Consider the following 130,537-nt stretch of genomic DNA (forward strand, 5'->3'; position numbering starts at 1 on the left):
GAAGTTGGACCAGAGGACCTGTGGTGCGTCCTGCAGCTCTCTGTGCACACCAGTGCTTATGCCTCGTATGAAGGTGTACACAGTGTGGGTCGTGTGGAGGCCTCATATAGATGTACACACAGTGTGAGGGTCGTGATCATAGTGTGGAGGGCCTCTCATAAGTGTACACACGGTGTGATCGTAGTGTGGAGGGCCTTCACAGCTGCACGCGCCGTATAAAACAGCGCATGGCTCCATTGGTTGGTATGGGCACGTGGTGATTTACGACAGGGACGCACTTGGAGACTGAACTCTGCGGCAGACATCAGAGATGCACTCACGCAGACCAGGACAGCTGTGACGCCACTAGGAGAGACCCCCCCCCACCCCGGGGCCACCTCCTGTGTGCTGTCTGTTCCTCCCAGAACATCCTTATCTGGCTTGTGTCTGCACTTATAAATTAGTTATTTGTTGGCCAACGCTGCGGCTCACTAGGCTGATCCTCCGCCTGCGGCACTGGCACACCGGGTTCTAGTCCTGGTTGGGGCGCCAGTTCTGTCCCGGTTGCTCCTCTTCCAGGCCAGCTCTCTGCTGTGGCCCGGGAGTGCAGTGGAGGATGGCCCAAGTGCTTGGGCCCTGCACCCCATGGGAGACCAGGAGAAGCACCTGGCTCCTGGCTTTGGATCAGCACAGTGTGCTGGCCGTCGTGGCCATTTGGGGGTGAACCAACAGAAGGAAGACCTTTCTCTCTGTCTCGCTCTCTCACTGTCTAACTCTGCCTGTCAAAACAAACAGAAAAACCAAATTAGTTATTTGTCAATTACACCTACTGCAAGCTATAGAACTAATTATTATAGGGAAGTGAAGTATTTTAGCTAATTTAGACGGTCTACTTTGACTCTCTGTATGTGGTTTTTCATTTTGAAAGTGGGGATACCCTGTGCCTTGTAAGTTGTTATAGGAATTAAATGAGTGAGGTTTCCATGGGCCTATATAATCTCATTAAAATCCTATTTTTGTTTAAAAGACTGTTAACTTCTCTCTTTCCCATAGCTTCAAGACCGTTTGTCCTTTTCTGTGTGCTACTAAACAACATAAGCCACCCGTGGTTTCTTGTGCCGGACACCCGCAGAGACTGATGTGAGACGTGTGCTCACTCCGGGGTCCCGGCAGCCAGGCGTGCAGAGGCCCAGGCTGCGGGCCAGCGTGCGGTCCCCTGCACCGTGCCGCAGGCTGCCGGACTGTGGGGAGAGCGGGCCCTCCTCACCTGCTGGACTGAACAGGCTTTCTTTGAATCTGGTATAGTTTGTACGGAGCTATTGAAGGTGAAATATTTTTAAGACAAATGTTACTTACTTACATCCTTAACCTGTAATTTTGGACCATTGCATAGGACCCTTTTGGTTCTGTTTAAAAAGTGTGCTGGCTTATATTAGGTACAAGTACAAAATGCAGCTTTTTCCAAGAGAACACATCATTTCTTAGTCATATTTCACTCATATTAAACATGTGGTTGTTACATTACGAAAATAAAGTCAAAATAATTTATGAGTTTTAGAAACTGCACAATGCAGTCCTTATTAAAAAGAAACTCAGGGCAAGGCTGGTGGAAGAAGTGTTCTTTCACAGATGCTTCCTCTGCTGTTTTTAGGCTGTCTCAGGACAAAGCGTTATGAGCAGGAAAGCCAAATGTTGTCTTTGAGTCTTTGAACACAATTTTTATTTTCTTTTCAAATTTTGAAGATTTAAACATCTCATGGCTTCTTTTATCATTTTTTTTTCAAGATTTATTTTATTTACTTGAAAGGAAGAGTTATAGAGAGGCAGAGAGAGAGAGAGAGAGAGAGAGAGAAAGTCTTCCATACACTGGTTCACTCCCCAGATGGCTGCAACGGCTGGAGCTGCGCCAATCCAAAGCCAGGAGCCAGGAGCCAGGAGCTTCTTCCAGGTCTCCCACGGGCTGCAAGGGCCCAAGGACTTGGGCCATCTTCTACTGCTTTCCCAGGCCATAGCAGAGAGCTGGATCAGAAGTGGAGCAGCCGGGCCTTGAACCGGTGCCCATATGGGATGCTGGCACTGCAGGCAGCAGTTTTACCTGCTATGCCACAGCGCTGGCCCCTTCTTTTGTGATTTTTTAAAGAATTTATTTATTTGAGAAGCAGAGTTACAGACAAAGAGAGAGGGAGAAAGGTCTTCCATCAGCTGGTTCACTCTCCAAATGGCCACAATGACCAGAGCTGGGCAGATCCAAAGCCAGGAGCTGGGAGCTTCGTCTGGGTCTCCAAGTACTTGGGGCCCAAGCACTTGGGTCATCTTCCACTGCTTTCCCAGGCCATACAGAGAGCTGGATTGGAAGTGGAGCAACTGGGACTTGAACCTGTGCCCATATGGGATGCAGCACTATAGGCTGTGGCTTTACCTGCTATGCCACAGTGCTGGCCCCCTATTTATTTCTTTTAAACTTATTTTTATTTATTTGAAAGAGAGAGATGGAAAAAGAGAGAGACTGATCTTATATCTGCTGGTTTACTCCCCAAATGGCCACAGTCGCCACGGCTAAAGCCAGGAGCCAGGAGCTTCTTCTGGGTCTCCCACATGGGTGCAGGGGCCCAAGCACCTGGGCCACAGCAGAGAGCTGGGTCAGAAGTGGAGCTGCCAGGACTGAAACTGGCGCCCACATGGGATGCCAGCATCGCAGGCAGAGGCTTTCCCCACTATGTCACAACACGGGCTCCTCATGGCTTCTGTTTATAATGAAATCACTTGAAAAGAAGATCATCAGAATGTGTTTTTAAAATTAATTTATTTCAGAATGCAGAGGGAGAGCGAGTGAGCGTCCGTTTGCTGGTTCACACCTAATGCCTGCAATGGCCTGGCCTGGGCCCAGCTGAATCAGGAGCTGGGAGTCCAGTGTGGGCAGCAAGGACTCGTGTATTTCAGCAGGAACTGGATCCAGGAGCAGAGTGGCACCACCACCCTGGCACCCTGATCTGGGATGTGGACATCCTAAGTGATGTGTTAACCCCTGTGCCAAACACACACCCCATCAAAATACCTTTTCTTAAAGATATATTTATCTTATTTGAAAGGCAGAGTTACACAGAGAGAGAGAGAGACAGACCTTCCATCAGTTGGTTCACTCCCCAAATGGCGGCAGTGGTGGAGTTGGACAGATCTGAGGCCAGGAGCCAGGAGCTTCCTCTGGGTCTCACGTGGGTGCAGGGGACCGAGCACCTGGGCCATCTTCCACTGCTTTCGCAGGTGCATTAGCAGGGAGCTGGTTTGGAAGTGGAACATCCGGGACTTGAACCCACGTCCACATGGGATGCTGGCGATGCAGGCCACAGCACAGGCCCCTCATCAAAATACCTTGAAGGGGCTACTTCAAGGAACTGATAAACTCAGGCCACTTTCTACTCCTCAGTTCTTTGTCTGCAGTGGGAGGAGTATTTGGAGACCGGGAGGATTTGGTCCTGGCAGGCTGGGAGGGGGAGGCGCTGGAGGACTTGGGTCAAGTGCCATCGGGGGCCGCGGGTTCCGGAAGATGTGACTAGCTCACCCTTGAGGAGCAGCCCAGGGCCCAGCGGCTGCCCTGCCCTGGGAGGACACAGCGCCAACCTCCCAGTGCACGTGGGTTCTTCGGTGAGTGCTTCCTCCCTGCTGACCCCTGCCCTGGACACTGGGGCCAGCAGCCCGGCTGTGGCTCCTCTGAAGGCCCCACTCCCTGATGGCAGGTCCCCGCCCCTGCACACGGCCCAGCCTGGCTTCCACCTTCAAGGCTGGGCCCTGCGGGTCAGGAGCACAGGCAGTGTTGATTTCCAGCCCGTCTCTCCCCCACGTGCCTGGTCAGCCCCGTCCCGTGTGCCACCACTGCCCTGAGGGACCGTACCCTGGCTCTGTGGGACCACACTACGCGTGCTCCCAGGGGAGCCTCTGGCCCACCTGCCGGCTGGCCAGCGGATAGGGGCTGAGTCTGCGTGCTTGGCCCCAGCACTGGCAGCCGGGCAGCGGGCAGTTTCCACGCTGTGGATGGGTCCCGCACGCTCTGCTCACCCTGTCCACGTCCTTCCCGGCCCGGGCCTTGGTTCAGGCTGTCCTCGTGCCCTCTTGCCTCACCCTTGAATGTGGCCCCCGAACTGGCTCCCCCTCCTGCCCTAACCCGCGAGGCGCAAGAGGCAGCGCTTGCTTAGCACTGGGTCTGGTCTTCTCCCTCTGTACAGCGGTCGGCCTTCCTCCCGTGGGGACGCACTGACCCCAGCCTCTACTGGCGCGTGGAGCCGGCGGGCCATGGGGTCTCCTGTGCCCAGCCCCTCCCCCGCCCGCCCCGGGCGCTCTGAGCTCTTCCCTGGGCTGAGACCCGCGCCAGAGGCCCCGTCCTGCCCATGGGCAGTTTGCACGTTTCATGGAGGAGGGTGTTGGGATTTGTGGCCGCTGCGAGGGCCCCCGCGAACTGTGCTGCGGGAACTGCTCAGTCCCTGCCGTTGAGGGCGTCTGTTTTCTGTTGTGCGAAGTTGATATCCGGACAGGCTGCGAGTGTGGAAGCAGATGTGTTCGGGCGGGAGCAGGCGCCCCTCGGCTCTCCGTGAACGGATTCTTCTCTTTAACCCCTCCCGGGCTTTCTGCTTCCTGCGTTGCCTGCTCTCCGTCCCCTACACGACCTTGGGCAGGGGTGGTGGCGCGCGCCATCAGCCCCGCAGGACGGCCTCTCGCGTTGTGGCCGTGGCTCTCTGGTTCCCACTCACATTTCTGCAAGGTCACAGCGTTCTCATTCCCGCGGGTGGTGGGCAAAGGCCACACGCGGGATGCCAGTGTCCTGGGCAGTAGCTTAACCAGCTGTGCCACAATGCCAGCCCTGGACTTGCTACTACTGGAACAGCAACGGGCGAGGGTGCGGAATATGTACCCGGGTAGTTCTGAAAACCAGAAGCAGGAAAAGTCTCTTCAGTAATCACCAAGGGGCTGGCTGACACGGCCATCACGTGTTTGAGTTCCTGCCACCTGCTTCAGACCCAGCTCCCTGCCTGTGCGCCCGGGAAAGCAGCCGGCGATGGCCAGCACTTGGGCTCCCGTCTTCTGGGAGACCCCGATGGAGTTCGCAGCTCCTGGCTTTGGCCCGGCCCCGACCTGGCTCTTGTGGCCGTCTGGGGACTGGACCGGCTGATGGAAGATCTGTCTCCTCCCGCTCTCTGTCACTCTGCCTTTCCAATAAATACAACATCTTAAAAGCAATTATCGGCCGGCGCCGTGGCTCAATAGGTTAATCCTCCACCTTGCGGCGCCGGCACACCGGGTTCTAGTGCCGGTCGGGGCGCCGGATTCTGTCCCGGTTGCCCCTCTTCCAGGCCAGCTCTCTGCTATGGCCAGGGAGTGCAGTGGAGGATAGCCCAGGTGCTTGGGCCCTGCACCCCATGGGAGACCAGGAAAAGCACCTGGATCCTGGCTCCTGCCATCGGATCAGCGCGGTGCGCCGGCTGCAGCGGCGGCCATTGGAGGGTGAACCAACGGCAAGGGAAGACCTTTCTCTCTCTGTCTCTCTCTCTCACTGTCCACTCTGCCTGTCAAAAAAAATAAAAATAAAAAAAAAAAATAAAAGCAATTATCACAGGAAGCCTTTGATACGGTTACACTAAGGACGCTGCCAGTTTCTGTGACGCTGTGGCGGTGAGAAGCGGTCACCGTGAACTGCCAGGCGCCGCAGCCGTTGGAGGACACCGTGCGGTGCTTTGTGTCGCAGACCACCGACGCGTTCTGCACTGCTCGGCTCAGGCCCGGACTCCAAGAATTCACCCTCAGAATTCCCACACGTGGCGCTCAGTGTACACCTTGTGTCCTCCTACTCAGGTGTTAACTCAAGCTGGGGCCGCCGTCCTGGCTTAGTAAATTCAGTTTTATCGGAACACAGCCGCGCCCGCCCTCCGCCGTGTTCTTCCAGGCCGCTTTCACACGGCGGCGGCTGCAGCACGGACACTGCGGGTCAGAAAGCCAGAATGTTTGCTCGCTGGTTTCTCGCCGAATACTGTCTTTTAAAACCCGGATTGTGACATCACCGTCTGTGCGTCAAGTGAGTCGCGTCCTGGCCTGCGGGAAGCTCCGGGTGCCCCCTCCCCGGGAATTCCGTTTCTGTCCTGGCGTTGTGACCAGACGACCTGGCCGGAGGCGGCTGATTTGGCCCGTTGTGCTCTGCGCTCTCGTTGGTCAGCTGATCCCCACTTCATTGTCCTAAAATCATCAGGCTACACCTGTGCTCAGAAACCCATCCCAGCCGGCTCCCTTCACGGTGACTGAGCAGTGCGTGCTCCGTGCGGAACTGGTGGTGCACGCGGACGGACTGGGGGCAGCCATGAATTCTTCCTGCCTTCCAGACACCTGATGTCGACTGTGCTGTGAGACCTTCTCCCCAGGCGCACACAGACTGCGTGACGAATGCAATTTCTTTTCTTTCTTCCCTCCCTCCCTCCCTCCCTCCCTCCCTCCTTTCCTCCCTCCCTCCCTTCCAAGTCAGAGTTACACACAGGTAGAAGCAGAGGCAGAGAGAGAGAGGTCTTCCATCTGCTGGTTCACTCCCGAGATGGCCGCAACAGCCAGAGCTGTGCCGATCTGGAGCCAGGAGCCAGGAGCTTCTTCCAGGTCTCCCACCAGATGCAGGGTCCCAAGGACTTGGCCCATCTTCTACTGCTCTCCCAGGCCATAGCAGAGAGTTGAATCAGAAGTTGGGCAGCCAGGACACGAATTGGCACCCGTATGGGATGTGGGCACTGCAGGCGGAGGCTTTACCACTACACCACAGCGCCAGCCCCATAAATGCCAGTATTCACGTGGGTGCTCAACATCGTTTGCCGTTAGGGAAATCCTGCCAGTGACTGGCGGCCCAGAGCCGAGCAGTGTGTCTGACGGGCAAGTGGCTGCTGCCCACGACGGAGGCGGCAAGCACCGCGCTGACCACGCGCGTTCCCGGCTGAGCCCTGCCTTGTGCTGTCGTGTGGCATCCGTGCCTCCTGCCCCCGAGAAGGTGTCTCAGGCTGTCCCACAGCCCCTGCCAGGGTCACCGCTGCCCCCTTCTGTGCTGTAGAGGGGAGGTGAGCAGGATGTGGGTGCCCGGGGGCCGCTCTAGGTGCTCCGAATGCCGGGTCCCGGGAGTGACAGTGAGAACCCTGACTGGGTCGGAGCGTGGGAGAGGTGGGGACCTGGAGCCCTGCTGCGCTGGCTGCTGGGGGCGGGGGGCGTGCTGTGGCGCAGCTACTGTGGGAGCAGCATGGAGGCTCCAGACTCTACAGCAAATGGAAGCAGGGACTCAATCAGATCCTTGCACACCCATGTGCACAGCGGCGCCACAGCCAGTGGTGGAAGCAGCCCAAATGTCAATGGTTGAGAAGACAGACGGAATGGAAGCTACGCACACGTGGGACACGGCCCAGTCCCGCGGAGGAGGGGGATTCTGGCACACGCTACAGCACGGACGAACCCACAAGTGGCCCGGCTGAGTGAAGTAAGCAAGACACAGAAGGACAGATTTCCTGCGATTCTCCTTACCGAGGTCAAACGCACACGGAAAGCAGAGTAGTGGGTCTGGGGCTCAGGGGAGGGGGCGAGGGCAGGGAGTGTTCAGGGGGGACACGATGGAAAGTTCCGGAGGCGGATGGTGGTGATGGTTGCACAACGATGCAACTGTAAGTAAGGGGAACGGGAGCGCGCCGCACACGTGCATGGCGCCAGCGGTGCCTTTTGTGGTCTCGCGTGTTTCATCACAACTTCCCGCAGCCGCGGCTCCCGCACACCCTCGCCCGCCCACAGGTCCCTGGGGGCTGGCAGCTCTCGGGGCGCCCAGGGCCTCCCCGCCAGCCCTTGAACTTGCTGCGAACCTCACGGCCCCTGCCCTGCTCCCCGGCAGCTGGGCTGTCGTAAATAACAGTGATGACGCTAACGAGGAGAGCGGCGCAGGATGCCGCGGAGGCCCGCAGACTGCCCGGCGCGCTGGGGAGTGAGGAATGTCGCGTCCGGGGGACTGCTTTATGTACTCGGCGGTGATAAATCATAATAATTAAATATGGGCCCACATGCTGGAGACTCATTCCCCTCATTCCACGCGGCATCGCAGGAAGACGGAGGCAGGGCGGGGAGCCTTGGCCCCGGGGCCCCGCCTGGCCTCCAGCCAGCGTCCCGTGAGCACGCAGGCCACAGTGGGGGCTGGGAGTGGCCGCCTGGATGCAGAGCCCCCGGAGCCCCGGAGCCCCAGCTGCTGATCCTGCTGGTCCCTCCCTGGCTGGGACGTGTGCGTCATCACACGCGCTCCGCACGCGTGATCCCCACTGAGCTCAGTCCTTGGGCGCGGAGAGGCTGAGGCTGGGAGCCCGGCCTGGACCGTTGGTGGCCGCTCGCTGGCGTGGGCACGGGTCAGGCTGTGGAACACATTGTTCTGCCTGGGCGTCCCAGGGCGACACGTGTCTCTCACACGGGCAGCGTCCTCGGTGGGCCGGCTGGGGTGCACGGGTGCAGAGCCAGCCCTACAGGCTGCTCCCGCCTCCCCACACAGCCCTGCCTGAAGACGCTGCCTTGCCCAGTGGGGGAGCGACCAGCTCCGTCACCCAGAGCCATCCAGCCCACCTCACCACAGTGCCCACGATGGCCAGTGCTGACCTTTGGGCCTGGACCATGTGCTGGGCATGGGTAGGCTGTTCAGTGTCCCCAGCCTCCACTCACGTGCTGTGGTGACACCAAACGTTCTGCTGGATTTCGCCACACGTCCTGATGGGGCAAAGTTGCAACCCTCTGAGAACCCCTGGTCACATCCTGTGTCACTCAAGCCCCAGACCGCCTCCCAACGTGACGAGCGCTCAGCTGCCCGCCTCCCACAGTGCACGTCGGGTCGGGGTCTTGGGCTTGTATGCAAGTGCACGGCTCCGAACCCCAGTTCAGGGAGGCTTGTTCTGCCCATTCTCAGGCCTGGCTTAGGATAGCCCTAAGGGACATAGCCCCTGGCCTAGGATAGCCCTTAGGCCAGCAAGGGACAGCGCTGCCCCACCCCCGATCAGTGATTGACATGTGGATGGGACTCCCTGGGCCTTTCAAGGAGACGAGGGCAAGGGTGACTCCCGCGTTTCTCTCCCTGGCAGACTGGAGAGGAGGAGGAGCTGATGAGGAGCAGCGGAAGTGACCTCTTGGCCGTGTGAGGGAGGCAGAGCTGGAGTGGGCAGCGAGGGCAGTGGGCAGGGCCGGGTGTGGCACAGGATGGGCTGTGGGCTGTGGGGCACGGGGGGCTGCAGGTGTGGGAAGAGGCTGGGCCCCACCTCAGACAGCTGGGGACGCCGTGACGTAGCTGCCTGGCCAGCTGCCGACTGCTTCGTCCCCACGGCTCGGACGTCACTTCTACGGGCTGGGCATCCCTGATCTGAAACTTTTAAATCCAAGATCTGAGCTCCCCGAGGGTGGCTCGCGGGCAAACCAAAACGCAGGTGACCGGACATCGTGCACAGCTCCCTTCAGGCTGCGTGGTGAGGTCCCAAGACGCCACATCACCCAGGTGCAAACATTCCCGAACCCGAAATCCGAAACTCTTCAGGTCGCAGCACTTCGGATGAGGGACACTTAGCCCGCATCATCTCTTATGCCCACAGCCCAGGAGGGCAGCCCTGATTCCAGGTTCTCCAAGAGCCCATGGACTCGGGTCCCCTGTCCCGCAGGGTCCTGGTGGCCTTGTAAAGGGGCATCCATGGCCTTGTCTATGTGACAGGGGATGGCTGAGGGGGCGTGCAGGCCGCATGGAGACTGCCAGGCCCTGGAAGAGTGACCGTCCCTTGTCCACCAACCATGTACCTTGATTGCATGAGGAGGACACAGAGCCAGACGTGGACGCTGTTCCGAGGCCCTGAGATCCCGGGTCGATGGGGTGAGGTTCACAGCCACCCTGTAAGACGAGGCTGAGGGCCTCCAGCAGGACTTGGGGCACCCGGTGCCGGCTCAGCGCAGCGCCAGCTGGGAAGGTGCCCTTGGAGTGGCCCCTGAGTGCACTTTGCCCTTGCTCAGGCACTCGGGGGTGAGGAAGGGACTGGGGCAGAGGGAGCAGCCCGGGGCCAGAGCAGAGCTGGGGTGAGGAAGGGACTGGGGCAGAGGGAGCAGCCCGGGGCCAGAGCAGAGCCGGGGGCGGCCAGAAGGGACCTGTCTCCCTTGACAAGCGCCCGTTCCTGCACAGCTGGCCAGCGGAGACCTGGCACAGCTGCCTCTGTCAAAGCCTGCCAGTGCGGCTGCCCGGGCGGCCGTGATCGGGGGAGGAAGGCGTCCAGTTCAGTGTGGAGCTGAGGTCAGCAGGATTTTGCGCGTACCGCCTACATCCCACGTAACCTGACACTGCCACCAGCAGGTCTCCGCCCTGGAGAACAACACACGCAGAGCCCAAGCCCAAGCCCAGGCCGCCTTTGATCTGGGGACACAAGAGACGCAGCCGCAGGCTCCAGCCCTGGGTCCGGGCTCCAGGCCCAGGCAGGGCTCACTCTGGAGTTCTCAGAGAGAAGCGGGAAGGGCAGTGCCAGGCGCTGTGCTGACAGTGGGGGTGGGGCGGGCCGAGTGCCCACCAGGGTGCCAGGGCAACGGTGGGCGGTCCCCGGGAACTCTGGGAAAATGCCCCAGTGACTGAATGTGATGTCGCTGGACTCTGGCACTGAGACGAGTTAATGGGGGAGGGGGAGGGGCGGCCAGGGCGGGAAGGCCCCGCCCCCAGGCTGGCAGGTGCTGTTCACCTGGAGAGGTGTGAAGGGACTTGCCCCTTATCGCTCCCCCCCACCCCCCGCCCCCTGCAAGCCCAGGCCTGCCCCTCCGTCCTGACACCCTCCTGCCCAGCCCTGGTGGCCACCAGCCACCTGCATGGGCTCTCAAAGTCGTCCCTGGAGAGGCCCTGAGGCCTCGTGAGCGCCTGTGACGGGGGAGGGGCTCCACTCTGTGGGGGAGGGGCTCCCCCCCCCAGCCCGCAGGGCACAGAAGTGCTTGATTCTCAGGACCTGCTCCGCCACTCGGGATCAAGCCACACTGAAATGGTATTCAATCGAAATTCTCTATATGAGAGATTTTCAAAAAATTCCTGGAAAATATATATTACGAAAAACGCTATTCACAATTTAGAAATATCTCGCATCCAAAGCAACAGCTGAGTCTGGGAAGTCCCCTCTTCCCCGGGCATAAGGCCACAGGCAGCGTGGAGGGCTAGCATGGTTTGGAGGCAAATCAGAGACAGGGCTGGGAGGGTGGGGCCGGGCCAAGCCCAGCGTCCCCCACGCAGCACGCGTGTGCTCTGTAGGCTGATGGGATGGGATGAGGAAGGGGCCATGCCACAGCCCACCGAGCAGGCGGCTCCCGTGCGGGTCTGTGGGGACCTGGGGAGGAGCGCAGGCGTCCCCGAGCCGAGCCTGAATCTTCCCAACCACAAGGCTGGCGCCATGGCTGCTTCTCCCCAGAGCACCCCGCAGTCCCCAGTGGGAGCCCTTTCCCCCGGGACGACGTCACAGCCAGCAGGTGCAGCTGCAGCCCTCAGCCAGTGGGCGGCACCAGGCCAGATGAAGGGCTAAGCTAATTATGTGGCACCGGGCTGCTCTGGCCTGGGCAGACGCACAGACCCCTCGGAGTGAGCAGAGAGGGGGCTGTGGAGGCCGGAGTCGCTGACTGAATGCGTGGCCGTTCTGAACTCTCGTACCCGGGAAATTGAGAACAGCCCATTAGGAGGGAATGAGAGCTGGCTACAGAGATTAGCATAGCAACCCTATTACCAGAGCGCAAGGAGACTTCCCGCTTCCTGCTGCCCGGGCACCATCGGCTCGTCCGACGCCAGGCGTGGAAGCCAGGCTCCAGTGCTGTCACCACAGACGTGGGTTCCGTCTGGCTGCAGTGAGTGGCGGTGGCGGCGCAGACGGGCGGGGTGAAGGTGCTCGGAACAGGGGCTCCCCGGGTGCAAATCCCTCCCGTCCCTGCTCCCCACGCCTCCGCTGCTCGTCTGTCCTAGACACGCCGGCGCGTTCATTCATGGAGACGGGCTTTTTGGAGGGTGGTGTTGATGGCCTTGATGCCATGACGCCATGACTCGGGTGATGCGCCCAGGGAAGGGAGTAAGTCCAATCCCGAGGGTGGTGCGGAGGGCGGGGCCAGGGCTTGGGCCGGGGTCACTCAGAACCCCACTGCGCCTGGAGGTGGCCCAGGCGTTGCAGGTCCCCTCTGGCTGGAGGTGGCCCAGGCGTTGCCTTGGGGGGGGAGCTGTCTCCCTGTCTCGCCTCCGCCTGTGTTTGGGCGCCGCCTGTCACCCCGGCACGGGGGCGCTCGGCTTCCGACGGGCGGGGGGTTGGAAACTCCACTGACCTGCGCTGGTTTCAGGAATATTGCTGATGGGAACAACAGAGGGGAATCTAAATTCCAACCAGTATAGAATATTAAATTGCGCCTTCAATGTTCTTTTAAAAAACAGTTATGTGTTTACCTGAAAGGCAGAGAGACTGAGAGAGAGAGAGAGAGAGAGATCTTCCATCCACTACAGCAGCGGGGGCTGCAGCCAGGAGCCGGGACCGGCCGTGCTCTGGGGGGTGAACCAGCAGAGGGAAGCTCTCCCTCCCGCTCCCGCTCGCTCGCTGTGTCTCTTTGCCTTTCCCATAAAATGAAAATAAAGAAATAAAAGTTAAAAGTCTTCTTTTCTGAGAAACGGCCAGCAGCCCTGAAGTGACAAGGCCCGCGGGCGCGCTCTGGTGTCGCCCGACTTCCCGAAGCGAGCACCACGCCCCCTCACGCCTCTCCCCGAGCGCTGTGCCCTCTGCTGACCCGTCTGCCTCCGTGCCGTTTCCTGCATACACGGATCACCCACGCACGCAGGCCTGTGCACACATGTGGAAAACGGGGGCTCGGGAGAAGCAGGGGCTACGGAACGGAACGTCGAGACCACGCAGACTTGGTGGACCAGCACCTTCTCCCTGAATGTTAGCGACAACGAAGAGACCCAGCTGCTTTTCTCCCGGAAAACAAAGGCTTGTTAAAGCCATTCCGAGAAAGGGTCATTTCGGCCGCAAGATCCAGCTGTGTGCCCCTGCTGGCAGCCCTGGGAGGCTAACGGTGCCTGCTGACTGCTCACAGCTGCGATGAGAACCAGCCTATTTATAACCCAGAGACGTTTCGCTTCTGAAAGTTACACCAACTTTTATAGAAAAAAATTTGAATTTTGAGTTGGGGCAGCATTTGACTTTCTGCTGGTTTCCAGTAAGGCACCTCGGCCCAGGCTCTCGGCTTCTCTGAATTAGACAGGTGGCTCCCGGCCGGGAGACACGCAAGCCCCTTTGCCTCGTGAGTCAGGTTACTGAGCACCTTAGCACCTGAGGGCTAAGCCGTGAGGAGGAGCCGAGGCCTCAGCGGGGTCCCCGCCTTCCCTGGGCCTCGTGGCCGGCAGCACAGTCTGCACCCGGCACCACCGTGGCCGTGGCGGCTGCACGGAAGACCTCGCGCGCCCGGCTGCCCCACCGCAGCCTCGCCTGTGGCTCTCCCCTGCGTGTCATGGCTGGCCTGCAGGACACCGGCCAAGGGGCCGGCTCCCTGGTACTGCTCCCTGGAGCCATCCTTGCTCTCGGCTGAGCCTGGAGTCCCCACGCAGCCCTCGTCACAGCCCGCATGCTGAGCCAGGACTTTGTGGAGCGCCACCCACGAGGACGGGGGTCCAGCACTCTGGTATGAGGTGCAGCTGTCCCGAGCGACACCTTAGCTGCTGCACCAAACGCCCACCTTGCAGGTGTAACGCTGGTGTAAAGTTTTCACTTGATGGGCGATGCCAGCATCTCATCATTTCAATTTCTTTCTCTGGTCACATGTACGCTCATGCTTCCGAAATCTCTCTTCTGCTGGGAGTTACCTGTGCCTGCTGCTCGCCTGCCTGCCCCTAGGGGTCCTGTGATTCTCCTAATCTGTATGTGGTCTTTGTGCAACAAACGTACCCAGCTCCCATGGCCTCTCCCCAGCCCACACGCGACGGGGCCGCCTGGCCCACCGCCCCCAGCCCAGGACAGATGCTCTGAGCCTGTCTCTGCGGCGGCTCCTCGTCCTGGAGGAGTCTCCGGGCAGACTCACTGTTTATGAGGGGCCCGGTCCATGTTTACTTTACTTTCACTGGGTTTCTCTGACAGCTCACTTCCGCCACCCCCAAGGAAAACACATCATCGGCTTTCGGGGCCCTGGGGAGCGCTCGCCCCGAGCCGGCTGCACCTGAGCCTGCATTTCTGTGGACATGTCGCAGACATGAGGGGCTTGTCTGGGCCTGGTGGGGGCGGTGATGGGCGGAGGCTGTGAGCCGTGAGGGGTTCTGGCTCGCGGGGTGTCCCCCCCGACCCCTTCCGGGGCGTGCACTGCAGGATGCCCTCTCATGCCATCCCACGCCACCTCGCAAGCCAGGGACCCGTGAGTGAGGGTTCCGCCTGCAGACTCGGAACCAGCCGGAGCCTGATGGGACGGGCCCGGTCCTTCCTTCTCGGTGGCCTGAGAAGATGCGCCATGGTGGCCCCGTCCACCCGGGCGCTCTTGTTCATATCAGGGGAAGAGTCATCGGCTCTGGCGCTCCGTGGCACTCCGTGCCCCTCTCACTGGGCCAGAGGAAGCCCCTCGTCCGCCCAGGACGCACAGCCCGGGTTGGCTGCCTCTCCAGTTGCTGAACCCGTCATCACTCTCATCCATAAAAGCTGCTCTGGGACGCAGGCGTCTTGGGCCTGCAGATGCTTTCGTATTTTCCCAGAAATTGGCCGAATGCCTCTCGCCCTGGCTGTTGCGCTTTGCTTCCAGCCGGGAGGCTGCAGGGCTGCCCGCACCAGGAGGGAGGGGACTGTCAGAGCAACGGCGGCCAAACCACAACCGCGCCCTGAACGCCCGCGTCTCGGTGCTCCAAGTTCCCAGGGAGGGCATTCGAGGGGTGAAGGAGATGCGAGAAACACGCACATGCACACACACAACCATACATGCATGTACATGCACACACACACCTACACACATACACAATCATACATGCATGTACATGCACACACCTACACACATGCACACACAATCATACATGCATGTACATACACACATACACACATACAACCATACATGCATGTACATGCGCACACACCTATACACCTACATATACACACATACAAAATCATACATGTATGTACATGCACACACCTATACACCTACATATACACACATACACAACCATACATGTATGTACATGCACACATGCACACATGCAATCATACATGTATGCACTTGCACACACATACACAATCATACATGTATGCACTTGCACACACATACACAATCATACATGTATGCACTTGCACACACATACACAATCATACATGTATGCACTTGCATGCATAGATATAACACACAATCATATACGTATACACATAAACACATCAACATATACACATACACACAATACACACATACATGCACGCACATGCACATGTATACCCGCACACAATTATACATGTACACACACATGCATAGATACACAATCATACATATGCACACACATACACAACCATACATGTACACACTTGCACACACATACACAATCATATGTATGCACTTGCATGCATAGATATAACACACAATCATATGTATACACATAAACACATCGACATATACACATACACACACATACAATACACACATACATGCACGCACATGCACACGTATACCCACACACACTTATACATGTATGCACACATGCATAGATACACAATCATACATACGCACACAGTGCACACATAAACATGTGCATGCACACACATGCATAGACATACATATAACATACACACATGCACACACACATGCACACATACACGTTGCAGTCCTTTGGGAAGACTGAGAGACAAGAACGCATCCCGTTTGCATGTGGGTGGCAGAGGGAAGAGACGGAGGCAGCAGTGAAGGGTGTGAGAGAGACGGGGACAGGGACAGGGACAGGGACAGGGACAGAGGTGTCTGCTCTCTGGGGAGCACTTGTGGAATGCCGTGATTCCCCAGGGACCCTGGGGTGGGGGTCACAGGTCGCAGAGAGGAGCCTCCCTCCGGCAGTCAGACGCCTGGAAGCAGCTAAAGGGCTGGTAGCCACGGTGGGCCACGCCCTGGGGAGCAGAGGAGGAGCGCGCGGCAGCTGGGGGCCTCAGTGCACCTGCCTGGCTCCCCCCGGGCTCGGGGGTGGGCGGCGACTTGCAGAGAGCCCAGGCAGCACCCACGACCGGGGCTGGCACGGCCCAGCCACAGAGGTGGCGGTGACGAGGGCACAGGCTGTCTCAGAACTGTTTGAAAGCATCTCCTTCATGAAGAGAAGCTGACCATGGATCTGCTGCTCTATGAACAGCCGTCTCCTGGTGTCTCCGTGGGGCACTGTGGCTGCGTCCGCATTGGCGCTGGTGTTGGAGGGACTGGTGGCATGGCCTCCCGTCTCGTGGTCCTGCCTTCTCGGCCCCCGGAGCTGCCACCGTGTGTCCAGGATGAGCAAAGCCGTGCGGCGCCATCGCTTTCTTAACCGAGGCGCCTCCACCAGGCCCACCTCATGCCCAGGCCTGGCCCATCAGTTTTAATTACCCCGATTAGAATAAGGCAGTGATTAGATTTTCCCGAGAAGCTTCATTAGGATGAGGGAAAATCAAATCTACCGAGGAAAGGAGGAAACGGCTGAATGAGAAATAGGACGGGTAATTGAATCCCAGGGTCAGCACCGCCGCGCTGTGACTCGGCTCTGACACCGGGCCCAGGAGCCGGCCCACAGCTCTGCTTCCGTGCACACGCAGCTGGCCCACACGCGTGCATGGCACTCCCGGCCATCTGGGCCTCTCACACACAGGGGTCTGCTGCTTCCACGGCCAGACCCGGTCCTGGGGGAGCCGCTCTGGGATGCACGACGTTACTGGGGGTCCACGCTGCGCCAGAGTCAACACCCCATGCCGGCTTCCACCTCGGAGCCAGGAGGCCCAGAGCTCACTCTTCTCCCCCGGGAGACAAGCCAGGCGTCAGGGGTTGGAGAACAACCCACCGAGAAAATGCCACAAACACCACATGCTCCCACTCGTGTGGGACGCGAGAAGTGGCTGGTGGCTGCACGGGGGCAGGGAGGCGACAGTGACTGGCAGAGCCTGGCCAGGGGGAGCAGGGACGGCAACCGGGTGCTGGGTGCAGGCGGCCGGGAGCGAGAGCTTCCAGGTCCCACGGCACTGTGGGGTCACTGTGCCTGACAACTCTGTCTATTTCCAGACAGCTGCGAGAGAGGACTGACAAGCGTCTGAGTCGCTGGATGTGATCTTTCTGGTCTGAGGTCACGCACTGCTCACAGGTACGGAAGTGCACATGGCACCCATCATTGAAAGAAAGAAACACAAAAAAAAGAGGAGGTGTCCGTGGGCACCTGACGCCTGCACCCTGGACTCTAAACTGCCCGTTACTCTGCCGTCCCATGGAAGCTTCTAGACAGACACGGCGCAGAGAGGAAATGGAGCTGGTGCTCCCACCAGGACCCCGGCACCTGCTGCCCAAGGCTCTGGGCTCCGGCACCTGCTGCCCTAGGCTCTGGGCTCCGGCACCTGCTCCCCAAGGCTCTGGGACCCCGGCACCTGCTGCCCAAGGCTCCCGGGACCCCGGCACCTGCTGCCCAAGGCTCTGGGACCCCGGCACCTGCTGCCCAAGGCTCTGGGACCCCGGCACCTGCTCCTCAAGGCTCTGGGACCCCGGCATCTGCTGCCCTAGGCTCTTGGACCCCAGCACCTGCTGCCCTAGGCTCTGGGCTCCGGCACCTGCTCCCCAAGGCTCTGGGACCCCGGCACCTGCTGCCCTAGGCTCTGGGACCCCGGCACCTGCTGCCCTAGGCTCCCGGGACCCCGGCACCTGCTCCCCTAGGCTCTGGGACCCCGGCACCTGCTGCCCTAGGCTCTGGGCTCCGGCACCTGCTGCCCTAGGCTCTGGGCTCCGGCACCTGCTGCCCAAGGCTCTGGGCTCCGGGCTTCTTGGCCTCAGTAAGACGGACACTGACACTGGAAAAGGACTCAAATGGCCGACTCATCAACGGGAAATTTACCTAAAAGCAGAGGACCCGTTTTCAAAAACCCTTCTATAAATGATATAAAAAACGATAGCGCTGGACCCCAGGGAAATTGTAGTGAAATCTCTCCACCACAGGTGACCAGGGCGCTCAGTGCCTCCTTCGTCCCAACAAGCGACTTGGAAGGTGTCACGGCTTGAACTGTGACCCTCCCCCAGCGCGTGTGCTCAAGTCTGAAACCCCAGCCTTAGAGAATGACCTCATTTGGAAACAAGAGTTTTAGGAGATTAATTTATTTGACAGACAGAGGGTGGGGAGAGACAGAGAGGAAGCTAGAGGAGAAAGGAGAGAAGGAGGGAAATCGTCCATCTACTGGCTCCCTCCCTAAATGGCCACAGAGGCCAGGGCTGGGCCAGGCCAAAGCCAGGAGCCAGGAGCTCCATCTGGGTCTCACACTCGGGTGGCAGGGCCCAGGGGCTTGGGCCACCTTCTGCCGTCCCCAGGCCCATCATCAGGGAGCTGGATCGGGAGCTGAGATGGGGCTCAGTCCTCGGCACTCTAAGATGTGGGTGTCCTGAGCGGCAGCGTAACCACAACGCCCATCCCGAAATCCTGTTGATTTCATGGATAAACCGTTCTCCTTCCATCTGTAATGGGGTAGCCATGTGTACGGATGAGGCAGGGGAGAGGTTTACTCCGGCTCAAGGTTCTGGAAGCTCACGGTCCAGGACCAGCTGAACCTTGTTCAGCCTCTGGCGATGGCTTCTCGCAGGTGGCGTCTGCTGGTGACCAGGGCGTTGCGTCAGAGGGGGACAGGGAGTGCATGGTGTGTCCACACCTCCTCGGTGCTCAGGGCATCACGTCAGGGGAGACTGGGAGTGCACTGTGTGTCTACACCTCCTTGGTGCCCAGGGCATCGCCTTGGGGGGGGACAGGGAACGCACAGTGTGTCTAAACCTCCTCAGTGCCCAGGGCATTGTGTCGGTGGGACAGGGAGTGCACGGTGTGTCTACACCTCCTCGGTGCCCAGGGCATCGCCTTGCGGGGGGAACAGGGAGTGCACAGTGTAGACAGGAGTCTACACCTCCTCAGTGACCAGAGCATCATGTCGGGGGAACAGGGAGTGCACTGTGTGTCTACACCTCCTCGGTGCCCAGGGCATTGTGTCGGGGGGACAGGGAGTGCATGGTGTGTCCACACCTCCTCGGTGCCCAGGGCATCGCGTGGGGGGAGACGGAGTGCGCCGTGTGTCCACACCTCCTCGTGCAGCCATCGCCATCCAAAGACTTACTCTGACCCCGACACCAGGTTCCATGACTGGACTAAGTCCCCACCTTCTTGGTGCCGTTGACACCCGAGGACTGAAGTTCCCGGGGGCAGGGGAGGAATCCTCTAATCACGGCAGTGTTTCTCCACCCTGCTGAGTTGGATTTGTTCATACTTTACGTAAGATTCTTGAAATGGTGTTTGTAAAGTTGATACGTAATGTTCATTTCTTATAATATTCTTAGTCAATTTTTAAAAAATCCCGATTATACTAATTTTGTACACTAAGTTACATGGTTTTTCCTTTTTTTTAAATACCTGGCACACTTGGTGTGCAGCAAGGATATTTTTGAATATTGCGTAAAACTCACTGGCAAACATAGTTCAGAAATTCTAGATTTCTGTTCTGTTGGGTCACGATTCAGCTATCATCTTTCTCTTTTCAGCTTGATTATATTTCCCAGGAAATGTCTGATTCAAGCTTTCAGATATACCGGAATAAACTGTACGGTATTACTTCACTATTTTTAATTTTATGGTGTCTGAATCCGTCTTTTCGGGTTCTTATCTGCTGCTTCTGTTCATCAGCTCCCTGGAGAGCTGCCTGCTCCGTCGCTCTTTCATAAAACCGTCTTGACTTTGTCGAGCGTCTCCACTATTTCGTGCTTCACTACTTTCTGTGCTCTCTCTTTATCCTCAGAGTCCTACGTTCCTGGTGCTTATTCTATCTTCCTCCAGGTTCCCGAGTTGGACATTAAAATTATTCACTTGAGAGCTCTCCTGGTTTTTAACAAGCGCATGTAGATCCGACATGCCCAGGGAACCTGATCTGCGTTCGGTCCAGGTCATGTCTTCAGACCGGGAGTTATCTCGGTTCCTTTCAGTCTCCACTCACGGGTTGTTGTCAGCGACTTTTTCATTTTTGCTGCACCACCTTGGCTGCCCCGTGGTCGAGAACGAGTCCTGGCGGATGCCACACTGTCCGCCTGCTTCCTCACACTCGCTCTGACCACACGCGTTCTCACCAGGCCTGTTGAAGTTACCAAGAATCTTCAGAGTCCAAAAACACGAGCACGCTCTCCAAATCCAGTGGTCTCCTTCGCAAGTCCTATCAGCACGCAGCGAGCTTCAGATGGACTCAAAACCAGCAGCCCCGCTGACTTCGAAGTTCCGTTTGAATAGCCGTTGCCTATTGCGTTAGTAAGTCAGGCAAAACGAGAATCGTTAATGCAGCGAGACTCGACTCTGAACTTTGCAAAATGCGGGCTTCAGTTTGAAACGCTTGTGTAGGCAGCAGTGCGCACGGTGACCAGCAGAGACGGACGTCACGCACAGAGCAGAGACTCCGTGGAACCGGGCGGCCGCCACTCCTCCCAGGCAGACTCGGTAAAGCCCGCAGCAAACCAGTGAGACGGAGGGCTCAGGGCCACCGCGAGGGGACCGTGGGGAAAACACCGGAGTTGAGCCCTGGCCCCCGGGTGAACTCTGAATGGCGGCTGTGAGTAACAGTCTGATGACAGATTCCCCTGACCTCCATCCCGCTTTCCCACGACTTGTGTGCACGAGGACAAAGAGCCCGTTTCTTGACCTCAGCTGTTGTCACCTGTAAGCGGCGGGTCTGCAAGGACTGGCCGCTGTGTGGGTCAACAGGGCAGGAAGCCCCCAGCGTGGGGCTGGGCTGCTCTCAGGCCCTGGAGCCCACCGGAGAGAGAGCAAATGTGGAGACCGCACACAGACACAAATGCCAGTGCACCTGCTACAAGAAGGAACAAGCCCATCAGAGCGGACGAGCTCTCGGGGCAGCGCGGGGCCGTGGCCGAGTGGGAGGTGCCTGCCGGCGCCAGCGCGTGGAGGCGTGAGACGCGGGTGGAAGGGAGCTCACGGCTCAGTGGGTGAGGGCGGGGCCAGGGCCAGGGAGCGCGGGGTTCACAGCCAGCGTCCCCTCGGCACTGTCGTGTGTGCCGGGACCACGGGCTGCTTCTCTGTGTCCCCCTGACAAAGCACAGCTACGCCAGCTGAGCTGCAGGGATCGCGGTGCCTGGCTGACGCGGACGGCGACCGTATGCGGGCGTTCAACACGCTCGCGGGAGATGGGGTAACACGCTCATTGTGGTGCCGAAAGTCCTGAAACCCACGCGAGGCTTTACAACCTGCGTTTGAGCCTTTTGAAGATCTTCTGATGCAAAGACTTCAAACTTTCTTCCACCAAAACAAACTTTTAATTCTGTTTTCATGGCTTTTTTACAAAGTACTTTTGGATGTTCAGACACACACACACACACACATACACATACACACATACATACAATACACACACATACACACACACAGAGTTTGTATCAATATGAAAAATTTAACATGAAAACAGTGCACTAGAGAAAGTACTTAACAAGTTTATATTAAAATTACCTTAAAATCAAATGAAAGGATAATTAGAACAATTGAAAAACAGAACAAGGTACAAGAACAGGCATATATATATATATATATATAGAGAGAGAGAGAGAGAGAGAGAGGTCGGCAACACATAAAAATGTCGAGCTCCACCAATCACGGCAGAAGGGAGACCTGCCCAGGAGTGGAAGGTGCGTGTGGGGGGGGGGGGCGACCTGGTGGTTAACCCTCGAGTCCTCACTGTCCCAATGATCAGCCCAGATTTTTCATCTCATTTCCCCATGATCAACTTAGGAATGTGTGTCAAAGGAACCTGTCTTGGCGTCTTCCTGACAAAACGCCCATACACCTGTTAGTAATGAAAAAGCCAAGGGAGACAGCCTCCTTTGTCCATGGATGTTTTGCGTACGGATGACTGCTGGGCTGGTAGCAGCCACCTTGTGACCAAGAGGCAGAGCCAGCCCGCAGCAGAGAACAGATGGCATCCTCCGTGAGAGGCAGCACACCCGTCGTTTCCGTGTGGGTCAGGCTCTGTGCGCCACTGTCAAGGCCGTGGACAGCTGTGGGACAGGGCTGCAGGTGTGAGACCACAGGTCCCTCAGCAAGGCCAAGGGAGGACCGGAGAGAAGCTTCTCACCCAGCTCCCAGCCTGGACGGCACCAGGGCATCAGCACGCGGCGTGCACCTGGGGAGGAGGAAGGGCACGGGAAGGCACTCAGTGCCCCTCTGGAGGCCATGGGCTGCGAGGAGGCCAGCAGCCAGGCGCCTGCCCAGAGCCCGGCAATGAGGAGGCAGCGGGGCCGGCAGCTGCCGCCCTGGCTTCAGCAACAGCGGGTTCTCCCTGACGTTCCACCCTGGGGCCACGGAGCTCACGTGGGGCCAGCGAGCAGGTGAGGCCACACAAGCCACGCTCGGAGCCAGGGCTGGACGGGCTTCCAGGGGGAGCGAGGCCGCAGGGCCGCGGGGCAGGCGAGGGGAGGCGAGGGAGAGGAGACTTCGCTGACCACCGTGGAGGGCTGGGCGGGCTTCTGCTTGGTGCCACCTGCAGAGCGGGTGTGGCTCCCCCTGCAGAGGGACAGCGGCTGCCCCTCGGCTGGGACGAGAGTACCTGAAGGCCCACAGTCCTAGGAGACCTAGGAGACACGTTCTGCTACGAGTGACAAAGCGACACCCGTGAAGACGCACCGGCTGCCAGCGTGGGCACAGGGACGAGGCCCACTGAAACACGACGGACTCCGAGATGCGGGGGACTGAGCACGCGTCCCAGGCCTGCCGGAGTCAGTGTCAGCACTGGCCGTGGCCCCGTGTCGTCTCTGACGCTGCCCACAGTGGAGCAGCCACGGCTCACAGCTGGAGACCACAGCGTGCCCCTCGGCTCGCCTTATGGACCAGACCCACCCTGAATGCAAGGCAAGACTTGATTTGGAGAGAGTTTTGTCCCTGGATCGAGACCGATGAGCTAATCAGGTAAGAATGATGCTGAGTTAGCAGGTTGCTCTGTTACTAACCAACGAGGACCCCGTCCTGTAACTGAATGAGTAACTTATGAGGTCTGAAGAATGCCAAACACACAGCCTGTCCTCTGCCCAGCACTGCGAAGGCCGGTGTTTGCCTTTTGGGCTACAGCAGCCAGCAGGGAGCCACGAGGAGGAGGAAGTGGACGCTGCCGCTGGCCGAGGTTCCGCCCGGAAGTCCCCAGGGCGCACGTCCCACCAGCAGCAGCCTGGCGCAGGTGTCCAGCCGTGAGGGCAGCGATGCAGCGATGCAGGTGCCGGCTGACTCACTTCCTCTGTCTGGACGAGGAGGCGCGCACACGCAGATGCGCTGTTTGCGGGAAGTTGTCAGCAGCTCGGCTGCACTGCTGTCGGCACAGGGTGGGGGTGGGGGGGCTCAGGCAGAGTCCAGTGCCCTTGGCTCAGCCCCGTTCTCCCATCCCTCGTCCCCCACCCTGCCTGCAGGGGCTCCCTGGAGAGGCTGGTCCCTGACGCGACACAGCAGGGGCTTCATAGAAAAGGGTTTTATGGAAAAGCGGAGTTGAAAAGTTCAGCTTCTGGTGCCTGTTTCGAAATCCACGCAGTCTTTTCATAATTTGCGTTTTCCATTTTGTACTTTTAAAGAGCCCTCTGCATGTGTGGCGTTCAAGAATGTTTCGCAGGAAAGAAACTTATCTTCTAACTCCATTGTCCAGGAACTTGACGGTGCCCCCTGTGGCACAGAGGCTGGGATTTCGGAGCCCGACCCCAGGGGTCCTCCCGCTGGGTGGTGGTGCAGCAGGAAGTGGGAGCAGGCGGGGCGGGGCCCGGGGAGAAGGCCGGGGTCTGGGCAGGCAGAAGTCCAAGCAATTCAGGATGGGCGGCCGTCGTCCGTGGAACGAGGATTGGAGAACTGGGCTGGAGAAGGGAGGCGGCGAGACGGCTCTTGTGACGGGGTCGTTCTCTCGTCTGCAGAGAAAGCATCAATTTTTACACCAATGCAGTTCCCTTTATTTGTGCTCCGCGTACCACAAAACCTTCAATTCACTTCTGACTCCTGCCTAACTGCAGGTTCGCGTGCGCTCGTGAGAACGGACAGAGCGCCCCGTGCCCTCCTCCTCGATGGAGACAGCCTGGTGATGCCGTTCTGCTTATTAATATTTTCTCAATATCAATAAGCCTTGTGGGCTCTTGTCACATATTCAGAGAAGAATTCTGAATACTGGCTCAAATGGACGAGACAACACGCTAAAATCTATTCAGTGAGAGAAATGCACAGGAGAGTGAGGGCTTTATCTAAGGGAGAAGGAGAAGTCTAGAGGCTAAGTCGGGGCCCAACCAAGCTGAGAGCAGGCCAGGAGCCACGTGCAGCAAGCTGCAGGCAGGAAAGCAGGGAGCGGGCGCCCCAAAGCCTCGGGCAGCGAAGGGTGGGGGGCACCGTGCTCCAGGCCTTTTATCCACTTCCAGAGGGGCGTGGTCACGCAGCCTGACTGGCAGGTGGGCATTCGGGAGGGTCAGGTAGGGGCGTGAGGTCACACAGGGGCGTGGCGAAGGCGTGGTCTCCCAGCTCACAGACCTAATCCATTGTATCCTATCTGCCTGCCTACACCACTGGGAAACACGGGCGACGTCTCCACCAGGGACCAACACCCATGCAGTCAAGGCACGGAGCGTGCTGCCATGAAGATCCTCCCGCGGCCCTCCACCCGCTCCTGGGAACCACACGGCTGCTCCCACCGCCCTGAGCACACTGTGTAATGGGTCGCATGGGGCCTCAGCTCTGGGGGTGGCTCTCTAGACACAGCGTAATTCCCAGGGAACCCCGGGCTGTTGCCCCAAGCAGCAGCCGGCTGCTCCTGTCTGTCACTAAGCAGTGTCCCATAGCGGGAAGCGACCTCCACGTGTTTAAACTCTAGAACGTTCCAGAGTAGCTAACAATGGACACTCGCACTCAGGGCTGTGTGTGAACCGGAGTCGAAGCTCCCCTGGACAAACTGCCCCGGGTGTGACTTCCGGGCCACGTTTGCTTTATAGGAAATGCCCGGAGTGCTTTCTGGAGTGGCCGCAGCGCCTGACATTCCAGCGGCGAGGCGGCTGACGCAGCTCTGCACGCTCTCCGGGCCGCGTTCTTGGCTCGTCCAGTCGTCCCAGGGCAGGCGGCGACACCTCACTGCGGTCCTGGTTTGCAGCTCCCTCGCGGCCAGCGCTATCCGCGCATTTTCGTGTTTATTTGCCATCAGTACAGCCTCTTGGGTGAACCGGGGGTCCAGCCTGAGTGGATGATCTGTGCTCTGTGGCGGAGTCCTGAAGTCCCCTGTGGAATGCGAGGCTTGCAAACCCTTCCTGCAGGCCTCAGTCGGTGGGTGACGCTTGTTTTCCTCCATCGGTTTCTCCCCCCCCTCCCACGTTTTGTGGTTTTGTGCTTTGCACGTAATCCCACGATCCGTTGTGAGTTATTTTCGTAACGAGTATGACCTGTGGGTCACGGGGCTTCTCACTTCTCCGTTCTTGCTCCTGGACATCCAATCACACCAGCAATATCTGTCAGGATTGGACGGGGCACATCTGTGTGACCGTATCTCCGGGATCCTGGCCAGGGCCTGGGTGTCTTGCTCTCCACCCAGCCTGCGTGGCGTTGAGTGCTGGGGCCATCTTCTGTGCACGGCTTCCGGTCCCGCCCAGCCCTCTCCGCCTCAGCACCGAGACCTGCGGGGGTTGCGAGTTGTGTCATCCCAGTTCTGGGAGGGAAGGCTCACTCCCCGCCAGGCGAGGGGTGTTGATCGGTCTCTCAGGGGTCAGCGCACATTCCTGAACTTTTACGATCGAATTTCCCTGCTTCTGCCTGGCAACAGGACGAGGCGCGCACACAGGCAATGGCTCAGGAGAGCGGAGACTGCAAGGAGGGGGCCCTGCAGGCACCGTCTCGGGAAAATCTCAACCCAGGCCTCTTGCAGAGAAAGCTTCCCCAAGTCTCTGCTTTGTCAAGGCCAAGGGCTACTCTGCCGAAATAGTTAACTGTTCCACTGTGTACAGGACCTGTCCCAGTGAGAGAAGCCACGGAGGGGGTCGGCTGGAATGGAGCTCTGCCCACAGCCGGAGAGGTCACACGACGTGGTTCCACTTCACTCCGAAGCCGAGGAGCGTCAGACAGGAGAAACCCCACACGGCCGCAAAGAGCAGCGGCAACCCGGGGTGTGCAGGGACCCCCGCCTGTCTCTTCTACTCAGGGAACGTCTGGGAGGGCACAGGAGAGGGAACGTGGCCTTGGAGCAGGCCAGTCCTCGCACCTGCCCGACTTTTAGTCCTGCGTGAGACTAATGAATTGCCAAGGCTTCCAGCTGTGTGTTGGGGCATACACCCGGGGCAATGCCGGGGGACCGCCGCTTCAGTCTACCCTGGGTGGACACGCCCTTCAGTCTGGCAGGACGGCGGTTCCACCTTCATGAGAAGTGTTGTGCTGGTGACGTGGATGGGGTGTGTCTCACGGGATTCCTACCCGGCCTCACCCCCTGTGAGGAGCGGCTTAGCTGAGGAGGTGGTGATGGGGAGTCCCTGCTTCTGCGACTTAGGAAGGCACCCGGGGACTCACTCACGGCCACGCGGTGATTGGGGGAACAGCCGATTGTATTCCCATTGAAACCTGTCCCTGAACATGGCACAGACTAATGCATCTTTGGCTATTGCCTGGTCTCCTATTTGTGTCGGATCGGGGGCACTGCGTGTCTCCAGTTCTCACCGTCTTCACATCCCCACGGCTGTGTGGACGGCACTGTGTCCCCTCCCCAGAGGAGATGTTGAAGCGCCAATGCCTCTGCCAGCGAACAGGGCCTTGTTCTGCAGACGACACATGCGGATGAGCCAATCCGCCCTCACCGTGTCCGCACCGAAACGGACGGCCTGGAGACACAGACACTCGCACAGGGGGCTGGAGGTGCCTGCCTGGGGGCCTTGGCAGGGGTGTGGCCCCACCAGCACCTGGCCCTGGACTTCACGCTTCGCGTTCCTGTGTGTGGCACTTGGTGACAGCAGCCTGAGCAAACGGACGCGGTGTTTGCCCTGTTGTCTTGGAAATGACCGAGGTCTGTGAATCTCCAGGCTGACAGGGGCTTCTGGAGAAGGAAGCCGCTACGGCGCGCTGGAACCCTTGCGAATTCAGCTTTCTGGGCCCCCACCAAGAGCTAATGGGGTCACGTAAATGAATTACATCTTCAGAGTGACCCAGAAGCCCTGGTTTTTCTCTTTCTGCTCCGGCACATTCTATCCAAACAACAGGGACTGACAGCAGCACAGCGTGACTGGAGCTCTGTGCGCCAGGAGTGGAGGAGTGAGCAGCCGCACGTGTCTTCCCTCGTGCACGCATCACGGGCAGGCCCCGTGCAACCCACGCACGCCGTGGAGGTCCCTTGGAAGGCTGGCCTGCTCAGCGTTTCTGTCTGGGGTCTGAGTTATGGCCGCTTCTGATAGATTCAGGGTCTGTAAATCAGATCCAAACAACCCCTTTCGATTTAGGTACCCTCTCTTGTGGAGTCCATCAAGGGAAGGATCCCAAGACATACTTGGAAATGTGGCAAGTCTTGGAAAAAACAGGGCCATTAAAACTAATTATAGCTCACAGCCGTGACCCCGTTGTTTTGTTATCTTTTTACTTGAGCTTTGCAAAGCTCCCTTTAAAAAGCTTTTCATCTGGAAATCATTTCAAACTTACAAAAAATTACAAACATCACACGAGCGCACTCACGCAGCCCGAGCCAAGTCATCGGCTGCATTTTCTCCATTTGCTGCCTTGTTTGCCTCTTGCTGGCCACAGCTCCACCGTCCAGAGAACACTGGCCGTCCGTAGTCAGCTTACTGAGTGCTGTGCTCTGTGGCTGGCGGTCGGCCGGCCGGGCCGCAGCGATCCTCCTGGGTCGGGTCCAGGAGGCCCGTGTTCTCTCGCATGCTGAATGACGTCTGGGAACCGCGGGTGCTCTCTTCCTGCGCCCACCCCACGTCCACTCTGTGTTGTGTCACTAACGGTCCCCGTTGGCTTCACGTGAAGAAAACACACGGCGGCACGGATCCAAACAGACACGGAAGTTGTCCAGACTTCTGTGCGTGTCTGAGGCCCGAATTTTCCCAGTCTTCATGGTGGAGAGGGTTCACGTTGTAGTCAGCGGTGCTCATCGTCGGGTTCCCGGGCCCTACAGCCGTGCCTGGCCCTGCTGGATGATGACTCTTAACACCCGGCTTTCGCTGCCTGTGTCACCCCATCGGGAGCACACACAACACAGACGCCACCTCGCCCCTGCCCTCAGCAGCCCCGTGGGGGACGTGGCGGGAGTGTGTCCCCCTGAGGTCCTGTGTTGCAAGCTTGGTCCCCCATGTGGTGGACCCTGAAGGGGCAGGGCCCGGGGTGTTCAGCCCCGAGGTGTCCACCTCTGCGCAGGGCCGCTGCAGGCCTGGAGGGGCCGTCTAGTGCGTTAGTGCTCTCGGCAACCGGGGGCTATGAAGCAGCTCCGGCTGTCTCAGCTCGCTCCTGCGTCCGGTCTTTCTGCACGCTCCTGACACTGCGATGGCATCGGCCACGGGGCCCTTGTACCACGCTCTTACACCCCCGCCACTGCAGGCTCCTAAACGCTTTCTGTGGATAAAGAGCTCGGCCTCGGGTATTTTGTTACAGCACAGGGACCGGGCTGAGGCAGAGAGGGCGCCCAGAGGAGGATATGACGCCTTCAACACTCTGAGTTTCCCGTCCACGGCCGCCCAGCCTGGGGGTGAGCGAGAGCCACGCTCCGCAGCCGCCTGCCGTCAGAGCCGGCGGGAACAGTGTGTCCTGCCTCCTGTGGGCTCAGGCTGGGCAGGTGCTTCCTTGAACGGACCCTCCCCCGGGGATGGCGCCACGTGTGTTCAGGTGTCCTGCACCACCCGCTAGAAAGCGCATGGAGTCCCTGATGGGCTGTGCGTCCGCGGAGCCCAGCGGCTGTTCCCCAAACTCCTAGACACGGGGAAGCCGCTCGGCGTACGCCTCCGGCAGGCTGGCTTCTGGGACAGGGGCTCCTGCCTGCCTCCGGGAAAGCCCGGTATTCCCAACCTTCTTCAAGCTGTCCCACACTGGGGCCAAGTGAGCCGTGCCCTCCCGATCGCCCCTGGGTCCCCCACACCATCACCGGCGGCACGCACGGGGCCAAACTGCGCTGAGCCGCACCGGGGCCCCGGCCTTCCCGCACACCCTCGGTGGACAACCGTGTAGACAAAGCTGCCCTCCTCCTCCCCTGGCTCCTGTGGAGCTTGGGGCGGGGGGCACTGGAAAATTGCTTGGGCAGACTCTGAACCCTGAGGCCAGCCGCCCCCTCCTGGACGTTCCTGCTGACTCAGTTGGATTCAGAGAAACCGAGAGGAAAATCCGCGGGAGAACCTCTGCGGCCGTCTCTCTCGAATCTGCCCAGCAGACCTGGCCCCTGCCGGCTCCCGCAGCGCCACGAGCGAGCAAGCAAGCGTGGGGTGGGGAGCGGCCCAGGCTCCGCGAGGGCACGGGCAGGTGCTTTTCCCCAGGGCCAGACCCACCCGGCTGGCGGCCCTTGGCTATGGCTATTGCAGGCTGCAGGCGCCCCAGGCTTCTGGCTTATACAGACGCAGATCTGAACTACTGATGGCTAAGACGCAAAGCGGCTGCCCTGCAGGGAGGGCTTGGCGCACGAAAGGGGGTCTGCTCCATACAGCCCAGTGCCTCAGCCTCGCCCCGACCCCGTGACCACCCCGGCTCTGCCCCGCAGAGGCCGCCGAGGCGGGCTGCAGGGGTCAGAGCTGCAGGCTTGCACACCTGGGAGCCTGGTGATGCACACCTCAGCAGAAAGAGCTGTGCTGCCGTGTGGGCTGGGAAGCCGAACCCTAAGCCGTAGTGTTGTCACCCTGCACCGTGAGTGCACACGGCCCCGTAGCAGTGCGTGTTGTGTACATAAAGCACCACCCGCCCAGAATTCCACGGTCCCGCATGCGTGCCACGGAACAGACGAGCTGTGCTGCCGTGTGGGCTGGGAAGCCGTCCCCTAAGCCGTAGTGTTGTCACCCTGCACCGTGAGTGCACACGGCCCCGTAGCAGTGCGTGTTGTGTACATAAAGCACCACCCGCCCAGAATTCCACAGTCCCGCATGCGTGCCACGGAACAGACGAGCAAGAGCAGAGTGTGGCAGGGCCGGGACGAGGCCCACCCCTCCCCACAGCCCTGGTGGAGGTGCGAGCCCACGGCCTCAGGCAGCGCCCCTGACACAGGCCCACAGACACCACACCGGCTCTTCGCTTGGGATGGATTCTGACTTTTGAAAAATTGCTTCAATCTCTTTTTATTAGGTGTATGCGGCACTTCAAACAGTGCACGGAAAAGGGGACGAAAAGACAGAGTCTGCGTGGAAAATGCAAGCACAGGTTTCTCATAAGACACGTTTCCTGTGACCTGAGAGCCTCATTTGTTTTAAAAATGAGAAATGCACGCTAAAATTTCTCCATGCAAGCCCGGAGATGATAAAACGACAGTTTCCTCTCTTTTGGTGAAGGTTATTAACATATTTTTGTTATTAAAACCTTTCTACTCTTGATTTAAAACGCATGATCAGGAAACATTAATGAGCCGCTGGGTTGCATTTGGTGATGTTTTATTGATTGTTTTGGTCTCAAAATCAGAAAGCCTGGCACACACCTGGGACCCTTCTTGTAGGCCTGGATGTTGCCTAACAGCTTGATGCACTTTGCCACGGGGCACGGGGTTCTGGAGGGAGAGCCCCACAGCCGGGGGTGGGGTTCTGGAGGGAGAGCGCCCCACAGCCGGGGGTGGGGTTCTGGAGGGAGAGCCCCACAGCCCGGGGTGGGGTTCTGGAGGGAGAGCCCCACAGCCCGGGGGTGGGGTTCTGGAGGGAGAGCGCCCCACAGCCCGGGGGTGGGGTTCTGGAGGGAGAGCCCCACAGCCCGGGGGTGGGGTTCTGGAGGGAGAGCCCCCCACAGCCCGGGGTGGGGTTCTGGAGGGAGAGCCCCCCACAGCCCGGGGTGGGGTTCTGGAGGGAGAGCCCCCCACAGCCCGGGGTGGGTTCTGGAGGGAGAGCCCCACAGCCCGGGGGTGGGGTTCTGGAGGGAGAGCCCCCCACAGCCCGGGGGTGGGGTTCTGGAGGGAGAGCCCCCCACAGCCCGGGGTGGGTTCTGGAGGGAGAGCCCCACAGCCCGGGGGTGGGGTTCTGGAGGGAGAGCCCCCCACAGCCCGGGGTGGGTTCTGGAGGGAGAGCCCCCCACAGCCCGGGGGTGGGGTTCTGGAGGGAGAGAGCCCCACAGCCCGGGGGTGGGGTTCTGGAGGGAGAGCCCCACAGCCCAGGGGTGGGGTTCTGGAGGGAGAGCCCCCCACAGCCCGGGGGTGGGGTTCTGGAGGGAGAGCCCCACAGCCCGGGGGTGGGGTTCTGGAGGGAGAGCCCCCCACAGCCCGGGGGTGGGGTTCTGGAGGGAGAGAGCCCCACAGCCCAGGGGTGGGGTTCTGGAGGGAGAGCCCCCCACAGCCCGGGGGTGGGGTTCTGGAGGGAGAGCCCCCCACAGCCCGGGGTGGGTTCTGGAGGGAGAGCCCCCCACAGCCCGGGGGTGGGGTTCTGGAGGGAGAGAGCCCCACAGCCCGGGGGTGGGGTTCTGGAGGGAGAGCCCCACAGCCCGGGGTGGGGTTCTGGAGGGAGAGCCCCACAGCCCGGGGGTGGGGTTCTGGAGGGAGAGCCCCACAGCCCGGGGGTGGGGTTCTGGAGGGAGAGCGCCCCACAGCCCGGGGTGGGGTTCTGGAGGGAGAGCCCCCCACAGCCCGGGGTGGGTTCTGGAGGGAGAGCCCCACAGCCCGGGGGTGGGGTTCTGGAGGGAGAGCCCCCCACAGCCCGGGGTGGGTTCTGGAGGGAGAGCCCCCCACAGCCCGGGGGTGGGGTTCTGGAGGGAGAGCCCCCCACAGCCCGGGGGTGGGGTTCTGGAGGGAGAGCCCCCCACAGCCCGGGGTGGGTTCTGGAGGGAGAGCCCCCCACAGCCCGGGGGTGGGGTTCTGGAGGGAGAGCCCCACAGCCCGGGGTGGGGTTCTGGAGGGAGAGCCCCACAGCCCGGGGTGGGGTTCTGGAGGGAGAGCCCCCCACAGCCCGGGGGTGGGGTTCTGGAGGGAGAGCCCCCCACAGCCCGGGGGTGGGGTTCTGGAGGGAGAGCCCCACAGCCCGGGGTGGGGTTCTGGAGGGAGAGCCCCACAGCCCGGGGGTGGGGTTCTGGAGGGAGAGAGCCCCACAGCCCGGGGGTGGGGTTCTGGAGGGAGAGCGCCCCACAGCCCGGGGTGGGGTTCTGGAGGGAGAGCGCCCCACAGCCCGGGGTGGGGTTCTGGAGGGAGAGCCCCCCACAGCCCGGGGGTGGGGTTCTGCAGGGAGAGCCCCCCACAGCCCGGGGGTGGGGTTCTGGATATTTTTCAGATCTTCTCTCTCTCTCTCTCTCTCTCAAGCCAGCTTCGTGCATAAGAAGCACTGATGGCTGCTTTCTCTTTACCTTTTTCATCACTCATTTACTTTCCTCAAAGGCGCTCTGCTCCCTCGTTGTCTTGCTGTGTTTGTCCTGAACGCGCCTCTCCCCATTTACCTATCTTGGCTAACTCCTGAAAGACTCTCCTCTTGGCACACACACCTTGCTGTGGACTTGGCTAAGCCGCTCCATCCTCACAGCCTCCTTCCTCCCACCGTGCGGAGTGCGTGGTTCTCCCGGCTGGCACACACATGGACCCGGCCGACTTCGCCTGCTGTCGCTCCGTGAGCCACATGACGCTCCTGTGAGCCTGACCGGGCAGCACCTGCGGGTCCCCCGGCACAAGTCTAAATGCACACGCTCGTTCCCTAAAAGGGCAGTAAATGCTGTCGCGTTCCCGTTGTTAAAGGTAGCCATGCCGCCCTGTGACTTCCCTCTGGACGTTTGCTTTCTCATTGTTTCACACGACTGGTCACTCCACTTTTTATAAAACTATAGCTTTACTGTCGTGCATACTTAAAGTGTTTGATAATTAAAACAACAACAATAAAAATTGTGAAGTAGAGAATTTTAAATTGCTTGGAGATGACTTGGTTTTAGGGAAAACATCTGGATGGCAACAGGACTGTCTGTAGTTGTCCGATAACTCACTTCCTTGGAATTTGTCCTGTTCTAACAGATTGGAGTCCATTTCTTTCCTGGCACTGCTCCTTCTTAAATATATGGCTCCATATCTTCACTTCAGGGAAGTGCTTAAATCTTGCTCTCTTTAAATGTCCTTCTCTGCACAGGTTTTCCTGACTTCCCTGGTGGAGGCCAACTCTTCACCCCTCTCTCTGTCTTGGCCATCTTCTTCTTTCTGACCTCCATGTGCATGACTTTTCCCCGCAGTCGATTCTGACTCCTTTTCTTGGCTAAGCGTCGTTTTCCTGAGTTCTCTCAAACCTTCGGCCAAGCCCTCACTCCTTCCCAGGAATCTGCTGTTTTATTTTACTTTTGCTGTGCCTTTTTCCTCCCTATTTCCTCCTCAACTCCTCTGTCACTTTATTCTTTGTCTTTTTATTTCATGATTGACCTCTTTCCTCTTTGCTTTGCCTTCCCGGTTGAAACAGGTTAACTTCCTCTCCTTGCGGTTGCAACCTTCACCTGTCCCTGGCCGCGACTCTCAAAGTCCTAACGCGTCTCCTGGCTGTGTTTGCGCTGCTTTTCCCTGCAGGGTGTTTGCGTGGCTCCAACAATGCGCTGCCTTCATGATCATTATTGCTCACCTGAGCCCAGCCCCCCGTCACGCGGCCGCTCGGCGGCTGCCAGCCCGTCTCTGGGTCTCAGGGCGGTCACCGCTGGATGGCGCTGGTCATCACAGCACAGCACTCACCGTCGGTCTTGCCGGGTCCCAGGCACGTGGGGTGTGGGTGTGAGCGTTGATTTTCCTCTGGGTCCGTGAGTCACCGGCGAGCCCTCCTCCAGCTGGCCTGCTCACAGCCAGCGCCTGCCAGAGACGGCTTCCTCTGCACCGTCACTGCCTAGAGATTCCGGTGGCTCTTCTCTGCTCTCGAATGCTTTCCTCCAAGCTAGGGGTCCTTGGCCGGCCCCTGCGTCCTGCTCTTGGTCTGGAGGCCTCTGTGTGCTCCTGGAGGGGGCAGTGCTGCCTCTACCTCTGTCTGACGCTGAGGGTCTCGGCAGCCGCCGTGGGGGTCGCCGCGAGCCAGCAGGGGAACCTCCTTCCACTCACGGCCCTGCAAGGCGGCTCTCCATCTGTGTCTCGGTCTCCTCGCCGAGCCCAGGTGGAAGGGTACACACACTGCCAGTTCAAACTCTACATTATTGAAATGTGAGTGCGCCTCGCCCCCAGGATTGTGCTCAGAGAACATTTATGCGATCGGGCCTTACGAGTTGGAACAACAAGTATTTCAAACCAACGTCAGAGCTTAAAAGACACTTGGTATAACAGTCGACAAAAGCAATTTCTCATAGTCTTACCCCGGTCGCCTGGTGACTGGGAGCCCCCCGGCAGGGGACTGCCTTCTGCCCTTGCCGCTGCTGGACTCCGGGGTTGTTTTTCTAGGAGAGGCAGGTGAGGGCTGTCGGACAAACCATTGACCTTCGTCAGAAGTTCGTCCATCAGACTTGCAAGCTCATCCAGGTAGTGATTCTGAAGGGAGACAGCGAGGTCAGCACATGACTCAGGAGCCTGAATGTCTTCTTTCCTCGTCCCTGACACAGAGGGCACTGCTGGACATGGCACTGCGCCAGGTGGAACGCACGCCAGGGCTGCGGCCAGAGGTGGGGTGCCGGGCCTGTCTCTAAGTCTCTGCATTCCGGTTCCCACCATCATAACGTGTACGTCACATACGTGCATGGAGACACAAAGTGGCCACGGTTAAAACCATGCTACAGTGTGCACATGCAGATACACACACAGAGGTGTGGCTAATACCCTGTTACAGTGTGCACGTGCAGGCACACACAGAGGTGTGGCTAATACCCTGTTACAGTGTGCACGTGCAGGCACACACAGAGGCGTGGTTAATACCTGTTACAGTGTGCACGTGCAGGCACACACAGAGGTGTGGTTAATACCCTGTTACAGTGTGCACGTGCAGGCACACACAGAGGTGTGGTTAATACCTGTTACAGTGTGCACATGCAGAAACACACAGAGGTGTGGTTAATACCCTGATACAGTATGTACATGCAGGCACACACAGAACCGTGGTTAATACCTGTTACAGTGTGCACATGCAGATACACACACAGAACCGTGGTTAATACCTGTTACACTGTGCACGTGCAGGCACACACAGAGGCGTGGTTAATACCCTGTTACAGTGTGCACGTGCAGGCACACACAGAGGCGTGGTTAATACCCTGTTACAGTGTGCACGTGCAGGCACACACAGAGGCGTGGTTAATACCTGTTACAGTGTGCACGTGCAGGCACACACAGAGGCATGGTTAATACCTGTTACACTGTGCACATGCAGGCACACACAGAGGCATGGTTAATACCCTGTTACAGTGTGCACGTGCAGGCACACACAGAGGCGTGGTTAATACCCTGTTACAGTGTGCACATGCAGGCACACACAGAGGCGTGGTTAATACCTGTTACAGTGTGCACGTGCAGGCACACACAGAGGTGTGGTTAATACCTGTTACAGTGTGCACGTGCAGGCACACACAGAGGTGTGGTTAATACCCTGTTACAGTGTGCACGTGCAGGCACACACAGAGGTGTGGTTAATACCCTGATACAGTGTGCACATACAGGCACACACAGAGGTGTGGTTAATACCCTGTTACAGTGTGCACATGCAGGCACACACAGAGGCATGGTTAATACCTGTTACAGTGTGCACATACAGGCACACACAGAGGTGTGGTTAATACCCTGTTACAGTGTGCACGTGCAGGCACACACAGAGGTGTGGTTAATACCTGTTACAGTGTGCACGTGCAGGCACACACAGAGTGTGGTTAATACCTGTTACAGTGTGCACGTGCAGGCACACACAGAGGTGTGGCTAATACCCTGTTACAGTGTGCACATGCAGGCACACACAGAGGTGTGGTTAATACCCTGATACAGTGTGCACATACAGGCACACACAGAGCCGTGGTTAATACCCTGTTACAGTGTGCACATGCAGGCACACACAGAGGCGTGGTTAATACCTGCTACAGTGTGCACATACAGGCACACACAGAGCTGTGGTTAATACCCTGTTACAGTGTGCACATGCAGACACACACAGAGTGTGGTTAATACCTGTTACAGTGTGCACATGCAGAAACACACAGAGGCATGGTTAATACCCTGTTACAGTGTGCACGTGCAGGCACACACAGAGGCATGGTTAATACCTGTTACAGTGTGCACGTGCAGGTACACACAGAGGCGTGGTTAATACCTGTTACAGTGTGCACATACAGGCACACACAGAGCTGTGGTTAATACCTGTTACAGTGTGCATGTGCAGGCACACACAGAGGTGTGGTTAATACCCTGTTACAGTGTGCACGTGCAGGCACACACAGAGGCGTGGTTAATACCCTGTTACAGTGTGCACGTGCAGGCACACACAGAGGCGTGGTTAATGACATCAACACCAGGACTGCTGAATGAGCGAAGGCAGTGGCAGACGGCAAACATGACAGAGAAGCCCGTGCTATGCTGACTGCGTGAGCTCTGGCGATGCCTAGATACCAGTGACAGGAGTCACCTGAGGGCTCAGCGTGCAACACTGGGTCTGAGGTTTGCATTTGTGTCTGGCTGACACCCAGGGCTCCATGGTTTGAGTAGACGTTGGGTCCAGCAGCAGGTAGAAACAGAAAAAACTGGTTCTCAATGGGGCAGGGCACATATGTAGGTGCCCTGGCAGAGACCAGAACCTTGGTCTCTCCGACTGGACAGGGTCACAAGGACGTGGTGAGTTAGGGAGGGATGAGGTGCTTGGAAGCGCCCAAGGGGAGACCTAACAGTCTCCTCATTGCTGAAAGCAGGCTTGAGACTGCGCTGTGATACGCAGCACAGAATCTCATCCTGCTCTGACTACTGGGAGCAGATTCCTCAATGAAACCACGACCTTGAGCTTGCCCTTGTGCCCACAGATCCCACAGCCCACAGCTTACGTGGTCCTCGGCCACCTCCATCTCCTCCGACTGTGGCGTCCCCAGTCCCAGAACGGCCAGGACCTTCCTCCGGGCGTAAGCTCTGACATCGCCGAGCCTCACGCGAGATCTACTCGGAAAAGACCGTCTTTTTCGGGAGGAAGTCCTGAGGGCACGTCTCAGCTAGGGGAGGAGACAGCAGAAAGAAACTCGGGTCAGCAAACCAAAAACCAGCGTTATCAGTCTGGAGACCCTGGCTGACGGTGCCACATGGCAACCACTTAGTAAGATGGGAACCGCATGGCAGAAAGCACCTCTCCCGGCGCAGACCAGACGGCAGCAGGATGAGTGCTGACGTGGAGATCATCTCACCATAAAGGGTGGTTCCAGTGGCTGATGGTTGAGGACCCAGGTCATTAGCTCAACCAGCACATCCACCGGGCTGCAGGCGACCCAGGCCCACGGGCGGCTGTGCCCTGGCCCACGGGCGGCTGTGCGTCACTTCCTCACTGCGGGCTGGGACCGGTTAGCTCACACACCTGTAGGATCACACTCAAGTGCCTGCACATCCGTTTGCTTTAAAAAGAGCCCCAAGAGCACATTTTAGCCTCGTGGAGCCTGTCCGCTCTGCATTCCCTGCGAAACCCCACGGCATGGCTGGCGGCCAGCAGCAGGACGAGGCCCGGCACTGCTGCCACGGGAGCTCTCCCGCCCGGGACCCGCTCTGTGCCGCTGAGCCACACGCTCTCCCAGGGCACCCAGACGAGGGACAACCAGCCCGACCGTTCCTCTCTCCTGCGACCGTCTTCGTCCTCGGTCAGCCCTGACACCCCTCGGACCCCTGAGAAAGGGTCTGGACTCTGCAGGAGTGCCCAGGAGCACGAGAGGACAGGCCGCCGGCATGGAGACGGTGCCCTGCCCACTTGTACCTGGGTCTGAGGGCTCCTGGCCCAACCAACCCAACAGCCGCACGGACGGCCCCTGACTCGTGTGCTCGGGGCCCTGGGCGCTATCTCCGGTTTCAGAGAGGAGTCCACAGCTCGCGGCGCGGCGCGGCATGGCACGGCACGGCACGGGAGGCCCTCCACTCCCAGCTGCAGCGTGCGCCTGCTCGACCCCGACTGCAGCATGCCCTGCCCAGTGCCTCTGCTGAAACTGCTGCCTGCGGCCACTGCAGTGAGTTGAACACTCCTCCCACGGAGTGAACACTGCCTCGGGAGGAACAAAGGGGTCTCTGACCAACTGCACGGTGAAAGACCTCGGATAGCCGAGACCGAAGGCAAGAACCAGTGGGAGGACCCGGCTGTGCTAGTCTAAGGCTTGCTATAGAGTCGCAGGAATCAAGACCCCCGAGAGACTGGCGAAAGGCGGGATCAATGGGACAGAGTGGAGCAGCGAGACTGAGGCCCTCACAGACAAAGTCCACCGCCTTCGACACAGACGCAACAGCCATGAGCAGAGGGTGTTTTTCCGGACACTGACACTGGACCGAGCGGACACCAGCCTAGAGGAACCATGACTTCTCGTTCACTCTCATACTAAAGTGCACCACTAACCTCGATATGAAAACAAGACCATACACATTCTGAAAGAAAACACACGGAAAACGTGTGCCCGTGGCTGCGGCAGTCTGTTTTCAGACGTGACTCCGAAAGCCCAGTCCATGAAGGAAAACACTGCAAACCTGCCCTTGTCAAAGTTCACGACCGCTGTGAGGGGACAGTGCCTGCAAACCACTGCAAACCAATACGGCAGCGACATTCAAAACCCGAGATGCGCGGATGGATTACACGCGGGTCCTCCCCTGCGGACGCTCCACTGCCTGAACGTCACGGACCTTCTGTAAGTGACAGCTCAACAGGTGCATGAGGGTAAGGACAGGTAGAGAGGGACAGCAGAGTGGGAAGGAAGATGGGTGGACCAGTGGATGCATAGTGGATACATAGTGGATGGATGGATGGGGAGGTAGTTTAAGGGGTGGGTAGATTGGTGGATGGATGGATGATGGATGGATGGATGGATGGACAGATGAACGAGCCGTGAATGTGGAGCTTAGAAAAATGGAAAGAAGTAGAGAACTCAGGCCGCACGCGCTCAAGGAGCGACAGGTGCAGTCCTCCTAGTTTCACTCTGCTCACTGCACTAGAATACTAAGAGCTGCAGAGGAGGCTTCCCTCATTTAACATCTTGGCTCTGCAGTTGTCCGAAGCTACCCAGAATGGGGCCGGCACTGTGGCGTAGTGGGTAAAGCTGCCACCTGCAGTGCCAGCATCCCATATGGGCACCAGTTCAAGTCCCAGCTGCTCCTCTTCCAATCCAGCTCTCTGCTGTGGCCTGGGAAAGCCGTAGAAGATGGCCCAGATCTTTGGGTCCCTGCACCCATGTTGGAGGCCTGGAAGAGGCTCCTGGCTCCTGGCTTCAGATTGGCTCAGCTCTGATCATTGCAGCTATTCGGGGAATGAACCCAGAAGACAGATCTCTCTTTCTCTGCCTCTGCCTCTCTGTAACTCTGCCTTTCAAATAAAATAAATAAACCTTAGAAAGAAAAAGGAAGGAAGGAAGGAAGGAAGGAAGGAGGAAGGAAGGAAGGGGAGGGAGGAAGGAAGGAGGGAGGAAGGAGGGAGGGAGGGAGGGAGGAGGAAGGGAGGAAAGAAGGAAGGAAGGGGAGGGAGGAAGGGAGGGAGGGAGGGAGGGAGGGAGGGAGGGAGGAAGGGAAGGAGGGAGGAAGGAGGGAGGGAGGGAGGGAGGAGGAAGGAGGAAGGAAGAAGGAGGGAGGGAGGAAGGAGCCCAGAGGCAGGTGCATCCAGCCAGCTGTCCGGAACGTGTCCAGGTCTCCGGGAGACAGAACACCGAAGGTGCATGAGGAGCCTCAGAGCCTGGGGATCGGCTGCTGGGCTCTGGGTGGGGAGCGCTGGGAAGCGTCAGCAGGGGCCTCCTCGAGGGACAAATGCTGTCTGGGGAGAAGGAGCCCGGCTTCCCGCTGGACGAGGCGCAGAGGAGGACCCGGCAGGAGGCCCCTAAGGGGAGGATGATGCAGACGCCAGGGCATGGGGCTGGCCTGCACGGAGCAGGGCTTCCCAGCCTGCATCTCAAGAGGACACCTGCCCGCTGTCAGAAACACAGGCACTGGGCCTGGCTCCGAGGTGGGGCACGGCAGTCCTGGGGGCACCTGAGGGGCTGGGCAGAGTGGGGCAGGAGGCCTGGAAAAACACAGAGCGCCGGTTCCGGTTCACCCCGCCCCCAGCCCCGGGAACAGGCAAGCAGCTTTATGCATAGCTGTCTACACCCAGCCGGCTGGGGCGGGCTGACACCTGCACGCTTTCTCTGTCACCGGCTGCCCTGTCCTTTTATTTACTGAACCTGTCAGCCTCAGTGGGGTGGCAGGACAAGGTCAGAGGACTCTTCCTTCTCGAAGGAGTTTAAGCCTGGAGGGGACACGACCTCACTTGCCAGGGGAGGTCAGCAGGGGGGCATGAAGCAGGGGCCCCAGCCTGGAGCACACGTCCCATGGAGGCTGGCTGGGGGAAATGAAGGCTGAGATGAGGGGGCAGGCCAGACGTCCAGTTCAGGGCAAGGAGAGCTGTTCAGCACGGGGTGAGGGGCTGGGAAGGCTTCCCGGAGGAGGCAGCCTCTGCAGCGGCCTGGCTGGACTGCTCGAGGCTAGAGTCAGGCAGCTGCCCAGGGCAGGCCCGATGGGCCCAGGGCTGAGTGACTGTCCGATCTGGCCAGCGCAGCCGGGACCAAGGAGCACTGCACCAGTCAGCCAAGGAAGCATCCAACCTTGACCTCACATCCGCGAGCAGGCACTCACCGTTCGGAAACACAGCGTGGCCAGCACCGCACCAAGGGCCACGCGGTAGCACGCCGCGGCGCGCGGGTCGGCCCGCAGAAGGCTGAAGCGTGAGTCTGTTTGGCTTCTTCTGGGAAAGCCGAGGGGCAGCCCGGGGAAGGCGGCTGGAGCCCAGGTGGCGAGCAGAAGCCGGTGCAGGTGGCAGTGGGCGGCCAGCAGCAGGGCCCCCGCCAGCTGTCGGGAGAATGCGGGCACTGCCGTCAGCAGTTTCTTAGGAGGGAAAACCAACTACTGTAAAACCGGCAACGCACGGAGAGGGGCGCGTGAGTGAGCGCGGGGCCAGCTCTGCACGCTGCGCCTCTCCCGAGCCCTCCTCGGAGTTTCAGCGCTGCCACCGAGTTCCAGCCCTCAAGAGGGGACGTCGGGGGGCAGGGCCCGCAGCCAAGGGAAAGAGCAGTGGGGCCTGCATGGAATGGCGTGTGTACCAAGTCCCCGAGGCAAGCCCTGGCCCCTCGTCCCGGCCTCTGGCAGGAGCCAGTCCTGCCCACAGCTTGACTGAGGGAAGTCAGTAGGCTGTGACCCCGGAGAACCTCCGCAGCTCGAATAACGACCTACGTTAGTAGCAGTGATGACGGTGCACGCCTTGGGAGTGGGTGACACAGGGCCAGGGCTGCATTGCTAAGGCTCATGTTCTCAGACTGTAACTTGGGATATAACCCTGGATACCAGCACCAAACCCCGCACCACCCGGGCAGCTGTTTGGTGTGGCAGCTCAGGTGCCACTCGGGATGTCCGGTCCCACGGTGGAGTGCTGGAGTCGGCGTCCCAGCTCTGCTCCCTGGGAGGCAGTGGTTGTGGGGAGCAACTCGGACTAGACTAAGTTACTGGAATTAAGACTTATTCTATGCATCTGCTCTCCCACAATATGGCGCTGGGAGAGCAGGAACTAGCTTCTACACAGCTGCCTCCAGTTCAACCAATAAACTGTAGGACCTGCTCCTGATTGGAGGAGAGCAGCGTACTCGGCGTGTGGGCAGCCGAGTTGGGATTGGTGGAAGAGGACTATAAAGGAGGAGAGAGACAACATGCACCAGGAACATCTAGGGGGAACATCTATCTGAAGGAACACCTGTGCAGCCCCCGAGAGAGCCGGCCGGCGGTGTGCTGCTCCCCTGCGGAAGTGGGGAAAGTGGCAGGGGGAACCGCCCTTCCACGGAGGTGGAAGGGCCGGTAGCCAACCCGGGAAGAACCAGCAGCAAACCCGGGGAGGGCCGAGCAGACAAAAGAACAGCGCAGGGTCCTGTGTCGTTCCTCCACGAAGACGGGGAGCGACAGTGGTGACGGTCCCGGCTCCCCTGGGAGACCCGGCCTCAGCCCGGCCAGCCACTGCAGGTATTCGGGAGCCGAGTCAGCAGTCGGGAGCAAAACAAACCCACCTCGCAGTGGCTTAAAAGACAGAGCTGTGGGCGGCACTGCTTCTCCCTGAGAGGTGTGTTTGTCCCCAGCTGACACGACCATGCCGGCGCGCGGGTAAGGGGGATGCTTACCGCTGGTACAAGGGCACGGGAGAGCGAGCGGCAGAGCACGGGAGAGCAGGCGGCCGGCAGGGCCAGGGGCCCGAGGAGCTCCACACACCTCCACAGCAGCAGGAAGGAGAGGAACCCCTGTAGCCATCGCACCCTCTGGGACAGAACGGGGGGCGGGGGGAGGGCGTCATTCCAGCAGCTGCACCTGCAGGCCCCGCGCCAGGTGGACGCACAGCTGCTGTGCACGGGGCCACCGGCCTCGGGGACAGGAGGCACAGGGGCCTCAGTCGGCACTGGGGTAGGACAGGCGATGACGCGTGTTCAGGAAGACCCGAGCTGAGTTCTGGGGGGATCGGGGAGGAGCAGGTGTGGCCATTCCCTGCCCGAGCCTCACTCTGCTGCGCTCCATGAAAAGCACCGGGCAGAGTAGAAGAAAACATTCAGCGCACACCACGCCCTCCCCTCCCCGCCACGGGTGCCAGCACTGCCAGGCCGGTTTCCACTGGGTCCTCCTAAAAACTGGAAGCCATCACGTCGTTCAGCGCTGGGGTCTACGGCTCAGATCCGCCAGGTGCCCGACAGAAGCGGCCAGCCGGGGACAGGGAGGCGACCCGGCCATCGGCCAGGCCATCCAGCTGCTCATGTGCACCTGTGGCCTGGAGAAGGCCCTGGCCTGAGGGCCACTGGAGCAGTGCTCGCGGTGCCTGGGCTTAGCCCTTCTCTCCGCCACGGCAAGCTGGAGACAAAGGCAAGCGGCATCATCAAGATCTGCAGGGACCGTGTGGTTTCCTCACTGATCGGGGTGAGGTCAGCCCAGCTGTGAGTGGCGGTCACATCTCTGTCCCCTTCAACAGGCAGCACGGGGGCCGGGGGGACGCCTGAGCGGGGTTCCAGCCAGCACCCGGCAGGGGCGGCCCCAGTGTTTACGCCGTGGGTTAGGCAGGAGTTCCTCTTGCTGTCCTGTGTAAACAAGTGTCTAAAACAGCGGCGGCCCAAGTGAGGTCCGGGAGAGCGGACTGTGGACACTGCCAGCGCGTCCCACCGGGCCGAGCCCCACTCCAAGTCCTCACGTGCCACGCGGGGCCGGTGGATGCTCTGTGGACAGCGTGGGAAATGGTGCCCTGCTGCCGCCCTCCGATGCTTCTGGCTACTGTTCCCATTCTGTCACCCTCGGGACACCACAGGTGTGGGCTCTATGCTGAGGGCTGTTGTCTGTATGCGACATGCACCCTCACACCCACTCACATCCTCAAAGACACTCACATCCTCACACCCACTCACACCCACGCACCCTCACACACACTCACACCCCCACCCTCACACCCACACACGCATGCACACTCACACCCACTTACACACACACACTCACACCATCACACACACTCACCCACACATTCACTCTCACACTTACACACACATGCACCCTCACACCCACTCACACCCATGCACACTCACACCCCCACCCTCACACGCATGCACACTCACACCCACTTACACTCACATCATCACACACACACCTTCACACATTCACCCACACACTCACCCTCACACTTACACACACCACATGCACCCTCACACCCACTCACACCCACGCACCCTCATATACACTCATACTCCCACCCTCACACCCACTCATACACATGTACCCTCAACCCACTCACATCCGCACGCCCTCACACCCACTCACATCCATGCACCTCACACCCACACACGCATGCACACTCACACCCACTTACACACACACACTCACACCATCACACACACTCACCCACACTCACTCTCACACTTACACACACATGCACCCTCACACCCACTCACACCCATGCACACTCACACCCCCACCCTCACACACATGCACACTCACACCCACTTACACTCACATCATCACACACACACCTTCACACACTCACCCACACACTCACCCTCACACTTACACACACCACATGCACCCTCACACCCACTCACACACACGCACCCTCATACACACTCACATCCTCACACACCCACCCTCATATCCTCACACCCCCACCCTCACACTCTCACACAGTCACCCACCACACTCAGCCACACACTCACCCTCACACACTCACACCCTTACACCCACTCACATCCTCAAAGACCCACACTCACATCCTCACCCCCACCCTCACACCCACCCTCACACCCACTCACACACACACCCTCATACCCACACACCCTCACACCCATTCACGCCCACACACCCTCATACACACTCACATCCTCACACACCCACCTTCATACCTTCACGTCCTCACACCCACCCTCACACTCATACCTTCTCACATCCCTTCACATGCCCTCACACACCCACCCTCATACCCTCACACCCACTCACACCCTCACACACCTGCCCTCACACTCAGGCCCTCACACACACACCCACTCACACACTCATACCCTCACACACACACCCTGACACCCACACCCACATACCTCTTACACACCCTCACAACATTCTCACACACACCCACACCGCCACCCCTCACACACACCTCACACACTCACTCCCCTCACACACACCCTCTCACACCAATCCCAGCCAGACCCGCGTGCAGCCGTGCGTGCTGGCCCCACCTTGCGGAGACCTGGGGGGCGGGCACCCAGCCGAGGGGCGGTGGGGCCGGCATCGCAGCCCTGACTCCAGCCCTGGCTCCAGCCCTGTGCGTCTCCAGTCGCAGCTCAGCCCTGTGCGTCATGAAGACGTCATGGGCTTCCAGCACCAGGGACGGGCAAAGCTGACGTCTGTGTGACGCCCTCTCACTCTCCCCACAGGAATTCATTTGGCAAACTGCCCGGGAGGCCCCCACAGGAGCGCGCCTGGGGGTAAGTGGCGAGGGTGGTGGCTGGAGTGCAGGCACCTCGGGGCGGATGCTGTTGGCACCACATGCTCCCCGGGGCGGCTCGTGACACCCAACAGCACAGCCACGGATCTGAGTGGTTCCAGCCATGGCTTCTGCCGCACCTGGGCAGCCCTGGGCCACAGCAGAGTGGACGGCGTCCACACCTCCCAGCTCAGCACTCAGGTCCTGCTGCTCCCAGCTGGATGTGTGTGGCCTTTCGGGCGCTGGTCTGGCTATGTGTGAGGCTGCGTGCCTGCTGCCGGCCGGCTGTGCCGGTCAGCGTGCATCTGACCTCCCACGTCTGCAGGGCACAGGGCGGGTCGGCTCTCAGCCGGAAGCTTGCTGAGGAACGGGAATGGCCGCCTGGTCTCGGTGCGGTGCCCCGGGGAAGCAGGCTTCTCCCAGGCCAGCGCTTCCCCCAGGGGCAGGGCTCACGAGGTGAGAAAGATGGCCCATCGTGGGGAGGACAGGAAAGGTGAATCCGTTTGCCAGGCCAGAGCCGGGAGGAGCCGCCTGCTCCCTGAGGGTCACTGTGCCGTGCGCTGCTGCCCCGCACAGCAGGTCCCCTTCCCCTCGGCGGCTTGCCCACTGACCTCCACCCCCGGCTGACCAGTGATCAGAAACTCGAGAGCTGTGCTCCGAGACAAAGCCGACCAGCAGCTGTGGCCTGCGGGCGAGGTGAGGGCCAGCAGGGCCACACTGGCCTTGCAGCCACCATGCTGTGTGTGGCTACAGTTTGGGGACATGGGTGAGCCAGGGCCAGCTGGTCGGCAGAGGGCTGTGCTTGCCCAGGTGCTCAGGGACATCCGGGGCCTCACTGAAATCAGCAGGGCAAGGAAGCAAGCACGTGGGCCCGGGCTGCCCTGGGGGCGACCTGGAAGCTGGACTGCTCCCCTGGGCCTCCGGCCCCCAACTTGCAAGGGGCAGTGAGCGTCACCTGTGTGTCCAGGGCCATGGCCAGGACGCAGAGACACGTGGCTGCCACACCCCTGAGAACGTGGGCACTGGCTCCCTTCTCCCCCCTGCAGCCACTGGGGGGCTGAGGAGCGCCTGGAGGCTGCCTGCAGAGGCCACACCCACACACAGCTCGCAAAGCTTGTCCTGAAGGCTACAGGCCCTGCTGGCCACGCCTGTGAGCTCAGAGCCATCGACTCCCTGTACCTGATCCTGGCCACCTGCTCCGCGAGCTCAGAGCCATCGGCCCCCTGTACCTGACCCTGGCCACCCGCTCCGTGAGCTCAGAGCCATCGGCCCCCTGTACCTGACCCTGGCCACCTGCTCCGCGAGCTCAGAGCCATCGGCCCCCTGTACCTGACCCTGGCCACCCCCTCTGTGAGCTCAGAGCCATCGGCTCCCTGTACCTGACCCTGGCCACCCCCTCTGTGAGCTCAGAGCCATCGGCCCCCTGTACCTGACCCTGGCCACCCCCTCTGTGAGCTCAGAGCCATCGGCCCCCTGTACCTGACCCTGGCCACTCCCTCTGTGAGCTCAGAGCCATCGGCTCCCTGTACCTGACCCTGGCCACCTGCTCCGCGAGCTCAGAGCCATCGGCCCCCTGTACCTGACCCTGGCCACCCCCTCTGTGAGCTCAGAGCCACCCTGTACCTGACCCTGGCCACCCCCTCTGTGAGCTCAGAGCCATCGGCTCCCTGTACCTGATTCCACGACGCCATCGGGCTGAGGTCCACAAACACTTGGTAAAATCCCCTGTGGAACTGGTCAGCGACGTCCCCAGCCAGGGTAGCGAGGTGGCCAGCGGCTACGTGGTAGGTGAGGCCTGTCCCAGCCACGGCGAGCTGCAACGCCGAGGGGAGAGCACTGCTCAGGTCGGCGCCCGAGGAAGGGCCGGGGGGTGGGCCGGGGGGCGGGCCGGGGGGCACGGGGCGCGGCCTGCGCACAAAAGGGCTGAGCAGACTCTGGATCCCGCAGAGGGCAAGGCTGGAAGAACGGATGGTGCCGGGGCAGCCGGGGCAGCTGGCGCACGCGCCGCTCCTCATCAGGACGACTTTCTCCTGTGACATGGACGCGCACAGAGGAAGTGACAGAGGGCAGCCTACCTCCAGCCAGTTTCCTGGTTTGTGCCAATAGCTGAGGCCGTCCTCGTCCACCATAGCGTAGACTTGGAAGCACAGGTGAGCCAGGCTGAGCACCAGGGAGGCCAGCTGGGGGCAACGAGACAGACACACTGTGACGCAGGCACCCTCTCGTCTCTCGGGTGAAGCCCGGGCTGGCTCAGCGGCCAGTGCCCATCCCAGCAGGCAGAGCACAAGCCATTCTGATGATGAACTTGACCTTCAACAGGCACCCAGGGCCCTGTGTCATGTGCTCACAGAAACCCTGCTCTGGCCAGGGGAGAGCCCACGAGGGGCCCTGTGCTGTGGAAAGTGTGGACATGGTGGGAGCGGCCACCGCCTGGCCTCGGGACGCCCACACCAGCCCCTCCAAGACCTTCCTGGGTTCTGCTCACAGAACCAGAACTCACACAGGCACAGATGCAGGCTCAGGGCACGTGCTAGCTTCCTGGGCCACGTGAAAAGTCTTAGAATTTCTGGGTACCACATTTCTGGAAGGTAAGTGGCGCTCTGGCCAGCCAAGAGTGACCATTCACTCTTGGCCTCACACGCTCAGTCCCTGACCCACATTCAGCCATGAATTTGCCAGGGACACAAACACCTTAGCAAGGGCCAGGCCTTCTTTCTGTGCTCTTCGGGAGCCGTGCCAGGTGCCCCCAGGCCCCTCGAGCAGCCTCCCACGGGACGGGGGCAAAGCGCCCATGGTGGGTAACAGCAGGTGTCAGCAGCAGGGGCGGGCCCGGCACACAGGGGCCTGAGGCCGGGGGGTCAGTGAGACTGATCGAGCCACTGCCTGAAACTCGTCATTCACCTTGGATGTTTTGCCTGAATTCTGAATTTGAAGAAGATCCCCTTAGGAAAAGATCGCCACTCACCTTGGCCACCGAGTTTCTGCTGGGCCTGAGGCCAGTGCCTGCCCCCTTCCCTGCCCACCCAGGAGCTCTGCTCAGGGTCTCGGCCTTGACTGTGTCCCAGGGCAGGCCCCAGGCCTGCGACCTCGTGGGGGCCCCTCCTCACTCCCAGGGCCAGGCCAGCTTGGCCTGCAGTCGGCAGGACTTGGCTCTCAGGGCAGGAAATGACCGCATCCTTGGGACAGGCTCGGACGGCTGCGCACTGAGGCCCTGTGGCCGAGAGCTGAGCTGGGTCCCTGGATTCACAGGTTGGAGCCCTGGTCCTGGCATGGCTGTCTGGAGATGAGGCCTCCACTGACCCTGTAGGACAGTGTCCTTGAGTGAAGAGACTCCAGAGGCCTCCCCCACCATCTCTGTGTGCCCACACGAGGGCAGTGAGGGGGCAGCCGTGTTCACGCCGGGACAGCGCCTCACACGCTCTCTCGTCCTGTGCCCCCATGCCGGTGTGACGGGGACACGGCACAGATGTGAGCAGAGGGCTGGGCACGTGGTGGATCCCCGTCCCTGTGCCCCACGAGGCCCTAGCAGGGCACTCACCTCGGACAGCACGAGGCCGTGGTCCAGGGCCGAGTCGCTGCGGAAGACGCTGACGGAGTCCACCTGGGAGGAGGGGACGAGAGCCCCCGTGGGGAGAATCTCCACTCCCAGGGCGACGCTGGTGAAGAGGCGGCTGGGAGGGTGGAAGAGGGTGAAGTGCACAGACACAGCCCTGGTGCTGCGGCCGATCCACCTGCTGGCCCTGAGGCCGGTCAGGGCCGCCTGGACTTCACGCCTGTGGAACGGCAGGGGGGTGGGGGCGGGGGCATCACACTTTTGCAAGGACAAGCGACTCCTGGCCTGCGAAGGCTGGTGGGCGGCCCTCTGCAGGGCAGGGACCCTCCCCTTGGCCCACAGCCCCCTCTCCGTGCCCCACCCTCTCGCCTGCAGCACTGGGGGACACAGAGGCAGAGGGAAGCCACAAAAGGAGGGCCTCGCTCCCCACTACTCCAGGACCTCTCCCAGGGCTCTGGAATATTCTGGAATATTCTGTCTTTGCTGAAGACCCCGCCTTTGAAAACAAACTGCCTTTTAGAATCTAAATTTAGTAGCACAGCCTTAACTTTTTATTTTTTTAAAACGTTCCTCAAAGGCGCCCATTATCTACCTCTGTAGCCTCCCTTCTGGTCTAGACACCTGTGCGACACTGCCAGCGTCAGCACGACCCCAGCCCAGTGCTCGGACCAGTGCTGGCCGGAGCCAGGGAGGCAGAGGCGGGCCTAGGGCGTGCTTGCAGGACAGGGGGCACTGCGTGACCCTGGACCCCACACCTGGCTGCAACTGGGCGGGTGTCTGCCATGCACGGGACCCCGCCCCTCGCCTGCCCAGCGTGTGGTGCACAGTGGCACCGCCCTGCTACAGAGCTGGGTGAAGAGTGAGCGTGGCCTTGGGAGCAGCCTGGCTGCACAGTCGGCCCAGGACCGACGTCCGCTCCACCCAGGGCCTCCACGGCCCCGGGACAGACGTCCACTCCGCCCGCGGCCTCCACGGCCCAGAGACCGACGTCTGCTCCGCCCGCGGCCTCCACGGCTCCGGCCGCTGCCTCTCAGGAAGACTCCGCCATCCTCGCCCTCGCACTTAGGGGTCTGCAGACCCGAGTTTGTTGTCACCCCCCCACCCCCGTGCACGGCCCTTCCGTGATTTCACAACATCCCGCTCGGGCGCTGGCCCTGGCCTGGTCCACACAGCCCCCTGGGGGAGTGTCCAGCGGCTTGGGGTGGGACCAGCAAGCAGTGGGCTCACACTGACCTCGTTCTGCCCAGGCTGTGCACGCAGTCGGCGCTCACTCCACAGCCCCCGGGACAACTGGGGCTCCTATTTCGGTTCTCAGGGCCTTCAGCTTCGGGGCTCTGTGAGCGAGGAGAGTCTTCCACTGTGGCCGACGACGGCCCGGGAGGCTGCAGGACCAACCACCAGTCTGGAGAAACGTCCCTACTTCCAACGCTCCTGAACTCTGGGGCCCCGGAGCCCCGCCCACCCTGAACCACGGGACCCTCTGCGGCCTGGCTCACGGCCTCCGGCTCCGGCTCTGCTGGAAGGTGGTGTGACTGTGCAGGCTTCCCATGGCAGGGCGACTCGGGCGAAACACTCGTCTCAGCACACACCTGCCCACTAGGCAAGCGTGACCCGCAGAACAAGAGTGAGGAGTCCCCACTCGGGGCAGCCAGGCGGAAGGGGCGTGTCCTCCAGGCCAGACAGAGGGGGCTTTGACCGACCCACGGACCCACAGGAAAACCTCGTGACTGCAGCCAGGGCAGCCGAGCAGATGTGGGAATCTGAGAATTAGCCCAAAACAAACTTGCTAACTTTCACACAAACTCGTCTGCTCCAGGAGGAGCGTGGGCCTTGCTAGTGAGACACGTGACCTGTCGGCAGGGTTCTCAACGCGCCTGCGTGTGCAGCACCACCTGCAGCAGTGCTGACGGAGCGCCCCCTCGGTCCGCTCAGAACACGGGGGCCCTCGGCCAGAGCCGCCTCTGCTCCGGAGGGGACGCCGCGCTCTCCCGGCTCTCGGCAAGTCAACTCCTCCGTGTGACAACGGCTCCTGGGCAGGGTTCTGGCTTCAGCTCATGCTTGGGGCAGTGACAAGAGGACAAATGGATCCTCTGCTTTTGGGCTAAGATCCCGGTTTTGCCTGGAACTCCCCATCTCTGCAACCAGACGGTGCCATGAGCAAAGCTAAGCAGACGCCAAGGTGTGGAAAGGGCCGCAGGCCGCGCTCAGACTCAGTTGGCGACTGACCGTCCGCAGTCCCCCCATCTCGGAGTGGCTGGAGTGCCCCGCCCGTCTCCTGCCCCACAGCTCCTAGGTCTAAGTCCATTCCTTTTTTTTTTTTTTTTTTTTTGACAGGCAGAGTGGACAGTGAGAGAGAGAGACAGAGAGAAAGGTCTTCCTTTGCCGTTGGTTCACCCTCCAATGGCCGCTGCGGCCGGTGCACCGCGCTGATCTGAAGGCAGGAGCCAGGTGCTTCTCCTGGTCTCCCATGGGGTGCAGGGCCCAAGCACTTGGGACATCCTCCACTGCACTCCCGGGCCACAGCAGAGAGCTGGGCTGGAAGAGGGGCAACCGGGACAGAATCCGGCGCCCCGACCGGGACTAGAACCTGGTGTGCCGGCGCCGCTAGGTGGAGGATTAGCCTAGTGAGCCGCGACGCAGGCAGTCCATTCCTTTTTCACGAGCAAAAGAGAACACCTTACCTTGCACGAACCTTGGGGAGCAACTTTTAGCTGCTTGATGACCGGGGAGCCCAGCAGGTGGCATCTCCCTCCCAGAGGTCCAGGCTGAAAGAGGAAGGAAGAGTCAGAGGCTTGGGGCGGGCAGAGGGTCCAGGGCCATCGAGCGGGGCCACAGCGGCCTGGTACGCGCAGGTCAGCTCCACCCGCTGCACTGGACGTCAGCGTGTTGCTAGCTTTCTAGAACCGTCCCAAGGAGGGCGCCCACCGGGAAAGGCGGCCTTGACCTGGAAGTGGGCCAGCATTCCAACGGTGCTTTCCTGATCTCTAAGTTTTGTCTAAACACTTGACATCCTTTGAGAGGACACAGAACACAGCAAAGATAAAATCAGACATAAAGCGCTTGAAGAATGCGGGCAAAGACATTTTATTTTAACGAAGGAGGGTGGTAGGAAGAAGCCAAAGATGACCAAGAAAAGGGGTTAAACAAAATGCCCATTCGGGGCTGGCGTGGTGGTGCAGCGTGTTAATCCAGCGTCTCAGAGCCCTGGTTCAACTCCCGGCTGCTCCACTCCCCGTCCAGCTCCCTGCTACTGCGCCTGGGAAAGCCGTGGACGATGGCCCAAGAGCTTGGGCCCCTGCACCTGTGTGGGGGACCTGGGTGGAGCTCCAGGCATCCTGGTTCCTGCCTGGACAGCCCCAGCTCTTGTGGCCAGTTGGGGAGTGAACCAGTGGAAGGAAGGGCTCTCATTTTCTCTCTGTCATGCTGCCTTTCAAATAATAAATGAATCTTTAAAAATGCGCTTTTTTTCTGAGCTCGGAAGCGGCCTCTCCTCTTTCCAGAAGCTTCCTTGTGGTGCCTTTCTGCCTGCTGCTCCTCAGGGCCGTGTGCTCCCTCCCTGGTCACGGAATTTCGCAGACTGAGCCCTGGTCTGCACCTGCTTCCCTCGCACTGCTGTCCACCGCGGGCCTGTGGGCTCTGCTGTTCCCTGAGTGTGCTCTGGCCTGGGGATTCTGGAGCGAGGAGGGTGTGAGAGGATGGGCCGGGACCCAGGAAAGGAGCAGGACCCCCCCCCCACCCGCCGCTCCCGCCACGCGGCGCTCTGGACAGGCAGCAGGACGCACCTGAGCCCCCGGCGAGGGCCCTGCGGGGTGCAGGCCGTCCAGCAGCACGGTCAGGCTCCAGTCCCACCAGCCCTCCGGGCTCCGCGGGCCATCCCAGGAGTGCGCTGCGCTGCTAACGGGAGGACAAGAACAAAGGAGGTCCGCGCAGCTGCAGGAACGGTGCAGAGCGAGAACAAGAGGGATTCCCGCCAGCTTCTCCCGCATCCACGTTCCAGGCGCTCTGAGGGGTCAGCGCGACGCCAGTGCAGTGCAGGGACACAGAGGCCTGCGAGCGCCTGGCTACTCGGTGGCAGGAGGCGAGGGAGCCACGCGCTCACTCTTTCGCTCAACAAACGCTGCTATGCAACTGTTGGTGCCAGGTCGTCTGCTGGGGCCCCGGAAATAGAAAACCAAAGCCGTGCCCTCATGCAGCAGACAAGCAGTAGGGGAGGTGCACAGAGAGTCCCCGACCAGGACCCGCCAACCTCACGCCTGTAGAGGCCCTGCGCTTTCGCGTCCACTCAGGCGAGAGTTCCGAGCGTGTTTACCGCCATGCTGCTGGGCAGGTCAGGGGGACTGGATGCACGTTAGACTGGACGATGTTTTCACAGGCTTCTCGGGACACAGCCCCCTCAGGTCGTAAGTCGGGGAGCCTCTACGTCAGCGAAGCACAGACCCCGTAGGTGGCAAAGGTCAAGGAGAGAGAAACCCCGTCAGACGGAGAGCCGGGTGGTGGTGAGATGGGCAGGTGGAGGTGCTGGCTCCAGCAGCCACAGGCCTGCAGGGCGGGACAGGATGCGGGAGCCAGGAGGGGGAGGCGGGGGAAGCGAGGCTGCCCGCACACAAGCCGCAGTATAGACCCAGAGGCCCGGCTCTGTGTATTTTCAATAACGCAGTGTGGATTCTGTGGCCATGTGGAGTTTGCACTCTCGCTGGCGGGATAGTGTTAAAGAAACCGCAGGACCTGAGCGCCACCCAGGGCAGCAAGCGTCCACACCCTGCCTGGCACCCACCACCCGAGAGCACTATGGCCCTGTCCGTACTAATGGCAGCAACTGCACGTAACCGGCCCACAAGCAGCTCACTGACGCGTGAGACGGTGTCAGCCTAGGCGCCCACAGAGCACCTGCTTCACTCGCTGGCGCTCCGCGGCTCGGCTGGTCCTCATTGTGTTGCACTCGGAACTCCGTGAGGACTTTCAGATGTGAGGGCCTTCAAACACGGCAAACGTGGCCCACCTCCCTCACGCTACAGGGGCCGAGTCCCCAGAAACCAGACCCTCTCCAGCCCCTTTCTCCTGCTGGCTGGCAGCTCCTGGCCTGCAGTGCCAAGACCTGCTCTGCCAGGGTTAGGTGTGGGGCTGGCGGGGACAGGGACGGGGATGGGGACTGCGTGTGTGGGGTGGGGGACAGGACAGAACACGAGCCCACCCAATGGCAGGAGCACACACAGACAGTGAGGGTTTGTGAGCCCTGGGGGTCAACATCTGTGTGGCTAACGGAAGGCTGGCAGATGCAGGTACAAGTGAGGGAGCCTACAGGTGTCCTTCAGCTGTGGGTGATAACTGCGGATCCTACAGGTGTCCCTCGGCTGCGGGTGATACTGCGGAGCCTACAGGTGTCCTTCAGCTGCGGGTGATACTGCGGATCCTGCAGGTGTCCCTCGGCTGCGGTGATACCGCGGAGCCTACAGGTGTCCCTCGGCTGCGGGTGATACCGCGGAGCCTACAGGTGTCCCTCGGCTGCGGGTGATACCGCGGAGCCTACAGGTGTCCCTCGGCTGCGGGTGATACTGTGGATTTGGGTGCCAGATGCAAAAACCCATGTAAGACATATTCAAGTAGCACTGACTTATGAAATAGGAGGCAAAAACAAACAAAAAACCCAAACTAGAAAAAGCCAGAAGTTTCTTGTTTTTAGACTTAACATTTCCAGAAAGACCCAAATTGTCACTTTGGTTTGCACAGAGCGCCCTCTCCTGGTACAAACTGTGCAGCTGTGGAGATGGGCGTTGTCAGAGATGCTGAGAACTCCTGTAGCGCCAGCCTCACTGGCAGAATGGTAGAAAGTTGGGCTGTGGAGACCCGGACGGATCGACCTGCGACGTCCAGGTCTGACCTCACTGGTGGGTTCTGAAACTGACAAGAGGATGCCACTCACTGCCTGGTGTCTGGCTGGGCATCACTAATCCTGTCTTTAGAAGATAAAAGTAGGGGCGGGCACAGTGGGTAAAGCCACTGCCTGCAGTGCTGGCATCCCAAATGGGCAACAGTTCAAGTCCCAGCTGCTCCACTTCCCATCCAAGCTCCCTGCTAACGGCCTGGGAGAAGCCGCAGAAGATGGCCCAGGTGCTTGTGCCCCTGCACCCACGTGGGAGACCTGGAGGAAACTCTTGGCTTTAGCCTGGCCCAGCGCTGGCTGCTGAGACCATCTGAGGGAGTGAACCAGCAGATGGAAGACCTTTCTCTCTGTCTCTCTATAACTCTGCGATTCAAATAGAGAAATCAGGGGCCAGCGCTGTGGTGCAGCGGGTAAAGCCACCGCCTGCAGTGCCAGCATCTCATATGGGCGCTGGTTCAAGTCCTGACTGCTCCACTTCCAATCCAGCTCTATGCTGTGGCCTGGGAAGGCGGTGGAAGATGGCCCAAGTCCTTGGGCCCCTGCACCCATGTGGGAGACCTGGAAGAAGCTCCAGGCTCCTGGCTTCAGATCAACACAGCTCCGGCCGTTGTGGCCAACTGAGGAGTGAACCAGGGGATGGAAGACCTCTCTCTCTCTCTCTCTCTCTCTCTCTCTCTCTGCCTCTCCTTCTCTCTCTGTGTAACTCTGACTTTCAAATAAATAAATCTTTTAAAATCAAATAAAGAAATGAATTTTTTTAAAAAGTAAGCATGCTTTAAAATAAAGCCTACAGTTAGATTTTCAAGCCACTCAGTCCTGGCCAAAATATCCAGCAAAGAGTAACTCACATCAAACTGGTGACTTGCGGCTGCACAGTCATAGAAACGCTGCGTCAGCGTGTCTTTGGCTCTTCTCTGGAGGACAGCGAACCCTGGAAGCGCAGGGCTGGTCCACACCTGGTCACTGCCACCACAGTGGGGAACCAGCACGGATTTGTGCGGTGCACTTCAGAACTCAAGGCCCAACAGCCTGGGGAGTACCCTCGCCCTGCCTCTGGGTGAAGGGAGCCTGGCGGAGGGTGCAGTAAGAACCGGCACCAGCAAAGCACGTGGCTTGTGTCCCAGTGCTGGCTTTGCTGAGGCCGGGCAGACGAGCGGGAGCCACAGAGGCCTGGGCGGCCCACGATGCTCCTGCTTCCCACGTCTCAGCCCTGCGGTGAGCGCCCGCTACTTTAGAGGTAGGGGGGAGGCAGCGAACACTGGAGAAGCAGGAGCGAGGGGCAGGTGGGCGAGGTGCAGCAGGAGCTGCCAGTCGCCCTGACCCAAGTTCAGACGTCTTCAGCAAGAGAAACGGCGAGACCCTGCTTCGGCCCCAACCCCAGAGCACACTGAGCTATGCTCGCCCCACTGTTTCCCCGGGACGAGACGCCATGCGCCCCAGGCCTGCGAGGGGAGCGTGTGCTGACACAGGGCCACCATGGGACAGCCTCGCCCAGGCTGCGTTCACAGGGCGTGGGGAGGCCCTTCTCTGAGCTCCCATGGCCATCGCCGGGCACATGGACCAAGGGGGTGGATTACGTGGGCCAGTCGGGGGACTTCCTGCACACGCTCGTCCACCCTAGAAGACACAGAGCCGCGTGGCCTGCACGGAGTCACCGAGACCAGGAGCCCCTGCAGCGCTGAGCTCGGGCCCCGCCTCGGGCACACGCTCGCCCTGCACGTGGGCACAGCTACCGACGCAGAGGAGCCCCCGCCCGAAGCTCTGACCTTGTGAACTGTTTCCGGAGAGCTTGATTGAGGGAACTTTCCTCCGGGGAGAACCTCCCGGATGTCAGACACAGCAACAGGAGCAGCCTGAGCGCGTGCACGGAGACATCTCTGTAGAGAGAGACGGGAAGTCAGCACCTCCCAGACCCCGCGTTGTGCCCAGGGGCTCCCCCAGACCCCACGTGTACACCCCAGGGGCTCCCCCAGACCCCACGTGTACACCCCCAGGGGCTCCCCCAGACCCCGTGTATGTGCCCAGGGGATCCCCCAAAACTCCATGTGTACATGCCCAGGGTCTCCCCCAGACCCGCATGTATGCCCGGGGCTCCCCCAGACCCCGTGTATGTGCCCAGGGGATCCCCAAAACTCCATGTGTACACGCCCAGGGGCTCCCCCAGACCCCGTGTGTGTGCCCAGGGGCTCCCCCAAAACTCCACATGTACACGCCCAGGGGCTCCCCCCCAGACCCCATGTGTACACCCCCAGGGGCTCCCCAGACCCGTGTACACCCCCAGGGGCTCCCCCAAGACCCCACGTGTACACTCCCAGGGGCTCCCCCAGACCCCACATGTGTGCCCAGGGGCTCCCCCAGACCCCACGTGTATACCCCCAGGGGCTCCCCCCGAGACCCCACGTGTACACTCCCAGGGGCTCCCCCAGACCCCACATGTGTGCCCAGGGACTCCCCCCAGACCCCATGTGTACACCCCCAGGGGCTCCCCCAAGACTCCACGTGTACACTCCCAGGGGGCTCCCCCCGAGACCCCATGTGTACACCCCCAGGGGCTCCCCCAAGACCCCACGTGCACACCCCCAGGGGCTCCCCAGATCCGTGTACACCCCCAGGGGCTCCCCCAAGACTCCACGTGTACACGCCCAGGGGCTCCCCCAGACCCCATGTGTGCACCCAGGGCAGACCCTGTATGTACACGCCTAGGTCCCCCCTAGACCCTGCATATGCACACCAGGGCAGACCCTGTATGTACAGGCCGAGGTCCCCCCTAGACCCACATGTGTGCACCCAGAGCAGACCCTGTATGTGCACGCCGAGGTCCCCCCCAGACCCTGCATGTGCACACCAGGGGTACCCCCAGACCCTGTGTATGTGTGCGCCCAGGAGTTCTTCTCCAAACCCCGCATGTGTGCCAGGGGTACCCTGGGTAAACCGTGTGTAATGAAGGGAGAAGTGCGAGTTCTGCTTTGCCCATCAACACTCGGCTCTCCCAGTGCCCCCTCTGGAGATGACGTCTCTAAGCCAGGACTTGCCCCCGGCCTTTGTCAGAGCCCGAGCGCCTCTGTGTGGGCCTTGGCTCACTGCCGGGTGCGTCTCCCCCGTCACCAAGCAGCACCCGGGCTCCGTCCCTAGCGCAGCTTAAGTCAGCGTCGGTCCTGCAGCTTTGCTGTCAGAACCGCCTTGGCTGTTCTGGTTCCTTTGTTTCCCACACACATTCTAGAATCAGTTTGTCACTGCTGCGGGGGGTTCGGGTTGGAACAGCATTGACTATGTAGACCCAACTGGAAAGAGCTGGCGCGTCGGCGAGTGGAGCCTGCCAGCCCAGTGACATCAGAACGGTTTGCGAGAGGCAGGTTCCAGCTCCCGGAAGTCAGAGAATGGCGTCGGCTGCTGACCCTGGGCCCCTCGGTGGCTGCCGTCCGGCCCCTGCTGGGGGTGCAATGTGCCCCAAGAGAGGCCGCCACACGCGTGACGCTTCAGTCCCGCGTCTACCTAGGATCAATCTGAGCGGATTCCGTGGTGGGCACTGCAACGCGTGGGTGCACACTTCGAGTGGAGCTGGTGGTGCGCACGCATCTTGGCCTAACTCGACGCCGGCTGAGTTCCTCTGGAGACGTCCCACACCCCCGGGTCGCCCGCTAAGTGATGCTGTGGGTGTCGGAACGCGATGGAGGCGTGAGTGGTGCGTGGATGGGGCAAGCAGAGGTCAGAGGGCGCTCACTCAGCCACTTCCTCACCACGGGCAAGCTGCAGAAGCGTTTTCTGACTCGGTGTCCTGGCATCCCATGTGCTGGGGATACGCGCCGTGACATGGGAGGGGTTTCACCACCTGCACTCCCCGCACTCTGATGAGGACACTTCTCCCAAGCCGAGCGGGGAGGCTGCACGTACCGCAGGGCTGCCCGTGTGCGACGCTCTCTCTTCATCCTCCCCCTGGTGACCTTGAGCTGGGCCGGGGCCGGGGGCCGGGCCCAGCGCAGGCGGCGGGCTCGCTGTCGGGCAGCCAGGATCTGCGGGGACCACAGTGCTGTGAGCAGGGCTGGCGGGTGGCCCGAGAGAGAGAGGCCCCAGGGCCCCTGCTGAGCCCAGAGCCCTGTTACCACTGCACTTTGGAATCTAGCGGGTATTTGGGAACAAAGGGGTGCTTTGTGAGGACAGCGGGCAACGAGCTGTCGGGCAGGGACGGGAGGGGGTGCAGCCACGGCGGGAGCAACGTGCTCCCCGCACAGGCCGGCGTTCCTGGCAGGTCTGCAGCGGGCCACGACAAAGGGCTGCTTTCTGAGGGCGCCGTTCCCGCTGCCGCCCTGTGGCAGCAGCAATTATCCTTGGCATTTGCACAGGGTTTCTAGAGACCTGCCAAGGAAAAGGCTCTGCAAGGAGCAGCTGGGCTAAGAAACGGCCTCTGCCTCTCGTCTCTAGCACGTTATCGCTTCCTCACTGTATCTGGTTAGCAGCCCACGGGTGACTCATGGAGGGCTCCTCCGCTGACTCCTCACTGCTTTATGAAGTGGACACCCCCCCGGGAGGCCCTGGCTCGGGCTGGGGGTGCCTGAGAGCAGAGGCAGCCCTCCCTCCCAGGCCTCTGCAGAGGACAAACAGAAATCTGGTACCAGCTTGCCGTGTGGCAGGCGCCACGTGCCAGCCGCAGCTGCTAACAGGACGAGCACGGACGGGAAGCGGGGTGGGGTGGGCAGCAGCCCCGGCCTCGTGGCGGAACAGCCGGGAGGAATCACCCCAAGGCCGAGGTCACAGCAAGAGAAAGAACAGAGCGGCAGCCGGGTGGGTGCACTGCACACAGGGGCAGAAAGGGGGCAGGCTTGGAGGCAGAAAGTCGAGGCCCAAAGGCGTGAGGAGACTCCGGGTGGGGTGCAGAAGTGGGAGAGGACGCCGGCCCCGCGAGCGCTGTGTGGCCTGGGCCTCGTCCCCTCCCTTATCTTTGAAATGCGGCACAGTAGTAACGCCTCTTCCTAAGTTACCAGGAACAAGTGATATGATGAATATAAATAGTGTGTAACTGTGGCTGGCATGTGACAATGTGCGGAGTGACACGGCACAGCGATGAGTGCCACGAGACATGGTGCAATGTGGCACAGCTGGGATCCAGGTGGAGCAGAGAGCTTGTGGGGGAAAGCCCAGCACAGCTTGGGGGGAAAGAGCGGAGATGGTAGCCGGGCCCTGACTGACAGACACATCCTCCCCAGAGGCCACACCACTGCCGCAGCCGCACACGGCACTCCACGGACCCACGGCAGCCCGTCTGTGAACTCATCCGGGTGCTGCAACACCTCTCTCTTTCTTCTCAAGAGAACGCCACACACACCTCGCAGAGCTGAATGTGGCGGCGGGGGGGAGGGGTGGGGAGGAAGGGTCCACCGAAAGCAAGCGGCCAAAATCACGGCCAAGAACTCTTTCTCGTTGGCTTCAGTGTCCTAAAACATTCATTTTTCTTCAGGACCTGTGCTGGGATTAGAGTAAATGCGAGTGCCACACACGTGTGTGCAGAGGTGGGAGACATCATGGTGCGTCCAGGGCTCCCGAGGGTGCTACCGCTGCCCCTTTGGACCGAAGGCGTGACAGGAGCCTGCAGCTCGGCTCAGCCTGCAGGCACGGCCTCCTCACCTCTGCCACGGCCCCCACACAGCCAGGGCTGCAGGGGCAGCCATGGGTCCTGGAACGGCCCTCCAGCCCCACGTCTAGGTCCCTGGTCGCTTCATTTAATGACTCAGCAAAGAAGTGGCTGTCGTCTCTTCTTTTCCAAGCAAAGCCCAACGCCACCACGCAGATCTGGAAGGAAGGACACAGCAGTGGGCGGTGTGCGTCTGTGCTGGGTCCACGCAGAGCTGTCTCCCTGGTACCTACCCCCTGCTAGGTCTGCCTCCAGTTCTAGACAGACACAAGGATCTCCTATCTCCTGATCCCAGCCACCTGCTCTCAGATACGGCCCTGCCCGAGCCTCACAGGCGTACTTCAAAAAGTTCGTGGAGAAATGGAGTTAAAGGATTTAAGTTTGAGACTAAACAATTTCTAAATCCATGCATGTTTTTCAGAGACTTTTTGAAGGCCTCTCATGTGCACGGGTTTTGGGGTGTTGTGTGTCTTGTTGTGTTGTCTTCCACAAACCTCGTGACATGCCCTGGAGTGGTCCCTGAGGCTCCGAGCCCCCAGATCGTGGCGGGAGCAGCGGTTCATTCCCCCGGGCAGCGCCATGAGGACGGATGGGCCAGGCCACATCTCACATCAGGCTCCAAAGCAAAGCATGTCACCAACGAGCAGCCGCCGTGTCCCCTCCTCTCCCAGGTCCCCCGGTGACAGGGGCTGCTTCTCACCATGAGGGGCTGGGTGATGAAGACACAGCAGACCACGGAGAGAAGCAGCAGGTGCAGCCACCACACACACTGCGCCGGCTCGAACCTGGCAGAGACAGCAGTCAGCCCCGGCGTGGGCGTGGTGACAGGCGAGCGGGGGCTCTTCCCCTGGCCAGAGGACTTGGACGTCCTTGGAGCTGCCCCCGGGGAACAGAAAGGAAAGCCCAACACAGGATGGCCCAGAGCCAGAGAGGTGAAGGGGAGGAGAGGCAGCCGCAGGCGCAGCCGCAGCCACGCTGATGGGTGGAGCCCGTGCAGGTGCACTGCCCCTGCCCCTCCCTACACCCAGCACAGAGCAGTAGGGAGCCCCTTGCTCATTCGCACAGAGTGACTGCACAGCTGGGGGAAGGGAGAGCTGGGAAGACAGGGCCCCGGCTCCGCAGGTTTTCCCGCGGGCTACAAAGCCACAGCTGTGACCCCAGGCTCTGCTGGAGCAGCCAAGCTGCAGGGGGCCAGAGCCAAGGCAGCGCATGCAGGGCTGTGATGCCCACACCCTCACCCCGTACTGCAGCTGGGTGCTCTGGCCAGCACACCTGGCCCCGGGCCTGCCCTCCGGGAGCTCGGTGGCCAAGCTCTCTCCTTCCCTCGTAAGGGCCTGTGGCTTCTCCTTTAACACCTGGGGCTGTATCTTGAGCCGGCCACGGCCGCAGAGCTGGAAGGGCCAAGAGAGCTGTGGTTGAACCCCACCCCGGGTGGTCAGCGGGGAGGGAGGAGAAAGCCGCCACAGCCACGTGTGTCTGTACTCCCTGGGGATCGCCTCACAGATGCCAGCCTTCCCGCCAAACGGGCCCACGGCTCACCTGTAGCCGAGGAACGCCGTGCCCAGAGCACAGGCCAGGGAAGTCGTCCCGCAGACGGCCCACGCTGCCCGGCCTGACCAAAGCAGAAGGGCCCTGGGCCTTGGGAGCAGGAGTTCTCCGGGACCACGGCCGGGAGCTAGGGAAGGGTAGGCGGAGAGGGCACGGTGAGCAGGCCCACACGCTCCGGCCACAGATGGGGCCCCCACGTGACCCCTGTGACCTGGGGGGCTTCTGAGAGGCGCATGTCTGACTCTGACCAAGGAGGGCCTGGCAGGTGGGGCTCAGACCAGCAGCCGAGGGCCCGAGTGGAGCACGGGGCGGGACACACAGGTCTCTGCCTGCAGGTCCCTGGGGACCCTGCTCCCGCCAATGTAGAGGGGGAGGGACCAGCTTCCACCTCACGCCTGCAGCAGCAGCGTCTGCCCGGGCTGCATCAGGTCCCCATGGGCCACAGGGCTCCTGGTTCCCTCTCGATGCCAAGTCTCTCCAAGCCTGGCACTCAGCTGGAGTGGCCGTGCCTGGGCAGGGGGGGTAAGAGGTAAGCCCCCTGAGGTCCCTGTGAGCAGACCCTGGAACTGGGCCAGTACAGAGCAAGGAACACCCTGCCCTGGTTAGACACGGCAGGGTCCTGCTGAGCCACACTACCCCAACCCCCCAGGAGCCTGGCGTCTGTCAGCGCACGCCCTGCACCTCTGGGCTCCCCAGACAGCACGTCCCGTGTCCATTCCCAGAAACGACTCCCCCACCCCCGGGTGCAGCGTGGGCCCAGGCACAGCCTCTGTCAGCTGCGTGCATGGACCTGCTGAGCTCGGCCCACAGAGCAGCAGCGACCGGTGCCTGACGCCTGCTCCAGGACCCGTGTGGACCGGAGCTGCGAGAAGGCAGCTGTGGGACCCTGCAGCCATGCACCCCCACCCCAGGCCCGGCACCACACACCCCACTTTGGACAGGGGTGGCGAGGACTTGCTGCCTCCTGGGCCTCCCTGGAAGGAGCCCTGCCCTTCCAGCCCTCTGCTCAGCTTCCACACAACCCGAGCTGTCGTGCAGAACACAGAAAGGAACCGGAGGCCCTCAGGGACACTCGCAGTCCCATCAAAGCTGTGCTAACAACAGGCCAGAGAGGCGCCGGTGCTGCGGCGTAGCGGGCAGGGCCCCGCCTCAGTGCCGGCATCCCGTGTGAGCGCCGGTTCAAGTCCCTGTTGCCCTACTTCTATCCAGCTCCTTGCTGATGGCCTGGGAAAGCAGCAGACGACGGCCCAAGTGTGTGAGCGCCTGCTACCCATGTGGGAAACCTGGAGGAAGCTCCTGGCTCCTGGTTCTGGCCTGGCCCAGCCCTGGCCGCTGCGACCAGCTGAGGAATGAACCAGTGGATGGAAGACCTCTCTCTGTGCCTCTCCCTTTAACTTTCAAATAAATAAATCTTAAAAAGAAAAAAAGAATAAGCCGGAGTGCACCAGGACTTGTAGCCTGGCTGGACGCCTTGCTTCACAGGGGCCAGGCCTGGCTTCAAATGAGACTCGAGGACGTTTGGCCCAACTGCGGCTCCACCGGCCAGGGCCGCAGATCACGCTGGGCGGGCAGGCAGGGACTGTGGCTCCATTGGCCAGGGCTCTGCCCGCAGCCGCAGATCACACTGGGTGGGTAGGAAGGGGCTGTGGCTCCACTGGCCAGGGCTCTGCTCATAGCCGCAGGCCACTCTGGGTGGGCAGGAAGGGGCTGTGGCTCCACACTGGCCAGGGCTCTGCCCACAGCTGCAGGCCACTCTGGGCGGGCAGGAAGGGGCTGCGGCTCCACCAGCCAGGGCTCTGCCCGCGGCCGCAGATCACGCTGGGCAGGCAGGCAGGGGCTGTGGCTCCACTGGCCAGGGCTCTGCCCACAGCCGCAGGCCGTGCTGGGCGGGCAGGCAGGGGCTGTGCCCCGAGAGCCACAGTGACATCACCTGGAGGATGGGCAGGGCAGCAGTGGCTCTTCTCACCCAGGACAGGCTCGCTCCGGGAGGCTCCCCAGGTCCCTGACCCCTGGCGTGGACAGGCTGTGCTCTGGCTGCTTGCTGCCTTCCTCCAGGCCTGGTGACGCCCGGAGAGAGCGGCTGAGGCAGGATGCTGGAATGACAAGGTCAGGCCAAGGTCAGTGTCTCCATGGACAGCTGCACCCTCAACAGTAGTGCCACCTGCAGCTTGTGGAGGGGACCGGGTGGCGTGGGTGGGGACGTGGCCAAGCTCAGCTGCAGTGAGCTCTGAGGGAGGGACCCAGCAGCCCCAGGGGTTGGGGGCAGTGGACAGCAGTCAGGGCGACTGGGTCCTGCTGAGGCTCCAGCGTGGCGTTGGGACAGGGCCGTCCTGCGCTCTGAGCAGGGCACCGAGAGCTCCGTGCCCAGGAAGAGGAGATGTGGGGCACTGGCAGGTGCAGGAGGCTGGAAAGCCCTAAAGGATCCAGCCACACGGACCCCACGGCAGAACGGACAGGGCATTTGGCCTGCAACCGCAGACATGGCCCTCGCTCGCCCCGGGCCGGTGTGAGCCCTGGAGTGGGCCCAGCCTGGGGGCAGCCCTCCCACCACTGCTCCTCACGAGAGGCAGCGGCGCTGGCTGAGCAGACCCAGGACGCCTCCCGCGAGCTTGACCAGGATTTCCCCACCGCCCCTCCCCCTGCCTGTGTCCTGGGAGATGGCCAGGCCCACAGTGGGGTCGCAAGGTCTTCGCTTCCTCCCACAGGCAGACCACAGCCAGGAGAGCACCAGAGAGCCGCAGCGGTCAGCACTTGTCAGAATCACCCGCCACGCGTTATCCACTTGCCTGGTCTGGCTCTGGGGCATCCAGCGTCTTTCTACAGGAATTAGGGCCTGAGTTTGAAAACAGCCGAGTCAGACGTGGGGCGCCGAGCCAGGCAGCCTGCACTGCGAGGGGCCTAACTGAGGTCAGCACGGGCCAGGCAGGGCTCGGTGACAGTGCTGGGCCCGCGAGGCCTCGGACACCCCACACCCACCCGGGGCCGCCCTGGGGAAACACAGGTGAGAAAGATGTCTCTCGGAGAAGCAAAAAAGAGCATCGATCAACCAGAGAGGTGAAATTTTCTTAAAAAGTAATAAACTTGGGGGGCTGGCACTGTGGCGCAGAGGGTTAACGCCCTGGCCTGAAGCACCGGCATCCCATATGGGCGCTGGTTCTAGTCCCGGCTGCTCCACTTCTAATCCATCTCTCTGCTGTGGCCTGGGAAGGCAGTAGAAGATAGCCCAAGTCCTTGGGCCCCTGCACCCATGTGGGAGACCTGGAAGAAGCTCCTGGCTCCTGGCTTTGGATCGGCACAGCTCCAGCCGTTGCGGCCAATTGGGGAGTGAACCAGCAGATGGAAGACCTCTCTCTCTCTCTCTGCCTCTCCTCTCTCTGTGTAATTCTGACTTTCAAATAAATAAATGAATCTTTAAAAAAAAAAAGTAATAAACTCGGGGCCAGTGCTGTGGTGTAGCAGATAAAGCTGCCCCCTGCAGCACTGGCATCTCACATGGGTGCCAGTGAGAGTCCCGGCTGCTCCACTTCTGATCCAGCTCCCTGCTAATGCACCTGGGAAAGCAGGGGAAGACGGCCCAAGTGTCGGGGCTCCTGCACCCACGTGAGAGACTGGACGAAGCTGCTGGCTCCTGGCTCTGGCCTGGCTCAGCCCTGGTTGCAGCCATCTGGGGAGTAAACCAGCTGGTGGAAGACCTCTCAGTCTCTCCCTTTCTCTCTGTAACACTGACTTTCAAATAAATGAATCTTTTTTTAAAAATTTAAAAAATACAAAAGTAATAAAAAACAATAGGAACCAGAGCAAAGGTTTAACCGTCTGACAAAGACAGAGTCTAATGAGGGTTTACAAGGCTCAAACGGGGCAAGGGAAATGGACAGGGACAAAGCTGACTTAAGCCCCAGACATGGCACCTGGCCTGGCTTCTGATCAGCTCAGCAGCCGGGGACGGAGCTCCCTCTCTCCAGTGTGCACTTACCCTGGGGCGCCCTTGCCTGCACACCTCTCTGGGGGCTGCCTGGTCCAGCCTGGGGAGGCCTCGTGGCTTCCTGCAGTGGGGAACAGGTAGCTATGATGCTTCCTAGTGGGGAGGGGCCCCCGGGGGACAGGACCACCCGCACAGGTGCTGTACCTCGCTCAGCCTGAAGAGCAGAGACAGGAGCTGTGCCGCAGGGGAGCCCAGCAGGCTGCACAGGAGACCCAGCCCGGAGGTGCGGAGAGTGAGGTCAGTGGGGCCGGCAGCCGGGAACAGCTGTGAGGACCCAGAGCCGCGGCATCAGGCGGCCCACACGAGCCAGCCCCAGGGTGGGCATTTCTAATGTCAAAGGCGCCCCAGGTGGGTGAGTGCATGGTCTCCCCACGCATCCCAGCCCCTCTGTCCCGGGCATGAAAACTCCCAGGAGCCAGTGGCTTGCTGCTAGGAAATCCTGGGACTGAGCACCCACTCTGCACCGGGCACACAGCAGGTTCAGTCAGGGCCACAGCTGACGGGGAGGTACCCACCTCCCCGGGGAGCTGCCCGGCAGTGGGTGGTCAGAGCCCCACGTGACCACAGTGCACCCACCTCCCCGGGGAGCTGCCCAGCAGCGGGCGGTCAGAGCCCCACGTGACCACAGTGCACCCCCCTCCCCGGGGAGCTGCCCGGCAGCGGGCGGTCAGAGCCCCACGTGACCACAGTGCACCCCCCTCCCCGGGGAGCTGCCCGGCAGCGGGCGGTCAGAGCCCCACGTGACCACAGTGCACCCCCCTCCCCGGGGAGCTGCCCGGCAGTGGGCGGTCAGAGCCCCACGTGACCACAGTGCACCCACCTCCCCGGGGAGCTGCCAGGCAGCGGGTGGTCAGAGCCCCACGTGACCACAGTGCACCCCCAGGAAGCCACTGCAGCAGTCAGAACCAAATCTGGGAGCTTGTGTGCCTCCAGGTGGCCACTTTTCCAAATAAATAAATAAAATAAAATAGAAGAACTGGGGTGCATCCTTTTACGAAACCCCTGGTGTCCAGCACCTCTGGAGAAACTGCTGTGTGACACCATGCACACGCCTGCCACCACCATCTCCGCCAGGGTCCCCTGAACACGCCTGCCACCACCATCTCCGCCAGGGTCCCCTGGGGCCCTCGAGGCACACAGCCTGCTCCCCCGGGGAATCAATCCTGAGGATGTGAGTTCTGCTAATTCCTTAGTCAAGAGGGACCCCGGCGCCGGCCTGAGGCAGGAGGCGGCTCCCCGACCTGTGAGTGGGCTCCGGTGGTGACCAGGGCAGCGAGGCAGGCATAGACGCACAGCAGGCAGAAGGAGACGGCCAGCCGCGGCGTGTGCAGGAAGCCGCTGCCAGAGGGCCGGCTGTACACCGAGAGCCACACGTGGAAATCCTCCAGGTACTCCGTGGACTTGGCGTGGAAAAGCTGCCACAGAGAGTGCAGAGGACACAGCCTGATGCCGCGCGTGCAGGTGAGCAGGGCCAGGTCCCCGGCAGCCACTGCCTTCCAGAGAGAGCGGCAGAGCCACGACTCATCCCACGGCTCGTCCCACGGCTCGTCCCACGGCTCATCCCACGGCTCGTCCCACGGCTCATCCCACGGCTCATCCCACGACTCATCCCATGACTCGTCCCACGGCTCATCCCACGGCTCGTCCCACGGCTCGTCCCACGGCTCATCCCACGGCTCATCCCACGACTCATCCCATGACTCGTCCCACGGCTCATCCCACGGCTCGTCCCACGGCTCATCCCACGGCTCGTCCCACGACTCATCCCACGGCTCATCCCACGGCTCGTCCCACGGCTCATCCCACGGCTCGTCCCACGGCTCGTCCCACGGCTCGTCCCACGGCTCATCCCACGGCTCGTCCCACGGCTCGTCCCACGGCTCGTCCCACGGCTCGTCCCACGGCTCGTCCCACGGCTCATCCCATGGCTCATCTACCCCGGGTCCTTTGCTGGACGCTGCATGGACACTGGGTGCAGGTGGATGCCCCACAGAGCCCCTCGCTCCAGCCCCACCCTCTCCACCCTGGACTCTGGCCCAGCTCCACCTTCTGTGGGCACCTCCTGGGCGTGGGCACGAGCTGCCCCTGCCCCACCCTCTGGCTCCCTGCCTCACGCCAGCCCACAGCCCTCCCTTTCTCTAGGACCCTGGTGAGGCATGGACCCACAGGCGAGCCAGGGCCCCAGGTGTGGAGACTCCTGGGGCTAACGTAGCACGTGCCGGTTTCTCACACGTGCAGAGTTCTCCTACGAGACAGCGGAAGGGTGAGCCATTGCTGGTCCTTAGCAACAGGGGATCCCTTAGCAACAGGGGATCCCTTAGCAACAGGGGATGTGCTAACTCTGCCTGGTCCACCAGCTGCATCCAACCTGCGGTTCCTGGAGGTGGGGGCTCCACGCGTCACGACTGACAGCAAGCTCTGGTTTCCAACTTACTACCTCAGCAACGTCAGCCTGAACACACCTGGGTCGTGAGCCAGGCCCTCCCCCCAGGGCAGGCGGCAATGGCTGGGCTGGGAGGAAGGCCCGGTGGACGGGACGCCCCAGGGACAAGTCAGGAGACGTCAGCCTTCACAGCGCTCGTGCTGCTGAGACCCAGTCCAGGAATCAGCCCCAGAAACACATAGTGTGCACAAAAGGCACAGCGTGCTGCGGCAACACGTGCCAGAGAAGGAACCCAAGGCAACGGGGCTGTCCAGCAGCGGGCACTCAGCAGCTGTTACGTGGCCTGACGTGGCCTGCCACCGCTCTCCAGGACACCCATGAGGTTTTCTCTGAAATGTTAAGTGCACACTGTTATTGCTACTGGGTAAACTATGCTCATGCAAAAATCCAAACTTTCTCCGCCGGGGCCATCCCACAAGGTCGCCTGCGTGTGTCCCAGCCACCGCACTTGCAATCCAGCTCCCTGCTAATGCACCTGGGGAGGCAGCAGGAGAGGGTCCAAGTGCACCCACACGGGAGACCCGGATAAAGCTCCTGGTTTCGGCCTGGCCTAGCCCTGGCTGCTGTGGCCACCTGGGAGTACAGCAGTGGATGGAAGATCTCTCTCTCTCTCTCTCTCTCTCTCTCTGTAACTCTTTCTGTCAAATCCATGGACAAGTCTGCAGAGAAAAGTTCCCGAGCTGGTCTGTGAGGCGGTGGGAGGTTTCGTCATGTTCCACCGTCTCCGGCCATGAAGGCCCTGGCACCTCCGTGTTCAGAGACGGTTGCCCAGGTTGGTCAGGACATAAACGGGGCACAGGAACTCCTGGACACAGCAGGCCCCCAGCAACCATGATACTGAAACGTCACAGTTAGCGGAAGGGGAGAAGGGATTCTCACAGCACTGAACAACCCACGCTGGCAGGGCCGTCCTGGGGAGGCGCGGCTTAGGACGAGGGTGCCCGGGGACTCAGCTGGGAGGAGACTTCAGGGAAGGGCAGGGACTGCAGGCAGAGATGCAGGGCCGGCACCCGCTGTGCGTGGGAGGGCGCCTGGGCCTACCTTCCAGAAGCCGGGCCCCCGGCGCAGGCAGGTGAGCTCCCGGTCCACGCGGCCGCCACGACGGCTCGCAGCCAGCCAGCACTGGGCGGGGAAGAACCAGGCCCGTCCGGAGCATAGCTCCTTCACCATCACGTGACTGACAAACCAGCTCGGGGAAGGCCCCCGGCCGTCGTGCCACAGGTGGATCATGCGGAGCGCGCCCAGCTGGGCAGGAGCGCTGGGGAGACACCAACAGCACCTCATCAGCCTCATCGCTGGTTTTTCTTTTGGGGGGTGGGGGTCGGAGGGAGGTTGTGGTTCAGCCGCCCCAGTCCTGCTTGGCCCCTCCCCAGTGGAGGGCGGGACGGGGTACCTCAGGACAAAGGTGTGTCTGGAATTCCTCTCAAACAGGGGCCTCCGCGGGCAGTGTAGCTCTCTGGTCTCTGAAAGTCCGTTCTCTCCACACAGAACAATGTACACCTGCAGACAGAGACACGGGGACAGCTCAGGGCGGCACAGGAACGCAGGGGCAGGGGTCTCCCCGGGGACCCCACAGCCACCTTTCAGGCCATGGGGCGGTCACACGTGGGGCCGAGGGCCCCCATCTCAGCCTGCACAACTCCCCCCAGGCCTGGCTTCCCCAGAGAGACCTTCAGGGGGCCAGGCACAAGGGCAGGAGGACACAGTGGCTGGCCGCCTCCTCCCACAGCTGCGGGGGGGGGGGGGGAGGAGACACGGGGTGGGCGGGGGCACCCACGTCTGCAGCTGCACCTCCCGGCCGGCGGGGCTCCTCCCCTCCCCGGGGTCTCTGTTAACAGACACTCCCGGTCTGTCAGTCTTTCATTTAGAAGAGAAACATTCCCGGGGCTGCAGGCCTTCCTGTGCGTGTGCGTCTTTGTTGGGTCTCAGTTCCGCTTTTCTGGGCTTTAGTTCTTGGGCGTGACGTGACCCTTCCTCCCTGGCGTGTAAGGTGGGGGAGGCGGGGCCGTCTGGCTTCTCATCTATCCCACAAGTCCACAGCCCATCTCTGACTCCTAAGGCAAGGTCACTTCCCGCTGGAGCGTCAGAACAAGCCCGCGGCTCTGCCCAGGAGCCCCCGCCCTACGCTCCTCCTTAGAGCTGGCAGCACGACCCCTGACGCTCCTGGATCCTTGTGCTCCCTTCCACACGAGCTTTCCAGTTTCCAAGTTCCATAAAACACCCTCCCGGAATCATGTTTGAATTTCACGGAATTGAACTAACTCATGTCTCAGTGTCCCACCTGTAAAATGGGTACATTAACAGAACTTAATTCTTGCTATTCTTACTAATGTCATGGGTTCACTTGGGAGAAACAGCAAAGGAAAATCTGCGTTCCCATCCGTGAGTCAACGTGGTTCTTTATTTCGAGCCGTGGTGCCCGCCGGGCGCGGGGTCTCCATGGTGCTCTGTGTGTTTGCTGACTTGCCTCTCGGCACCGGCCGTTGTGAGACGGTGAGGAGGAGGACCTGCTTTCCGTTTCCTGTGCTGCAGAACGAGCTCCGTTTGGAGCAGATGAGATCATAACGCTTTTCACATCGCAGATCCAGTAAGTTTCTCAAACGCTTGGTTACTCCGCTGAAGATTATTTCGCTTTTTCTATGTAGCCACATCGTGTGCAAATAATCACCTTTTTCTCCCCGTGAAAACCTCAGGTTCTTGTTTTACTTCTTGCGTTATCTTCACGGGGATTTCCAGGATGACCATAAACGCAGATGGCCCTGAGAAAGCCTCTGAAGTTTCGCCACTAGCCAGCAGGTGTGCTGGGGCAGGTGCTCCCGTGTGGGGCTGACGACACCCCTCCCATGTGGACTTGTACGTGAGTGTGCCAAGGGTGCTGGGGCAGGTGCACCCGTGTGGGGCTGACGACACCCCCGCCATGTGGACTTGTACGTGAGTGTGCCAAGGGTGCTGGGGCAGGTGCAGCCGTGTGGGGCTGACGACACCCCCCCCATGTGGACTTGTACGTGAGTGTGCCAAGGGTCTTCAAGAAGTTCATGGATAATGAGCTTCATGAAAAAACTGCACAGGTTTCAACAATGTTTGCACTAAAATAAACTTATTTTTTAATTCCATTTTCCACGAACTTTATGGAGTTCACAAATGCATGTTTGGTATAGACATGTCCCAGGCTTGGTCTCTGTTGGGGACTGGCTCCAGGACCCCTGTGGGTACTGAAACCCCAGGACACTCAGCCCCTATACAAAAAGCCACAGTATGTGCATGTAAGTCCAGTATGCCTTCCAGTGTACTTCCACCATCTGGGGATCACGTCTGATGCCTGACGCCACGTCACTGCTGTGGACACAGGTGTCACACGGCACTGTTCAGGGAATAACGGCCGGGGGAGGGTGCGCAGGGCTGGCTGCAAACAGAGCTCACAGTCGGAGAAGTCCACACACGCCTTCAGGTGCGTGGGGCCCCCGGCTATCTCCACCACCCTGTGGCACCCTCACCTCCACGCCCACACCCCTCTTCTCTTCCCCGGTGCTGGGGTCCCACACAACAGCCGCAGCCCCCTCGGAGACGAGGGGAGTGAGCTGCAGGTGCAGAGGGAACCTGCCTTTGCCAGAGAGGCTCTGGGTGGGTCAGGCAGGTGCGTGGCTGCTCCCGGCATGGGCCCGTTCTCACCCGTTCTCGCCTCTGCACACCTCCCAGCCCACCTGTGCTGGACACTGCCTCTTCCTCCGCCAGCTCCGCCCCAAGCTCCCAGCCCCTCCTCCTGCTCTCCTTGGGGTGGGCAATGGCCTCACTGAAGCTGGGAGGCACAGCTCCATTCTTAAAGACTCGAGGGCCACTTGGGGACAGGACACAGCTCCTAGGCAGCTTCTCAGGGAGAGGGGAAGGGACTGGGGCTGGCAGGAGGCGAGGGGCTCTGCTGTCCCCTCTTACAGATGTGCAGGCCACCTCAGCCCAGGACCAGGATGGGCGGCTGGGACAGGTGTCAGGTGACGGACAGGCTGCTGCCCCATCTTCACCCCTCCCGCCGCAGGTGTCCCCCGGAGCTTCCTGTACCTTCGAGGAAAACCTCGCCGGGGCCCGGAAGCCAGTGTCCACCACGACTGCATACAGCTGGTGGCCGGGTGGGACCTCTTCTTGCAGGAAAATGGAACCCGTTTTCTCCTTCTCACGATGGTCCACGCCACGGCTTTTAGCAGCCAAAAGCCCGTAAAGGACCGTGAACACCACCACACAAGCGCTGGGGATCAGGTTCCGTGGGCGACTGCAAGGAGAGAGGAGAGAAATGGAGGGAACGGCTCAGGGAGGCGGACGTCCAGAGGCTGCCCTGGGGGCTCCTGTGGTTTCCGGGCACGCGGACAGTCAGAGAGGGACACGTCTCACACTCGACACCCCGACACTCAGCTCCTGCGTGACTGCGACACTGATGGCGAGACAGGGGAGCCCCGCCCACGCAAGGGCACGGACCCCACTTCCCATATGGCCGTTCCATGCAAAACCGTGGCCAGAAAAGTAGGGAGGATTTTATGTTTATTATCCAACATGGGGCACTTCTGAGACAGGCAGAGGGAGGCAGGCGCGGAGGCTGTGGCCAGGGCAGAAGCCAGCACGGGCGAGCCACGCGGTGTTGTCACCCTTGGTTTCAGCCCCCGATGCCAAGTGACCACGTTCACGCCGAGCCCCAGGCAGCGTAACCGAGCAGCACGCCCACTTCCTTGTCGGAAACTTCTTGCAGAGGATGTTTAGAGGGCTTTGGACGTGGCATCTAAACCATGTAAAGCCAACCATTTCCACGCAGCAGGAAAGGGAGTGCCGGCTTCCAAACACCCCCGAATCACGCGTGGGCAGCCCGAGTGGGCAGAGGAACAGCGGAGTGAGGTCTGGATTCGAACACGAGCTGACCTCCGTAACTCGGAAACGTGGCTCACTTCCAGGCTGGTGTTCAGCTCCCGTCTCAGGACCGAGAAGAGCGCGAGGCGGTCGTAGCTGGGAGAGAAGCGTGGATTAGGACAGGCACGGATGCGGCTCGCGCAGCTAAAAGGAGACCAAGGCCAGCCACGGTGCTCGGGGACTCAGGCCCGGCTCCGGCGCATCTGAATCCCGCGTCACACGCCTCCGCCTGTGGCTCTCCTGAGGCCCAGCCACCTTCAGGTCTCCGTGCTGGGGACACAGCCCCGAGCGAGGCGCCTGGGCAGCTGCAGCCGCAGACCCCGGGGTCAAGCCCAGCCAGCTGCGGGCTGAGCTCGACCACTGCCAGGCTTTGCAGACGCTGGCCGAGAGCCGGAGCCTGGCATTGCCAACGTCCACCACGACCCCTGCTGGAAACCGTCTCTCCCTCATCATCTCGTGGGTTGTTCCCACGTGTCATTCAGTTTCAAAAGCCTTTATCTGATGCAGAGAGTGTTCCCCTCTGCACGCTCGCTCTTCCAAGGCCTGAAATGGCCAGCACCAGCCAGGTCAGAGCCAGGAGCTCCAGCCAGGTCTCCCCGAGGGTAGAAGGAGCCCAGTGACCGCAGGCGTCACTGCTGTTCCGCAGGGTCTGCACTGGCAGCGAGCTACAGTCAGGAGCCAGAGCCCGGTGCTCCAACATGGGATGGGGGCGCCCTAACCACTAGGCCACACACCCGGGCCCACGTGTCACTCACTTTGTAGCGCTGGCTCATGACAGTGAGTGGTAACACAGTAGTGGATGATTTAGTGCGGAAGCAGAATATCGGGCCGTTACCAGTGAGCTCACATGCAGGCCTGGAAATGAATGAGGCCGTGGAAGCGTGGCAGGTGCGGTGTGAGGGGAGCAACGGGCTGCCCGAACGCCGGTGCGAGGATCCGGGCACGCCCGCCTCTGAGCAGGCAGCCACGACACACCCTGCCCACAGCTCACCTGCTGCTCCAAGAAAGCGACTGCTTCTGCATCTCAACAGCCGCAGTGGCTGGTCCGTGCTCCCGCGGGGACGTGGGCACAGAGACCCGTCCGTGCTCCCGCGGGGACATGGGCACAGAGACCCGTCCGTGCTCCCGCGGGGACGTGGGCACAGAGACCCGGCCGTGCTCCCGCGGGGACATGGGCACAGAGACCCGTCCGTGCTCCCGCGGGGACACGGGCACAGAGACCCGGCCGTGCTCCCGCGGGGACGTGGGCACAGAGACCCGGCCGTGCTCCCGCGGGGACATGGGCACAGAGACCCGTCCGTGCTCCCGCGGGGACACGGGCACAGAGACCCGTCCGTGCTCCCGCGGGGACACGGGCACAGAGACCCGTCCGTGCTCCCGCGGGGACACGGGCACAGAGACCCGTCCGTGCTCCCGCGGGGACATGGGCACAGAGACCCGTCCGTGCTCCCGCGGGGACATGGGCACAGAGACCCGTCCGTGCTCCCGCGGGGACGTGGGCACAGAGACCCGTCCGTGCTCCCGCGGGGACGTGGGCACAGAGACCCGTCCGTGCTCCCGCGGGGACGTGGGCACAGAGACCCGGCCGTGCTCCCGCGGGGACGTGGGCACAGAGACCCGTCCGTGCTCCCGCGGGGACACGGGCACAGAGACCCGGCCGTGCTCCCGCGGGGACGTGGGCACAGAGACCCGGCCGTGCTCCCGCGGGGACATGGGCACAGAGACCCGTCCGTGCTCCCGCGGGGACACGGGCACAGAGACCCGTCCGTGCTCCCGCGGGGACACGGGCACAGAGACCCGTCCGTGCTCCCACGGGGACATGGGCACAGAGACCCGTCCGTGCTCCCGCGGGGACATGGGCACAGAGACCCGTCCGTGCTCCCGCGGGGACATGGGCACAGAGACCCGGCCGTGCTCCCGCGGGGACATGGGCACAGAGACCCGGCCGTGCTCCCGCGGGGACATGGGCACAGAGACCCGGCCGTGCTCCCGGGGGGACATGGGCACAGAGACTCGTCCGTGCTCCCACGGGGACGTGGGCACAGAGACCTGTCCGTGCTCCCGCGGGGACATGGGCACAGAGACCCGAACTGCGTTTCTCACGCAATTGTTAGAGTTCTCCTCTTTTTTAAAATTTTTTTCTTTTTTATTATTTGACAGATAGAGTTAGACAGAGAGAGAGAGAGAGACAGAGAGAAAGGTCTTCCTTCCATTGGTTCACTCCCCTAATGGCTGCTACGGCCAGCACCGCGCTGATCCGATGGCAGGAGCCAGGTGCTTCTCCTGGTCTCCCATGGGGTGCAGGGCCCAAGCACTTGGGCCATCCTCCACTGCACTCCTGGGCCACAGCAGAGAGCTGGCCTGGAAGAGGGGCAACCGGGACAGAATCCGGCACCCCGACCGGGACTAGAACCTGGTGTGCCGGCGCCACAGGTGGAGGATTAACCAAGTGAGCCATGGCTCTGGCCAGATTTCTCCTCTTTTTGACTTTTTTAGACAGTTTTTTGATAGTGAAATTATTTTAAGTTGTCAACATTACTAGCACTGAGTCCTACGATTCACAAATTAAGGATATAATTTTCGTACCATTACATTTTTCCTATCACAAAGAATAGAGAGGGATAATTCCTGCCTGTGCCTTGTACGTAAACGCTGGGACTGTCGTCAACGGCCCTGCTTCCTGAAGGCCCCAGCAGATCGGCCTTTGCAGGCACCACGCCTGCAGTGGGGTTGCTACTGTCACTCCAAACAAGTAACAGAAAACCGATGCTGGCTTCACGGTGCGCAGGAGAGGACCTGAGCGTCCCGTATCCCAGCAGAAGGCCGCTCCAGGGGCGCCCAGCCAGAGCCGGACAGGCGGCTGAGACCCGCAGTCCCCGAGAGGGCGGCTCTTGTCCACTCAGCTCAGGGCATCCTCGCCTCTGATGTCCACCACGTGGCCGGAGAACCACGGCGGGCTCCTGGCGCAGGGGCTGTCCCCCTGGGATCGCTCCCACTTGTCACGGGGGCTGCAGGACCTGGGAAACACAGGCAGCTGGGAAATCGCTGGCTCCTCTCTCGACAGAGCGCCCGTACCTGCAGCTAACTTTTTCTGGAGACGTTCCCGGTTGTGGGGAGAAACTTCCGGATTTCCACTCTCCCTTATCCCACAAGAGGCACCGCAGCCACTGGAAACGGACCGTGTAGTTCACCAGCTCAGCTAAATACTTGTTTGGGGATCTTCTGTTGTAGTCAGCGTCCAACAAGGACAAGTAGCCCACCTTGGACGCTGCAGAGAGAGGAAAACAGGCACACGCTGGAGTCTGCAGGAGACCCAGTCCCACCACAGGGACAGGCGGTGGGACGGGGCCAGGGACTCGGGCCACGTCAATGTGGAATCAATAGACTTGTGTTTCATTGAGGAATGGCAGGGTGCTGGGCGGGAGGGCAGTGCCCCCTGCTGGTGACGGTTCAAGTTCTCCAGCAGGCAGAATCCGGCACCCCCCACCCCATGCTTTCCACGCACCCACCCCGCCTGCCCACCCAGCAGGCAGCCTGCCCGACACCAGCAGGGCCCCATCCGCACCGTCCTGGGCAGGACAGTGCAGTGGCCCAGCAGCCTGAGCCTGTCACTTCTGGATAATTTTTATGTTTACAAGCAAAAGCGCTTAGTGTGCCACTGATTTAAGATTCGTCAGTACGTGGCGCTGGGCCCGCTGCAGATCAGTCAGCTGCAACACTGTGGGCGGGGCCCATTTCTCGCGGTGTCACGTCTGTAAGCAGCAACCGGCCAGAGACCTAAATGTGACGGAAACACAAGCTACGCGGGTACTGGCAGAACCTGGGCAACCTGCAGGTGAGGCGAGGCTCCAAGCATGGCTCAAAGCGCAAGGTCATACGAGGAAAGGCTGGTAGACTTTACTACTTAAAAAAACTATTTAAAAACTATTTACGTATTTATTTGAAAGTCAGAGTTGGGCGGCTGGAGGGGGGGGTGTTGGTCTTCCATCCACTGGTTCACTCCCCAGATGGCTGCAATGACCAGGGCTGAGCCAGGCCGAAGCCAGCAGCCAGGAGCTCCACTCGGGTCTGCCACGTGGGTAACAGCACCCAAGCCCCAAGCAGGGCAGCCAGGACTCAAACTGGTGCGCATGTGGGATGCTGACGTTGTGGGTGGTGGCTTTACCCGCTACACCACAACGCCAGCCCCTAAAAACCACGGCCTGATGGTTAGGATGCCCACGCCCCACTGGATTCAACCACCAGCTCTGCTTCTGATTCTAGCTTCCTGCCAGCGCGCACCTGGGAGGAGCAGAGGGTTGCCCAAGTGGTGGGGTCCCTTTAATGCATTCGGGAACCCAGACTGCGTTCTCAGGTTCTGGCTGGGGCCGGCCCATCACCAGCCCTGTGAACATCTGGGGGAGAGAAACAGTGGCTAGCAGTGCTCTGTCTTTCAAATAAAATAATCAATTTTTTTTTGGATAGGAAGAGTGGATAGTGAGAGAGAGAGACAGAGAGAAAGGTCTTCCTTTGCCGTTGGTTCACCCTCCAATGGCCGCCACGGCTGGTACACTGCGGCTGGTGCACCGCGCTGATCCGAAGGCAGGAGCCAGGTGCTTCTCCTGGTCTCCCATGGGGTGCAGGGCCCAAGCACTTGGGCCATCCTCCACTGCCTTCCCGGGCCACAGCAGAGAGCTGGCCTGGAAGAAGGGCAACCGGGAAAGAATCCGGCGCCCCGACCAGGACTAGAACCCGGGGGCCGGTGCTGCAGGTGGAGGATTAGCCTATTGAGCTGCGGAGCCGGCCATGAATCAAATTTTTTAAAAGACAAAATAAATGATGAGTTATAAGAAGATGCTTGCAACTGATAGTATACAAAAGGGCAGGGTGCCCTAATATATAAAGAGCTCTTGAAAAAAATCAAGGCAAAAACCCAACAGAAAAACTGGTATGCATAGGCAGTTGGCAGAAAAAAAAAGTGGAGGGCCTGGCACTGTGGCGTAGTGAGTTAGCTGCCACATAGGACATCAGCAGCCCACGTGGGCACCAGTTTGAGTCCTGGCTGCTCCACTTCCAGTCCGGCTCCCTGCTCGTGCACCTGGGAGAGGCAGAGGAGCATGGCCCGAATCCCTGGGTCCCTGCACTCATGTGGGAGACCTGGCTACAACTCCTGAGTCCTGGCTTCGGCCTGGCCCATCCCTGGCCATTGCAGCCATTTGGGGAGTGAACCAGCAGATAGAAGGTCTCTCTCCAATTCTGCTTTTCAAAACAGAATAAATAAGTAAGTCTTTAAAAAGAAAGTGGATCAGCTCTCTGCTGTGGCCTGGGATAGAAGATGGCCCAAGTGCTTGGGCCCTGCACCCACATGGGAGACCAGGAAGAGACACCTGGCTCCTGGCTCCTGGCTTCGAATTGGTGCAGCTCTGGCTGTTGCGGCCACTAGAGAGTGAACCAACGGAAGGAAGACCTTTCTCTCTCCCTCTCTCTCTCTCTCTCTCTCTCTCACTGTTTGTAACCCTACCTGTCAAATAAATTTTAAAATATCTAAAAAAAAAATAAGTGGAGAATGACCTCTAAAGATACAAAGAATATTCAACTTAATATAAAATGGATATTAAAATCGCCATTTCTTAGTCATATGACTGAAAAGTCACTCACTCGCGTGGGCACACAGCTGTTGCCAAGCTGTAGGGAGACAGGCACTTCCCCACATGGCTGGAGGGGAGCCTGAAAACCTGCCGACACGGCACACGCATGTCCTGTCTGCCCTGCAACGCCTGGGCCAAGAATGGGTCGTGAATGTGCCTCCTTCCAGTGAACACGGCACAACACACACACAGGGCCCCCGTGCCAGCCCGGCTGTGTACGCCAGTGTGCAGAGGAGGAGCGAGTGGCAGGGGAGAAAGGCCGTGTAGACAGATCACACGCACAGGTGACTTCTGAGTTCATGTCCCAAGTAAGAAAACGCCAGTGCGGGGAAGGAATCGGGGAAACAGTGCGTGTGCTGGAAAATGAACAAGGCAGGGAGCTCACGTGTGGCTGTGGTCGTGCGTGAAGAAAACACTGCCGTGCACACACACGTGACAGCATACACACGTGACAGCACACATGTGACAGTGGGGCTTTCATCACACACGGGGCTGGAGAGCACGGGCGTGCGCCCAACACACACGCACACACACATGACCGTGCACACACGTGACCGTGCACACACATGACAGTGGGGCTTTCATCACACAGGGACTGGAGAGCACAGGCGTGCCCCCACCACACACACACACACATGACCGTGCACACACATGACAGTGAGGCTTTCACCACACACGGGGCTGGAGAGCACGGGCGTGCCCCCCCACATGACCGTGCACACGCATGACAGTGCACACACACGACAGTGAGGCTTTCACCACACACGGGGCTGGAGAGCATGGGCGTGCCCCCCCACATGACCGTGCACACACATGACCGTGCACACACATGACAGTGAGGCTTTCACCACACACGGGGCTGGAGAGCATGGGCGTGCCCCCCACATGACCGTGCACACACGTGACAGTGCACACACATGACAGTGGGGCTTTCATCACACACGGGCTGGAGAGTACGGATGTGCCCCCACTGACCTTTCCACGCAGCAGCAGGCGTGTAAATCTGCACGGTTTGCCCCTCCCAGAGGAAGGTCTGCTTCACGAGGAAAGACGAGGGCGTGGGTCTCTCGGAGAACCTAGGAGACAACGAGGAGCCGGCTGTCTCTCTCTCCAGAGGACGTTAGCCTTCACAGGTGCTCCACACGCCCTCCCAGCAAGCAGATGGCCTGGGACTAAGGCTCCGGCCAACAGGCCTAGTCCACGGTCCCACTGTCCCTGCACAGAAACGCTCCCCCAGCACCGCGGTCCTCGCTCACCGAGGAATCCTCTAAATGTCAGGGGAAGCAGGCAGGGGCACAAGCAGCAGTGTGCTGGGGAGAAGCGGACGGCGCGGCGCGGGGGGCCGAGGGCACGGCCGCCTCTGCAGCTCGGCCCCCCGCGCCCTGCTGGCAGCCCACGGCTGCCACTGACGGACAGGAAGCTCACGGTCCACAGAGGTAGACGTCCCAGAACCTCTGTGCACGACTGAAACCTGAACTAAAGCAGAAGACTCTGCCAGGCGTCTGAGGTTTGGTCATTTGGTGGAACAAGAGAGGAGCCGCAGTGCGGGCAGCACCTGCATGGGGACAGCCCTGCCCACGGCACCCGTCTCCGGCTGCGGCCCGCCCGACCCAGCAGGAGCAGGGGAGAGCTTGTGGGGAGGACGACCAGGGCCACACCTCTGCGGGAAGACCCCGGCAAGCCCCACGGACCCACGGCTCCCATTCGGCACGTGACTTCTCCTGGTCATTTCTCCGGCCATTGCGTGTGGCTTGGTCATAGACCAGGATTCACGATCACCAGGAAAGAGAAGGAATTCATCATCGTAGAGGACTGAGCTCATTGTCTCCTTTTAGAAGATAAAAGAAGATTTTTCTCCTTTCACAGGTAAAAAAATAAGAGACTTGCGGCCCAGATCCACGTCGGGAGGGAGACTGCGACCCCTAAATGCGGTCACGCACGGTATCTCAGTAACACTGCGGATGCTTCGCGCCCTGGCGAAATCGACTGGCAGGGACTGAACCTCGAACCATGCAAAAGCAGCTGTCCCCGCACAGCAGCCTGCACGGGTCATCTCTGCAGACGGGGCCTCGCCATGGCTTTGGAATGACAGCTTCCTAAAGGACCACACAGCTCCGACCGCGCCCCCCGGCGGCCGCCCCGTGCCCACCTCACGAGCAGGAGGACAGGAAAGGCGCGGGAAGCAGGCGTGGAGAACTCGATGTGTATCTGCAGAGATTCCTGGGCGTCTTCAGAAAGCCCTGCAAACGGGTGCAAATTCACTCTGTCCCGAAGCAAAGCGAACGCCGTCTTACTTCTCCGGCTGCCCTGCGATCAAGAGGGAAACAGGCACGTAAGATCCGCCCCTGGAAAAGCCGCCGTGTGACCATCCTGCCCGCGCGGCCCTCCCGGAGCAGGGACAGTGGCAGGCGCTCCTCACCGGGCCATCGTCCTCCCCAAACTCCACGGTCATGGGGCTCGCCAGCCGGTGGCGGCGGATGGGTCTTGTGCCAGAGCAGGTGTGCAGGGTGAGGCCCACAGCTCTGCCGACCTTGGGGGAAAGCCCACGTCAGGCAAACGCCAGCCGGCACCTGACCCCGGGAGAGAGCCAGGAGCCCGCCGTGTGGCCCTGCTGCTGCCATGACAGCTCTGCACACGGGCGCCGGCGGCCAGGGCGCAGCTCCAGCAGGGAACACTTTTTAAAGTTTTGAACGTGTTTTTAGCTTCTTCCTTGGAAAGCTCCTATGACATGAAATCCCTGCTCACTGCAGAGATGGGGAAGGCAGAGAACGGCGTGCAGGAGCGCAGGGAACTCACAGTCCCCTCCCCGGACAGCCCAGGGCAGGGGCTCGCCTCCCAGGCTTCCCCCACACTCTGAGGGTATACCAGGCACACAACTCAGCCTTCGGAACTTTTGCCTAAAATCTTCCCAAGTCAGTAAAACTCTCTGACGTAATTTCAATCGGCTCTAAATGAATTATAGTTCATTTAAATGGCCAGTGAAGCATACCCTTATGTTGGACATTTATAAGCGTATTTCCACTGGGGTTATAATAAGTGATGCTGTGGACCGTGAGCTTCCTGTCCGTCAATTAACAAAACAAGAAACTTCCTTCAGCGACGCTTTGCTTCGTTCCGAGCGTAACTGCTGGCCGGGTCTCAGAGAGGTCCCAGCCACAGACGCCTGGCACACTCACTCCGTCTGCACACCTCTGTGACTGAAAACACCATTTTAATTCCAGTTTCTTTCTCATTAGCTGCAACTGTTTTCATGCACTGATTTCACTTCTATCTCCTTAAAAAGAAAAGCAAATGCCTTGCGAGAGGAGCACGTTTCTAACTCTGCGGGCGTCTGTTGCCCACCGAGCCGGGCGTGGGAGGCGGGGCTGAAGGGCTGGGGCGCTCCCTCGGCGCTCCCTCTGCCCTCCCGAGCCCACGGAGCTCCAGAATTGCCCAGCGGCTGGGACAGTCTTCCCTGACAGCCCCAGCACGACGCTGCCTGGCCCCCGGGGACCAGGGACCTCACTGCTGGTTCATCCCAGACGTGTCTCCCGCAGTGTGGCAGGAGAGTTCTGGGGGCCCTCGGCACTGTCACTCAGGCTGAACTCCTCTGCGCGAGGCACCGTCACGGTCCCACACGCCCAACCCCCTCCCCCATGGTGGGTGTAACATCCCACAGGAGACGACGGATGGGTGCAGTTCCCCAGGTGCCAGGGACGCCTCATGCTGTAAGATTCTCCCGGAGAAACTGATCTAAGAGCAGTGGAGATGGCAACGCGTCCTGGGCGGCTCCTCCTTGAAACTGACCCGCAGGAGCACACCTGCCCACCTCTTCCCCAGCAGAGCCCATCATGGGAACTTGAAGAGGCCATGGGAAGCGCCCGTGCTGTACCTGCCCGGCAGCGCGTCCTGCCCGCGGGTGCGGGTTCTTCCTGAACAGCACAAGCTGGCTAATGTAGCACGGGCTCTGCGTTTCCTCGCCAGCCCGGCTGTGCCCGGCCAGGTCGCCAGGCAGGTGCACCTGGACAGGGCCCAGGCTCTGGACAGACTGCTGCGGGCCGCTATGGAGCAGGGCCAGGAACTCCACGGGCCCAGCGCTCACGCGGAGCTCCCGCTCGTGGTGCAGAGAGAGGCAGCCCTGGAACAGAGTGGGGACCCCGTGTCTGTGATGTGAACAAGCAAACGGGCTGCACTCAGAGCAGGGAGACGTGGGAGACCACAGCCGTCTCCAGCGAGACCGATCGGCCGGGAAGACTTTGATACAAGGATACAAATTACAAACAGTAAAACTCAAATGGGTGCAGTGCAAATAACAAACAGGAAAACTCAGATGGGCGTCTCTTGTTCCGCCACATCTTTCTGTGATGTTTTCTTTCTTGTTTGAACAACTGCTATGTTTCTTGTGACTCTTAGTCCATCAAAAGGAGGTTTTAACGCCGCCGTGGTTAGTTTTGAAACACGGAAGACGGAGCCTGAGCTTGGTCCGGGGCAGGTGTGTAGCCAGCGCCTCCGAACGCCCCTCCGGTGGAGAAGGTGGCCACGTTCTCACCCCCACGCTGTGCAGCGGCTACCAGGTAAGCGAGGCAGCAGGCCTGGGTGGGCGGGAGGGCGACTCCTGGGAGGACAGGGACAAAAGCCCGCTGCCGTCTCCCCTCCCCACCCCGTCCCTGAGACAGCCGCAGAAGTACACAGGGCATGTCCCGGCATCCTCTCCAGCCACGGGCCGGCAGCAGGACCACCTTTAAACAACACCTGCGTGGATCCCGCTGTCACTTCACATCACTCCCCAAAGCACAGAGCTGTTCTGAGGAGTCACGGCTCGGAGCCAGGCGTGTCCCAGATGGAAACCCACCCACACCTCAGGCACGTCGCGATATTGCCGGGAGACACTTAAGTTCACAACGAAATCTCCAGATATGAAACCTCCACCCAGAACCACAGGCTGCACTTGAGGAGCCAACCGTCTCTGGGTTCTGAGAAGAGATCCGGCCTGGGTCCATGCCCGTGGGGCAGCGGGGACATCCGTGCTGTGGACTGCACGACCGACTCACCAGCAGCAAGGCTGAGACCCCCCCATGCCCTCCTCCCAGACAGGGCCCCCAGACTCACCAGCAGCAAGGCTGAGACCACCCCCCATGCCCTCCTCCCGAGGGCCCCCAGGCTCACCAGCAGCAAGGCTGAGACCACCCCCACCCTTCTCCCAGACGGGGCCCCCAGACTCACCAGCCGCAAGGCTGAGACCCCCCATGCCCTCCTCCCGAGGGCCCCCAGGCTCACCAGCAGCAAGGCTGAGACCCCCCCCCCATGCCCTCCTCCCGAGGGCCCCCAGGCTCACCAGCCGCAAGGCTGAGACCCCCCCATGCCCTCCTCCTGGGGGGGCCCAGGCTCACCAGCAGCAAGGCTGAGACCACCTCCAGGCTGTCCTCCCAGACGGGGGTCCTGGCCAGCGCTTCTTCTTGCCCGGAGCCTTCCCAGACCCTGGACAGCATTCGGATGAGCTCCAGCCTCAGGCCCAGGCCAAGCACGAGCCCCCCGCGGAGGCGGCCTTGAGTGAGGAGCACCCGGGCGAACCTGAGCAGGAGCAGGGTGCTGGCAGAGCTCACCTGTGGGACACAGCGGGCGTGCGTGGCAGGTGCTCTGCGCCTTCATTGTTGTCAGGAATGGAAACGACTGCACTTGGCGTCCAGAGGACGCATGCAAGCGCGGCTGCGGGCTCAGCTGGCTCTCGGCTGACTGCCCGAGTGACACTGCCTGCTGATGGTGGCTTCCCGGCCCAGAAGGGACTCAGGAAAGACAAAGGTCCCCCGGCCCTTTATGCTCTCAGAGGCTACCTGGGCTGAGGTCTGGGACGGCCCTGAAAGCCGCCTCTCCTCCTGCCCGGCTCCTCCCGTGGTCACTCAGACGGCCCCGCCCGGGGGTCAGGCTGCAGCCACGCCGGCCTCTCACTGTTCCTGATGCCACTGCCCCTGCCTGCAGCACCTTGGCCTTGTCTTGGCCTGGCAGAATCCGACTCTCCCTCTCCCTCTCCCTCTCCCTCTCCCTCTCCCTCCCTCTTTCCCCCTCTCTCCCCCTCTCTCTCTCATCTTCCTGTGGGCCAGCTGCAAACACACACACCGTGTGCAGGGACAGCAGTGCGGGGCGCCAGCAGTGGCCAGCCACAGCCAGTGCGTCCTCTTCCACTCCCTGCCAGGCTGCAGAGCGAGTCCACTGCCCCATGATCGCCTCGGACAAGATCATCGTTCTTTCCCGCTTATGTTTTTAATGCTGATTTCTTTATTTGAAAGGCAGAGACGGGCAGAGGTCTCCATGCCCTGGTTCACTCCCAGGCATCTGAGGCAGCCTGGGCGAGGCGACGCTGGACTATGGGCGAGAGGACGGGGATGACGAGCCATCCAGGCTCCAAGTCGGCGTGCTGGGTGTGGTTAGAAAGGGGAGGAAGACCAGAGAGAAGAGAGCGCAGGTCAGAGGGAGCCAAACCTGCCGGCATGTGCCGCAGGGAAGCCATGGAAGGAAGCAGAACAGAGTGGCGCCGATGTATGCAGCCCGTGTGCTGGCGGCAGGTCCGCAGGGCACAGTGAGGGTGTACAGGTGGTACGGGGTGTCCCCGAGTGTTACTGGATGAGAAATGACACTTGCTTAGATTTTGGGGATGCACAGGCAGTGGGATGGAAGAGGCGGGAAGATGCTGTCCCCATGTTTGGGGAAGAACAGACAAGTAGAGGCAAAGGGGGACTCTCTGGTGACCCCTGCGTTTGGACACGAGCCTCTGGGGGATGGTGCTGCCTTGTGTGAGCTGAGGCGAGCAGGAGGAGACCTGGAGGCAGTGAGGGCAGCCGTGGAGGCAGGGCTCTGCCAGTGGACTGCTGGGTGGGCAGCTGAGCGCCGGGGTTGAAGACGTGAAAGGCACGGTCATCATCACGTCTGTTTAAAGTTTAGGGAGAGATGGCCCGGGGGAATGTGGACAGCACCCTGGCGCCCTGACCACGTGGGTGCAGACAAGGAGTCAGTCACAGTCAGGCTCCAGGGCCAAGCAAGGAGCAGTGCCATGGAGCTGAGGGAGGGGTGTCTCCAGGAGGGTGACCCCGCAGAGCATCCTGGGAGGGAGGGGACCCTGGGCAGAGGTGTGCAGTGGCTTGTGGGGGGGGGCAGTTTAGTGTCGAGAAGGAGGCAGAAGCCGAATTTTGATAGTTTAAAATGCAAGAGGACAGGGAATAGAGAATTCACTTCTCACACGCTCTACTGCGAAGAAGAGTGCGGCGAGCAGGCGGCAGCTGGCGAGGACGGGAAGTCACCAGAGTGCTATGGGGTGTCCCTGAGTGTTACGGAGCGTCCCTGAGTGGTACGGAGCGTCCCCGAGTGGTATGGGGTGTCCCCGAGTGTTACGGAGCGTCCCCAAGTGGTACGGGTGTCCCCAAGTGCTACGGAGCGTCCCCGAGTGGTACGGGGTGTCCCCGAGTGTTAGGGGTGTCCCTGAGTGGTACGGGTGTCCCCAAGTGCTACGGAGCGTCCCCGAGTGGTACGGGGTGTCCCCGAGTGTTAGGGGTGTCCCTGAGTGGTATGGGGTGTCCCTGTTACAGGGTGTCCCCGAGTGGTATGGGGCGCCCCCAAGTGTTAGGGGGTGTCTCCGAGTGGTACGGGGTGTCCCTGAGTGTTACAGGGTGTCCCCGAGTGGTACAGGTGCCCCCGAGTGTTAGGGTGTGTCTCTGAGTGGTACGGGGTGTCCCTGACTGTTACAGGGTGTCCCCGAGTGGTACAGGGCGTCCCCGAGTGTTACGGGGTGTCCCCTAGTGGTACAGGGTGTCTCCGAGTGGTACAGCGTATCCCCAGCTATTATGGAAAATCACCCGAGTATTATGGGATTTCACCCAAGTGTTATGGGGTGTCCCCGACTGTTATGGGGTGTCCCCGAGTGTTACAGGAAATCACCCAAGTGTTATGGGGTGTCCCCAAGTGTTACAGGAAATCACCTGAGTGTTACGGGGTGTCCCCGACTGTTACGGGGTGTCCCCGAGTGTTATAGGAAGTTACCCTACTGTTATGGGAAATCACCTGAGTATTATAGGATTTCACTCAAGTGTTTCGGAGTGTCCCTGAGTGTTACAGGGTGTCCCCAAGTGTTGCAGGAAGTCACCCGAGTGTTATAGGAATTTTACCCGAGTGTTTCAGGGTATCACTCGAGTGGTACGGGGTGTCACCCGAGTGTTAGGGTGTCCCTGAGTGTTCACAGGGTGATGGGGGCAGGCTCGTGGCCTGCCCTTTAGGAGCACCCATGGCCACACCGGGGTGCCTGGGTGTGAATCCCAGCTCTGGCTCTCCTCTCCAGCACGCATAGCTCAATTGCTTGTTTGTGCCCCAACATGAGAGATCTGGGTTGAGTTCCTGGCTCCTGGCTTCAGACTGGCCCAGCTCTGCACTGCAGGAACGTGGGAAATGAACCAGTTGCCAGGAGAACACATACTCTCTCTGCCTCCCAAATAAATAAATAAAATTCTAAAACATTGTAAAACAAGTGAGTGTCTAGCATGTTAGGGTTCACCCATGCAGAGACTCTGCAGAAGGCGGGATGGCCTCCACGGGCGGGCGTCAGCCTCACGGCAGGCCTGAGGCCCCCAAGGTGCCCTGATGGCATCAGACAAAGGAGAGGGGATGCTTGCTGGGGCAGGGCTCCTCCCCTGGTGACGGGCGGGCGAGGCTGCGGGGCGGGGGGTTGCAGACTGGTGGCAGACGTGGGCTCTCCTGCCCTGTGATCTCTCAAAGTGCAGGGCAGTGAGGACGCCCCCAGGGCTGGGGGCCAGGGAGGCGATGGGAGGAAGCAGTGGTGATGGGAGAACCCGGTGCCACGCCTGAGTTCTACAGCACACCGTCTCCACCGCGGTCCGCAGCACCGCCAGCCTGCTCTGACCCAGGTCTTCACCTGCGACTGGGCTGGGCAGGGCCACTCGGGTGAATTCTTAGAAGGAAGCCATGTTTTTCACCCATGCAATCCAGACTCTGGGTGGCCTATCTGATCATGGTCCTCACACCACGAGAAAAGCAGGCAGCTGCCCCTGGAAAGAAACCTCACTCACGCACCTTCGGAGGGAAGCTCACGAGGTCCTTCAGCGCAGGGACCACACCCATCACTTCCTCCTGAGGAGAGGAGTTTGCTTGTTAGCGGAAAGCCTCAGCTCATGTAAAACAGAGCAGACCCCAGCTTTCCAGCTGAGACCACCGGGGGACAGATCTTCCGCCAGACCGTGACCTTGGCCTAAAGTTCCCCTTCCAGTATCTCTCCTCCTATGTGCCCCTGCCCACCCCACCGACCCCTACAAACTGACACCAGGGTGAGGACGCCAGGGGCCAGAGCTGAGCAACACCGAAACAGTCGGAGATGTACAGGGGAAGACGGGCCGAGGTCAGGTGCAGGGTCCGAGGACTGTAACTATGAGACTCGCTCTCCAGTGCTGGGTCCAGCCACGTTGGGGGGTGCTGTGAGCGAGCCAGTGGCTCTGGATACACAGCCACTTCTTAAGAAGCTGCCATAGAGGCCGGCGCTGTGGCTCACTAGGTTAATCCTCCGCCTGCAGCACTGGCACCCATATGGGCGCAGGGTTCTAGTCCCAGTTACTCCTCTTCCAGGCCAGCTCTCTGCTGTGGCCCGGGAAGGCAGTGGAGGAAGGCCCAAGTGCTTGGGCCCTGCACCCGCGTGGGAGACCAGGAAGAAGCACCTGGCTCCTGGCTTCGGATCAGCGTGGTGCGCTGGCCGTGGTGGCCATTTGGGGAGTGAACCAATGGAAGGAAGACCTTTCTCTCTGTCTATAACTCTACCTGTCAAATAAAAAATAAATAAATAAAAAAGAAGCTGCCGTAACTCCCAAGGGTATCCCTGCTGGCGAGACACAGTTGGGCTGGGTTACACAGCTTCCCTTCCTGAAATGCTAGCATAAGCAGGTGCAGGATGGTTGACTCGCACCGTTCTGTGCTGGGCCAGGAGCACACGTGAGGGAGAGGGAGGGAGGCCGCAGCCGTGGCCCAGTGCTTGCTGGAGAGCACGCAGACCTGCCACAGGTCTGCAGACGACGAAGCCATCCCGCAGGGGGTCATACCTCGTCTGCAAAAGCAAAGCTGCACACCGAGGAGATCAGGGCGTCCCGGATCAGAGGCCACTGGCCACACGAGGCGCTTCCGTCTTCCGTGGTCAGACGGTTCAGGATCCCGGTGAGCATGGTGACATAGTTCCTGATTTCGGTGTAACTCCCCATCAGCTGGAGGGTTGACAGGTTCCTCAGGCTGGAATTGTACCTGAAGGGAACATGGAGCGATCATGACCCATCCAGCACACCACCTACCACCAGTGCAACGCGACTGGTTACAAAAACGCTTCTTGGGTCAGTCCGGGCAGGAAGAGAACGACACAAAAGAGCTGTTCTGGGCAGAGCAGACTAGAAAAAGGCAAAGCCGGGCACAATCCAGAATCCTCTAAAGGTACAAGAAGCCCGACAGCGCCAGGTAGAGGCACCACAGCAGTCTGGGGAGGGGTAGACACTCCCAAGGCCGTGGCTGCAGCCCCATGGGACCCCAGTGATTGGAGTCAGCAGTTAGAGTTCAAGTCCATAAGGAGTGGACGTGCCCCCTGCACTCACAGGCCACAGGTTCACGCCTTCAGATGTCAATAGTGACAGAAACAGGCAACATTTCCTAATGATAAAATAGGTACACCCAAGAGGAAGACAAAAACCCATAAATACAGAGGAAGCCAACAAAAGCCCCAAGGATGTGAAGCAAGAATTGATAGAACTGAAGGGACAGAGAGAATTCAGAGGTGATAACTCTGGGGCAGGCGCTGTGGTGCGGTGGGTAGAGCCACCTCTCGGGGCATCCACTCCATTCCGGAGTGCCTGGCCTGAGTCCCAGCTGCTGGGTGCTTCCAATCCTGCTAGTGAGCCTGGGAGGCAGCGGACGATGCCCCAGCGTGGCAGACTCGCATGGGGTGCCCGGCTCCCGGCTTCAGCTTGATCTAGTCTTTGCTGTTGTGGGCAGCTGGGGAGTCAGTCAGTGGAGGGAACACATTTGTCTGCCAGTCTCTCTGTCACTCTGCCTTTCAAATAAATAAATCCATTTAAAAAATAATACTGTCAATAATAGATAGAACAGCCAGGCAGAAAATCAATAATTTAAAGTAGACCTAATAGGCCCCATAGAATACCCAACAAGAACAGCATACATTTGTCTCAAGTGCACATGGAACTTTCTAGAATCAACCATCTAGTAGGTCACTAAAAAGACCCAACACATTTTATATTATTGTAGGCATTTAAGTGTGTCCTCTGATCATTGGAGAATTAAATTATAAATAATGACAAAAAGAAATTTGTCAAATTCATAAATACGTGAAAAATATTTATGGAATATCTAAATTTTTTTTCCTGTATTTGAAAGGTAGAGAGACAGGGCTGGGGGGAGGAAGAGAGAGAGAGACAGACAGACAGACAGACATCTCTTCCAGCCGCTGTTCACTCCCTAATGCCTGCAAGAGCTGAGGCTGTGCCAGGGCCAAGCCAGAACCTCGAACTCGACCTGGGTCCCCTGAGGGTGGCGGGGACTCAGCTACTCGAGCCATCACCGCTGTCTCCCGGGTGGGCATTAGCAGGAAGACAGGCGTGGAGAGTACAGCTGGGTGTCAGTTCCCGGCAAGCCAATATGGGTGCGGCGTCCCAGGTGGTGTCTTAGCCCGGAGTGAGTTAAACAATGTACTCCTAACAACCAGCGGCTCAGAGAATAAACTGTAAGGGAAATCACAAAATGCTGCGAGATTAGTGAGTGAGAACCTAACGTTCCCAAATCAGTCACACTGGATGTAACTAGTCAGTGTTGAAGGGTGAATCTAGCTACAAAGTCTGCATGGGAGCCGCTAATTCCAACCTTTAGGAACCAGAAAAAGAAGAGAAAACTAAACCCTTAACAAGCACAGGAAAGAATCATAAAGATCAGGCCAGCGACGTGGCTCACTAGGCTAATCCTCCACCTGCGATGCCGGCACCCCGGGTTCTCGTCCCGGTTGGGGCGCCAGATTCTGTCCCGGTTGCTCATCTTCCAGTCCAGCTCTCTGCTGTGGCCCGGGAGGGCAGTGGAGGATGGCCCAAATGCTTGGGCCCTGCACCCCATGGGAGACCAGGAGAAGCACCTGGCTCCTGGCTTCAGATCAGCACAGTGCTTTGGCCGTAGCAGCCATTTGGGGGGTGAACCAATGGAAGAAGACCTTTCTCTCTGTCTCTCTCTCTCTCACTGTCTAACTCTGCCTGTCAAAAAAATAAAAAAAAAAAGAATAATAAAGATCAGTGCAGAAATCCATGAAACATACAATAGAAAAGGAAAGAGAAAAATCAGCAAAGCCAATGCGTTCTTCAAATCAGCAAGAAAACAGATGAATGTTTAGGTGGACTGACAATGAGAGGGAAGACTTAGGTTACTAGAATCAGGAATGAAGTGGACGTCGTTACTGACCAAACAGAAATTCAACAGACAACAAGGCAATGCCATAAAAAAAGCTGTGTACCAGAAAATTAAAGAAAAATTCCTAGGAAGAAAGAAATTCCTGAAACCTATGCTCAGAAATAGAAAATCTGAATAGTAAAGAGAGTGAATTAGTAATTTAGAAACTTCCCACAAAGAAAATTGCAGACCCAGATAACTTCCCGGCCATTTCAAATGAATGTTTATAGAATTAATACCCATCCTTCACGGACTGTTTCAAACACCAGAATACGAAGGAATACTCCCAAAGAGATGGAGGTTGTTACAATCCTGATCCTAGGAGTGGCAACACAAGAAACAGCTGCAGGCCAACACTGCTTATGAATGCACACACAACACTACAACACTACACTCGCAACAGCATCAAAAAGAACAAAATGTTCACAAATAAATTTAACAAAGGAAGTACGTGTGTGTCCACTGAAAACCACCAGACGCCTCTGAAATAAATCGAAGATCCACAGAAGCAGAACGACATCCCATGTTCATGGATTGGATGACTTAATTCCATCAAGATGGCCATATTCCCCAAATTGATCTACAGATGCAGTAAAATTCCAGCTGGCTCTTGTCTTGTTTCTTGAATATCCCTTTAGCAGGTGCTGGAGCACTGACCAGTGGTCCTGGGAAATGCAGGCACAGCCAGAGGCACGTGGGGTACGGCAGCCAGTGCCAGCCACTGTGCCAAGCCCATTCTGTTTCATCTTTCAGAACTCGACAAACTGATTCTAAAATTCCTATGCAAAAATACAAGGGACTTGGAGTAGGCAACCTTGCAAAAGAAGAAACAAATCAGTGAGCTCAGCCTTCTCAGTTTCTCATCCTAAAACTATAAAGTAATTAAAACAGCGTAGCTCTGGTGTAAGGAGGGACGCCTAGATTAATGGAACAGGAGTGAGAGTCCACAAACAAACCCTGACATTATGGTCATTTGATTTCTCATAGGGGCCCGAGACAATTCAAGGGAGCCAAGCAGGTGGTGCTTGGACCACTGGCTATCCACACACAAAAGAATGAAGTAAGGTCCTTACCTTAAGCCACACACAAAAATTAACTCAGTGTGGACAGGGGCTGAAACACAAGAACTGAAACCATGGAACTCTTTGTTTTTTGTTTGTTTCTTTGTTTGTTTGTTTTATTTGGCAGGGAGTTATAGACAGTGAGAGAGAGACAGAGAGAAAGGTCTTCCTTCCGTTGGTTCGCCCTCCAAATGGCCACCACGGCTGGAGCTGTGCTGATCCGAAGCCAGGTGCTTCCTCCTGGTCTCCCATGCAGGTGCAGGGCCCAAGCACTTGGGCCATCCTCCACTGCCTTCCCAGGCCACAGCAGAGAGCTGGACTGGGAGAGGGGCAGCCAGGACTAGAACCTGGCGCCCATATGGGATGCCAGCGCCGCAGGCGGAGGATTAACCAAGTGAGCCACGGCGCTGGCCCACCATGTAACTCTTAGGAAAAAAAATACAGCAGTAAACCCCTGATCCTGGAATAGGCAGTGGTTGCTTTTCTGACACCAAAAGCAGAGAGGGAGAAGAGGAGACAGATAAACTGGAGTTAACCAAAACTGAAACAGAGAACCACAGGCCGGGGGTCAATATTTGCAAATCCTGGAGAGACCTTTATCCAGTGTATGTAAAGAACTCTTACAACCCAGTTACAAACTGGGTGAAATATGTGAACCGGGGCTCTCCGCAGAAGACACACGGGGCTGGAGCCCTGGCGCAGCTCCGGCTCGTCCCGACAAGATGCCCTCCCGTCACTCCCGCAGCCGCACCCGCCACCCCACTCGGGGACGTCTGCGTGGCTGGCTGTTACTCACAGGTCCTCGGTGGGGCAGTGCATCCCACGGTAACGGGGCAGCACCGTCACAGCCACGGCGCACGGCTGTGCCTTGGAGCCCAGGCCATCTGTGATCTCAGTGGAAACCGTGACTGCAGGGAACACGGAAGAGGAGGGTCAGCCTGGACACACGGCCGCAGAGAAGCCTCTTAAAGACACACGGGTGGCCACTGAGCGGCTCGGGGCCAGGCTCAGGCCGAGGAGAAACGCAAGCTAAGCCCCTCCCTCCTGGCCTGCACCAAGGGCGTCAGCAAACTGAGCGGAATCTCTGCTGAGCAGATCCTTAGGTCCAGGGGTGACAGGAGCTACAGGGACATGGGGGGAACGCAGGGCGTGACAGCGGGACTCCAGGCACCAGTACCCGCTTCCTAGGAGTAACGTGCGGAGTGCTGAGATGGGCAGGGGCCCAGACTGAAACACAAGCTCTGCAGGGCCTGGCAGGACCTGAAGCAGTTCCTACACGACAGGTAGCTTTAGCAGGCATAGCAAGAGGGCGGCTGGTGGCAGGTCTCTGAACACAGAGGAGCAGGCAGGACTGGCTGACTTGGGGGCCCGGGAACTCCTTCCCGGGCTGAGGCATGGGAGGAGTGCAGAGGAGCTTGGGGTGCAGGTGGCCAGATGGCCAGGGCCACAGGCATGGTCCTGTGAACCACACACACACAGGTGATCCCCGGATGCTCCAGACCGTCCTCCCCACGGGAAGCCCAGAGCGGACATCTAGGGACTTGGCCGTGGTGAGGACTTCTGAACACTCGCATCCGGTAGCCATCGCTGCCAGGCCTCCTCGGCTGACAGGCGTGGCCTGCCCTGAGTCGGTTCTCAGGACCCTAATTCTGGGCTCCCCGAGCTGTCCAGCCGAGGCCAGCTCCAGGACTGCCCAGGAGCCCAGGGGCACTGGCCAGGGCAGAACGCTGCTGGACTGGCTCTGCTGGGGTCAGGACACGCCCACTCGGCAGCCCCCAGCCCACGCTCCCCCTGCGGGGGTCCTGGATCTGGTTCCCTCTGCAATAAACACAAGGTCTACCAGGCAGCACATCTGCAGCAGTGGGGGACAGCCACGTCTAAATCGTCAACTCACATGAGAGGCCGTTCTCTGGCATTTCACCACTTACATTACATTTCAATTAAAATGTAAGGCAAAAAAATTTACTCGTTACTAATGTTCTTTCTACACTAAAATGTAGGGAATCAATCTATACTAAAAAGTGAAAAAGTGAATAAGTGCATAAATGATTTTGTTTTCTAGACACAGTTTTAATAACATCTGGTCTTTGGCAACCTTGAGGAGGTTCAGACCAGAGACGGGCAGCCAGCGACCCCGGCTGGCACCGTGACCCCGTGACCTACCTACCTTTGTAACCGTCCGAGGGCTCGCCAGCTGGCAGCACAAAATAATACTGGGCGTCCCTCCCGTGGTACAGCGTGCGTCTGGGGGCGTTTCCTATCTGGTAGCTGAATTCGTATTCCAAGTCCTGGGATCCAGTCACGGGGAACAAAAGGCAGGAAGATGAATGTGCTGTGAGAGGCGTCCCGAGGAGCACGTGCACCTGCAGCCCGCGTGGCCCGTGAGGCCCTGTTTTGCAGCCAGGAACAGGGTGACTAAGTCCCTGCCTGGCCCAGGAGGGGCCTCCCCGCCCCACAGGGCTCCTCTCCCCGTGAGTCCCCAGGGCTCCCCAGCACACTGGGGACTCACAAGGCTCTCCTTGTCTCGGGACCTCCCAACAGTCACCTGTCCCAGCCCCCCATGGTGGAGGGGGTGTGCCACCCCCCAGCTTCCCACAGCAGGCACAGTGCAGGGGGCGGAGACGTGGGGTAGAGGGACGGGCGCTGGTCTGAGAAGCAGCAGGCCTCAGGAACAAGGACAAGAGCGGGCTCTGACAGCAAGAGCCACGTCTGTGATCCAACACGGAGACGGCGGGGAGGACCTGGCAGCAGGGCAGCAGGGCAGCGGCCGCCTGCCCCCCGGGCCTGGGAGGAAGCTGCCTCTCCTCACACCACCCTCCTGTGGCAGCCTCACGAGACCCTGTGCAGAGCCGCAGCCAACTTCCCCAAGTGAGGAGAGTGGCGACGGGTCCCAGCTGGGGTGCAGGGCTCGCTCCGGCCCCAGCCCGCCCGCCTCTCGGCGCAGCCCTGGCCATGCAGCAGAAGCCGGGACGCCCTGGATGGCTCCCGGCGAGCAGGTCCTGGACTCCTCTGAACTGGGGGGGCCACTCTGCCTCCTCCTGCCAGCCGCACGGGGGACCCCGACAGGCAGAGTGACTTCCCGACACTCTGCCTCCTCCTGCCAGCCGCACGGGGGACCCCGACAGGCAGAGTGACTTCCCGACACTCTGCTTCCTCCTGCCAGCCGCATGGGGGACCCCGACAGGCAGAGTGACTTCTCAACACTCAGCTGCAGGCCAGAGTCCTTCATGGCCAGGGAGGCGTTGCTCTGCATCTCCAAGGGACGTTGGGGCGAGCCGCAGCTGCCTCCGTGCTCGGGGGCCCAGGTGGGGCTGCCACGAACGTACCCGCTTTCCTGACATGCAGAAGACGCTGAAGAGGGTGTGCGCTTCCAGACCCTGGTGCGGCTGCACCTGGCAGGCCACGTCCTGGGGAGCTCGGTTCATCACCAGGTACAGCTGGGCTTTGCCGAGGAGGCCGTGTGTGGACACTGAGGAGAAGGGCAAGATGGGGACCCTGTGCATGACGGGGGACCACCACCCACAGGGCTAAGGTCTCCCGGCAGGGGTCGCCCTGCAGGTGGCACTCCCAGACCACCGGCAGCACCTGGGAACTTGTCAGGAATGAATGCCCTCCCGTAGCCCTCCTGTGCCCGGGGCCTGAGAGCCACTGCCTGCGGCACCCATTCCTGGAACAGGCGCTTCCTGGGGCTCAGGAGGGGCGCTGGGAGACAGACAAGGAGGGGACAGAACACCCGCACCATAGTGGCAGTGGGAGAAGACACAGACAGACAGATGGACAGACACCCCCCCTCCCAGCAACACCCATCCCCTGCTGTGCTGGACTCTTCCGGAGCCTCGGCCACACATGAGGGGACTTCCCAAAGTCAGCAGAAGAGAGGAGCTGAACAGTAAGTTCACCCTGGGCAGGCGTTTGGCCTCACGGCTAAGCTGCCAGTTCGATGCCCACGTGCCACACTGGAGCGCCTGGGTTTGATCCCAGGCGCTAGCTCCCGACTCCAGCTTCCTGCTAATGCAGGCCCTGGGAGGCAGCAGCCATGGCTCAAGTCCTCCCACGTGGGAGGCCTGGACTGAGTTCCCAGCTCCGAGCTTCAGCCTTGCCAAGTGCTGGGCGCTGTGGGCACGTGGTGGGGGTGAACCAGTGGCCACGATCTCTCTCTCCATCCCTCACTGCTTCCCTCCTGTGCTTAAGTGAATAAGGAATTTTTTAAAGATAAGTTTATTTTGGTGAAAAATAACTTATAAATCGACAGTTTTCCCACAAACTTTCTGAAGGCCCCCTGCCACAGCACAGCATCGGCAGCCCTGACACGACTTTCCCTCTGGCTTTTGGAAACAGCACCGGCATCGTAACCCCTCCCTGTGTGGCCCCAAGCCCCTGTGCTGCACTGTGTGCAGACCCCTGAGCTTACAGAAGGCTCCCAGTGATCAACATCCTGTCTAGTCTCCACCTTCTGCTATGAACGATCACGCCAAAGTGATTATTTTCACACATAAATGATCTAAGATCTTCTTCTTGAGATGAATTCTAGGAGGTTCACATGCCAAGCAACATGGAGTCCTGACAGCAGTGACCGTCCCCATCCCAAGAGCATGTGTCTAACACAGCCCCTGCTAGGTCTGCCCTGCGCTATCTACAGCCGTGACAAACGGGAGACAGAGCCCAAGACACACGTAAAACCCAAGAGGAACAAAGGTAATTCTGTCTGGCTGAGCAGGAAACTCCACAGGACAGACGCGTTTGAGAGCCGTCCTGAGGTGAGAACCAGTTTATGGGGTCAGGAAAGAGGCATACGCAAGACTGAGCATCCCGGCCAAAACACAGCCCAGGGAAAGACTGAGTCGCACAGTGGCCTGGAGTGACCAAACAGCAGAAGAGAGGCAGTGAGAGCGAGGTGTGGCAGCCGACCCGGAGCCTGAGCTGGCCCCTAACAGCCAGCCAAGGACACTGCGGTCCCAGGGGGCCGTGGACAGGCTCTCGGGAGTCTCCTGCATTAGGAAGAAACATGGCCCGCCTAAGAGAATGGCCTGTAGACTGGACGCCTGGACAAATGTCCGAGGAAAAGAGACAGAGGCCTGGCAGAGGGCAGAGGGCAGAGGGCAGAGGGGAGAGGTGTTTGCTGAAATCAAAGTGGGGGCCGGGGGCCTAGCCTGCAGGTGCAGCTGGGGCGGGCGGGGGGAGGGGGACAGAGCCCAGGTCTTACAGAGCCTGCCCACTGCGTGTTTCCTCGGGTGATGGGAGCGTGAACACGGCACGCCAGCCTGGAGACACGTGAGGGTTTCAGTGGATGTAAAGAGTGAACGTGACCCAGATCTATCTATGGACGTGAGTCGTTGAACCCTCTGTGCTGGTCGTACGAAACCGGAAACCTTCAGAATTGGGGGGCAGCGTCTAGACGGTGCCCAAACAGATGGTGTCAGCCTGAGTCATGGAAACGCGAGACGGGAGGGGGAGCCCTGCAAGTGAATTTAAACGAACACGGACTGTGCGAAGCAGCAGCAGCAGCAACTCCTGGTTGGGGTTAGAGAGAGACGGCACTGAGCGAGCGGCAGGGAGAGAGCCCGTGCACCAGCTGCCCCCCCCACACACACTCACACTCACACACACACACACACACACACACTCACAATGCACAGTCTTCCCTTGTATCGAAGGGCACTGGTCCCAGGACCCCACACGGACACCGGACTCCGTGGATACTCGGGCGCGTCTATAGAATGGGGCAGTGCTCCCACAGAACCTCTGGAGGTCACTCACAACACCCACCGCCCTGCAAATACCGTGCTGGTCATTGTCATGCCGCACTGTTCGGGAGATGATGACAAGAAGTCTGTAACTGTTTAGTATGGATGCAATTAAAACATCCTCTTTAGTCCTCAGTTGGCCGAACCTGCAGGCGCAGAGCCTGCCGCTCTGGAGGGCCCAGGACCCCCTGTGAGCAGACAGAACAAGGCTCTCGCTCAGCTGGGCCCCGACTTAAACAGAAGGGAGATCTGTCACACAACCACGACAGCACGTCCCGTCCAACGGGCAAGCGTGAGCAGGCAGGTGACAGTGGGAGAGAAGGAAGGAGTCAGAGCTGGGAGCGAGAGCCCGGGGATGCGGATTCGAACCCAGACCATGGCTTTCCCTGTACCAAACCCCGCAGACAGCGCCACCTACCCACGGAGGCCTGCAGGACGTACGTCCGTCCACTGCTCAGTGAGAACGGCTTGATGGTCACCACTGGTCCTGTGATGCCTACAGAGGAGAAGGACGCCACACACAAGTCACATGGTCACAGGGCCACGTGCTCAGTGGGCTCCGGGGGTCAGGAGGGCACACAGCACCCTGAGAGCAGGTTCTGCCCTCACTCCAGGGGTGAAGGTAAAACAGGTCCGAGTCACACGCCCCTTCTACTGGGAAACACCAAGGTTTGCAGGCCTCTGGCCTTGGAGGACAGAGGGCTCTCGGCTCACGGCTCACCACTCACCACTCACCGCTCGTGCCAGGCCTCCCCCACCCGACAGGAGCAGGACCGAGAGTGGACCTGTCACCCGGCTCAGAATTGCCGATTTCTAAGCAACAAGACGACACTGCTAAGATTTTATTTTATGTATTTCTAACTAGGTTCAATGACTTATCTATCAAGTAGGATCACAATATCTCAAAGCAGCTTCTAAGCCTTGCAGGACACCAGCTGTGGGAGATTCTCGCCCTGGGGGTGTCTGGGTCCTGGCACAGGGACTGTGTCACTCCCTCCATGCTCCCCTGACAGCCGGGCAGATCCCAACACAGGGCTGACGCCCAAAGCCACCCACACCCGCCTTTGCGGCAGCGCTGCCCACGGTGTTCAGGAAAGCGTCTAAACTAGAGGGAGTCCAGGTCTCCTGGGGGGGCTCCCGGGCACAGCGTAACCACACGCAGGGCAATCCCACAACGGAGCAAAACCGGCTCAGAATCTACAGCGGGGAGAACCGTGAAGGACACGGCGGCAGCTCAGTCCCCCGCCCCCACCTGGTGAAAGGCCGACACCGCCGTGTGCACCCCGGAGTCGGGGTGCACAGTGAACCCCTCTGCTGCGGCTGCGCATTCGTCCGTACCTGACGAGGTGTAGCTTTGGAAAACGGCTCTGCTGACTGGGGTCTTGGGCCAGTCGATCAGGAGGGCGGGCTGGGCTCGGCCGGCAGACAGGAAGGGGCCCACGAGGTTGTCCCCCTCACTGGGGCTCCCCTCGTCATCCTCGCTAGCCCCTGACTCCGGGGGGCTGGTGTTGCCTCCTGAGAAGATGAACCAAGTCCACGGTCAGGGTGAGTGACCCAAGGTTTCGTCAGCAAGGATTTCTGCTCCCGCTGGGTGCCGCACGTCTGAAGTAAGGGATGAGAGGACGCCCCTGGGGCCTGTCCCACAGTCCTCCCTCACTGTTCCGAGTGCTCCCGAGTCCCTGTCTAGGAACTGGAGACCCAGGGGTCCCCGGGATCTGGAGCTGAACAGCGAGGGGGTCATACAGCCGCGAGGAAAGCAGAGAACCCCAGGACGTGGGGCCCCGGAGGGACGAGGAGGCAGCGGAGCAGGTCGGCAGAGAGGCGTGCGGCCAGGGCCAGGGCTGCTCTGGGACAGGGCTTCTGGACAGAGCCTTCGAGGGCCCGGAGGACCAGGCACAGCTTCTGTAGGCTGGGACCGTGAGGCTAGAGGTGCGCCAGGGGCCACGCCAGGTGGGCTGTGTGTGGTGGGAGCCCTGCGGTGGGAGGGAGCGGCTTGGGCTGAGGGGTGGGGTGTGGCCGGGGAAGCACTCTGGCTGAGGCAGTGCGGGGACTGCAGGCAGCAGGAGCTGACGCCCCAGACACCGGCCCCAGGCCACCCACCTGGCTGCCTTCCTCGGGACGGCTCTGCTTCTTGGATGTCACTGTAGTAGGCTTCGAAATCTACAGTGAGGACAAAGTCAGAATATCTGCTTCAGAACCAGACACTCCCCGGAAGTCAGTGCCGACTCTGCCTCCGGGTCTGCGTATTGCCAGTGGCAACCCCACGCGTCGGGCAGCTGGGAGGAGCTGGAGCTCGGAGCAGGTAGCTGCTCCAAGAGGAGTCCTGGCTCAGCCAGGCACGGCTGTTGGCAGGCAGCGGGCACGCGCCCAGCACTCTCTTAGCTAAAGCATCAACACAGGTGACTTAATCCCCGACCCCGATTCACTCTTCCCGCGGCGAGTCAGGGGCCCAGACAAGGGGGACACGTTGAGGGGCGGCGGAGCTTACCGGGGTGGGGAGGGGACCAGCCGCTCTCAGAGGGGCTCCCTGTCGGGGCTTCCTCGTCCCAGGACGCCAGCTCAGGCCCCAGTAGCCCCTCCTCAGGGTCCTCTCCTGGGACCACAGTGTCACCAGCAGCAGGAGCCCGGCGAGGCCCTGCCGTGGACTCCGGGGAGGCGCTCCCTGGGGCAGAGACAGCAGGCTGGCCCAGGGTCTCGGGTGAAGGCTCCCGTGGGAACAGCATGGGTGCCCCTTCGGGATCTGGCGTGCTGGGCTCTGTGGACAGCGGGATCGGCTCCGACGACTTCCAAACGGCCCCAAGTCCCGAGACGCCGAGCAGCCCCACGGCTCGGCAGGAGGGCGCTGAAAGGCAGAGGTGACGGCGTTACCCTTCCGCACCAGACCACCACCGTCTGCTTCCACGCCGTGCACAGCGCACACAAGCGCTCTGCTTGACGATCCCACGGGGGTTCAAACCCCTAGGCACAGGAGCCCGGTCTGCGCCCACAGCCGTGTTGGCCAACGGTGAGGGGGAACAAGCACAGGTGGGACCTGCTGCTCCCTGTCACTCCACCTGGACCGCCTGGCCCGGCCCTGCACAGAATCAGTGGGGTCTGCTGGACCCTACACAGCCCCCTGGTGTCACTCCTGTGTCCCCTACAATCCCCTGGGACACGCGCGTTTCTCCTTGTCGTCATGCCCCTCCCTGTCCAAAAGCACAGAACAGCAAAGAAAACTCACTGTGGGCAGACAAGTGGCCTGTCCATAAGCCAAGCTTTTACGTGGACCAGGCCCTCAGGGCCACATCAGCGGGCACCCTGTGCGTGGCTGGGTCTCACCATTGGCGCTGCCTGAGCTCCCACGATCCATGCACCTGGGCTCTGCTCCAGAGAAATCCAACTGACCTAGAACAACTGGGGAATTCATCCCCAGAAAGACGCCCGAGGGCACCGCGCCGTCCCCTCCTCTGACCACTGAGGCCAGCAGAATGCACGGCTCTGTGCAGGACGCCATGCACAGCCCCAATGCACACACTGACGAAGACCAGAGGGCGGGGGCACAGGCAGGAGGCCAGGAGCTGCCCAGCTCAGGCGCACGGCTCCTCTGCTGCCTGGAGCCGTCTGATCACAGAGGCCTGGCTCTGGCTCAGACCTGAGCATCCCCCCACCAGTGTTCCAGGTATGTCCACGCTCTTTGATTTTTTTTTTTTTTTTGACAGGCAGAGTGGACAGTGAGAGAGAGAGACAGAGAGAAAGGTCTTCCTTTGCCGTTGGTTCACCCTCCAATGGCCGCCGCAGCCAGCACACCGTGCTGATCCGAAGGCAGGAGCCAGGTTCTTCTCCTGGTCTCCACTTGGGCCATCCTCCACTGCACTCCCGGGCCACAGCAGAGAGCTGGCCTGGAAGAGGGGCAACCGGGACAGAGTCCGGCACCCCGATGGGGACTAGAACCCGGTGTGCCGGCGCCGCAGGTGGAGGATTAGCCTGTGAGCCGCGGCGCCGGCCGCTCTTTGATCTTTAACTCTACCCCTCCCCGCCTTTCACCAGGGAATCACTGACAGTGCCCAGCAGCTCCTGCTCCTCCCACTGCAGGCGAGGCCACCAGGGGCTGCGGGAAACAAGCTCGGCTCCTCCCAGGGTGCCCTCTGCGGTCTTCCCAGCAAGCGAGGCTGCCGCAGCAGACCCCAGCTGGGCACCTCGGACCCAACTGTGCGCCGACTCAACCCTGGGGAGGGGGCGTCACACCCCCAGGCAGAGGGCTCTTCAGACGCCACTCACCAGCCCCGGGGCTTCCCCTCTGCTCTCACTGGGGGACAGGATCGGGGTCCCCACAGTGTCAGGTCCAGCTGATCTGCAAAGCACTCACAAGACTCCGGAAGGACTCGTGCTTTCTCAGGTTACCACGAAGGTCAGCACAGAGACCTGGGTGACCACAGGGCACGGCGTGGGCAGGGCCAGCAGCCGGCGTGGGCACTGCCCTCAGGAACCCCCACCATGCAGCTACCAGAAGCCCCCTGAACCCCATCCTTCCGGGGTTTCACGTGGGCCTCGTTATGCAGGCAGGACCGGCTGCAGCTACTGACCACGCCACTGGCCACTGACGGTCACTCGGCTTCCGCCCTGCTGCCTGCCCAGAGGCTGGGCCGTGGCTCACGGTGCTGGGGGCCGACAGCCTTGCCTCCCCAGTAGCACACACGAGGACACATGTGCAGGGCTTTTAGGAGCTGCACGCAGGGGAACCCGGACACCAAGGACGTAGCCCTTGTCCCCCAGGGACACGGCTTCTGGACAGCGAGTCACCGCACGGTGCTTCTGAGGCTCAGTGCAGCTTAGACCAGCAAACCACCTCAAGGACGCTGGGCTCAGCCCCTGCTGCACCGGGGGTGGGAGCCGCCTTTGAGGGCCTCCTCTCTCCCTCTGCCACCTCCCTGTCCACGCAGGGCTTGGGAGGCACAGCCACCAGCAGGCAGACTGGACACACAGGGGCAGGCAGCTGCACGGCATGGACTCCGGGCTTCACCTGCCACTGTGCCGTCCTCTGTGGCGTTGACGAGGAAGAGTTCCCAGGAGAAGGAGAGCCCCGGCACGTCCCCGCAGCCTTCGCACGCGGCCCGCAGAGACAGCTCGGCGTTCCAGTTGACAGAGGCGTCCCTGAAGCTGGCCCAGGAGATGCGCACAAACCTGGAACACAAGCGTGCATTGCAGGAGAAGCCGTGCCAAGGCACTGTGGCCACGGGCACGTGTGTTGGGTGTGTTGGAACTGCCCACCTTGGGCTGTGTGACCCTCACGTGTGCACTGTGCTCAGTGCACGCTTGTTCCCCCAGGCTTCAGAGACCTCCTCCAGGTGCACGGCTCTGGGCCCAGTCGCCCGCCCCGGCCACGCTTTCCTGCGTGGACACCAGCCTCAAACCCACCCTCACCTGGGCCTCTCAGGGTCCATCCACTAGATGGTTCCTGCAGGGCCCGGATGCTGAGAAGGAAGCGGGCATCTGCCTTGGCCTCAGCTCCGCTCTGTGGCCCACAAGCCCACTGCACAATGGCTACCTCTACCCTCTCTGACCAGCCCTGCTGAGGCCCACGATAGGGGCTGTGGCTCTTAGCCCACCGCACAATGGCTACCTCTGCCCTCTCTGACCAGCCCTGCTGAGGCCCAGGGTAGGGCCGTGGCTCTCCAGGTGCCAGAGGCTACTGTGCAAGCCCAGCAAGCGAGTTCCCACTTGCAGGGCCCGGGAAGGCTCTCACAGGCTGGGGCCACGGTGGTTGGGACGCCCGCAGGCCACCTCCAAGCGCTCCACTTCCCATTCCAACTTCCTGCTGATGCACACTTGGGAGCAGCTGGGGATGGCTCAGGTACCTGAGTACCTGCCACTGGAATGAGTTCCGGGCACCGGCTTTGGCCTGGCCAAGCCCTGGTGTTATGGACATCTGAGTGCAAGAGCAGGTCAGAGACCCCTGTCTGTCTCTTTCTGTCTCCAACTCTCAAGTAAATAAGTAAAAGGAGGAGGACGGTAAGGACTCCCTGGAGCATGCGGCTTGCAGTGTTTCCCACGAGGCTATGGTATGCCCGCACCCAGTGGCTCATCCAACAATTTTAGTACGTGGTGAGTGAACATTTTAATTAAGTTCTGTGATTACTTTGGTGCTAGCAGAATTCTATAGTGCATTGTATTGTTGGAATTAAAATGTTCGGTTTGTTAAATTCCCTTTGAGAACCTCTGGAGACTGGGCGGCACCGAGCAGCTCCCCTGACACCGAGGCCCACCCTGGCAGGGCCCGCTCTTGCCTCCTGAGCTGACTCCCACTGCTTCCCTCCCGAAACCCTGACCCGTGCAGGGTCTTCCGCCCTCGGAGGTCGGCAGGTTTGCTTCCTTCTTCGTTCGGGAAGCCTGTGGAACTCACCCGGCCCACCTGACCCCTTGTGAGCCTGGAGCCTCCCAGCTCCGCAGAGCTGTGGGCAGTGGGCAGTGCCAGCACTGCCTCCCAGGGGGACAGCAGCTTCCAGCCCTCCTGGGGAAGCAGCTCCCTCCCTCTGCTCACTTCCCCAGTGACTGAAGCCCCTCGGAGCAGCCGCAGCTCTGCCCACCCTGACACCTGCTGGGTTTGTGCGGGGGACTGTGCAGGGCCCATGGGAGCTGTTCACACCTCGGTGCTGCAGAGGTTATGGACTTGGGTCACGGACGTCTGTTCTTGCCACGCCACCCTTCACAGACTCAGACGTCACACAAGGCTCACTCGGGGGTCCCCGCAGCCCAGCTGTGCCGGGAAGGCCTGGGCAGCAGCACCAAAACACCTGGCCAAGATGCCAGATGGTCGCACTTCCTTGTGGGCCTGGGGGCAGGTGTTACGACAGGAGGGATGCCTGAGACCCCACTTGGTTCACCAGCATGGTGCCAGCAGCGTAAGACAGCAGCCAGAGCTGAGCCCCAGAGCGGACTGCACCCCTGCCCCTTCCTGACCTGTGCAGATCCTATGCAACCAAACCCGCATCACATGGTGGAGTCTTCTCGTAGCTGCCGCCACTGTCCAGTGGACGGGAGGACGCATGCACAGAGCTGGGCTATGCAGGACACAGGGCAGGCGTACCTGAAGGTGGGGTCCTGGCGGGTGGACAGGAACACCTGGGCCTCCGAAGAGTTCCGGCCGCCGCTGGAGACCGTCAGTGTCATGAGGAACTGGTCGCAGCAGGTGCTCAGCCATCTTGCTGAGAAAGCAATGGTGGGGGACCCTGTGTCCATGAGGCTGGGAAGGGAGTCCTCGAAGCAGGGCTGCCCAGGGGAGCTGGCGGCACTGCATGTCCAGTAGTACCTGTTGGGGATGCCATTGCCGGGGCTGAGTGCCGCCTTTGGCCAGAGACAGAGGACGACCCTGTGTCCAGGGCCGTGGTGGGGAGGGGGTGACACTCTCCGTCTCTGCTGCGAGTGAGGAGGGGCGGAGCCAGGATCGCCGCATCTGCTCCCCTCTCTGCCCCTCTCCAGGAAAGCAGCGCGTGCCCTGTGGTGCTGGGATGAGGCCGGGGGACCAGCATGGCCCACAGGGCTGTGGCAGTCCAGCTCTCAGAAGAAACGCCCTGGGCAGGGCCCCAGAAATGAGCTTTTTCTGCAAGCGCTAGCCCCAGCTGAGCCGCTCCTGAGCTCTGAGAGGTGCCCGCCCTGCCTGCTTTGCAGGTGCCTCATCTAGAGCTGTGCACAGAGGCCTGGGCCCCAGAGGCAGGGCTGGGTGTCGGGGAGCTGACGAGGTCCAACAGGTGAGACAGCTGAGAGGCGCCCACGTCAAGAGGCGGCTGCAGTCTCGCCTCAGAGGCTGATGGGGGCAGCCCCGAGGCCGAGAGGCCTCCAGGCACTGGACGGGGAGCTGACTGGCTGGGCCCACAGCCTGGGGCAGCCTGCCTGGAGCACTTGTGCCGGAGGCTGTGAAGCCTGGATATGGACAGATCCACAACAGGGTCCTAGGGAGCCCTGGGGAGGGGAGTGGGTGGACAAGAGGACACGGCCTGACAGCGGCGAGAGCCTCACCCACCGGGACGTGCACCACTCGGTCCGCGGCAGCTCGCCCGCCAGGAACTCTAGTGGTAAGGCCACAGGCAAAACTCACACTCCAGAACCATACGCCAAGACCACTTCGCTTCTACCTCTTTCCAAAGCTCCTAAATAAAACAGCTCAACTTACCAGCCCGGCAGGATTCTAACACCGACTCTCCTGCCGTGCCCAAGTCCACGTTCGGAAGGCAGAGCTGGGCCCTGCACACTCCCATGGCCCTCACCTGAGTGTGGCCCCTGGATGGTCGGGGTCATAGGACTGGGAGCCCCTGAGGACGATGGGGGCCGGGGCGTTCCTGGGGACGAACAGGTGCGTGCCCTCCGCGATGACGCTGACGGGCGCCCGGGGCCGCACTTCCACACCCACGCAGTAGTCGCTGTGAACCACACTGCCCCGGATCTGCACCTGTGGGGCCAAGGCCAAGGGCAGCACACGGATGAGCCAGTGCCTACTGGAGCCACAGGCGCCACCCAACCACAAAGGAAACGGCCATTCCAAACATGTCCTCTGCCTCCAACCGATCCAGCCCCGTCTGTCACGAGAGACCACCTGTCGCACGCCCATCGGAGCTGTGGGTGGCACTGAGGAGAGCCTGGGCCTTCTCCTGCCCAGTCTCACAAGGTGGGCCACCCCGGCGGTGCTACAGCCCTCGGCAGGACACAGCAGGCCTCTGCTCCTTAGCCACGCCGCCCCGCCCTGCGCCAGCCTGGCACGCACCACCAGAGGACTCCCCGGCAGCCACCCTGCGACCTGCTTACGGCTCCTTCCCAGTTCCGTGTCCCGAGAGGAGTCTGTGCAGAGCTCGGAACCTCTAGCTTTTCCACGGCTGCCCCTGCCACAGCGCCCCTCACAGCATGGTGCCTGGTGCTGTCCCTCGGCCAACTGCCAGGGCCGGCTTCAGGAGGGGCTGGCACAGGCATTGCAAGGCAGCCTGAGGGTTCTGGCCAGTGCCCACAGCACCAACATGCTGCCCAGGCTTCCCCGATCTGCACCCAGGACCAGCACTGACGTGGTGTCCACACTGCCCCGAGCCATGCCCAGGGCCGGCACTGACATATCCACACTGCCCTGAGCCATGCCCAGGGCCAGCACTGATGTGGTGCCCACACTTCCCTGACCCACGCCCAGGGCTGGCACTGGCATGGTGTCCACACTGTCCCGAGCCACCCCAGGGCCGGCATTGATGTGGTGTCCACACTGCCCTGAGCTGCACCCGGGGCCAGGGCATGCAGCAGCCTGCACTGAGCTGAGCTGCGGCGCCCAGGCTGGCCACCCCAGAGTGCAGGGAGGCCAGCCCCTCCCGCGCAGACTCTGGGGCACACCCTGCTCTCAGGCTGCAGGTCCTCAGCCTGGAGGTCCCACCTTGCAGCCATCTGAGCCCACACCCTCTAAGGGTCTGCTGACCTGGCTCCTGCCACCAGCCTCCGCAAGCTGCTGCCTCCCCCACCCCTTCCTCTGCCTGTGAGCTGACTCTTTCGGGACCCTCTTTTGTGAAGCTCACTTTTGTAGAAGTGCCCCACTCTGGGGCCAGCGTTGTGGCATAGAAGGTAAAACTGCTGCCTGCATTCCCAGCATCCCCGTGGGCACTGATTCCTGTCCTGGCTGCTCCACTTCTGATCCAGCTCCCTGCTAATGAGCCCAGGTAAAGCGGCGGAAGACGGCCCAGGTGTTTGGGCCTCTGACACCACGTGGGCGACCTGAAGAAGCTCCTGGCTCCTGCCTTTGGTCTGGCCCAGCACTGGCCATTGCGGCCACTTGGGGAGTGAATCGGTGGATGGAGCATCTCTCTCTCTCTCCATTTTTCACCATAATTCTGACCTTCAAAATAAATAAATAAATCTTAAAAAAAGGTCCCCCCCCCCACAGCCCCCTATTCTCACCATGATCCAACCCAAACACGCTGAGCATCGGCTGAAGGTCAAAGGACCACGCGGCCATAGCAGGTGCCCCACGCGAGCCCCGCCCCTGAGGGGTGCACGGCCTCCTTCCTCCCACACAGCAGGGGCAGAGGCACATCCACGTCCCAGAACCAGCGTTCAACACACTGGCGGGACTTCGCCACTGATCACTCTGCCAGCACTGGGACATATCCATTCTCTGGGGAAAATCAACCATTTCCCGTAAAACACCCCACACTTCTTGGCTGGGACAGGCCTAGAGGACACAGCCGTGGCCGAGGCCTTGCCCGGGGCTGGAGGCCAGCAGGGTTCCTCAGGGCTGAGGTCCAGACCTTGGCCGTGGCCGTGTAGTTCCCGCTGGCCAGGGTGTAGCCCGGCAACACCACTGTTTGCCTGCGGGTGTTGACGGCAGCAGGGAGCGGCACGTGTGAGCCCTTGGCATCCAGGAAGCTCCAGGTGTAGGCAAGGCCTTGGGAGATGTCGCAGAGGACAGCAGCTTCAAAGGTGACCCCCAGTCTCAGGGGCTGGGACCTCCAAATCTAAGCACGAGAGAGAGAAGACGCCTCATTAGAGCCTGGCACCTCCCGCACAGGCAGCCGCCGGTGCACTCGCCCCCAGGTCTCTGCGCTGATCCCGGCTGGGACCCCCAGGGATGGCGCTGATGTAGTGTCAGGTCAGAGACAACACCTGTTTCACAGAAAAACTAAAAAGCACAGAAAATAACCAGGAAAAAAGAGTGAGTAAGCATTAATAAAATACGCACTCCGTGGGAAGAGCCAGCTTTTGAAGAAATGTTGGAATTCATGATTATTCGATTATTTCGATTATTATTATTATTATTTCGATTATTATTATTTTGATTATTTTTTGTTTCTACTCTGAACATGATACGATTCCAGGATTTGTCACACACTGCCCAGGCTCACAGGGGCTACCTCAAATTTCAGTACCGACGACAGGCAGACCTCGAGCCCGGCAGTGGTAACAGAAACACAGTGGTATTAGAGACAGAGTGTGCGGTGGGGGCGGCACCCAGGAGGGCTCGGCCAGCTCCTGGGGAGGCGGCGGTGACCTCGGCTCTGTGACGGTTAGGGACTGCTCTTGGGGAGCACTCCGGGACGCCACGTCGCTCAGCGTGACGGAAGATGGGAACACACCCAGCAGTGTGGATGCTGTTCGTGCTGGGGATTTGTGCGGGACCCAGCATCGTGCAGCCAGAAAACACGGTCTTACGTGCCAGGAGAAAATGCTCACACTAACCAGCTCATCACTGACCTTGAGATACACACATGCCCGCGCACGCGCGCGCACACACACACACACACACATGAGGATCAGACAAACGCGGAAAATAAATCCACCAGATGACTGACAGTGGCTCCCTTCTGATCATTCCACTTATTTCTTCTGGATACTTTTAGAAAATGTAAAAAAGAGTATCAAGGAAAAAAAAGGATCAGAATTGTTGGTATTGCTCTCTTCACTTTGCAGCTGAGAAAATACAAACGAAACCAAAAACGTCTCGCAGATAAAAGAACCCGGCCCTCACCACAGAGCCAAGACTGAGCAGGGCCCCCACTGGCACCCGTGCCCTGCCAGCTGTGGCCTCTTCCACTCCTGACCCTGGCTCCCTGGCCTGGCCACGGCCCCACAGAGCAGCCCTGGTGTCGGCATGGCTGGCCCAGAGGGCGGGCAGGGGTCTTGCCCGTGAGAGGCACCCTGTCACACCCCTCTGGGGTGTCCGGCTCGTGGCTCTGAGGGCCCAGCAGCGGGGCCTCTGGGGCTTGGACGCCACGTAGGGCAATGCGCAGTCAGTCCTGGACGTGAGCTCCCCATGCCACATGGGCACCTGCACGCTGGACAGGGAAACCCGCCCTACTCGAGGCCTCCAGGGAAAGAAAGAGAGCAGCAGCTCCACTTTCCCGACTCGAAGGAAGCACTCAACAGATCCCATCTCTCTTTTTTTGACAGGCAGAGTGGACAGTGAGAGAGAGAGACAGAGAGAAAGGTCTTCCTTTGCCGTTGGTTCACCCTCCAATGGCCACTGCGGCTGGTGCACCGCGCTGATCCGAAGGCAGGAGCCAGGTGCTTCTCCTGGTCTCCCATGGGGTGCAGGGCCCAAGCACTTGGGCCATCCTCCACTGCACTCCCGGGCCACAGTAGAGAGCTGGCCTGGAAGAGGGGCAACCGGGACAGAATCTGGCGCCCCGACGGGGACTAGAACCCGGTGTGCCGGCACCGCAAGGTGGAGGATTAGCCTAGTGAGCCACGGCGCCAGCCCCCATCTCTTCTGAGCTTCCTTTCCCCTGGAAACCACCACGGTTCTCTGAAGATCAACAATCCAACAGCCCTCAGAGTGGGCCGAGCTGGACGCACACAGCCCTCGCTTTCCACCTCCCGGCCTGCTCTGGGCGAGGCGGCAGGAGGCCCCGAGCGCCCCCCACCCCGCCCCGCCCCCCTACCTGCACCTTCCCGGGCCCCATGTTCTTCACGGGGGGCGGCTGGCAGGGCTCCCGCACGATGAAGAGCCGCTTCTGCAGCGTGGCGGTGCTGACGGCGTTGAAGGCGAGAACCTGCACCGTGAACTCCCCCTCCCTGGAGGGCGGAGAGCAGCCAGGTGAGGACGGGCGCTGCTGACCATGGCCTCACCCACCCTTCGTAACCGGCCTGCACCTGCAGAAGGGTGGGTTCCACGGCAAGGCAGCCTGACCAGCGAGGGCAGAAGAGGCCAAGGGCACAAGCTGACCCCAGACATATTCATGGTCCGCCTGCCACGCCCAGCCAGGTGTGAAGCCCCAGACCCATGTCCATGCACAGGGTGAGGGCAACGCTGCTCCAGGCATGCACAGCCCAGCCCCTGCTGACCCCAGGCCCATCCACGACCTGTGGCTGTGACCAGCACCCTGCCTGTACCTGGGGCACCCATTTCCTGCTCTGGTCCCTACTGGGTGGACAGAACTGGACCATGGGCCAGTGTCCAGCCTGGGGAGTGGAGGGTCCCAGGCCTGGCGTGTTGGACTGGGAGGCGTGAGCCAGGCAGCTGCTGACCCACGGGTCGTACTTTACAGAGGAGAGGCAGATGCAGAATGGGCCAGCACTCAAGCCTTCACACTCCCGCACCAGAAACCGTCTTGTCAGAACTGCAGTGTGCAAGGAGTGGCAGCAGGGAGGCCACAGGGGAGGAGGAGGAGCTGGCCCCCGGGGAGGAGGAAGGCTCCGTGGTCATCTCAGCTGTTCAGGGAGCACCAGGCAAGTGCTGGAGACGGCACCGAGCACGCCCGCTCCCTTCTACACGGCAAGAGGGCCCCTCAGAGCCACGGAGGACGTGGACACCCAGGCCCTGGCGCTCAGCCCCCAGGCACTACTGCTCAATCCCCCCCACCCCGGGAGGCTCTATCTCCAGTCCAGAAGCCCTGCATCTGTAGCCGGCGGTGGGCATGAGGAGTCCCTGGCTAGGTGTGGGGCCTCTGTGCGTGAGGACGCCTGAACGGTGCCACAGGCCTCGTTTTCAGGGCACCTCTGCACGCGCTGGGTCTCTCTGCAGCTCACGCCACCCGAGGCTGACTGGCCCTGTCCTCTGCACCTGCACGGCCGTGGGCACTGGACGCACTCGGGCCCTGGACTCACCCTGGCCGGATGCTCACCCGTCCTGGAGCGCTGCAGTCCTGTGGTTTGTGCCTGGGGCCTCCCACGGGCCTCGTGCCCTCGTCCAGAAATGCCACATTTATTTTGGACACAGGCAGTCACACCCCTTTTTTGTAAAGTCATGCACTGTGTCTAGCCTCCGGCAACCACAGACCACGTCCACACAACGTGGCCATGAGATCACAACGGGGCTGAAAACCCCTGTGGCCCAGGGACATCACAGCACATCGTCGCTCCCGAGGCTGTGGGAGCCCGAGGGCTGAAGCGTGGGACACCAGCACTAGCCACCCCTGCAGCCGTCAGCACCCCGCACGGTCCACCTGCTGTAGACGTGGCTGCTGCGGTGGCTCCCCAGGCTGACCGTGCCATCACCAAAGTCCCAGTGGTAGGCCACGTCCGTGCCAAAGCTGATTCTGCACTCAAAGGCCACGCTGGTGTTGACCAGAGCCGAGGCGGCGGACAGCAGCCTGTTGGCCACAATTCTCTGCTGCACCCTGACGAGGTGGGGCTTGGAGACCACGCTGCTGACCATGCTGGAGGCTTTGACCGTCACCTGGTACCTGCCGGGGCGGTCAGGAGAGGCAGATGGCAAGCTCAGAGCAGAAAGGCCGACTGGCACCCAGGGACCCCACCCCACACAGGACTAGGTGGGTGCCACAGTGACCACCCCTTGGGATCCAGTTCACCTCTCAGGGCCATGGGCTGTGTGGGGCCCTGGGAACCGGGGACTGTCCGCAGAGCCTGCACCTGACATGCGTCCACACCGGAGGGAAGCGAGTCCCTCTTCCTTCAGTCCAATCCTTACAGTTACGCCTGCTCACTGAGCACCCAGCGCTATCGCAACATGACCCCCACGGCCTGGATGACTGCCCTGGCCGGCGTGCCGCAGACACCACCACGCCTGGGGCTACGCACCCTCGGGGTACACGGAGCCGTCTCCTAACGCTTCTGGAAGTTGTCTGCACCGGCGGGTCGTTGCCAAAATACCACACGAACTCCAGGGGGATGGTTTCCGTGGTAACAGCCTCAAAGGCGATGTCCGCGTCTGCGGCAAACACAGTTCCGTTCGTGTAGACGGACAAGGCTGTGAGAGAGAGACAGAGTGTGGACGCGTCAGCGTGGCAGGACTGGGACTGCCCAGAGACTCAGCTCTCGGCTCGGCTTCTCCACTCGGTGGTCCAGGGCTTGTGGCGAGGGGCGTGAGCCTGGGGGTGTTAGCGCTCGGCAGGACTGCGGAGCCACGCCGCTGACCTCACGGCTCAGGACCCAGGTGGCCGGCTGCATGGCTCCTCTGGGGACAGTGCTGGAGCGAGCAGGAGTGTGCGGGAGCCGGAGGCAGCTGACCTCTGACCTCACGCGCCTGGGGCAGGAGCCTGGAGCCTGCACTTTCCAGAAGCCCCCCGCCCAGAAGCAAAGGACCAGCTCAGGGCCGGGGGGCCGGGGCGGAGCTGTGCGGTCTGCATGGGGAGAGTCTGTCAGTCCTGGAGCTGGAGCAGAACCTACGCTGCATCCTGTAGCAAACAGCCACGCTGCGCCACGCCGGGCCGAGCCCCGCCTGCGTTCGGGAAGCGAAGGACACGGTATACGAGGACACGGACGGGAAACGGTGCATCACAACCACGCCTGGAACAAGGGGAAAAGACAAAGTTGCCTTCCGACGAGTTCACTCTCGTGCGGCGCGTGGTCAGCATTTCCCACTTCTCCTCCTTCCCTCTTGGGACTGCAGTCAATTCGAAATCTGAGGCCTGAGTCTGGAATGGGACAGAGCTGGGAAACGTGGAGCCAGAATCCCTCCCAGGAGAATGCTCCCTCCAGAGAGCTCCCCACAGAGCAGCAACGCACCAGCTCCTTGGGATCCGTGATGCGAGGCTGGATGGCCTGTTCTCCCTCCAGCACACACGCCGAGGGGTCCCAGTGTCGGCTGTTCTCAGTGGGGCCAACAATGAGCCTCAGCAGCTCAGCCCTCTCAAATGGGGCCCGAGTTGTACAGACAGACATACACGCATGTGACAGACAGCACATACCCCACCTTCCCCATGTGCCCCATGTGCCAGGTAGATACCACACACACACGCATGTAACATACCCCACCTTCCCCACGTGTCCAATAGATACCACACACACACACGCATACAACAGACAGCACATACCCCACCTTCCCCATGTGCCCAATAGATACCACACACACACATATACACACACATGCATGTAACAGACACCACATACCCCACCTTCCCCACGTGTCCAATAGATACCACACACACACATGCAAGTGACAGACAGCACATACCCCATGTGTCCAATAGATACCACACACACACACACACGCATACAACAGACAGCACATACCCCATGTTTCCCATGTGTCCGGTACATACCACACACATGTACACACACATACACGGCAGACACCCCCCACACATGCATTGCATCATGTGTGGCATGCACATGCTGTGTGTGTGCTCACATGTGTGTATATGTGTGCGTGTTTGCATGCAGGTGTATGTGCATGTGTGTACCAGGAGGCAGACACCACATACCCCACATTCCCCATGTGCTCAGTAGATACAACACACACACACACACACATGTATTAAATCATGTATGGCATGTACATGTTGCATGTGTGCTCACATGTGTGTATACATGTGTGTGCAGGTGTATGTGCAGGTGTGTACCGGGAGGCACCCATGCCCCGTGCTGCCTGGGGGGATTGGGAGCAAGCCGTGTGCCACGAGGGGTGCTAAGGAAGGCGGTGGGGACTTCCTGCCCTTGCTGGCCCCCGGAATGGCGCTTCTCTTTCTTCCAACAGAGAAAAAGCACAGTGGACACTGTGTCCTTTACCAAAGCACTGGGAGGCCCACAAAACGAAGCCCCTGTGCGTGAGAGTGACACAATGTCACCAGTGAGACCGCAGTCAACCTGACCACACCCGGCCATCAAGAAGCCCAGCCCAGCCCAGGGGCGGCGCTGCGGCCCAGTGGGTACAGCCGCCACCTGCGACTCTGGCACCCTAGACGGGCACGGGTTCGAGTCCCGGCTGCTCCACTTCTGACCCAGCTCCCTGCTAATGCGCCTGGGAAGGCAGTGGCATTTGGGGAGTGAACAAGCGGATGAAGATCTCTCTCTCTGTCTCCCCCTCTCTGTGACTCTACCTTTCAAATATATAAACTACTTCTTTTATTTCAAAAGAAAGAAAGAAAAGCAGCACAGTTCACAGATGGACACTGCATGGCAGCCTGGGGGCGGGGCTGGGCTGGAGTAAAGCCCAGGAGTCCCCACTCTCCTCCTGCAGGGCTGTCTCTCTCAGAGGAGGCAACTGCAGTGCGGAAAAGTCCCCGTGGACCAGCTGGTGGCTCAGGGGTCACAGGGGTCAGGAGGTCCTCCAGGTTCTGGTCACTCTTGATGGGGAGCACCTCGCTAGGCTGACCGAACGGAACAGGTTACACGGCCTCCTACGAGAGCCACACACAGTCCCGCCCCCTGGGGTGCACGCTGGCTCCTGCTCTGTCGGCACGGGGTGGGGTTCCTCCCTCCGCAGGACGCATTTGGGGCTCCCCCACCCCCTGCTGTGCTGTGGACGTCCCCTGTGGAGAACTGACAGAGGGAGCAGAGGCCGAGCTCTCAGGTGTGACCACCGTGAGGGACGCAGGAGGACCCTCACTGCCCCGGCCTGACCCTGCTCGCCCTCAGCGCTGCCCTCGGCCCAGCTCTGGGTGGCGCTCCCGAGTGCCTTGCCCCCTGCCTCCTCACAGGGGCCACGCCCACTTCACAGGGGCCACACCCACATCACAGGGGCCACACCTTCCTCACAGGGGCCCTCACCCACGTCACAGGGACCCTTACCCACGTCACAAGGGCCCTCACCCACGTCACAGGGGCCCATACCCACTTCACAGGGGCCCACGCCCACTTCACAGGGCCCACGCCCACATCACAGGGGCCACACCCACATCACAGGGCCCACGCCCACATCACAGGGGCCCACGCCCACATCACAGGGGCCCACGCCCACATCACAGGGCCCACGCCCACATCACAGGGCCCACGGCCACTTCACAGGGACCCACGCCCACATCACAGGGGCCCACGCCCACGTCACAGGGGTCACGCCCACGTCACAGGGGCCCACGCCCACGTCACAGGGACCCTCACCCACGTCACAGGGGCCCATGCCCACATCACAGGGGCCCACGCCCTCCTCACAGGGGCCACGCCCTCCTCACAGGGCCCACGCCCACTTCACAGGGGCCCACCCACATCACAGGGGCCCACCCACATCACAGGGGCCCACGCCCACATCACAGGGGCCCTCACCCATGTCACAGGGGCCCACGCCCACATCACAGGGGCCCTCACCCATGTCACAGGGGCCCACGCCCACTTCACAGGGACTACGCCCTCCTCGCAGGGGCCCACACCCACATCACAGGGGCCCTCACCCATGTCACAGGGGCCACACCCACTTCACAGGGGCCCACCCACATCACAGGGGCCCACGCCCTCCTCACAGGGGCCCACGCCCACTTCACAGGACCCATGCCCACTTCACAGGGGCCCACGCCCACATCACAGGGCCCACGGCCACTTCACAGGGGCCCACACCCACTTCACAGGGGCCCTCACCCATGTCACAGGGGCCACACCCACTTCACAGGGGCCCACCCACTTCACAGGGGCCCACGCCCTCCTCACAGGGGCCCACACCCACATCACAGGGGCCCACGCCCACATCACAGGGGCCACGCCCACATCACAGGGGCCCACCCACATCACAGGGGCCCACGCCCACTTTACAGGGGCCCACCCACATCACAGGGGCTACGCCCTCCTCACAGGGGCCATGCCCACATCACAGGGACCACGCCCTCCTCACAGGGGCCACACCCACATCACACATGACCCCCAGCTCCTGGGACCTCCAGCCCCTGGCCAAGCCCTTCTCCAGGAGCTTCACGTCCCGTCTCTCCTCCGTCCTGCACCTCAGTGCCTCCCCTGGGGTCCTGCTTGCACCCCCCACCCCGGTTCCAGTCCTGGCTCTGCTCTCAATTCCAGCTTCCCGCTAAGGCACACCCTGGGAAGCAGGAGGTGATGGTTCAAGGGTCCCCGCCACCCCTGTGAAGACCAGGATTGGGCTCCTGGCTCCTGGCCTCGGCCTGGCCCAGCCCTAGTTGCTGCCAGCATTTGGGGTATGGACCAGCAGGAGGGAGGTTCCTCTATCTCTCCCCTTGCCTTTAAGAATAAAATGAAAGTAAGTTCGTCAGTGGCTTTATAGGTTACATAGGACCCTGTACCACGTCATCTTCACGTCCCCAGAGCGGGGATTCTTCCAGAACTGCTTCCTGAACGAGGGGAACAGACGGGGGTGACACGTGGAACCTGGGACTGCTGCGACTTGAGCCGAGTTCAGAGGTGACGGTGGCCGGCTCAGCCTCCAGACGTGGTCCTTACCCTTCCCGTTCGCGTGGGAGCCAGCAAAGGCCAGAGCCTCCCCTGCGTGGACGCTGCTGGAATTCATGAACACAGACACGGCCTCGCGGCCAACTTCCACAAAGTAAGGCCCGAGCTCCACGGGGCCTCCACGGACGCCATCGTCAATAAGAGCCCTGAGCGAATGGACAGCCTCTGAAAGAGAAGCGAGAAGGCACGAGAGGAGAACTGTTAGAGGCACGGGGGGCAGCCGGCACGGGGGACAGCTGGCACGGGGGACAGCTGGCATGGGGAGTGAACCGCTAGAGGCACGGGGTCGGGGGTGAACCGTTAGAGGCACGGGGGACAGCCGGCACGGGGGACAGCATGGTGGCACTGGGCTGGCCAGGAACGGGCACCGTAAGGACTGCTTTTCCTTTCACAGCAGCTGGGCTGCCTCGCAGGAGTGCGACCCACACTCCATGCAGAGCCCACGCTCACAGGTGTGCGACGACCCACACTCCACGCAGAGCCCACACTCACAGGTGTGCGACGACCCACACTCCACGCAGAGCCCATGCTCGCAGGGGTGTGACCCACACTCAGAGCCCACGCTCGCAGGGGTGCGACCCGCACTCCACTCAAAGCCTATGCTCACAGGGGTGTGACCCACACTCAGAGCCCACACTCACAGGTGTGCGACGACCCGTACTCCACTCAGAGCCCACGCTCACAGGTGTGCGACAACCCACACTCCACTCAGAGCCCACGCTCACAGGTGTGTGACAACCCACACTCCACTCAGAGCCCATGCTCGCAGGGGTGTGACCCACACTCAGAGTCACGCTCGCAGGGGTGTGACCCACACTCAGAGCCCATGCTCACAGGGGTGTGACCCACACTCAGAGTCACGCTCGCAGGGGTGTGACCCACACTCAGAGCCCATGCTCGCAGGGGTGTGACCCACACTCAGAGCCCATGCTCACAGGGGGGTGACCCACACTCAGAGTCACGCTCGCAGGGGTGTGACCCGCACTCCACTCAAAGCCTATGCTCACAGGGGCGTGACCCACACTCAGAGTCACACTCGCAGGGGTGCGACCTGCACTCCACTCAAAGCCTATGCTCACAGGGGTGTGACCCACACCCCACTCAGAGCCCTCGCTCGCCAAGATCCGGGTGTGGCTTCAATTCTCATTGATGGTTCTTGGCCCTGAGTGACGCAGCCACTTCTGCACAGTTGGGGATCCTGACAGGACAAGGCAGAGCATTGGTCACCTACAGCTGGGCAAGGTCAGGATGTGAATTAGCAGCCCTGTGGGACTACAGGCAGAGTTACAGCGGGTTACGAAAGTGGCCCATGCCTTGCCCTGTTCTCACACCCTCCTGCCACGGCCACAACGTGACACTGGCTCCTGTCACTGAGTGGCGGATGTATTTCTACACCTTCCTGAATCAGTGCTGGTCTGTGCCAATGGATTTGCAAGGTGTGTGCGCCTTGGGGTTTGCCCTCTCCTGCTAGCCTGGGGACGGCAGTCACCGCGAAGCCCGGTCTCCCATGCTGGGGGCAGAGAGACGTGACTGCGCGGTCCCGGAAGGGGCGTCTTAGCCACTCAGGACCAGCCTGGACCCGAGGGTCTCCCAGCGGAACTGTGAGCTAAATGCACGGTGGGTGTGGGCCCGAGCTGAGGGTGCCTTCTTCACACATCAGCAGAGGACGGATACGACCCCACTGGGCTGCGGAGGGAGTCCTGGCAGGGGCCCTGGGATGCAGCCATATTCCCGGCAGGGCCCACCAGGGGAAAAGCTGCCCCCATTCTCTGATGACCACACCCACCCTCACGCACAATATCTCAAGCTGCCCGAGTGACCATTCTGCTCCCAGCTTTAAAATGCAGCCTGGCCCCTGGCCGAGCCATTCCCCTCGGCTGGGCAGGTCCAGTCACCATGCCTGCTCTGCCGGGCACACCCCTGAGCCAGCACGGTCTCTACCGCAGACCTGCCCCTGGGCTCCCAGGCCCTCGGCCAGCTTGCGCTCACGTGAATGACCGGGCAGATGAGCGGCTGTGTCCGGCTGTGCCCCAGCCCGGGCCTGGACTTCCCTTTCCGACTTCTACACTTTCTGCCTGCCTTCCTCGTCCCAGACCTCACGCCCAGGGGCGCCAGATGAACGGCGACGCCAACGAGAAGTGCAGAGTGTGAGCACGCTCTCTCGGCAGACACGGGCGCGTCCTGAAGATGTGGCCTGCACCCCGTGGGCAGGGAGAGCGGCATTTCCCCTCGCTTACATCACGAAAGACGTGAGACCACAGGCCGCTGTCGCCCAGCGGAGTGCGGCGAGAATCTTTACCGCCCATCTTCCTAGGATGCGGGTGTGCGACGGGCCAGGGGCCAGGCGGGTACCACGAGAACATTAAAGAACAAGCTTTACAAAGCGAAGAAATCCCGTGTGCTAAGCAGGCACATGTCCGGATTCCCCACTCGGCCGTCCCCATCATCTCGCGGGGTCTGTGACTGGCTGCGTGGCCTGGGCCAGCCCCGCGAGGTCTTTGGTGAAGATGCAGCACCGTGAACTTCAGTGTAAGAGAAAGAGTGAGCGACATTACACGCATGTGCTCAAGGGCACCTCGCGTGACCTCCAAGAGTGGCTGCTTCCCGAAGTTCCTTGTGCATAGGGAGAGGCTTCCTGACATTGGCTAAACGCTGGGTGACCCAGGGATAGTTCCCCTCCCTGACTCTGGGCTGACGAGGAGACTGGCTACAGCAGGAGACGCAGGCAGACACAGCCACCTGCACCAGCACCACCGGCCCAGGGGCACGCAGTGGGCTCGCCTGTGCCCGGCGTCCCAAGCACTGCCTCTCAGGTCCCTGAGCAACTCCCTTGCGGCTCCGGAGGACATCGGCCCTACCTTTCCCCTCCTGGTGGCAGGCGGTCACTGTGGCAGCCTTGGTCACATTGTAGAGGCTCGTTTCAATGCCAGCACTGTCCCCGAACGCCATCAGCAGGCAAAGGGCTGCTCCAGACGCCGTGTGGACGCGGAGTCCCAGAACTGGAGGGGCCTGGGCGTCTGTTTCCAGGAAGTGGTGGAGGCCAGGGTCCAGGGCTCCATCCGTGCCTCGCATGGGGACAGTCCCAGGAGGACACTGGGTGAGAACACAGAGCATCCGGGGTCCAGACCAGGACACAGAGAGGCTAGGGCTGTGGGAAGCAGCCGGCGGAAGGCAGAGAGAGCTGTGGGAGAGAGGCGGGCATCACCCACTGCGTCGCCAGGAAGGTGGGGGCAGCAGCCTGACCTGGGGCCAGCCAGGGTGAAGCTGAGGTGAGGCTTCTCAAAGTGGGGTGCCCCGGGCAGCAGCCGTTCAGCACTGAGCACTTGTGCCCACCCCCAGAGTCAGAAACCCTGGGGAGGGGACAGCAGGCCCCCCGGGCACCCCAACTGCAGCCACAGTGAGGAGCAGACACTCCGTCTCATCACCGAGTGTATGCACAGACTGTGTCTCCCACACTCACCTCCCGCGCTTTTGTAAGAACACCCTGGGGCGGGGGCATCACTCCCATGTCTCTACCTTAGTTCCTCGTGGCACCAGCATACTGGGAGCTGGGGACAGTCAGGTCCCCTCGACCCTCAGCCGCCGGGACTGCTCCCTGGTGAGGCAGGGAGGCCGACAGTGCACAAGGGGGTGAAACCCTGCACGCCAAGACCCCTGCACGGGCAGGGAGATGGTTGACAGACCCCAAAGAGCAACTGCCCTCCCCCTGCAGCGGCCCCCAGGTCACAGTCAGAACAATCTGAAAATGAAGGCAGCCAAGCGCCGGGGCCGTGTGGCACTGAGGGGACAGTGACGCCATCCATGGCGTGGGGACCTGTGTGCTGGCTCGGCGGCAGCTCCGCTGACAGCAGCGATGAGGAGGCTCGAGAACCGGCCCCTGGCTCACCCTCCGCTCACCTGGGAGACGTGGGCAAAGGGAAAGGCGGCCCCGGCGGTGCGCTCGCGGATCCAGCCGCCTCGGTCCCAGGGCGCGGCAGCCCCTCCAGCCCTTCGGCCGCGTCCCCTGCAGAGCACTGCCCTCCGAGGATACGGCAGGACGTGGCCACTGTCCAGTTGCAGGGTGCCACTCCCCGGGAGGTTCCCTGGAAGGAGAGAGCAGGAGCAGCTGAGGGGCCTCAGCCCGGCCTGGCCCGGCCCCGGCGCTCGCTGTTCTCTGTGGCTAAGGGCCCCCGGGGGCCGGCTGGGTCTGTTCATTGGTGACAACGGATCAGCCTTGTGCGATGGCACCACGCTGGGATGGGGGGGTTCAGGCTTGCCCTCTGGAGGCACGTGTATCAGGAATTTGGGACTGCGTATGCTCAGACGTCCAGGTTGCCCTCTTGGCTAAGCTAACGGGATGTCAGTGGTTTACGCGGCTTCCGCAACGCCAAGTTGCCAGCTGAGAACACTCTGGCAGGCAGCAGGAGCAGGAAAGCTGTTTTGCTGTGCATCCAGGACGAATCTCAGTTACACCCCCCAGACTGCCGAGCACCGTCCCAGGGACTCAGCAATGCACAGTCTCTGGCCACCGTGAGGCCCTGGCACACGGGCCAGCACCCACTGTCCCCCTGCAACCTTCATGTGGGGTTCAGAGCGAGCACCGACCTTGAGGAGACCTGAGAGGGAGCCGCCTGCATTCCCCGCTGCACACAGCTGCCTGCGAGGGGACCTGGGGCTGTGCCCGCTCCAGAGGCTGCCGATCGGAACGGAAGGTGGGCGGGGGCCTCTGCGGGGAAAAGCAGAGAGAAGGAAGCCTGGTGGCATCTCAGACCGTTGTCACTGTCCCGACGGCTTTGCTGTGCATGGAGGCCTGTTCCCGGGAGCAGGGCCAGACTCACACACTGCTCAGAAACCAAGCCAGGAGGAGTCCCAGGGCAGAGTGCGGCACACTAAAATCTAGGCTGCTGCCCCCAGTGGCTCCCCAGATGGGCGAGTCCCATTCTACATGGCCCGTCTGCCCCGTGGGGCACTCCCAGGCCCCAGGCTCCAGGCTCAGGAGGAAGTCCTCGCTCTGAGCGCAGGACAGGTTAGCCCCAGCCCCTGGGTACGTGGCAGCCAGTACCTCGTGCCTTCACCAGCTTCCTTTCTGCCTGCCCTGCTGGGCTGAGGCTTCCCCGGACCCCCGAGGCCAGAGCTGAAGTCGACTCCTTGTCTCAGCCCGGGACTCATCACAGAGAGCCTGCCCCTCCCAGGCGCCCGCACTGTGATAGTGGGAGTTCCCAGGCCCCTGCCCTGCCTAGGACAGGGCTGTCCCCCACCCCCGCCATGGGGCCTGGCCAGGGCAAGTGGCTCGTGCCTGTCTGCAGAGCCCTCGGGCCATCACAGGGCACTGCCACCGCTTCCCTCTCTGTCCGAGAAGGGGCTGCCTGCAGCGGGCCGGGCCCTGGAAGGAAGAAGCCACACTGGCTACAGCTGTGTGCCATTCTCGACCTGAGGACAGGGTGTGGTCTGTCCCTGCAGCGTGGCCCAGCAATGTGGCCGCTGTGGGCAGTGCCGGGACCTCCCACCTGCCCCACATGTGCCCTCTTCTCCCGGCTTTTTGTTGGACACATACCCTTCCTCTGTCCACCGGGCAGATGCTGCTCAGCGGCCACGGCCTAGTCCCAGCCCTGCCGGGACTCTTCCCACGTGGAAGTGGCCGGGGGCCTGGGCTGCCTCATCTAGCACAGCGTGACTGACCCTGTGCCTGGCCTTCAGCTCCCCGCCACGGGCAGCCCCCAACCCGCTGCCCAGCAGATGGAGGGCTTCAGCCATGGTGGATGTGTGCGTGCAGGGGGCATTTTAGAGAGGAGTAGAAGCAGCAATGCAGCCAGTAACCAGCACCGTAAGGAGCACAGGGACCAGGCGGGTTGCAGGTGATGGGCTCAGTGCCCGGGCAGCACCCAGGGGCGGCCTGCAGTGACAGCCTGTGAGCAGTGGCCCCGAGGGGACGAAGGCGAGGAGAGGCACGGGACATCACCTCGAGCCCACGAGTTTACTGAAAGGCAGCTACGCTCGTTCTGGGCGTGCGCCAATGCCCCCCCTCCCCCCCCCGCGCGGAGGGAAGGTGCGCGGTCACCCGCGTGCAGAAGAATCTGCCCGAGTCACGTTCACTTCACGTTTTAACTAACGATGCTGCCGCTTTTTAATTCTAAATTGTGATTAAGAAAAAAAAGAGCCAGCGTGGATATATCATCTGGTGTTGAGTTACAAACGGCGCGTCCCTGAACCTCAGCACGTGAGCGACCGTCTCCCCAGGAAAGGGACTTCCTGGCTCTGTAACAGTGTCCGTCTGCAAGTGAAAACGGGTGCACGCCCAGAACGCCCACATCTGGAGGTGACGAGATGTTGGAAGAGCTATAAAACGACGTGATGTTAAAGAGCACAGGTACAAGACCCGCGATACGCTGCTTTCCGACAAGGTCTTCCTGAATATCGGCCCCTTCTCTCCGTAAGAAATAACGAGAGGGCCTTGTTCACCTGCAGGCTTAGGCTGTATTTTACCAAAATAATTTCTAGTCCTTCGCGTTCTCTTTCCTAAAATCTTTGTTTAGAAAGAAACTCTGTGCTTCAACTATGTAGCTTTCTGTATTTGTCTTTAAAATGCTTTGGCCCTGTGGTTAAACAGATAACGAGTGTTTCACAGTGAAAGATAAAAATAAGCAAACGGATGCCCCACAGCCCAGCGCACAGCTCCGGCCGGGCTTCGCTGCACAGCCCCACGGCTCTTCCATCCGCACCGCGAGGCCGGCCCCGTTAGACACCCGCTGCTCACGCCTACCGCCCCAGCCCCCGCCTCCTACTCTGTAGGAACCGAGGTCTCCAGGCCACACAGAAGCAGCCAGTACTCTGTACAGAGCAGGGTGCCCTCGAGGCTGGGTCACATCACCACAGCTTCGCTGTCTGTGTGCCCTGCGCCGACGAGATAACCGGCCACCATCGTATCACCTGCTGGCACCCAGAGGCCACCACAGGGGCGGCACCACCCCATGTAGCTGCCAACCTCTGGGGTCGCTTGGTCACCGCCTGCTCTGATTCTGCAAATGCACTTTCTCGAAATCAACAGCGAGTGCCACTTCCCGGTCAGAAAAGCGTGACCAGCCGTGCCAGACGTGCCCGTCGGTGCTGCCACCCCAGTCCCGCGGAGCCTGAGCCGCCCCATCAGCGACACCTGACGCTGCTGGGCCCCTCGCTTTCAACATGGCCTGCAAGAAAAGAAAGGGGATAGGAGTGCTGCCGAAGACAGGCCCGCACACCGGAAGTCACGCTATGTCACGCCACACCACGCCACGTCACGCACCAGGTGACCGGCCCGCTGAGCCGCTCTGCCAGTGCAGTGTGCAGAAAGCAGAGCGCCCGGACCCTACATTCCCCACAGGAGGCCGGAAATGAGCAGGCAGACCCGGCACACAGAACGCAGCCGGCCATGGGTGGGATGGGTGCCAGGGGCTCTGTACACGGGCAGGGCAGGGGGCTCAGTGAGGTGGCACTGGAGCAGAGCTGGGCCAGCAGGGTGGACTCAGGCAGGCTGCAGGGGCTGCAGTGACCTAGCAGAGGCCAGCTGGGGGCAGGCCAGGCCCCGGAGTCTCGCTCTGAATGGGGTGAAGTGTTCTGGGCACACGCACGGCCCCGTGTGGCCTGCGTTTCGGCAGCAGCAGTATGGCTGCTGCACTGGGGACTGGGAGGAGAAGGGAGAAGGCAGGGGCTGCCCCGGAGCAGCCGGGGAAGGTGGGTGGAGGCCTGGGGGGCTAGGACAGATGGGCCAGCCGCTGGACTGAAGAGCGAACTCGGCAAGTCCAGGACTTGGCCTGAGCAAAGCAAGTGCTCGGTTGGGGTAGGGGCACAGAGAGCCCCAGGAGTCCCGTCTACGGGATCAAGACCTGTGCGACATGAAGGACAGGCCCTAAAGGCACCAACCGATGCTAAAAGCACAGCTGCTGGGTGGCTGGAGGCACCGGGGGCGGGGTGGGGGGCGGGGCGGGCAGGGATGGGAGCGCGGGCTACACCACCGCCCTGGGCCCTGCCGAAGGACTGCACTGCTTGGTTTTGAGCTCCTTGGGCACTCCTGCATGGACCCACACCAAGTGTCCCGGGGCCTGAGGCCTGCTGCCCAGCCCGGCGTGTGTCTGTGAGGGTGGATGGGCTGAAAACCTCTCCGCGCAGCTGGCTGTTTGCAGATGTGACCTGAGAATGGCCAGTGACGGCCACACCCAGCCACCCACCTCTGCCCAGCTCTGCCCTCGGCTCATCACTCACAGCCTTGCTTGGGAACTTGCAGAGAGTGACGGACAGACACGGAGCAGCTCCCACACACAGACACTGGGCACTGCCATCAAGTTCATTGTCAACACAAATTCCGCTGGACGCACTGTGCATGGGACGGCGGTGGGGGAGGGCCCAGGTGGGAGTGACAGGCTAGTCTCTGCCAAGGCAGCCAGGCTCTCAGGGCTCCCCGAGAATCGCCCCTGTGGGCTGCCAGTGTTTCTCTCTGGGGTCAAAGCGCCTTCCTAGTGAACAGCAGGTCACAGGGGGTCCCCAGCCCAGCCCCTGGCCATCTGGCCTCCAGGTTCCTCCCCACCACTAGGGCACTTCCTGCCTCACTTCCAGGGCTCGAGAGTTCCGTCCCCTGTCCCAGCCGCAGCCCCCAACCTGCTGGCTGCTCTGATAAACACTGTGGAAGCTCACTACATTCAGGCAGCCTGGTCTCCATCACTGGGATTCTCAGAGCTTCCCCAACCTGCAACAAGACCAGGGCTGCTGGCGCTGGGCTGCAGGAGCCTCGGCCGTGCTGCCCCACCTGAGGGAAGCTCCCCACCTTGGGCCGGGTCGGGCCCATCTGCATGTGGAGCCTGGAGCCCCATCCTGCCTTTGTAACTGAACTCGCTTCACTGGCACAGAGCCGGCTATGCGTGACACCGGGGCACAATCTCCCTGGACACCGGGCAGCTCACGCAAGCACACCTTCTCCCAGGAGGCTGGGGGGGACGGCTCCTGCGACCCCACGCTTCCTGCTGTCCCCCTCAGAGAGCAGGACCGGCAGCCATGCTTCCCTCTGCTCCTCCACAGCAGGGGCTCTGCATGGAGCTCTGGAGGGAAAGAAACCAAGTCTGTTCATACATAAAGTGAAGTTGCGACAGGCGGAGGTGAGAGAGGAGGGAGGACTCACTGCTGTGCACAGGTGAGGCTGCGACAGGCGGAGGTGAGAGAGGAGGACTCACTGCTGTGCACAGGTGAGGCTGCGACAGGTGGGGTGAGAGGAGGACTCACTGCTGTGCACAGGTGAGGCTGCGACAGGTGGAGGTGAGAGGAGGACTCACTGCTGTGCACAGGTGAGGCTGCGACAGGTGGAGGTGAGAGAGGAGGGAGGACTCACAGCTGTGCACAGGTGAGGCTGCAACAGGTGGAGGTGAGGGAGGAGGACTCACTGCTGTGCACAGGTGAGGCTGCGACAGGTGGGGGTGAGAGAGGAGGACTCACTGCTGTGCACAGGTGAGGCTGCGACAGGCGGAGGTGAGGGAGGAGGGAGGACTCACTGCTGTGCACAGGTGAGGCTGCGACAGGCGGAGGTGAGGGAGGAGGGAGGACTCACTGCTGTGCACAGGTGAGGCTGCGACAGGCGGAGGTGAGGGAGGAGGACTCACAGCTGTGCACAGGTGAGGCTGCGACAGGTGGGGGTGAGAGAGGAGGACTCACTGCTGTGCACAGGTGAGGCTGAGACAGGTGGAGGTGAGGGAGGAGGACTCACTGCTGTGCACAGGTAAAGCTGCGACAGATGGAGGTGAGGGAGGAGGACTCACTGCTGTGCACAGGTGAAGCTGCGACAGGTGGAGGTGAGGGAGGAGGACTCACTGCTGTGCACAGGTGAGGCTGTGACAGGTGGAGGTGAGAGGAGGGAGGACTCACTGCTGTGCACAGGTGAGGCTGCGACAGGTGGAGGTGAGGGAGGAGGGAGGACTCACTGCTGTGCACAGGTGAGGCTGAGACAGGTGGGGGTGAGGGAGGAGGACTCACTGCTGTGCACAGGTGAGGCTGAGACAGGTGGAGGTGAGAGTGGAGGACTCACTGCTGTGCACAGGTGAGGCTGAGACAGGTGGGGGTGAGGGAGGAGGACTCACTGCTGTGCACAGGTGAGGCTGCGACAGATGGAGGTGAGGGAGGAGGACTCACTGCTGTGCACAGGTGAGGCTGAGACAGGTGGGGGTGAGGGAGGAGGACTCACTGCTGTGCACAGGTGAGGCTGTGACAGGCGGAGGTGAGAGGAGGACTCACAGCTGTGCACAGGTGAGGCTGCGACAGGTGGGGGTGAGGGAGGAGGACTCACTGCTGTGCACAGGTGAGGCTGCGACAGGTGGGGGTGAGGGCAGAGGGAGGAGTGGTGTAGCCATGGATGTGTGCCTCCACCATCAGCCCACAGTCAGGCAGGGATGGGCTCACCTGTGCACAGTGGTGAGTGTAGGTGTGATTTTGCAGGCCCCACTCCAGTGACCTATGTCTTAGAAACCCCTGGAGAAGGGGAAGTCCCCAGGCTGGGGGCTCAGGGAGGGGCTCCAAACCGCAGGGCACACTGGGAGGTCTCAACTTCTGCAACGGAGCGACCACGGGCCCCCTTACTGGTGGCATGGCCTGTGAGGGCCCGGGGCCAGCTCTGTGCTTGTGCCCGGGGCCGCACCCCTAGCCCAGGCCTTACTGACAGGCACACCCACACATGGAGGACCCCCACGGCTGCCACAGAGAAGATCCCCACGCTCCTCGGCTCTCACAGGGGGCTCATCGGGCAAGGAAGCAGAGCAAGCCTGGACACAGCTGAGGGGGTGGGAGGTCGTGGAGGAAATGACACCGAGTCCAGGACTGTCTGTGAGCCTCCGCCGCCCACAGCCACGCCGCCAAGGGCGAATCCCAGAACCGCAGCCCTGCACACAAGCAGCAGCCTGCGTCTCTCTTTCCCACATCCGGGGCTGTCGACTGAGAGTCCCATCTGACGGTCCTCCCGCCCCCAGGCCCTCGGCTGCTCCTGTGCCAAGAGCTGACCCTTGTGCCAAGACCTCGGGTAGCCATGCGCCATTGGGGGCCCCCTGGCCCTCTGCCTGCCTCACCACTCCTTCCTGGCAGCCCACCCTCAGCCCCAGACGGCACCCTCCCACGCCTGCGTGGACCCGATGGGCAGTGTGCGGAATCCACCAGGCTCAGAGCAGCCATGTGTGACACACTGCCTGCGGGTCACACAGCAGACCTGTAGGTTCTGTACAAAGCTGTCCAAGACGGGGTCGTGGGCCCACGAAGGGCTGGGGACTCAGCAAAGCTCACCCTTAGGAGCTGAACACACCCAAAGCCAGCGCCAACATCACAGGTCTCGGGTGTTTGTGAAATCTAGAGGGCATCTGCACGGGTGGACTCCAATTTCTTTGTCCCAAAATAAACTCATCTTTTCACTCCATCTCCACAAACTCTGTGAAGCACCTGCCTATGTTAATTCAACCACAGCTCCCACAAAGAAGAAACTGGGCGGTTCCCCCACTTAACAGGCTTTGTTCTCGATGCCACCACTGAGGGGCTGCCAGGAGAGGGAGGGCAAGGACCCTGTTCACAGTGAGCTGGGCAACAAGGCCATGTCTGGAGATGGAGATGATGGAGATGATGGAGATGATGGAGATGGAGATGGAGATGATGGAGATGGAGATGGAGATGATGGGGATGGAGATGATGGAGATGATGGAGATGATGGAGATGATGGGGATGGGGATGATGGAGATGATGGAGATGGAGATGATGGAGATGATGGAGATGATGGAGATGATGGAGATGATGGAGATGATGGAGATGATGGAGATGATGGAGATGGGGATGATGGAGATGGAGATGATGGAGATGATGGAGATGATGGAGACGGAGATGATGGAGACGGAGATGATGGAGATGGAGATGATGGAGATGGAGATGGAGATGATGGAGATGGAGATGATGGAGATGATGGAGATGATGGAGATGATGGAGATGATGGGGATGATGGGGATGGGGATGATGGAGATGGAAATGATGGGGATGATGGGGATGATGGGGATGATGGAGATGATGGAGATGATGGGGATGGAGATGATGGAGATGATGGAGATGATGGAGATGGAGGTGATGGAGATGATGGAGATGATGGAGATGATGGAGATGGTCGCTGGGTTGAACCGTGAAATGATCCCAAGGATGCTCCTGTCGGCCCTGACCTGCATTTGTCCTCTGAATGTCAGGGAAAAGAGAAGATGGAGAAAGGGGAAATGGACAGCTTTGCACGGTGCAAATCGTCCCACAAAACCTGGAGGCTGGAAGGCAGCTGAACTGGGGAGAGGGCCACGTCCACTTCTAGCCACGGTGTGCACCTGACTGCCCGCCTCCTGCCAGGGACAAACGGATGACAGATAATGTGGGGGTTGGCAGAAGCAAGGGAATTTGGAATAAAAGTGAGGCAATTAAAATAAAAAGAAAAAATAATCTGTACCCAACATCAACTAACCTTTGGCAGGAGCGAAATACAGGCATTAACGTACCAAACGCATCAACAGGTGCAGCCTCACTGTCCCCACCGTGGCTGGCTTTTGGTTTCTTTGCTGAGACGCTGGTGAGCACACACACACACACACACACACACACACTGCTTGTCTGCTTGCGGAGGAGGGGAGCTAACAGCAAACTCTCTTTAAGGACCTTGCTTCATTTGCTCTCTATGCCTACCCCAGGGGGTACCCGATGTGTGGGCTGGGGGCTCAGATCTTCGACATGAGAACCCTGGGGGTCAGTGTGAGGAGGTGAAGGGCCCTGCCAAGGCCCCCTCCGGGCAGGGCCTGACTCGCGCCGAGTGGGGGCAGAGTGAGGGCCCCGCCCGGCTTCCCACCACACAGGCCAGACCCGGGGTGGGGGCAGGGAGGAGGCCTGTGCCCCGTCACGCTACCAGCAGGTACCCTCAGCAGACCTGAGGCGTCACGAAGCCTCAGCACAACACGGGTGTGCCGCACACAGAGCCGCGCTAGCTCAGCCCTTCATGTGTGCAGCTGCGCCACTGCACACGCCCCCGCAAGCTCCTGTGTGTTCTCCACCAGGATAAGAGCAGCACGTCTCTTGCAGAAGGAAGATTTCTGAACGCGTCCTTGATTTCTTTTCAAAGGGTCAGCACATCTCCCTGTTCATTTTATTTGTTCTGTATTTATTCTACTCATCCAAAAGGCAGAGACACAGAGGAAGAGACAGACAGACAGACAGCCATTTCATCTGCTCATTCACACACCAAAGGCCCTGGCTGGGCCAGGCAGAAGCCAGCAGCCCAGAACTCGGCCTGGGTTGTCCATGTGCCCATCACTGCTGCCTCCCTCCCAGGGCGCACA

The 130,537-nt window shown here is 60.6% G+C and overlaps 1 protein-coding gene across 1 annotated transcript; it reads right to left on the reverse strand.

Annotated features, from left to right (window-relative positions):
• Nucleotides 1–21,642: 21,642 nt before the first annotated feature.
• On the reverse strand, nucleotides 21,643–120,720 carry PKD1L1 (polycystin 1 like 1, transient receptor potential channel interacting). Its single transcript, XM_089315630.1, has 49 exons — nucleotides 120,673–120,720; nucleotides 120,071–120,305; nucleotides 117,204–117,410; nucleotides 113,256–113,375; nucleotides 112,668–112,836; nucleotides 112,073–112,312; nucleotides 110,570–110,702; nucleotides 108,440–108,646; nucleotides 106,433–106,614; nucleotides 105,256–105,477; nucleotides 103,192–103,352; nucleotides 100,681–101,034; nucleotides 100,293–100,352; nucleotides 99,531–99,707; nucleotides 98,611–98,688; nucleotides 95,775–95,917; nucleotides 94,616–94,736; nucleotides 93,245–93,356; nucleotides 89,002–89,197; nucleotides 87,989–88,045; nucleotides 84,307–84,519; nucleotides 82,809–83,054; nucleotides 81,357–81,467; nucleotides 81,087–81,244; nucleotides 79,913–80,013; nucleotides 76,386–76,578; nucleotides 73,323–73,406; nucleotides 72,477–72,684; nucleotides 69,817–69,923; nucleotides 69,465–69,681; nucleotides 67,222–67,395; nucleotides 66,125–66,244; nucleotides 63,965–64,091; nucleotides 61,990–62,125; nucleotides 61,151–61,235; nucleotides 60,444–60,608; nucleotides 58,716–58,834; nucleotides 56,591–56,701; nucleotides 52,726–52,945; nucleotides 51,625–51,708; nucleotides 50,177–50,325; nucleotides 48,929–49,163; nucleotides 47,466–47,570; nucleotides 47,064–47,204; nucleotides 42,569–42,703; nucleotides 41,043–41,255; nucleotides 37,253–37,414; nucleotides 34,601–34,772; nucleotides 21,643–24,105 (listed from the first exon to the last, which is right to left on the reverse strand). Exons 1-49 carry the CDS (start codon nucleotides 120,718–120,720, stop codon nucleotides 24,008–24,010), a joined length of 7,611 nt encoding a protein of 2,536 aa, XP_089171756.1. The 3' UTR covers nucleotides 21,643–24,007.
• Between the last annotated feature and the right edge of the window lie 9,817 nt (nucleotides 120,721–130,537).

The sequence above is a fragment of the Oryctolagus cuniculus genome, chromosome 16 (genome assembly GCF_051225735.1).
Source record: "Oryctolagus cuniculus isolate XC-2025 breed Fujian yellow rabbit chromosome 16, ASM5122573v1, whole genome shotgun sequence".
Classification (NCBI taxonomy): Eukaryota; Metazoa; Chordata; class Mammalia; order Lagomorpha; family Leporidae; genus Oryctolagus; species Oryctolagus cuniculus.

Coding starts and splice junctions, on each gene's coding strand:
- PKD1L1 (XM_089315630.1), bottom strand. CDS start 120,720: ATGGGAGTGATGCCCCCGCCCCAGGGTGTTCTTACAAAAGCGCGGGAG. Junction 110,703..112,072: donor AGCAGCCACGTCTACAGCAG/GTGGACCGTGCG, acceptor TCCGCCCTCCAG/GGAGGGGGAGTTCACGGTGC. Junction 41,256..42,568: donor CCCGTGCCCTTGTACCAGCG/GTAAGCATCCCC, acceptor TTCTCCCGACAG/CTGGCGGGGGCCCTGCTGCT.